At 35.0% G+C, this 128,971-nt stretch overlaps 7 protein-coding genes and 2 long non-coding RNA genes across 18 annotated transcripts; 4 read left to right on the plus strand and 5 right to left on the minus strand.

Moving 5' to 3' along the window:
* Positions 1–49,871: 49,871 nt before the first annotated feature.
* On the plus strand, positions 49,872–51,948 carry LOC122537225 (dual specificity protein phosphatase CDC14A-like). The gene is made up of 8 exons (XM_043670248.1): positions 49,872–49,947; positions 50,018–50,219; positions 50,456–50,703; positions 50,785–51,046; positions 51,236–51,365; positions 51,444–51,622; positions 51,748–51,860; positions 51,941–51,948. Exons 1-8 carry the CDS (start codon positions 49,872–49,874, stop codon positions 51,946–51,948), a joined length of 1,218 nt encoding a protein of 405 aa, XP_043526183.1.
* A 1,901-nt stretch (positions 51,949–53,849) lies between these two features.
* On the minus strand, positions 53,850–58,696 carry LOC122537228 (PHAF1 protein CG7083). 5 transcript variants are annotated; one of them, XM_043670251.1, is made up of 8 exons: positions 58,406–58,695; positions 57,835–57,917; positions 57,519–57,746; positions 57,239–57,448; positions 57,007–57,156; positions 56,687–56,851; positions 56,434–56,610; positions 53,850–56,327 (listed from the first exon to the last, which is right to left on the minus strand). In XM_043670251.1, the coding sequence occupies exons 1-8, from the start codon at positions 58,467–58,469 to the stop codon at positions 56,130–56,132; spliced, it is 1,275 nt and encodes a 424-aa protein (XP_043526186.1). In that variant the 5' UTR covers positions 58,470–58,695; the 3' UTR covers positions 53,850–56,129. The 5 variants fall into 5 exon arrangements, with proteins under 5 accessions (XP_043526186.1, XP_043526187.1, XP_043526189.1 ...); XM_043670252.1 differs by lacking the exon at positions 58,406–58,695 and adding an exon at positions 58,248–58,275; XM_043670254.1 differs by lacking the exon at positions 58,406–58,695 and adding an exon at positions 58,140–58,161.
* Positions 58,697–63,810: 5,114 nt separating this feature from the next.
* Positions 63,811–69,978, plus strand: LOC122537227 (phosphoenolpyruvate carboxykinase [GTP]-like). The gene is made up of 8 exons (XM_043670250.1): positions 63,811–64,168; positions 64,633–65,069; positions 66,230–66,487; positions 66,768–66,952; positions 67,172–67,566; positions 67,958–68,305; positions 68,408–68,674; positions 69,058–69,978. Exons 2-8 carry the CDS (start codon positions 64,825–64,827, stop codon positions 69,514–69,516), a joined length of 2,157 nt encoding a protein of 718 aa, XP_043526185.1. The 5' UTR covers positions 63,811–64,168; positions 64,633–64,824; the 3' UTR covers positions 69,517–69,978.
* On the minus strand, positions 64,091–64,647 carry LOC122537230. Its single transcript, XR_006308582.1, has 3 exons — positions 64,558–64,647; positions 64,376–64,489; positions 64,091–64,185 (listed from the first exon to the last, which is right to left on the minus strand). It is a non-coding gene; the product is annotated as an uncharacterized LOC122537230 (long non-coding RNA).
* A 1,866-nt stretch (positions 69,979–71,844) lies between the features above and the next one.
* Positions 71,845–80,687, minus strand: LOC122537226. The gene is made up of 20 exons (XM_043670249.1): positions 80,409–80,687; positions 79,470–79,929; positions 78,939–79,384; positions 78,675–78,853; positions 78,202–78,602; positions 77,951–78,128; positions 77,659–77,870; positions 77,391–77,572; positions 77,194–77,321; positions 76,960–77,091; positions 76,750–76,881; positions 76,553–76,679; positions 75,874–76,436; positions 75,404–75,775; positions 74,912–75,281; positions 74,388–74,716; positions 73,444–74,276; positions 73,235–73,368; positions 72,985–73,163; positions 71,845–72,890 (listed from the first exon to the last, which is right to left on the minus strand). Exons 2-20 carry the CDS (start codon positions 79,892–79,894, stop codon positions 72,627–72,629), a joined length of 5,586 nt encoding a protein of 1,861 aa, XP_043526184.1. The 5' UTR covers positions 79,895–79,929; positions 80,409–80,687; the 3' UTR covers positions 71,845–72,626.
* A 464-nt stretch (positions 80,688–81,151) lies between these two features.
* Positions 81,152–85,544, plus strand: LOC122537212 (U4/U6.U5 tri-snRNP-associated protein 1). 2 transcript variants are annotated; one of them, XM_043670233.1, is made up of 11 exons: positions 81,154–81,477; positions 81,849–82,297; positions 82,381–82,509; positions 82,572–82,991; positions 83,057–83,198; positions 83,281–83,555; positions 83,635–83,722; positions 83,796–83,994; positions 84,831–85,017; positions 85,095–85,249; positions 85,337–85,544. In XM_043670233.1, the coding sequence occupies exons 1-11, from the start codon at positions 81,315–81,317 to the stop codon at positions 85,362–85,364; spliced, it is 2,235 nt and encodes a 744-aa protein (XP_043526168.1). In that variant the 5' UTR covers positions 81,154–81,314; the 3' UTR covers positions 85,365–85,544. The 2 variants fall into 2 exon arrangements, 1 of the variants encoding a protein (XP_043526168.1); XR_006308568.1 differs by lacking the exons at positions 85,095–85,249; positions 85,337–85,544 and adding an exon at positions 84,139–84,265 and having other exon boundaries at positions 81,152–81,477; positions 84,831–84,966.
* A 2,159-nt stretch (positions 85,545–87,703) lies between these two features.
* On the minus strand, positions 87,704–118,559 carry LOC122537209 (TBC1 domain family member 1). Of its 4 annotated transcripts, XM_043670231.1 has the most exons (16): positions 115,935–116,029; positions 100,248–100,253; positions 94,794–94,916; positions 94,375–94,557; positions 93,962–94,267; positions 93,680–93,884; positions 93,326–93,442; positions 93,011–93,227; positions 92,578–92,898; positions 92,225–92,511; positions 91,996–92,157; positions 91,586–91,902; positions 91,227–91,479; positions 91,012–91,130; positions 90,706–90,930; positions 87,704–90,626 (listed from the first exon to the last, which is right to left on the minus strand). In XM_043670231.1, the coding sequence occupies exons 3-16, from the start codon at positions 94,893–94,895 to the stop codon at positions 89,703–89,705; spliced, it is 3,738 nt and encodes a 1,245-aa protein (XP_043526166.1). In that variant the 5' UTR covers positions 94,896–94,916; positions 100,248–100,253; positions 115,935–116,029; the 3' UTR covers positions 87,704–89,702. The 4 variants fall into 4 exon arrangements, with proteins under 4 accessions (XP_043526166.1, XP_043526165.1, XP_043526164.1 ...); XM_043670230.1 differs by lacking the exons at positions 100,248–100,253; positions 115,935–116,029 and adding an exon at positions 118,284–118,559; XM_043670229.1 differs by lacking the exon at positions 100,248–100,253 and having other exon boundaries at positions 115,926–116,059.
* On the plus strand, positions 115,098–116,444 carry LOC122537210. Of its 2 annotated transcripts, XR_006308567.1 has the most exons (3): positions 115,098–115,131; positions 115,285–115,873; positions 115,964–116,444. It is a non-coding gene; the product is annotated as an uncharacterized LOC122537210 (long non-coding RNA). The 2 variants fall into 2 exon arrangements; XR_006308566.1 differs by lacking the exon at positions 115,098–115,131 and having other exon boundaries at positions 115,198–115,873.
* A 271-nt stretch (positions 118,560–118,830) lies between the features above and the next one.
* LOC122537223 (elongator complex protein 3) lies at positions 118,831–121,334 on the minus strand. Its single transcript, XM_043670247.1, has 9 exons — positions 121,160–121,334; positions 120,812–121,053; positions 120,518–120,721; positions 120,197–120,450; positions 119,929–120,118; positions 119,635–119,852; positions 119,290–119,550; positions 119,030–119,211; positions 118,831–118,953 (listed from the first exon to the last, which is right to left on the minus strand). The coding sequence occupies exons 1-9, from the start codon at positions 121,176–121,178 to the stop codon at positions 118,868–118,870; spliced, it is 1,656 nt and encodes a 551-aa protein (XP_043526182.1). The 5' UTR covers positions 121,179–121,334; the 3' UTR covers positions 118,831–118,867.
* Between the last annotated feature and the right edge of the window lie 7,637 nt (positions 121,335–128,971).

A 128,971-nucleotide genomic window follows, 5' to 3' on the forward strand; every position in this document is an offset into this window, starting at 1 on the left:
TGGTTGAAGGAAGGCGGCCGCGCTGGCTTTTTAGTCGTGCCGCGGCGATACACAACGAGATGCGTATCGACGTCCGACGACAGGGTGCCCCGAGTCCTCGGCCCAGCCTCGAATTTCCCGGTGAACCGTTCATCATCCCCGTACGTAATCACACGTTCGCCGATCGTGATAATGCCCCCGATGCACGTATGTACCCGTCGACCTAATTAAGACAATCATCTGTGACAATCGTCTGAACGAACCGCGGCTCGATCTCTCCTCGCTCGCACTTTCCTTTTAATCAAGCATGCATTGCACGTTGGTTCCTTTGGCCGCGAGTTTTTGGGTAACAAGTTTTCGGATTTTTGAGAGAAAATTGGAGTTGTTAGCATCAATTTCAATTCATTCAAGCAACAAGCAATCATTCGTCATGATGTTGCGTGCGTACGTTTCAGTTTCCTTCGGCATCGTGAAATGGGAAACAGGTTTTAGAGTTGGGATCATCGAGTTTGGCGACAAATTGCGAATAAAATGAAATTTGTCATTTGTATCTAATTTGTACTCGTCATTGTTACTTATTTATTTGTTTCGTTAATATTTCTTTAATATTAATACTTGAGGAAGTATCAAATGCACACGAATGTTTCAAGCTTGGAACTTTCGGTTCGCAAAAATTTATGACACGAGAACCAAGCGAGGGAATTAACTGGGAGAGAGACACGTTGAGAAAGGCAACCTTCAATTATTTCCAATTTTTCGATCGTGTTAATTTCTCATTATTTTCAAACGTAATAATTCTCAATTTATTTCCGAAGGATTAATTTTTACGTCTCACCTCTTGCTTTCGTTAGCAAAAAAAAAAAAAAAAAAAAAAAAACAAGGAATGTAATAAATCTTTGCGTTAATTACTGATTGAGAGAGCATACACACAATGTAATCTATAATCCCAGTATGATTTCTTACTTAATACGAGACGATATATAATAATTAAAGTATAAGTATTGCGAAAGTGATTGGAAACTGACTAAATAAATAAGAGGAGCGTTCAAAATATAAAAGTGTATCAAAAGAATATTCTAAATATATATAATACATATTAATAATATATAATTAATTATTAATTAATAATATTATATATATAATTAATAATATATAATTAATTATTAATTAATAATATTGTATGTTCTATTTATAATTATAATAATATATTATAATAATATAATATATTATTATAATTATAGATAGATATAAATATATTCTACATTATAAAATATACATACAAATAAAGGTTATTTAGATCGTGTTGCGCGCGCGAGAGAGAGAGAGAGTATCTACATACATACATAACATACGTACATAACATACGTGTTAGCATCCTTAGCGGATGGGACTGACAATAACCTACTGATCGAAGGCAGCTGGACCTTCCTCGAGTCATCTGCTTGTGTAGCTCGCGATGCGATAACTATTCCCCCTTCTCGCCACAACTGCATTAATGGATATTTATTATCGTCATCGAAGGTGGGTAACCAGAAGACAGCTGACTCGGAGAGGAGCACCGTACAACGCTGGATGATGATGCGAGCCAACTTGTTTCCGGCCCTATTAGAAACTTCGTAATCCCAATTTCAACGAACAGACTGCGTAACAATATCCACGCTGCGATATTGTGAATTACTTTGAAAACAGTCGACAATTATTTTTAGCAAGTTTCTTTTAAATTGGGATATTTGAAATTTGAAATTTGAAATTTGTTAGAAGTTTATACTTTCTTGCTCCTCTTTTAATTTATTGCGTAGCTTTCTAACAGCAGTAACGATAGTTTTAAATATGGTGTATTTTCTTAAATAAACTCTTTTTGTCCCTGTCAAGACTCCTTTAACAAAATCGCAATACCTAGCAAAACTGAGCTTGAACAGACCTAGAAGTTACTACTGAAATTTTAGTTGGAATACTAAAAAAAATTTATTAATTTATTATAATCATTGACTCTATATTATTTAAAAAAAAAAAAAGATTAAAACCGAGCAATTTCGTTTTCAAATTACTGCAACTTCTTTGGCACGAGCAGTATGCCAAAGACATTATATCTATCTGCAACGAGTTTGTACAAACGAAACGCTGCTGCATCTTCATCGCGAAAACGATTACCCCCGGCGAGCAATTAATACACTTCTCTGCTGACCAGATAGAACGCAAATATTTGACGCAACGAAAGTGTGCAATTCCATCCCGGGGGCCCGTGTTTCGTGTCACCGTGGTGGTTTCGACACGCGCGTGCCACTGAAACCGAGTGTGGGAAGAACACACGGTCAAACAGTGCTCGTGTATATGCTTACACTGATAAACACACGTGCAAATAGAAAAAAGAAGGGGGAGTATAAGAGATGATGGTATTATGTGATCCGGAAAGGCGAGGAATATTCTCTCTCTCTCTCTCTCTTTCTCTCTCTGGTAATATCAGTCTCTGGTGATCAGATAGGAAATTGTATAGGGATGTTTAACGAGGAGGGTAGAGGCGAAAATGCCACGCTCTTAAAATGTCAGAGCAGCATCCCTCTAATAGTTTGGTACCACTCTGGCGCCGACCTATTGTCGATGTATAGTTCATCAAGTTACTTTGTCACGGTTTCGAGTCATCTTTTCGCCCGTGAGCCTCGAGGGGAGAACCGTGAGATACGTAAAAAGGCTTCCCCCTTTTTTTTTTTTTTCATCGCATTCTTCGACACGAAGGATAGATGTAATATTTTTTTAGAGCGATTCTCTTTGGACTATGTATATATATATATATTTTTTTTTTAATATGTCTGACTGTAGATGTATAAATATGTAGTTACATAGAAGAGAGATTAACTGGAACGAGGGAAGATTGATTGAGAGGTGAAAATCATTTTTGAATTTCGCGTAGCTTTCCTCACCTTTGTAAACCAGATGCCGCCGACAGGAGACAGAGAGAGGGAGAGAGATTTCGCGTCCGTTTAGACGGACGAAACTTAGAAATCTTTGTTTTCGAGCGCGTTGAACGCTGCGTTCAGTCACGGTTCGAAGATGCCTTTAAATTTCAAGACGCGAGAGAAAATGGAAGAGGGAGGTCTCGCGAGAACTCGCCTTTGTTCTTTCTGCTACGCTGACGTGCCGTGAAACGTGCAACTTTCCTCGATGACGAAAGACACCGAGCCGATTGTACAATATATACATAAACAAAAAAAAAAAAAAAATAAACGAGATAAAACACGCTCTTCAATCACCCTGTCTATTAACCACTTGCGACTGGCAACTGATTGCGGACCATAACGAGCGACCACAATAAAGTGTACACAATAATTCGTCGCTTTCTTTCTTGAACTCGTCGGTATGATAATACTGGACAGAAATTATTAAAGGGCAATAAACTTATCATTCGTTTCGCCTGGGTTACATTTAAATATACTGAAAACTGAGAAAATGTTGCAGTTTGGGACAAAAAATCCTCGACCTGTGTGACACGTCATTCCAGGTTAACCGCTTGCGGTGGCAACTGATTGCGGACCATAACGAGCGACCAAATCGTACACAATAATTCGTCGCTTTCTTTCTTGAACTCGTCGGTACGATAACACTGGATATAAACTATTGACAAGTAATAAATTTATTATTTGTTTCACTTAAATATATACTTAAAACCGAGAAAATATTACACAATTTTGGAACAAAAAACATTCTCGACGTGCGTAAACAAAATAAATTTATTATTTGTTTCACTTAAATATATACTTAAAACTGAAAAAATATTACACGATTTTGGAACAAAAATTGTGCATTCCGGCGCAAGGGGTTAATCTATTGCAATCCGATTGAGTTGTCACCGAACCATATAATTATATAATTACGCAACGATGTTTCAACTGTACGTTACAAACGAACGAGACGAGATTAGGATCGAGGTAGCGAGCGTATTATACAAATTAAAAAGAAATTCACCACGTACGATGGCTGGTCTCGGACTTTTACTTCAGTGATTAGCCTACTCTGTTAAACAGCGCGTCTCACAGTTTCATTCCTGATCGCGATCGCGCGATCGTATCGCGTAACAATGTTCTTATTGTGATTTTCATACGGGAGATAATACTGCGGAGGATTGTGAAGTTGGGGGGGAGGCATACATTTTAAACATGCGGAATATTCATACAGGTTAATTTACACGTATTTGAAAGAAAATGAATCATGTGTGGCTACGGGTGTAACTCTTTAGACATTCATAAATACAGGAATTAATTAATGGCTGTTAAAGCGGGCGATATTTATATATACATGTGTTTTTTTTTTGTTTTTTTTTTCGATTAAAGTTTCAACAGGTCTAACGTAAGTGACCTAGTATGGGTCATTCGTTCTTGACCAAAGTTAACTGAATATGGAAAAATTTTACAGGATTTTAATCAATCTTTGAACAAGCAATTAAAATTCTATGAAAGGACGATAAATACTGCTAAATTTAGCGAACAAATCGGAATTGGCGTGATACTAAATCTTTTTTTGCAAGTAGGTATAGAGTGATTCTAGTATTTTGTGAAATTCGAATCCTATTTATCTCATTCCTTCTCATTTAATATGAAGCGTCTCAATTGCTTCAACTCTTGAACAGCAGTGACAGAGTCGCTTAACCATAACTGTTCAATTACAAAATTTTTCAACTGTATATTATAAAAACTTTAAAATATAAATAATTCAAATATATAATATTATAAATTATGTAAATTATGTAAATTATGTAACTATGTAAATTATAAATACTGTAAATATATTATAAATTATGTAATTATGTAAATTATAAATACTGTAAATATATTATAAATTATGTATGTTATAAATTATGTAATTATGTAAATTATAAATACTGTAAATATATTATAAATTATGTATGTTATAAATTATGTAATTATGTAAATTATAAATACTGTAAATATATATAATATTGTAAATTAAAAATATCGTAAATATAATATTGTAAATTGAAAAATTGTTCAAATTACAAAATTTTTTTTATGTTTCGCGGAGTGAAATTGAAAAACCCAAAATATTCAATACTCAGCTTAATCAACTAGCTTGAGAGAATCTCTCCTAACGCAAATTAATCAGTCGACACTATTTCCTCTTAAATTCGAATCAAATCATCTACACAGTCACTACAAGGATTGAGCCGAAACGTGCGAGTGAATGTGCCTCGATTCTCCGATAGTTTGAGCGTGTTCCAGAGCGAGGAGACGGCCAGTCGAGCGGGGCGCACACGGTCGAGTGTCACATTTTTTTTTTTCTCTCGTCTCTGTGGACGTGGCCACCCACACACGATCGTCGCCGTATCGAAAAGAGGAGCGTGTGCACCTATCGGCGTGCAAATGTGTCCACCGGTGGTCGATAACGGGCAGAGAGACGCCACAGAACTGTAGGATGTTCATCGGACACCGTATATCCTGTTATTCGGCCTACTACGGAACGATCGCGCGTCGCGAACACGGAGCGAGAATACATTTTCTCCTTCTCTCTTTTCTTTTTTTTTTTTTTTTTGTTTTTCAGTGGGAGCACAGAGGAACGAAGATTTTCGCCGTGTTGTCTCGTGCGTTGCATCTCTCCGCGCGACGATCCGCTCGGAAATAAGAAACGATCTTATCTGTGGCAAAACGACTCCGGCGTCGAGATCGGCGTTACATTTCGCGCGGTATAAATAAACGTTGCGCGCGTGTCCAGTCGATTAAACGCGATTAAAGGAGGCTTGCCAGTGAAATGGCTACGACAGACAGCTAGTAATATTCGCGCTCGCGGATATTTCTTATGCATTATGCGGAAAAATTTCGTAGACAAGAGCGTGCCTGCTTACTTTTGTAAAATTGTATCTGCTTTAACAATGTTTCACTATCGTCCAAGTTTCATTTTAATGCTAAAACTGTCGACGTGCGAAGCATAAAATTTTCCATCAGAGATTCCATTGAAAAGCTTTGTGATGCAATAATAAATTTACCCCATGTTTATTTGTACATATTTTACGAAGATTAAGAAATAATTTAGATGTTTCGATTTAAAAATACACCGTTTTATATCAATGAAATTTCCAACAGAAATTATAAATTGGTCGTTCTGACCACTTTGGTAGTTCTAGCGTTAATTTCATGGAATTAAATTACGATGAGAATCTCTTTTTATAATATTAAAAATACAAATTGGTAATATAATTTGGAAATGAAACAGAACATTGATCAGAGAAATTTTAAATTGGTCGATATCCTAGAGATTCTGAATTTTGTTTGCTAAACATATATGTGGAATAAATATTCTGTCTCTACATTTTCAGACTGACTTTTGAATCTTTTCATCGAATATATGCTCGCGACAAATATTTTTCAAACTGACTTCGAAGAAGAAACAGCGTCGATAAAATTTTATTTTATTAATAAAATAAATATTTTTCAAATTGACATCAAAGTCATCGTTAAATTTCAAAGTGTGAGTGTCTACCGACATAATATTTCATACTTATTGTAAATGTATTTTGGCGAGAAAGTGTAAGTGTCATAATCGATCAATTGGACTCGTATAGGTATATAAAATTGGTAGATCGATGGAGATCGTGTGTGAGAAGCGCGTGCCTTGGCGAAACTTGGAAAAACCGCGATTGTTTCTCGCGTTTCGACCAGCACGACTCATTAGCGACATTCCACGCTGTTGTTCTGACTCATCGGCAATACTTCAGACCGGTAAAACTCTGCACAGCTGAAGACAGAAGCTCATATATCCTGATTTCGATCTCATTAGCTCAATAGACGATCGTCATTTGGGCTTTTAATGTTCTTTGAACGACAGATAATTGTTACTTTCCAGTTATCTTTCGACGAGTTTCCAACCACTTTCCTTCTTCTTTCTCGTTGCGTGGTCTCGTGAATTTTTCGAGGTTTCGATCAGAAGTTGAACGTTTAAATTCTATTTAAATTTAGATATAAATTTCATAATTTTTGAGAATTTTGAAAAGGAGGCACGAACGTCTTTGAAAAAAAAAAAAAAGAAACTACCTCGGAGGTTTCTTTTCCGACCTTGTCAATGCTGGATTGTATTTTTTTTATATTATTTAAAGAAACTGCAAGTCAGTTTAACGACAATTCATTTAATCAGAACAGTTATATATTAATTTAATTCACGAGAGTAAGAATTATATCTTTAACGAGTCTAGAAATAAAGAAATAACACGATCGAATCATTAAAATTGTTTTATCAATTAAAAATTATAAAGAACTAATTTCGAACTCTTTCAATAAATGCATAAAAATCCGCGCTCCGTTTGTAAATAGGGCACATCATCTTCACGAAATAATTTCATCCGGCGAGCACCATAGCTTCAACGTACGAACCATAAAAAAAAATTAAATTTTTCTTATTAACGTGAGTGTGGAAAAAAAATTATTTTCCTCGCGTCGCGCGTATTTATTACACTCTTGAAAATTAACTCCGCCATCGCGGAGCAAAAATATTCCCAGCTTAAAAACGAGAAATCACGTTTTTATCGTATCTCCGTGATGGTCGCAGAATTCCTCGAAGACAATATGTAATTAAAGATATCCGCATGCAGCCGCAGGACGAGGATGACACAGTGCTCCCGAATGAATTGCACGAAACAATAATGGCGACCTATTCTCGAGGCTCGTCCGCCAGTGAATTAGGGTAGAAGAGAAGGAGAGCGTCATTTTTCGAAGGCTTATTACGCGTCTCGAATCTCGGATAGAGCGTCATGCAATAAGATGCCTTGTAATCACACTCGTTCACATACACGTGAAGGTACGTACAGGATGTTAAAAAATATGCGGACATGTTGTTCGAAACGTCGACAGCAATATCAAAGAGGAGATGTCGCGTGTAGAGAAATGTTTTCAGAATTAATTTCCCAGTTTTTCTTTACATTTGTCTACGCGTGTCATGTTGCTTGAGCGATATCTAGAACTAGCGTTTAACTGGCAAATTTAGCTATAAATTACTTAATTTTAGAACGTTTCTTTTTCAATGTGATATTCAACTACGTGTGATATTCATCATTTGAGATTTAGATATATACGTATGTAGTAAGTAGAATTCTATAGAAAATTGTTTCACGCGTTACCTAAAATTGTACATTACACAGTATATATTTTCACATGCATGCATTTTCAACGCTAAACCTACCAAAATTGATCAAAATGGCCAATTTATAATTTTCTATATTCATTACAGTATATTTTTAGATCGAGTGAGTTTTACAAAATATATCACGCTCGTGTTCTTCATTATTTATCATTCACTTTTCCTCGTACGTCGCGCTTTAATCACTTGCGCCACAAATATCTCGTCGATAGTTCCACTGTTAAATTTTCTACAAGCGTGTCTCACTTATACCAATTCATCATTCATTAACCTCGATCGATATAAACTTTCCTCGTTCTATCGACACCTGAAATCATACTATAGCCGCGAGCATCGTTCACTTATTTTTCAACAGCCTGTACAGACGCACACGTACACAGAGTGTACGTGGTACCTTGAATTCGCGTGTTCCGCGGATCGTGGGAACTGGTGTAGTATCTTTCAAGAGCGTGGGTTGCCAGTGTTGGTGTTTATTCAACAGGCAGAACAATGCACAGGACTGTCGGTGCTCCGTTCCGCATTGCTGCCCGCAAGATCATCAGCAGCCGCGTTGCTACTGTTCTAAGTGTAGCTTTGTCACTACACGATGACTAACGTATAAGTACCCTCGTGGACCCTCGTCCCTCCTCCATCCCTGCTAATAGTCCACGTTGATCGTTATTTAATGAAATCACATGTGTTCGGATTACGTGATCTCTGGGAGACTAAGAGACATCGCATTCCTCGACGATTGTCTCTTGGTGGAGAATAACAAGAAGAATATAATACGCCTTCACGGTTTCACCGAGTGACGTTGTCGAGATTCTCAACAATTAGTACCAATCCTAACTGATCCTCAGTGCCAATTCCATAAATCCCAACGCTAAAAAATGGTTATCCTAGCTCCTTCGCGAGAGGACCCTACCATCGGAACTTAGTTATCTCGCAGTAATTGTGCAAAGTACAAATCCTTCTTTCTATAAAATTCTTCATTCCTGCTTGATCTTCCTCCGATTCACAAGTTCTGTCATTTCAACGTTCAATTCGCAAAGCACCAATTTTATAAGAGGAATTCGCTGGAACCACAATTGAAGTCTAACCTTCTGCTAATTCCTAAATCGACATTCTCTCATTCCAATGCCCAGTATTACGTCACCGAACCTGAAACCTTCCGTCAATTCTGTCATTTTCAAATATCTCAGTAACTCCCCCTGTCTCCTAGAGCAGTTCTCCGCTCAAGTAGAAAAACCAAGCCAAGCTAGTCCCAGCGAAACAAAGTCAACCACCCACGCAGCACCTGTTCGAGACCTCTCCGTTGCAAAGAAAAATTTCCTCCTTAACCTCTTGCGCTTGCATGACGTGCTATCTTTGTCCCAAAATATATTGCAATATTTCCTCAGTTTCAAGTATACATTTAAACAAAGCAAAATAGAGTAAATTTATTACTTTTCAATCATTTCTATCCGGTGATATCATACCGACGAGAGCTTTCAAAGAAGAAAGCGACGGATTATTGTATATACGGTCCGGTCGTTCGTTACGGTCCGCAAATCAGTTGCCAGCGCAATTGGTTAAAAGAGGTGATTCTGGCGGCGCCAGTTACGCAAATGCCAATTGATCCCCCTACTCTCTGGGCGGGTAACCTCAATTCGCAGTTCCCGCATCATCTCCCGGGTTCGCCGGGTGGAACAATGGCGGCATTACGCGGTGTCTGACTGGCGTCTAGATTTCTCAGCCAGCAGCTACCAAGCTACCGACGCTCAGCGCAATTTCCACGAAAGGTGTGTACCCGAAGCACGGAAGACAGCTCGTGGAGCTGGCGAGGTCCCCGGTTATTGATCGGTTGGCTGGCTGGCTGGCTGGCTGGCTGGCTGGCTGACTGGCTGATTCTACTCCCGGCCTGAGGAGGACCATACTGGATGTGGTATGGATAACGGTCGGCTATACCTGTGCCAGCTATACACACACCTGTACGTGGAAGCTACACGTAAGCCAGCTACCATCACCGCATGACGCAGATATCGGCTCGATTATCAGGTCCAAAGATGCACGTTTGTGACGTTAGAGGGCCTTTGGAGCAAAAAAAAAGAAAAAAAAAAAAAAATGGATTCGCGAGTCGGTGAGTTTGTTGGTTCGAGCGACAAGGCGACGACAGTATGGAAATTTTTTATTATAGATGACAATTAATTGTATCGTGCATTTGTCGTAGAGTAATTTTTATTTTGGCCAAATGAATTTATCAGTCGATCGCAGCAGTCCACCGTCGCGATTCTTTCGATCGTTTCGAGCGTTGCCTCTCAGCTGTTATTTGTTTGCAGCTTCTTTAAATTTGGCCGTTGTCGGATAGAGTTCTGCGGTGGCTTAGGCGCTGTTATTCTCTTAGCGAAGATTAGGTGTCGTCCCGGAAGGTTTCGGCTGGTTCGGAAGCTGATATGCCGGCTTCGTTTGGGAAACGAGAACGATCATCGATCGCGAGAGAAATTTTTTTCTTTTTTCAATGCCGGGCAAGAGTATCTTTGTGACGTTAACGAGGATTTCACAGGTGATGTACACAAGGTTGGTTTATTCATAGGGTGGTTTCACGTAATCGATTACTACAGCGAGTCTAGAGACAGCAGGAATGAACGATTCTACGACGAAAACTTACTTGATAAATTTCTTTCACGTGAGATTTCAGGCCGAGGAAACTGATGGTAATAATTTCAACTTCAAGAAGCAAGCAGGATTATTAAGAAGTTTATTAATGCTCTGAGTCTGATTTGGAATGAAAGAAAAATTCGTTCTATAAAACGAATATGATATTCACATAAATCTTAAGTTATTCTGAGGAAAACGAAGTACGGGAAAAAAGAAAAAAAAAAAAAACAGAATTAGAATATTCTTTTAAATTTCGTTCAAAAAATTTTAAAAAGTAAATCTGTTAAAAAAAAAGAAATGATAATTAAAAGAGAACTTCTACACTACTTCTACTTTCAAAGAAAGCAATGACATCGTCTTGTCAAAAATTCCACTTAACGTGAGATCGAGATTTAACCTATAATAAGAAACCTATTTATCAGTGATTTTGGATTGGCGTTGGGAGAAACGACGCAGACAACAAGGGCTAGTGAGCTCAGCAGTGTAGCGAGGATCCAACGTAGGTGGTTTTCGTAGCCTGGCAACCTGGGCTAGTTCCAGCCGTAACCACACCCTCGATTGACCAATTTATTACTCATCTAACAACCCGTCGGCTACTGTGCGCCGCAGTGTGTGATTCTGATGAGCCGCGCGGTCGATCCAGCTACCCTGGATCGTCGCAGGCAGCGTTTGCGCTTGGATAACCTACATTTCGATGCTCTCTTTCTCTCCCATTCAATTACCTTCTGATAATCCGCCGGCTGGCTGGATCGATACTCGACTCCAGTCGAATATTTTTCGTTCATCTGGCTCTTCGTTCAACTTTCCAAAAGGTTTCGCAATCGCAAAATACTCCTGCCGAAGAACTGGATTCCTCTCTTCTCTTGTGATCTTCAATCACTTGACTGATCAATCTCGACAACACTTCGAAATCTTCGTCGATCTTCAATTCATTCATGTAAGAATTCATCGAACGAACGAGCTTTGAACGATGATCGTTCCTACGACATCTCGAAAATTTCATTTTGGCAATCAATCTAGGAGAAACCTTCTCCTCCTTGGCGAGACCAATGCAAGAAAATTTCACAAAGACCATCCACGTTGTCATCTTCGAAACTTCATTGCGGCTCAACCGTCTATTTCCCCACGTCTCCTGGCCAATTTCGGAAACTTCGTTCTCTCGAACGAGTGAGGATCTCAGCCAGCCCTGGGGGCATCTTGCGGACGGCTGGCCGGACTGGGCGAAATGGGCGGAGGTACGAGCGCGAGAACTCGCGAGGAAGCCTTAATGATCGAACGCTTCTTCCACGAAGCCGGGGGGATCTGATTCAGAGAGGAGAGGGAGAGGCGCGGGTGGACGGGCGGCCGGCGCGCGCTAAAGTCAGATCTCCAAGGTTTCATAGGTGTGTTGGCTACAAACGGTTGCTAGGCTACCTGCCAGGGAGGCAACCGGTCAATACCTCGCCTCTGCTGCTGGCTTTACCTCCGCATGAGCTAAAACGTCACTAGTGGAGAGAGCTGCTCTCTCTCCACCTGTCCCAACCCCTCTGCCCAACGGCGACCCACCCCGAACCCTGCCGCCACCAGCAGCCAGCACCAGGACGCGTAAACGTCCCCCTACGTCGGTGTCACGCCACCACATCCCGGCCGCGTTTCTCCTGCTCCTACGAGCCACGGCCGCTAACCCCTCATCCGTGTCTATCTCCACTCTACGTTCCCCTATCTCTCCTCCAGCCCTTCTGCATATTTGTTCTTTCTCGTTTCGTTCGTTCTCTTCTTTCTTTTTTTTTTTTTTTTTGTTTGNTTGTTTGTGTTTTTCTTTTTTTTTTTTTTGTTTTTTGTATTCTTGCGACACGCAGAACCAGGAATTTCTGCTTTCAGTGATCTCTTTTTCTCTTTGTCTGCTCTTTTGTTTCTTATTTCGTTGGTTTTTCAGGATTTTTCTTACTGAAAGTTAGTCGTTCGCTAAGTAACTCTCTTGCGCTAGTAACTGATTCACGGACCATAACGAGTGGCCAAGCCGTATGCAATGACTCGTCTCCTCTTCGAATTCATTGGATAGAAATTACTGAGAATTAATAAATTTATTATTTGTTTCGCCTGGGTTATATTTCAATGTAACTTAAAACTGAGAAACTATATTCTCGACGTGCAGAGGTTAACTACCCTATATTTATCTTTCTCTTTGCCGCTCCTTTTAATTCTCTTCTTATTCTGTCGAAAGTACCTTTGGAAAAATTAACAGAACGATATTAAAATTTGTATAAATTCGCACGATTTTTATATCAGGATTTACGTTGGACGTCGAGTTTGGTCATTTTGATTTTCGTTTGACAGTCGTTTTATGACTGCACGTTTTCCTCCGCCACCTTTTTCAAAGGGGTGGCACTGTGGTCGAGTGTACTACGCGTGTCTCCACAAGAAACGAGGCCGTGACTAAATGGAATTAATCCCATGATGAAACGCGTGGAAGTTGATGCGAAGGTGGCTCAGGTGATGTGATCAACGTGTGTTAACGAGGTAGGGTGAGTTTCTGTCGGGGGTCAGTTAAGGTTTGCAAATGAAAATAAAGTCATTCTGCCTTTCGAGGTAATGAACTGAAGCTTTTAATCGTATCTGTCTCAAATGTATTAATCTCTCTAATAATATTTTAACGACAATATTCACAGTTATATCCTCTTCTTATCAGAATTATTTGTTCAAATCATTTGTTCAATCATTTTCCCGACATTTCGATTGATTTTTATTTTTAATTTCTCTGACAATTTTCTGATAACTTAAAATTGGAATAATTTTGTAATTTTTCAGATTTGTAAAAAGTAGGCTGTCCTTGGAATCCGTAAAAAAAAAAAAAGCTGGAGCATTGTATGAAATCATTCGAACCTGGGCACAATACGAAAGAAACTGAATCGATCGTGAGCGTAATTGCAAAAGGGAAAGGATGTCCCTGAAACAACCGCCCTTTTTAAAATTGTATAACGAGAATTGACCAGGATCTAAATATCAGGTTAAAGGCTAACCCTTCAATCGAACGAAACCGAAAGGAAAGTGCAACGGATGATTTTGAAGCTTCGTTAATGATACGGTGACGCAGAAAGCTTATTAAAATTGAGAAGCTCGGGCAGATATGGTTCCGAGAAATGGGGAAGAAAAGTATAACGTAAACAGAGGTACGGATACGAATATACCTGTGTTGGGAGTGTTCGTGCGTTTAAAACTGCGGAGAGATATGCCGTTCGATACACGTGTGTACGTAATAATTAGTATAAAATTGCATAATGCTCGGAACGATTTTTATCGGGGACATTGATCTTGAACGCTCTATTCTGTTTCGTACGTTATGTCTCACCATTTGATCCATTGTCTGTAAAAAAAACTTTGAATTCCGTGCTACGAAATTCTATTTAAATTTTTCCTTTCACCAGACTTTCATTTCGATTCGAGGGGAACTTTCTTTTGTCAATGCAATTTTGTATGACGTAGAATTTACATGTTTTGCAATTAACTAGATTCGAATATATCAAGTTATAAATGTAGTTTCATACGGCTGCAGGAATTTGGTACTATAAATCATGAAATTTGATAGATGTATATTTGTTGTAGACTTGCTAGTATTCACCCGTGTACAATATCTAAAAAAAATCTCTCTCGATCGCCATGATCTCAAAAATAGCAACTTGAAGATCTAAAACACTAATAACCTCCAACTATCGTCAGAAATCGAAGATCGAGCAAAGATCAAAAATCTACAGAAAATCTAAAAGAAAAAAAGAAAAAAAAGAATTCACCTGGAAAGAACAGCGTCGGAGGTCGGTTAATTAATCGTCCATTAGTTTGATCATAAATTAAATCAATTAAATAAAATAATCCATGATCAATTATTATAAAATATCTTCCATACAATCTTAATTTTGTTATTAATATTATTCTTATTAATATAATTCCTATGTGATTAGTCCAATTAATTTCACATCTAACTGACACAAACTTACGTAATTCTTAAAGCTAATGTTCCAAATAAATTATCCGTTATTAAGTGTAAATAAAATTTTTAAAAAAATTCGACGGTCGGCCACCTATAGAAAGGAAACGAAACCGGAAGCACGGCAGTAGCCGGGTCGATTGCTCGGCTCCCCTAGCGCGGCTGCTCCGCAATAAAATTATCTACGGAACGGGCGATATCTCCCTTCGCGCGTACTCGTGTTCACGCGTGTTCCTTTCGTGGCGACCGAGCCAGCCACCTATTTCCGGGAACCGTAGCCAACAGCTCGCCCCTCGCCCCTGTGAAGCCCCAGGGACGAATGAAAGGGGTGCCCTCTCTCCCTCTTTCTCTCTCTCTCTTTCCTTCTCTGTCTCTTGTTCTCCTTACTCTCGCTCTGCACCACCCGCAAACTCGACAACGCACGCTCTCTCGATCGTCAGTGCATCCCCATATGCACACGTCCTCGTGCCAGAGGGATGGATGTTTCTCTCTCTTTCTCTCTCTCTCTCTCTCTCTCTCTCTTTCTCTCTCTCGCACCACGAACACCGCCATTTTTCGACTCGATGACAACGTTACATTCGGACCAAGGCTTCCTTTCCTGCGTTGGCGAAAGGTCGACTCCAATGGACAGGGACACTCCCTCGTCGCACGTTAGGTACAGTGTTTCCTTATGGTTACTTGCGGTTTGCTTCCACGTAGACATTGATGTAGTAGTTGATACTCTGACTCGACGTTGACGATGTTTTTCTTCTTTTTTTTTTTTTTTTTTTTTTTATGGAAACAGAGTGACCTGACCGAGTCTGGCAGCGCGTTCGAATGTGCAGCACCAGAGCGAATGAATTCAGGACTCGAAGGTTCTGTAGGTTTTTCTTTCTATTTTTTTTCTTGGTTGCACAGTGTGTTTTCGAAACTTTTACTAAATTTTGGATTCGAAGCATGAAATTGGATCATACAACGTGGATAATCCGAATTCCAAAGAATTTAGGATTCTTTAGTTTTCAGTGTCGTGAGATGTAGGCTATCGTAGAGTCTCGTTAAACTGAGAGAATTTGACTCAGAGCTGAGACATCTCCTGTTTGTCGAATCTGATCTTGCTCAATAGTTTGTGACTTGTTATCTTAAGAAATTTCCGAAACGATGCTTTCCAAATGTACCAACGTAAGTCAGAAAAACGCAGCTAAGATAGCTAGGATCGAGATAATTCTTCAAACGTCATTTCAAAGTCTCCAAAGCTCTGAACGATCTTCCGATCTTCCGATAAGATCAGCTCGTTAAAATGAGTTTTAGCCGAAATATGAAGAGGCCGCGAGCTAAAGACCTTCTAATGATCCGGCTGAAAGCAATAATGTTTAGCCTAATCTACCACCATTAACAGACTATTACCGACACTTCTTCTAATCAATATAGCTACGCGAAATCTTCTGTTTTCTTCTCGAATTGCTTTCTCTGAGATAGATTCGTACGCTCTTTTATTTTTTGATAGGACAGAATAATACCGATATTACCTACTAAATCGAAACTAAATCGGTCTAACGAAATTAACAAATTTGACTCAATTTTATCGTCAATTCATTTTCATTCGTTTCATTCACTTGCATGGAATGTAAAATGACATCTCAAATTTTAATAATTTAACCTAAATTATTGCAGTTAATTATGATCAATATGACAAGCGTTATAAGAATTTCAGAATTCTCTGAATTTTTATGCAAGATGTAAAGATATACTTAAAAAATGTTCAAAAATATCCGAGATATATGTATATGAAATATTCAAATTAGTACCATATACATATATCATAGTTATACTACAGTATACATGTGAAAACGTTAAAAATTTTCTTCACAACTATATCCATCATCGTCTTGAAGAATGAAATTCTCTCTTCACGACAAATCCTCGGATTGGAACTCGCTCTGTACGATTTTATCGAACATGGAACGTTGGAATTAGATGATGAAAAAAAATGAAGATTTCTCGAACTTTTGTCGTTTAGTCCCAATGTTCGATGAAACGGTGAAAAGAAATCGCACGATAAGCTTTAAAAATCGTACTTGCGCTGGCAGCTGATTGCGGACCATAACGAACGACCGAACCGTATACAATAATTCGTCGCCTTCTTTTCGAACTCGTCGGTATGATAGAATCTATCCACTGGATAGAAATTATTGACAAGTAATAAATTTATCATTTTGCCTGGGCTATACTTAAAATACTTAAATATACTATAATTAAAATACTTAAATATACTTAAATATGCTTAAAACTGAGAAAATTTCGCAATTTTTGTCTCTACGATGTAAAGTCATCTTTGGAAAAAAAAAAAAACAGAAAAAAATCAGCTCGCGACTGTCAAAATTAGAAGCTTCACGCTTGAAACTGAGGATCCAATCGGATCTTCTTTTCGACAAAATCGTTTCGAATTATTATCGTCGACGAACTATTATCGTCGTCGTTGGTACAGTCACGTTCCTCCGCTGCGGGGGAATTGAATTCCCATCCGAGTTTTTCCACGAATCGATCGAAATGCATATTCATAAGGCGAGGTTATACGATACCCTCATCGAGGAGAGAAAGAGAGAGAGAGAGAGAGAGAGAGAGAGCAGACGAACGTTACCCGCAGGCGGAGTCGATTCCCTCGGTTTCAGCCGCGTGTGCACATCCTCGCCGCAGTATCGTCCGCTCATCCGCGTTCACCTGTCTTCCGTTTCAGCTCCGTCTTTCCTCACGCCCTTACGCGGACGAGCGTGAACGCGATCCGCGCCGTGGCGACCATTTAAACGCTCGTACCCGCGTTTCCCAACCGCGTTTCCAACGCGGCTCCCACACGAGCCGACGATTAGACAGACGCGCGCGCGGCTTGCAACTCGATTGCGACACCGCGCGGGCGAACGCGGCGGCCTCTTCCTCGTCCAGCGTATATGGAGATTCTTTTTTTTTTTTCCATCGTTTTAACGTCGAACAATCACTCGTTGTGCTCGTTCTCGCTTTTCTATTATTAAGTAGGCAGCCGCGAGAGTAAACAGCTCGGTATTGTGATTTACAAATGGGAGAGGAGTTTCTTTGGAAACTCGCGGTCGTCGGGGTTACGCGGGAGTGTAACCGGGATTTCGTGGTCAACCGACTGAGGTGATTCCACGTGTACGTGTTAAAAAATATGTATATCGAGAGGAAAGAGCAAAATTTCACGAGGAAATTTCCCTAATTCCTGGAATTAGAATTGACAATAAGTGAAAAAACGTGGAATAAAATTTTTTTTTTTTCGTTCGAGGCGTCGTTTTTTTGAACTCCAGCTTCTCTCGAGAATGGAGAATGGGGAAATTTTGTTCCACGTTTTTTAAATTTTTATTTTCGCATTTATTAGAATTAGCTTCAAATTCAAGCGTGCACGACAAATTTTCAGGCTTCATCTTCTCGAGAACGGAGGCTTTAATCAACAAAGCTTTATTCTTTCCTTTCGACACATTTTTACGTGTAGAATCATTTCCCAATCGGTTAATCGCAGGACACCCTGTATATATATGTAAGTCATTCGAGCGTTTAACGCGCGATTATGATATCAAATTTGATTTAATATTAGCAGTGCGTTTCTTTTTCTATGTAGACGGAAGCATATATTTCTGTCAGCAAATATTGATCCATGTTAATTTGATAATTCATATCGGCTCACTATTAGTTTGTATAGTCTACATTTTGATACTGCCTCCGAATGCTTTCAGTTTTTTAAATTATCCCAGCACACACCTATGTAACAAGTTTGCATATTCGCAAAAAGTCTTGCCTCGTTTACTTTTTCGTTAACAAGACGAAACTATCGACATTCTTACAAATCTAACCTAAACCCTTATAGATCTTTTTGCCATCAACTTTCTTCGTTCAGAGAAGATTTGTATAAACGGTGGAGTTTCCGGGGAGTTATAACTTCCAGTAACACATAGCAGATCAATATACCAACCAGCTGCTCCTCGACATCATCAAACCTAAATCACTCAAAATCACACTTCTCTGTGTTTGCACTCTTTGAACTCTCAGCGCTAAGGTAAAAGTTGTGGTGGAAGAGAAAAGAGAAAAGGAAAAGGAAAAACGCCAGAGGTACACGTCCAATTAAGGAATGATTGTTCTGTGGAAGAAGCGTTCTACCTCACGGTAGAAACGGAGTCCAGCAGAGAGAACGAACGAACGAACGAACGAACGAACGAACAAACGAACGAACGAACGAACAGGTAACGCGCGCTACGTTGCATTGAATGTTAATTAATGAGAATCGCGATCGACGTGCGCGTTTCGGAAGAAATCGAGAATATAGAAAGTAAATTCCCGGCTGGGGAATCGACGCCGCGCCGCTGGGAACTATAGCGAACTTAGATCGTCCGCGAAGCCAGAAGCCCGGAGGAAAACTTTGTCTTTTGTCAGTGGCGTTTCGAGTTCAACGTTCTCCTTGGATGCTATCACGCGATCCGGCCGTCATCGTTTCTCCCTCGACTTTGAAGCGAAAAACCAAACCCGATAGCCACTTCATAATTTATGCCCCGGTATAGCTCTCCCGTTTCCATTTTCACGCTCTGCACGACGCTCTGCCGAGCTGCGGAGTAGTACCAGTTTCTCCGTTTGGTACGTGCGACTGTACGTGACCACCGATTGTGTGAATCGAACGTAGCGTACACTTTTCTTTTTCTTTCAGATGCTCCTAGTTTTTTTTTTATTTTTTTTTTTCTTTCTTTCTTTTCTGAGGTTTGACGCTGAAACTGCTGAAAGTTTCTGGCGCACCACAATTGGATAGTAGCGTTCTTTGAAATTACTAGCAAGATTTTTCACTTAGCGGTGTCTTTAGAAATGTACGTTAGAATGGTTAATGTTTTCAGAAATTACGAATTTTATAATAAATTTAGTTGCAGATGAGAGAAGAAGATTCTCTTTCCTTCGATGAATTTTCTTATTATTGAAAGGAATTTCTCGAAATCCATTGAAAGTTAAGATAGTATTTTTAAAACATATATTAAAGGAATATACATTTGTCTGTTTAATTATTTGTAATAGAAATACATTTTTCTAGTCTCGTTATAAATGAAATATATACGCCAGTTTGCAAAGTAAGCCAGAATATTAAATAAATTAACTGACAGTCCTTCAACCACTTGCGCTGGCAACTGATTGCGGACCATAACGAGTGACCAAACCATTGTACAATAATTCGTCGCTTTCCTCTTCTTTTGAACTCGCCGGCACGATATCACTGGATAGAAATTAGTGAAAAGTAACAAATTTATTATTTATACTTAAATATACTTTATTATTTACACTTAAATATACTAATTTTGAAACAAAAAATGCTCAACACGCGCAACACGTCGTTCCAGCGCAAAAATGCAACACAGAAGATATAAAAAAAAAGAGTTGAAGCTACAAACATTCGATACAAAATAACTTTTCACTTCCTTCATACTCCTTCACTTTCCAAACGACCAGAATATTAAAACCAAGAGAAGAGAATAGAAGAGAAGAGAAGAGGAGAGGAGGAGGAGGGAGAAAAAAAGAGACGCAAATTGCTGAAGTTATTCTTACGTCATCGCTTATGCAGAGCTAACGAGCCTATAACTCAATCCAACGTCAGAATAAAGTACACACGGGTCGCTGTCAAGTCGATGTAGAGGGCGAGAGAGCAAGCGGCGCGAGGGGTAGGGAAGGGCGCGATTTCCATAGCAATCTCGAATCGCTTCTCAGCGAACGCACGAATGCATTAAGCCGAGTCCCGAGGAGAGTGGTTATCTCGCCGGCGAGAATTGATCAAGATTAGAATTCCCCACATCCGGAAGCGTTTCTTATAAAGTTTCCCTTTTCCTTCATCTTCCGCGGCCGCCTCTGGCTCGCTCTGGCGGCCTCTCCGCTCCTCTTCGCGCTCGCCACCGCAACGTCTTTTCTTTCAATCTTTTCGCCGGTGCCGCGTTGTTCTAACCGTCGTTGAAACATGCACCTGCGGATATACGCGGGTTCACTGCGGTGTGCACGAAACGCGATTAAACCGGCGCGATGCTTCCAGAGCGGAGCAACGGCGGTGTGTCCGCGCGGCAGGGAATCGCAATTAATGCGAGTGCAATTCGAGCGGTGAATCTTGCTCTTAGAATCTAGCACTGCCACGCACGTCGAGAATTTTTTCGTCCCAAACATTCTCTCAGCTTCGAGTATATTTAAATGTGATCCAGGCGAAACAAATGTTCGAGTTCGTTAGTTCTTAATCATTCCTAATCCGGTGGTATCACACCGACGAGTTCGAAAGAAAGAGAAAGCGACGAATTACGACGTATACGTATTACGGTCACTCGTTATGGTCCGCGAACCAGTTGCCAGCGCCAAGGGGTTAATTTTGGCAGATTGTTCGCGCGAATTGAATTTGAAGGAAATTTTCGACTTTGCAAAAACAAAAAGAAAAAACAAAAACCGTACGAATGACGCCTCGAACTGTGTTCGTTGCACAACTTTCGCCGGCTTCCTTAATTGTTCTTGCCGTCGAAAGTAAAGGCAAATGAATATTTGAACAGTGGCGCAGTCCGATAAAGAGGCAGCGTTCCATTTTGTTTTACCATCGAACGTTTACGAAGAACGAATAAAGGAACATCCATCCAGAAAAGAAGCTCTCAGCCTTCGACAGACGCTTTACAGTGACTCACTTGTAACAGACTTTCCCGTTACTCATTCGCGTCCAGCGAATTCATCATCCGGTATCACCTTCATTACACGACTCTCTCTTATCGCGTCTCTCTATCCATCTTCGCGCCGATTCTTTTGTTCCGACCGGCGAATTGGAAATTAAGAAAAGAGGAACGAGAGACGAAACGCAAGACAAGCGAGGTAACATTATCCAACTGTGAAGAAACGAGCGATGATCGAAGCGCAGAATTTGTTCCACCGAGGGAATGAAAATGTGAGAAATGGGAAGAATTTCGAATCTCTAGAAACACTTTTTTGCCTACATGTCAAAATTCTTTAAGTGAAAAATGCTAGAAATTTGTCGATTTCTGGTGGTTGATTCGTGGCGGATCGACATAAATTTTACACCCTCGTCGAGGTATTTGAAATATTTTGTAACATCGTTACTTTGCTTTTTCTTGGTTGAGTTTCAAGGGCTTGTTTCACTAAGTGTATTACATATTGAGCACATTTCACTGGAATTTTGCAGTAAACCGTAACGTAAAATATTCACGAGCTAAATAAGATACGAAGAAGCTTGTTTAGAGAATAGATGCACCGACGAAAGGTTCGAAGAATTGGATAAATTTCTTTTCTACATATTCTATATAACAAAATATAACCTATAGCAAAATATATAATAAAATGATAGAATTTTATTATTCTATAATAAAAAAAATAGTTTGTAATAATAAAATAAAAAATATAATAAAAAAATATAATAGAATAATAAAATTATATTTCAGAATTATCTTATAAAATGTAATTTTATTATTCTATAATGAAAAAATATAATTTTATTATTCTACCGATAAATATCAATCATTTACGCTTAAATAATAACGATGTAAAAGAGATATTTTATAATTAGGCCAAATTACACGAATGACACTCGTAATCCATCGTACAATTTAAATCCCGAAAGAAATGAATTAACCAGAAAATATTAAGAAATCATCACAATACCACACTTCTTTTATCGGATAGATAGTTTCATTTTCAAACGTGATCGATTATCGTGAACAAATCGATCGTTTTCTTTCTTTTTTTTTTTTTTTCTTTTTCAAACGTGAACAGATATCCGAGGATTTGCACGCGACAACGCTGTCGCAGCACGGTGAATATCTTCCGTGCAGGAGTTATGCTTCTCGTTTATCAACTTGCCTTTTGTGATACGCGATCTGCTATATTTGCGCCGGTGTCATCGAAGCAAATTGTCGCTGGTATAATACGAGAACCATTCTGAGAAAACGGATGCGGCGCTAGTATTTCCGAGCCACGTGTAACACGCAACGCGACCGTTCGAAAAAATCGCCTAACCTCGCAGAAATTCCTCTAGACTTTACCGCAGATTCACCATCTTTCCATCTGTCACATTCGTTCCACGATCCACGTTCGTTAATCGTTTTCATCCTCGTGGTTTTCGAGATATTCCTTCTTTAATTATTAGAAATTTAAGCTTTTTTATTTTTTTTTTTTTTTTTATTTAGAGAATACGAGTTCTCGTTGGTAAAAGTAATTGATAATTTTAATCCCTGAGATATGTTAAAGATTATTTTCTGAATGATCGGTAAATTAAATTTCAATTATTTCAATTTTTAGTAAATAGTATATAATTTAGAAAAAAAAGGAAAGAGTGCAGCCTTCCTTTGGAAGTGAATAAAGGGAAGAAAAATTGTCACACTGACGAAAGGAAACATTCTATTATAAAATTAAACAACTTTAATTAATTTGTCCTCTGAAAGGAAAAATCTTTCGAACAATTATATCCGTGAGTTGAATTATTCAATAGGGAAACTTACTTTTTCACTGAACTCTCAACAATATAAAACGTTCAAGACGAAATCTTTCAATAAATACTTTTAAACCTAAATCAAAATTTCGTTTAAATATTCAGCCGATTGAAACGAATTTTATTGAAACTCGAATTGCGCGCGGAAATTTATGGGAATTAAATTTCCAGATTCGGAGAAACGAAATTCGTCTGACACGAAATTATTAAAACGTGGGGCACAGGCAATTTGTACCAAGAGTTAAAACACACGCTCGTTTAAATGAAAATAAAACAAGGCATTCGGCGTTGGTAATTGAAGCTTGACTTGATAATCATCGATTAAAAACTGGTTCCTGTCAAGGTGACAGCCAAAAAACGTGACTTTGTGTGGCAACGCCGATGAAAAATTACACGGCCACGAGCAGACGACGAACAGATGCGAGACGCGTGCAACATCTCGCGTTTGTATCGGCGACGTACGCTTTCGCCAATAATTCAATGCTATTTACAACAATTTGCAATGTTTCATGTCCGGTTATCATTGCATATTAAATTGATCACATTGTAACCATCCGCCGGCGAATATAATTGGACGATACGAAGTGGTAATTACACGGGCGTCGTTTATTATCTCGCAACATTTATTACTGCCGGTTAATTTCTGTAAAGGTGCGACCAAGCAAATGAGAATTATTTTAATTGAACCGTCTGCCCCGGCGTCATTCGTTTCTGCGACTCGTCGCGATTTCTCATTCAAGATATTTCGTTTGAAACTCGATGGTGCTTACAATTATCGAGTAAAACAGTTGTTTAACATAATTGAACTTTTTCTTCATCTTTAAACTTAATAAACTCTATTTATTAAAATGTGATTCTCTGCTTAAGATTCAGGAGCTATATTGGCGCAAAAACATGATACTGCAAAATATGATACAATTATCACATAATAGATAGGTATTTAAATCAAGTGAACTTCTATTGATTGAATCCACTTATTCTCCTGGAAACTTCTAAAAGATATTTGCACACATCTTGATTTAATTTCCAATAGAGTGTTCTTGTTAAACTTTATCTTCACAGTGGCAAATGAGAATTATGTTAATTGAACCGTCTACCCCGGCGTCATTCGTTTGTGCGACTCGTCGCGATTTCTCATTCAAGATATTTCGTTTGAAACTCGATGGGGCTTACAATTATCGAATAAAACAGTTGTTTAACATAATTGAAATTTTTCTTCATCTTTAAACTTAATAAACTCTACTTATTAAAATGTGATTCTCTGCTTAAGATTTAAGAGTTAGATTAGTGGTGCAAAAACATGATACTGCAAAATATGATACAATTATCACATAATAGATAGGTATTTAAATCAAGTGAACTTCTACTGATTGAATCCACTTATTCTCCTGAAAAACTTCTAAAAGATATTTGCACACATCTTGATTTAATTTCCAATAGAGTGTTCTTGTTAAACTTTATCTTCACAGTGGCAAATTTTTAATTATCAACGAATGACATGGGAATCTAATACACTTGGATTTAATTAACACAATGACGTGCAAATAATTTACGTAGCTACGAAATAATTATTAAACTGTTATCTTTTTAACAACGTTCCGAATGAATGAAGTTTTATTGCATTTTCCAAAGAGAACTGTCGCCGTGTCATTCATCCAGCGAGATACAAGATAAAAATTCCCTATCATCACGATCTCAATATCGCAACACACGCGTGCTTATCCAGCAGATTCGCACACAGACCAAAGTGTGAAGCATGAAAAATGCAAAGCATCGAAATAAAGGTATCCTGTTCTTCTTAATGCACTATAATTCTCCGTGCGGATAATTAAAGGGATCGGAGGAAGGGGGCCGGGGGGGGGGGGCAGAGGAGAAAGAAAACCCTCCGCAAACACCTTCGAAGGCGTCGAGGACAGAAAGGATGATGCGACGATCACGTGCAAAACTATATATAATATTTACGATGCACGCCGATCCCTTTTCTCTTGCAATTTTAAACTCTACCCAATTTTAATTTACCGTCAATCGATAGATACGTATATTCACATTTGTATTTTAAACTAAAGATACATTTCTCTTACTGGATATGCTAGCAATAATCCCCAAATCAATCTCTTTCAATGACTTTTTATTAACAATAGCAATTCATCGACGACGTTTCTCTCAATAAATTTGCTTCCTTCCATTCCTCATCTTTTAGAAGTCACCTTTCAAGTGCCTCTATAAAATCATTACAACTTTTCAACGAAATTTCAATTCTCTCCCTCTCTCTGTGAAAATATCCATCCTGTTTATTTTTCCCTCGAGCGAGTGTATTTATTAATAAAGTTAATGAAACTCGATTTACAGGAACATGAAGCAAGGCACGCGGAACGCAAACTCCGCGTAAAGCGAGAGCAAAGAGAGCTCTGTTTCTCTCTCTCTCTCTCTCTCTCGGTTTTTTTCGCTACTCATCAAGCACGAACCGAGCCAATGGCGCACGGGAATTAAAATGCATATGTATTCGATCGTTCTAGGCCGGCTGATACGGTCCCGAGATCGAATAAATAAGCACGCCGCATTATGCGCTGGATGACCCTTGATTACTGACCTCCTCACCTCGTGTACCCGGCCACGCGTGAATTATTCATCGTCTTCGGTCGCGCATCCTAAAAACTCATCACCTGGCCCGAAAACTTGTCCTCTCGCGGCGGCTTAATAAATATACCGAGGAATGACGATGCCGTTTCCTTTACGATCATCGGAAACGGCGAATCTGCATGCGTCGTATTGTTCATCGCGACGCGCTCGAGACTATCAGTTTATTTTCGTTTCCTCTCCAACTTCTATCGGACGCTTTTTCTACCTTGGAGAACGGATGAACGTCGCTATTGGACAATTTCGGAATTTGACGGTGGTTCGGGAGTTTAAGTATTAAGTTAAGGGCGATAAGATATTCGAATTTTAAGAGTTTGTTTGTATTTTTTTTTTTTGTTAGTATGATAGATTTCATCAATAGATTTTTAGATGATCGTTCGAGGATGAAACAATCTGATGTAATTTTGGAATTTTCTAAAGACAAAAGTTTCAGACGTGAAACTTTGAATTTATCGTTTGCTGTATAACAAATTCCGAGTCTCCACGTTTGAAGTCGATGGTTATTTCCGTTTTGAGGATAACAGTGACATCGATTCTGTCTGAGTAATTAACAACGAGGTTACTATTAAATTTTGTGACGTGCACTGTATTTTGAATATATTTGCGCACGCTGCTCCGAATTTTTTAATTACGCACGCATGAAAGCCAACAATCTGATTAACAGTAATCAGTCAAAAATTGTTAAATTCTAATTCTTTGAACAACTATGTATGATTTAGAACTTTTAATTTCAAATTTTCGTGTATTTATGATTGGAAAAATTAAATTGAAATTTAAATAAATTCACAAAGACATGCAAATATCAATTCAGCAGAACTATGCTTCGAGAAACTACAAAAACTGTTTCTTTGTGCGATGATTACTTCTTCAATGGTAAATTTACTTGCTACTAGTACAATAAGTTGATATTGCTGGATTGATGATAATTTTAATTCTACAAAGATCAAGATTTTAGACAATACGACTATGAATCTTAATGTTACGATGAAATTGGTATAACATTTCGTTTTATTTTCTTTTATTTCTGTTAAATGATAAACATTTGTAAAAAATGTAAAATGTCGCTTTTATGTTTGTTATCACCATGTCTAATATTACATCGGGAAACTTTACTGTAGTTGAAGACAATTTGAATGCTTAAGAAGCCTCAAAGCCTTACATCGCTACATTGTTGCAAATATTACTCTGTACCTGTAAGACTTCGCTTTAAGCATCTCTTTACAAACTCTAAACGATTCATTCTACATTTGCTCAATTATTTCATTCACTCGTTTCTTTCCAAATTTCTATCAACAACGAGTAACATTCATACTTTGTCAATTACGTACTCTGACTGTCTATAACTGTTTACTTCTCTCGTCGACTATTTTACTTCTTTACCTAATGTTTAATTTAAATATTTAAAAAAATTTGATATGTGTATACTTAAACGCGAAATTTATACACAATATTTTCTGAAAATTGTCTCTTGCATTACGTTACGTTCGTGCCACTTTTGTGCTACGCATGTCGAAAATGTTTTGCAACATTTGCTCAGTTTTAAGTATATTGAAATGTAACCCAGTGACAAGTTTGTTACTTCTCAATAATTTCTATCACACCGACGAGTTTAAAAGAAGAAGACAGCGACGAATTATCGTACAGTCACTCGTTATGGTCCGCGAGCGCAGTTGCCAGCGCGAGGGGTTAAAATATATCTCCCTTCCAGAAACGAACAAAAAAAAAAATTGCAAACTTAAAAAATTCTTACAAACGAAATCTAACGTGACTCAAATTGCAAGTTAATTGTAACCTCTTCGCCGTGGAACCTATTCGGATATTCAAAGTATCCGGGGAATTTTCACGCGGCGAACGAAAGCCCGCAGATGCATTTCCCGTGCAGATGTACCAACACGTCCGTGGAGATACGCGCGCATTTACCTTTACACACAGACATGAAACGGCGTGTGTAGGTCCACCTGAGCGAAGCAGACGAGCGAGTGAGCACGGAGGAGAAGGTGTCTCACATGGGTGCCTCTGTTCCCTGCAACACGAGTCCCACAGATGGGGGAGACATCCGGGCAGCTGACGTTCAAATGAAACTGACTGACTGACTTCGGCTTAACCGACTCCACATCCTCCTTCGATTAAGGAGAACTACGTCCGGGAGAGGAACGTTGGAGAACGGAGGATGGAACGCGTTTATATATCCCGTCGAATTGTTTTCCCTGCCGACACGTCGTGGCGAGCGCCTTTTTAGCCAGCCAGTCCCTCTTCTTCTTCATCGGCGCAGACGTCGATCCTCTTTGTTTCCGTTTTCTTCCGTCGAGGGAACTTCCAAGAGCGGGACAAAGATAAAACTGCGCCATTTTTCTCACAGAACAACAATGTTCCCTCTGGAAACTTCTTCACCACTTTCTTTCTCTCGCCCACCCGTTTCCATTCGAATTTATTCGTTCGTTGCTTTACCGACGCGCTTCACCGAACCGAATGTTACACTTTCGACAACTTCTGTACGACTGAGGGGCATAAATATTCGAGGAACTTGTTCGATCCTGTCTGCCTCGAGGCTGAGCGATATTTACATTTTCCTTCTTGCGTTTCTGTGAAATTTTCTGCTTCTCGGTAAATGATATTCAACAATGCTACACGTGTTATCCATGCCCAAGGATACCGATGTAATAATCCACGCGTTCTCTCTAGTTTAACAACAACGCACAACGTGGAGGAAATATAGAGTGTGCTATTTCTTTTCCACCTACTACGACTATTTTATATTCACTAGGAGAGCGAAAAATTTGTCTCGTTTCCAAATTACCTCGGCGGTCAATTTTTAAGAAGAATATCCAAAGAGACTGGATCTGGTGTTTTTTCTTTTTTTTTTTTTTTCTTCTTTCAATTAAGCAGAGAATAGAGAGGAATTTAAACGTGTCAGGGCGTGAGAAGAGCATTGAAAGTGAATCGTGAGAAGTAAGCGTGACGGAATTATGGAAATATTACGGTTCTTCGGTTACTTCTGTCCGCGTGATGTGCGTTATACAATATTCATACGATACTGCGTTATACGCTGCTTCTTTCCTTCGAACGTCCGTGCGACACGAGACCGAGAGTTTAAACTGTCATCGCCCTCGGCTGATTTATCGGCGAAAAGAGTTTTCATCGATCCCCTAATAAATTTTTTAAAATACAGCAGCCCACGAGAAAGTATTCGAACGCTTGCAAAATGAAACTGGACAACGTAAAAATAAGACGTTCAAAATCTGATACCTTGTGAGAATATGGATAATACTATGAAACAGAAAAAATTGTTTCATCTGTGAAATATTTTTCCTACAAAGGCGTGAAGATTTGCAGTTTGAGGCCTAATTGCATTGGTAAAATTTCAAATCAATTTAAAAAATAAAAACGCAACCATTTACACAGTTATACATTACATTAGTATGTACAACGAAGCATTACATGTTTAATGCTTGTTTTACACGTACGTGCATAATGTACGATACAGAATACATAACTGTAATAAAAGTCTTCTTCCATGGGATTCGAATATTTTTCGTGAGCCATTGTACGCTGATATCAACGTGATTCGATAAGGTATCGCGTGATATACGCAGATGCCACGCAATAACTTGGCTCGCATTAATTCAGTTGTTACAAGTCCTCCTGTCATAGGACGATTAGCGAAAGATGATCGAGAGTACGTGCTTCTATAGATCGACCATCGATGATTATTTTACCATTGTCAACAGTATTTTTATCTTGTCATCTACTCTCTTCGGTTTCAGTCGATATCCTGTGCCATGAGTGATATAAAAGATCGTTAAGAATTAATTAGACGAATAAAGGAATTTCTTATCAGACAGAGTCTGATGGGATCAACGAAATGGTGAAATATTGAACAGAAATTACGTTGTTTCTGTCGTTTCTTTGGGAAGATGTTAGTTTTAGGTGTTAACTAGTCTGCTATATTTCTGGATTTTGTTCGCAATTATACTAAACCAATTGTACTAAATACCAAATCCTCTTAAAGAAATTTTTCTAACATCTTCATGGGTGTTACTTGAAATTTCTTAATCGTCATAATCACGCTAGTCAAAATTATTCCAAGTAAATGGATTAATCGCTTCAGAACCTCCTTGAAATTATGCCAATATTTCCATATTAATATATTACTATTACTATTAATATTAATATTCCACATTTATATATTACTATTACTATTAATATTAATATTCCATGTTTATATATTTATTTATATAAACATTAATCCATATTTATAGAATATTAATATTCCATATATCAACATTAAACCAACTCTAACCGTCTTGTTAATCTCAACAGAGTTCTTCGAAACACTTTATTTCTCCAATTTAAATTTGTAGTGCGACGAAGGAATAAAATACCTCATTGCCAACGTCAAATTCAACTTCAAAACGATCAAACTCAAATACAAATATACATACACGTACATATATATACGTAAATTCTACCGAGCGTGTGCATTTCTCTATTCAACCGTCTGGTTCGTCGTATTCAGCCGACTGTTCGTCAATATCGCAAACTAGACGAAGCCGAAACTAGAGTCGAGACCGATCCTCGGGCACCGTTGTTCACGGTGACCAATTCCAACGTACTTACACCGGGTTTTCGCAGGATGCAGAGTAGAACGAGATGGAACGCGGCATTTGCTCGATGCGTACGAGTAGCAAGACGAGAGAGAGAGAGAGAGAGAGAGAGAGAGCAAAGAGAACGAAAAAAAAAGAAGAAAAGAAAGAAGAGGTTGGAAAAAAGGAGGAGATAGCGTATATAACCCCAGGGACGGACGGGGAGTAGCCCGTGAAACGACGAGGAGGGCCGGACAGAAGGCCTTCGATAAAGGGTACTGCACGAGGGACAGAGAGAACGAGAACAGAAGAGACAACTGGAGAACGAGGGAGGGAACGGATAAGAGGAAGCGTGGGCACTCAGGTGTGACTCTCCCGCGGGTTCTCCTGCCTCTCCTTGCCAGCAGCAACAGATACGCGGACCTTGGTCTCCCCGTGTACCTCCGGAAGTGCTCTTTATCTCTGTCGGTCTGTCCCCTCGCCCGTACCAACGTGCGTGCGTGTACGTGAGTGCGTGGCACCAGTCTCGCTCCTCTCTTTATCCCTCTCTCTCTCTCTCTCTTTCTCTCTTCCTCTGCTACAGACTACGACGTGGCCTGCAACGGCTGCGTTTCCCTGCCTGATTAACCGAAATTTCGATTGCACGAATCGTATCGACCAAACGGTGAATTCCTAACGGCGACGGTGGTGAATATTCTCTTTTTTTTTTCTCTCTCTCTCTCTTCCCCCCTCGGTGAGATCGGGGGGGCTGAATTTTGGGGAGGTTTGCGGAGGTTTGACGAAGAGGAGGGTTAGGGTCGAACGTTAGGGTTAGGCGAGTTTGGCGATTGAAACCGGATCGAGTAGTTTTGTGGGAAGTTTTGCGGGATTCTTGGTTCTTTAGATGTAGGGCACAGACCTATTGCTTGTAATAACAAATTCGATGCGAGACTGAAGAATTGAAGGTCAAATAGAAATTCTTTCCATCCACTAGAAATTATTCTTGAGTATTCTGTGCATTCTGTGAACTTTTAATTTCCCAAACATGCATTCCAGAAAGTGATTAATGTTATTTATATTTATCTGTCTTCTAGTCATTTGCACCATTTGATTTCTGCAACAGCAATAAATTTGAAATTCCTAGAGCCTCTAATAAAATTACGTTCTAATCTAAAAATTTCGAGCAAACTGTGATCGAAGTTGGATTACAAAACAAATGTGTAATTAAGAAAAATAATGTTAAATAAAGCGTTGGTACTCTGAGAGATGTTTGGAGATTACGTAATATTCAAAGAACATAGAGTCGTCGGTTGCTATACTAACGTATAGACAGACAATGAACGTGTGTACCACCTGCTATACACGCTGGCCTCTAACTGTTCGATTCTCAACTCTGCACGAAGCAATTTCCTTTCGCAGTGCTGAAAAATGGGAATGTTAATTTTTCATTGAACGCTCGACCCAATACCTTCTAACATTTCTATCCTCGCCACCAGCGATCCGAATCTAGTCAAAAGAGTAACAAAATCCGGTCAAATTGTCTTCAGACATGGACATCTCTGATGTGTAAAATATTATAATAGAACATTCGTTTCAGAATTACTTTTGAATTTTGCACAATTGAACAAATTGCAGAATTATTAATATCTACGTATATAAACATATAATGTCGATCAAATAATTTCAATTACGACGCGAAATTATAAAATTACAGAGAAGAGATATTGTTAGCTAATAAATTCTTAAATCCTCTCGCATGGAGGATATTACTTCCATATATATAATTTCATATCGTAGCATTCTAAAGTTATCACAGTTTCAAAAATTTTAACGCACCTCCGAGGTTAAATTTTATAATTTAATTCGAGTGACATGACCTTATCCCATCCGAGCCTATCATGAATCTAGAACACGTCTCGTGACAAAGTTGATGCATGAAAAATTAGAGCACACAGCTAAGGTCAGCTCTTTTGCCAAAACTGATCAAAACGTAGAATCACTTCTAGCGAAACTGACACGTTAAAAACGGAAAGCAGAATTAACAGAGAAATCCTCGTGCTATGACCGACCGACGTTGAAACGATTTTGTGGAAAGGGGGCGTCGTTGCGAAATGAAAGAAAATCTTGCTTTCGAGCAGCTTGGCTTAGCCTTGCGTGTAAACAAATGCTGGAAATGCGTCTAATCGTGTAACAGCCGATCATTCCGTTGTTCGTACGCCGCTCGTTACCTTTCGAAGACGCATCGGATTCATCGCTATGTAATACGTAATGCGAATTTCACCGAGTTTCGTGTCCCCCTTGCGCCCCGGTTTTCTTCTTGCTCGAGACTGCGACGCGACGCGTCGTGCATCGGAAGCAGTATCAATCGACCAGCCATTCATTTCCTTCGGAGATTTTCATTCGACAGAGTGTTCGACGTCTTGCGGTATTTTTTCTTTTTTCTGTGAACGCTTGTTTCGCTTATTTAGACAGATTTCTTTCGGAAACACTTCTTAAATGTCGTTCGCCAAAAAAAATCCTAACACTATCTTCAAAGTACGATATTTGATATCTTGCTTCAGCAAATTGCTCGTCTGTATTTAAATTAAACAAGTGCACACTGCTTGTCTACATTCGGATTAAATAATATTTCATTTCAACTCTTTTACGATCGAAAATTCCTGCGCAACTGTTCGAGTTCATATTTCAACTCTACCAAGGTAAGAATAAATAAAGTAGAGAATGCAAACAACACTAGAGCTACCAAAGTGGTCAAAAAATGACTGGTTTAGAATTTTTATTAGAAATTGGATAAACGGTGTATTTTAGAGCTTCGAATAATTTCATCGTGAAACATATAAATAAAAGCTTGTGCGATTTATCGTATCACGAAGCTTTTCTATCTTGTTTTATTTTAATATTTCCCGATAGAAGCTTGACGCTTTAGTCATCGGTAGTTTTCTAGCGATGATAAAGAATGTGAAAGAGGAATTTATCTAAAAATTTAACGATTACGATCGAAGTTAAACAAGTTATGACGGAACTAATAAATTATTTACGTTTCACAGGGAGTAGAGAAAAGTGAAAACAGCACCAGAGAAACGAAAGAGTCACGGAGATGGAATGGAACGAGGGAATGGGCTGGTGGGGCTTAATCGGATGAAGAGACCGACAAACTGGACGTCCTCTTCAGCTTTAGAAGCATCGACGTATGTGGCAACTAATTTCGTTACTTAAGTTATACCGTGTCCAATACTAGAAACGATCAGCCTCGTGCCAGACGGATATCATCGTTGAGGTAACAGCTAGCTTTTCCAAACGTATACATGTTTTCGAGTAATCCAAATTACTGTGGACCTAGATGAACCTAAGATAAAAGGAAGTACAATAATAATAATGTACAATACACGAAGACCGAGCTAGCTCGTACGAACAATCTTATAAATAAACTGAAATCACGCCAATCCGAAATTACTCAACTATTGAAATACATTGTACTTCTTGAAAAAAGAACTCGCAGAACAAAGGCGACTTGAAAGTAACTCAATTAATTCAAGTTTCCAAAAGAAAAAAGAAAAAGAAAAAGAGAAAGAAAAATAACCAGAATGTCGAATGAACTGAGACGAAAAAAAAAAAAGAAGATTGTAAATTGTAAATTACACGAAAATCCAATTGCTTCCCAGACAAAACATCTGTTGAGTACCGTGCGCAGAAACGATCGTGATCTCGATTTGGCATCTCGACGGTTTCCAAGGCTTTCGAGCAGCAATCGAGTTGGCGATGAATTAAGAAGCGGCGAGGAAAGGACGTGCGGCATAATCGCGGGAAGCGGGGCGTGTTTTTTTCTTTTCTTTTTTCTTTCTTCTCTCTGTCGACGGCGAGAAGGGGGATACACTCTCGAGTAACTCTCTTTTTCCATTGCGGAGAGGAGAGAGGAAGCACGGAGGACGGGGCAAGAGAACAGAGACGAGAAGAGATGCCCGGAGAGGCAATGCTAATTCCTAGCTTGGGAGTTGGGAGGCTCGGAGAGGTTTCCCACCTTCTACGGTTTCCCTCTTCTAGACAGCACGACGGCCACTCGTCTGTCAACCGTTGGGGATGATAATGATTTCGTTTGCAACACTCGTCCCTCGTGACGTGAGTCCGACGATCAGCTGATCTTTGAATTAACGGCTCTAAACTCGGTTTTTTTTTTTTTTTTTTTTTTTTTTTTTTTGAGGAAGAGCCGAAATTTTTACAAGGGGGGAAAAGAAGGACGTGTCAACAACGATGAAACTCGAATGTTTTATGTTTTACTGTCGTTCGACGTATTTTTAATAATTTTCTCTTGGAGCACTCTCTATTTTTTCCAGCGAAATTCTTCGAACGAAATTTTTCTGGGAAATGAGAATGTCAGAATTGTAACTTTGATTTTTTAAATAAATAAAATGTACGTTGATAAAATTTTCTGTTACTATAAAAGATAACATTATACTTTAATATATATTTTAAATTATAATATATACTTTATACTTTATGTTATGCTTTAATATATATTTTATCTCACTTTCTGTTACTATAAAAGATAACATTGTACATTATAATATATATTTTAAATTATAATATATACTTTATGTTATACTTTAATATATATTTTATCTCACTTCAATTGAGATCTCGCATCCAAGTCGATATATATTCGTTGTATATTGCACAGATACGTGTTAAATAAAATATTATTCAAGTAAAGTAAAAAATTCAAGTAACTATTATTTGAAATAGATACTTGAATGTATTTTAAAATTTATCGTGAAGAAAGTGAATCGAAACAACTTTACTCTCAGACAAATTAATCTTCTACCACCATGTAAAATTTGTGAACAAGGAATTATTATAAAATACACGTTGCATAATATCAGAAAAAAATATCTCTTTACCTGTCTTTCAAGTTAAATAAAATAAAATTGAAGAACGATTAAAATTTCAAGTTTAAAGTTTCAGGTTAAAAATTAAAGAACGACTGAAATGACAAAAGTAAAGTAAAATTTTAAGAATAAAATCTTTATTCTGCGATAGAGAGAGATTGAAATATATTTGTTCCTACTGTTCGTACTTTATTTGATTTTACGCAAATCATCGATAACGCGAGTAACGCGAGGCATACCGCCTGTTATCGGTCTTGTAACGCTAGGACGTAATATCAAACGAAATCGATGACGAGATAATGGACGCAGACAATATGACGTCGAATATTGAATATAAATTGCCCGTGGCGTTATTCGGAATGTTTGTAAACGTGTGCACTTTGTTCACAATTCCAATGATTTTTCGAATAAACCACAGGGAGTGAACTTTCATTGAAACTACGCGACATCTGTTGGAGAAGCAGCAAGATAGCGGATGACTTGCCTGATAAATTGGTCACCGTACCAATTTTTCGACGATTTTCATCGAATAGAAAAATGAAAATTAAACGAATCAACGCCACGGCAATTTGGTATTTTACGAATGAATAAATTTGAAAAATGAGAAAGTTTAAATAAAACTTTATTAATGTTTTGTTATAGATTGTTTGCTTATTCGTTGCAAAAAAAAAAAAAAAAAAAATGGTAAGAGAACTCAATGAATTATAAAAATTTTGACAGATGATAGTTGAAATAAAATTTATTGTAAATTTTTATGTTTCATCAGAGACGAAGATGATCATGGTTATTTCTTTTTAACGTATATTATACAGACAGAAGATTTTCTTTAATTTCTAGAGCTGACAGTTACGAAATCGAGATATGCTCTGTTACTGGCGACGCAAATCATAATTTTCTCCGTGTGCCTGTTTCTCGATCGAGAAATATATCATTTTATATAGTCTGATTAACGTCGCACCCATTATTGGGAACTCGCGATTTGCCATCTCGACTTTGTCTCCGGATAACGCACAGTGGTTCTCCAATTTTTCATGCATCGCGTTAAGAAAACATTATGACGAGAACTTTCAGTCTCACTTGGCACAGTATTTCTCAAAATTCTTCAAAAATAATTCTAATAACTCTGAAAGATTTTTCAGTGTTATCCAATGGAATATACTTACTTAAAACTCTCTATTTTCTTTGCTTCATCAATGCAAAATCTTTCGACTCTATCTAGTCTCTTTCACTTCAACTATATAATATAATTAATATAAAAACATCTCTCGTATCGATAAAAAATTTTTTCCAAAACTCTCGAAGAAATTCTAATTTTTTTTCCCCCCCACTCTATCAATCTTTAGGTAGGAAATCTTTCAATGACATTCAATCGAGTATTTTCTCAATCGTCAACTACACCGTAATTGATACAAAACTTTTCAACATCGTTTCAAATGGTGTCCAATTCTTCAAAGTTCCAGTTTCTCTCTCGGGTTTGTCTGTCAAACGATCAACGTGAAAGGAGTCGGCTCGTCTTCGATCGGATCGATCGCGAAAAGGGGAACGGTCTGGCACCGGAGCCGCTAGAAAGTCGAAAAGTTCGCCCCGGCCACGATGCTCGAGAACCACTATCCCGTCGTTTAGCAATTGTCATTTCGCGGATGGTAGTCGCGAGTTACGACGGCAATACGGGAAATGCTGCACTCATCCACCCTGGCCAGGCAGAACGACCGTTACATCGCTCGAGCTGTTACCTCGCTGTTCTCTCTTCTGCGTCAATGGTCAATCGTGGAAGAGAAGGAAGAGAAAAGAAGGAAAATCTACCCGCCGAACACCGGTAATTTCCATGAAACCGGCCATCGTCGATACGCATCGCGATAAACAGCATCTTGACGTCTGATTTCTCCCTTCGTAAGAGAGACTGCGTAATTTAAACACAGAGTTTTACGAAATAGCGAGAACCGAACCGGTGATATTTCGCCGTGTGATTTTAGTTTTTTTTCAGAAGGGACTCACCGTACTCGAGTCGCTAATTTAAATTAAATTTAAACTCGATGAAAGATAGGACAGAATTAATAATTTCTGTTTATTTTTAATAAAGTAAAAATAAAGTAGTTTTTTTATAACAAAATCTTGAAATATACTTTAGAATCAGTAAATATTGTTTGATCGTTAGATAAAATAATTATTGCTAATTGTCACAGAACAGATTTGCGTCTCATCGTTTAGATTTGGCAATGCTTAATTGTTAGCGGAGAACAGCGAAGTTAAAATGAGAATTGAAAGTTGAAAGTGAACATCGAAATGTCTTTGTTGAATCTTGCCAAACTTCGTGGCCAAGAGTCTAAACACAAACATGGAGTGGTTCATTGGCGAAGTTTTAGTTTTTCCAACGTGAAATCTCGCGTTGGAAAGCGCTTTTAGCGTGGTAGCGACGACTGGAAAAGTTAAAGCGTTGTTCCTTTCGAATTTCACAGAACGTCGATGAATCTGTGACAAGGCACCAATGATCCATGAAACCCAGTTTAGAGAGCGGTGATCTGAATAAAAGTACAACGGAACATGCGTATTTTCCTCCTGGGTGAAGGAAACGATCCCGAGAGAGATTTTGCGAGGTTATTAGGCCATTAGAAGATTCAAATTTAAATTGGATGGAGACAGACGAAATAGATCTTTTAACAAATTAGTTTACATTTACGTAGTAAATTACGCGACACGTTGTTAAAACATACAGTACAATGATTGTTGGTAACAATATTAGGAAGCGAGATGAGATCTAAATGAAATTTTTCACTCTTCAAATGAAACTCTTGTTGAATTCCATTAAACTTCGAGCATTCGTCAGAAATATCGACCTCTCGATCAATAAATTAAACTCGATCCATAACTGTTTACAATTTCGCACTTCTAGTTACTAGCTTTTTACTTTTCAGTAATTCCAGTTACTTTTACTTCTTCAATAACTGAAGAATTGAAAAAAAAACAGACACACGTAGAATTGATCGTATCGAGAGAAAATATAAAATGTATCATCCTATCTATCATTTCGATATCAAATCTACTAGTTACATTAAAACACTCGAATCTATTCTTTCTCACCGTTAGCTAGAATACATAACTACAACCAACACCTTAATAATCGCTAGCGATGGAAAACCTACTAAAAAAAAAAAAAAAAAATATTTGGTAAATTCACGTGATAATAACAAGTATTTATTTGTGATAATGAGTGATAAACAAGTGTAAATACTTTACCAGAAAATACTCGGCGAACGTTTCAACGTTTCAATTCTACCTTTTCTCGCCCACTCTCACGGTGAAATACTTATCATCCACGAGCGTGTTTCGAGTTTCCCATCCTCCGTTATCACTCGCACGTCGCGCGAGGGGACTTGGGGGAGGGAAAAAACGAAAGGAAGAAGCAGAGGCACCGTGCGTTATCTAAATGCACGTTGGCGCGGATATGTATTCGGGTTCGGGAGATCAGCGGACGATTTAGAAGCTTCACGCAGCGCCTGATGACCGGAAGTTGTCGATACCGTAATGTTCGGGCGAGCCGGAAGCCGGTTCCACGTGTGCCAGAGAGACGCGCAAGAAACGAGGAGAACGAAACGAGGAGGAGGTGGAAGGGACATAAGGAGACTGGCAGTCACGGTACAGTTGAGACTTTCCTAACGAACGACTCAATAAATCAATCACGTAAAAGAAACGTATGCGCAATGGTTTTATGCGTATGTATACGATGAGCTATCATTAAAGGACACCCCCTGGCCAAACGTCGATTAATTTTTGCTTTCGCAAGCGGGTTACGCCTCACCGTTGCGTTTTCACGTGCGTTAGTATAATTCGTGAGGCAGAGGTGAGATTGAAGTATAAAAATTTCCATCAGAGACATTAGATTCGAAGAAAAAAAAACTTTATAGCACTTTATAGGGAATATACTAAGCTTCCGTTTATATATTTCACGAGAAATTATTTAAATCTTTCAAAATACACTGCTGCGTCTATAAAATTATAAATTGGGCATTTCGATCATTTTGGTAGTTCTAGCGTTGAATGCACGTTACTCGACAAGCGATTCGATGTTTGCTTATCTTTGCAGGTGTTCCAGGCGTCGACTATTTATTACGTTTTCTGTTATGTTCTGCACGTAATTGTTTATTGATTTTATACGAGATACATATTTGTACCTCGGTTTCTTGATGATTTCTGCATTTCATCGTACCGATTTATTGGCAGCATTTTCAACCAGTTAAAATACGTACTTTATTTCTATAATTTTACGCGTATAAAAGATGGCGTGACAATTGTGAGTTTTCGGCGACCAAGTTTGCACAATCAAACATCCAACTATATTTGTTTTCCTGGTATCAAGAACTGGCATGATCAAACACGATTTCGAATCGTAATTGATATTCTCATCTTCCAAAGCCATCCTGCCAATTTCAAAAACTGTCACGGTGTAAAAATCCTAAACTACCGAAATCTCGAAACACCGTAACATTAGAATATCAAATCTCAATGTTCTAGAATATATTGAAGTACGAAAATCCCAAAATGTCAGATCTCAGGAGCTTTTTTGCCTTTTTTTGCAAGAAGACGAGCAAAAGGCAAATTAGATCCACAAGACGTAGACACTAAGGATTAGCTATAGAAGTAGAAAATAAGAAAGATGTAGACCCATTGTAAACCGGAAGCCATCCTAAGCCGCCTAGGCATTATATATAAATAAATAAATAAATAATAAACGAATCTCAAGAGCTTCTTTGCGTGAACTGAACCCAATCGAGCCTCTTCCTCTTGCATCTGCAACGATTACGTTCGCGGCACTAAGCGAGGAAGATGCGTAGAATGCCGAATGATCGTCGTCTTGGCGAAATGAATTTTCCCAAGGTCACGATCGGGACCATCTCCCATCTCGTCGGGGGACATTTTCCCCGACGAGAAAGCTCGATAAAGCGTGGCGTGGCCGCTTACAGTGGCGGCGGCGATCACGATCTCACCGCATCTAAAATCACCCGGCGGGTCCTCGGTGATTGTATTAATTCACTTGACAGAATACAGAATACGGGACGCAGGGTGTATACAGATGCGGCAGCGCGCCGGTGTTGGATGTGGATGTATTGTCTTCTCGGCTCCTTTCTCGCATTAGCATAAGAATTCAGCGTGTGCATGATCCGCGTATCAATCGGCGTCCCGGTGAATCAAGACTTAAATCTTGCACCATGATCACCCGTCGACGCACGAATGTTGAAATATCGTCATCGAATCGATTGGAAACGAAAAGGAGGGGGGAGGGCTGTGTTACACCCACCCATGATCTGTCTTTCATACGCGTGAACATTCCACCTCTTTCTCTCGAGTCCTTGGTAGTGTTTAACAGCGCAAGTTGATCGTATCCTTTTTTTTTTTTACTTATGAGGTTTGATTACTGTTGGTGTTTTTTTTTTTTTTTTTTTTTTTACTAACTTTAGAGAGTTCTCTTTAGAGAACGACACTGATAAAAATTTCGTTCAGGCGAGAATTCTGAGATCGAGCGATTTAACGAACAAGTAAGTTATTGTGATGATCAAACACTCTGCAGTATCACTTGAGGACTGATAATCTATATAATAATAAATAACAATAAATTTATTTATAATATTTATTATTTATTATTATTTATTATTATTTATTATTATTATAAATGAAAGTATATTGATTGTGGATTTATCAGTCAGATTTGACTCAATTTTCTACGTATCCAGATGCAAAGTTTTGTAATAGTTTCCTTCTATATCTCCGTTTCTACGATTGTATATTAATTACACATTTTCACTTTGATTTTTCGCCGTCAGAAATATGACGTAGAAATTTCAGTGATGAAGACGAAAGTCACTAACTATGGACGGAGAAATTGGAGCTTTCTGGGAAGGATAGGCCTTCAATTGCGAAACATATCGGAGAAATTTGTGATTTGACATTTATTTGTCGTTTCTCGTGTACTTTAAGAGAAGATTCGTTTGTAAGAATTTTTAACACCTCTGAGAGTGTTCATCAATGCTACCATGCTTTGCATGTTAAACTAGAATACTAATTATCTACAGAAGCTCGACTTTAGAATGAAATTATGTCAATCCAGAATAAAATTTTCATCTTCGAAGACCATTTTTATCCTGAATATTCTTTTGTCACATATTATTCTGTGTCCAGCAGCTTTGTAAGAACGCAAAATTGCAAGGATGTCTTACACCAATTTCATTTTGAAATCTTGTTGCGACCCTCATCTTTCAAGACCAAGGAGGTCCAATTTCCGAAATTTATATCGAGTTTGCCTCAGAATATCAAGTCGAATACCTTTTCTGTGCGCACAGTTATGAAGATAAATTTGTAACGTCGTCCAAACACGATGAAGCTGCACGTTCAACATCCCAACGGGGAACCACGTAGAATCACGATAAATGATCATCGTCGTGCAGCCTCGATTTCCTATTCCCAATGGATCTTTGCATTTCACATATTTTAGTAAAAACAAAAAAAAAAAAGAACAACCCTTATCTCTCAAATCAAACTATCTTTTTCAATTCAATGGGAAGATCGAATCTCTCCATTAGCATCACGAAGTTTTCTGCTACTGTGACGTGACATTCAGCTGCTGATTTTAGAGATTCAGCGAGTACTTTGAATTTTATGAACATTGTCATAACTTCGACATTGTATAAGAGATGATGCCACAGAGGTTCACGAAATTTTGAACATTTCTATACGTATCGTACGAAACATTTTGGAAATTTCTTCCCTTCGTGTATAATAAGTATTCATTGCTTCGTATTTATAATAATTATTAATTTCCAATATTACAAATAATAACAATAAAAGATTCTGATTCGCGAGAAAGATTTAAAAACAAGAGTTTCAACGTCGACTTCTTAATATTAGGAAAATTAGAGAAAAATCGATCGCGAAAGCGTTAGCGGATGCTCCTTTTCGCCGTGGTGGATCAGTTGCTCGGAGATCGTTCAAAATGGAAGGTTCGATCGATAGAAATGGCGGCAGGACGAACAGGAAAGGAGGCAAGCTTGGCCGTTTTCTCTTGCAACGAGGAAGATTGAAAAGGCGGGACAGCGGCGCGGATGTGCAACACGGTCAACTGAAAGGATCGACGATCCATCCAGTGGCTCCAGTCCCAAGAACAGAAATTGTTACGTGCCCGCTCCGTCGTCGTGATTCGAATGCTTATGCGTATCGACCGCGGTCATCCAACGACGAGAGGAGAGACAAGAGAGTTCCGTGGCGTGGCTCGAGCGGAGAGCTTTCTTCGACGCGTGTGCACACGCGTCCCTGTCTTCCAGGTGAAACACACACGTACAGGGTGTCCCACAATCAGTCACGCAGCCAGAAACGAAATCTTCTTCACGTGCAAGAACAACTATTGTCGTTCGTTTGTTTTTTTTTTTTTTTTTGTTTAGTATCTTTGAACTCCATGCGATCATCCATCATTGAAGACATTTTAAATTCGATTTTATACAATTTTAAACACCGACTGGACGAAATAATAACAAAACGTTAAACGAATTCTATCGAATGTCAAATGCAAATAGTAAGGTTGAGCATAATTTTCGAAACACGTGCTACTGCATGGCTCTAACAGGCGATCTTTTTATATAACTAATCGATAAAAAAATAATTGATCGAAGAAGTGATCAATACTTTTAACCTCTTGCCACGCACGTCGAGAATTCTTTTTACCCCAGATTGAAACATTTTCATCAATTTATTCATAAGTATATTTAAATGTAACCCAGGCAAAACACACAAATGACAAGTTTATTACCTCTGAATAATTTCTATCCATGAATGCAGAGGAAAAAGAAAGCGACGAATGCATTGTATACGTATTCGGTCACTCGTTATGGTCCGCGAACCAGTTGCCAGCCAGCGCAACGGGTTAAAATCTCAACACGCCCCGAAACTTTGAGCAATAAATATCGCTGATCTGTGAAATCTCCACCTTAATAATTGTAAATGTCGAATACTCCAGAGAGTATCCGCATGAGAACTGGAAATTCCACTCTGCATTTTTTTTTTTTTTTTTTTTTTCGTTTTAAAGTCCGGATAATCTCGATTACGGGACACCCTGTATCGGTGTAATACACGGATACAGACGATTGTTATGCGGTGTGGTAGTCTGGCGGGACGATGAAATCCGTGCTTGTAGAGAGCGCGTGCAGACGAACGAGCTCGTCAAAAGCGATTGTCCGTCCACGCGGAAGCAGAGCCACCGCTTCACGAGCATCTATCCCCTCGATCGGCCTCTCACTCGCAGAACACGTACACCTCGTGTCCCCGTACACGTTCCTTAGCCTCTTCTCGTATGCCGGTATTTTGGCGGCGGTGCGTGGATGTGCCAGTTACCTCCGCCTCACGCCGCTCTGCAACGTCCAAATTATATCGAATAGGAGAGCCAGTTGCCGCGCCATGCTTTCGCCACCAGCGAACATTCCAGCAGAGCTCGTCTCGATTCCGCTCGGTGAAATGCAGTCTCTGTGTCGTTTCATATCTTTCATTTCGTGGTCGATTCCTCATTGGAAGCTGATTAGTAGCCTAGATGACCTTTCTGATGCTTTTTGTCGATTCTTTGGTAAAAGAATTATTAGAATAGTTTGGTCGATTATACGTGTATGGTACGCTTTCTTTCGGTTATCACGAAAGCAGTAGTCCTTTGATAAAGGATTTTTGATCATCTTCAGTAGAAAGAACCTTCACAAAACAAATTTTTCTGATACTTTTGTCAATTGGTAAAAGATTTATTATAATAGTTTTCTGTTATCACTTTGATGAAATACTTTGGTAAAATATTTTTGGTAATCTTCGTGATGTTCATCAGTAGACGAATAAAATTCAGTTGGTAATTCTTCCGACAATTCTCCAGTGAAATGATAGATGGATAGTAGTCTTTATCTTTTGGTGAGAATTTTAGATAGCAAAATCTGTTTGATAATTAGTTGCTAATCCTTTGATTAAGGATTTTTTAAATTCAAAATTTACTTGACTTTGTCTTCCTAGTCTTCTCGATTCCGTAGATGACAAATTGAATTAACATAATAGATAGTTAACGAACGATCGCAGATTGAATTAGTATCTTTCTTTTCAGACGTCGAGGAACAAGTCGTCGATTCACAAGTGTCTCAAGCTGACATATCCCTTTTCTCTGCAAATCCTTTTCATAGAAACGAGAAATCGAAACAATTCAAAGCAAGGTCGATCAAGAAGAAGAAAAAGAATCATCCCCCTCTACGATTAAACGATTTCTAAGCCGGCTAATTACGCTTCCAACCGGTATCGTTCGGGTTCTATTTTAAGCGCAACGTATCTCGGGTAACGTTACGCGAGCTGGATAAGGCTATTGAATACCGATAATTGAATTCCAATTTTCCGTACGCGAGCCTATACGTGTACACGTAAACACACACACACACACACACACACAGCTCCGTTCGCAGGTATTAAAACACCAAACCTAAATAATTAGGTTAGAGTTTAAGAATCTTTGTACTCTGGAAAATCAGATACACAAAGATTCTGTGAATTTAAATAATTTTCCATTGTACTTGAAATTAATAGTTAAACATTTGGACTGATGATTTGTTTCAGTGTATGTGCCAAAAAAAAAAAAAAAAGAAAAATTACGCCACTCAAAAAGTATTTCTCTAGAACATTCTTTTCTTCAGAAACAATTCTTCTGCTCTTCAAGGATTCAGAGAAACTTTTAGTCAAATAACTGTGAAGAAGAATCGAAATTAATTACTGACAAGTCAAACTAATGAAAGATTTGTGCCTCTCAACGAAGAATTCGATAAGAAAAGGGCTAAGCAACGTCGTCGAAGGACAAACGCGATGACTCGTCCGATGGGACAAGGCCGATCGTTAAAAATTTCCAGAAGGTGTCCACGAGCCAGAGTACTCGCGACCAACATCCTCTTCTGCGGTCATACGTCGTCGTGGTCGTCGTGTGCGGCACGAAGATCCGCTCATTGTTTCTCTAATGCATATTGACTATTAACAGCGAATCCGCTTTTCCTTATACGCGAGGATATGACTACGTCACGTCCTTATTCGCCGGGCATCGTCTCGATCGGCCACGCTCATCTTCCATCTCGGCAGCCATATTCGGCGTTCCCACCCACCGTACAATGCTAGTCGCATTCATAAACCATAATTAACCATTCCTTAACTGCCAGCCGATCAATCGAATTCGAAACAATCTCTGTATGCGTCGTTTTATCGTACGGTATACGTCCACGAAGTTTTACAGCTCGTTTCTCTGTCGAGAGTAATTATTAACTTGCAAATTATGTTTGTCCCGTTTTCTACGCTTCAACGGTCGATATTTTCAGATACAAATTGTTTTCTGAAGAGAAGATTTTTCATTTTTCATTTTCTTTTTTTCTATTTTATCTCGACGGATATAAATGAAACCTACAGAGAAAATCTGCAGAGTTCGAGGATGCACCGCTTGTAAATATTTTGCCATTCGAAAGAATCGAATTTACAAATAACCGTACTCGGCTCGAGGAATGGTACTCGATACAAAACGACTGTTTTCAGCTGAATCATTCGAGTGGATGACACATTGTCGTTATGTGATTCATCTTGGGTACATCCGCAGTCTAACTAATTCACTGCTCGATGCTCCAAGTGGTGTCTCTTCCAATTAAACGTCGCAAATTCCCCACCGAAACAAACAATGACTTCACTCGAAATCGGGGATCAAATCAACCGCAAGAAGAAATACATCTACGCGTAGAGAAGACTAAGAGGAACTGGCTGTCGAAATTTCACGCGACTGGAGTACTAATTTGACCCTCCATAACTGGATTCCCTTCTGCTTACGGAGAACAAAAACTGTGCTTCATTACGATATCTTACGCTATCCTTTAGTTTTGATACAATAAAGATTAACCTTCGATACTTAATTAGACTATCAACTATTGATATTTATTTAGACTATCAACTAGTGGAAGATATTTATTTAAAACTCTTTAATGTTTCAACTCCGTTGCACAACTAATTCGTTTCTGGCTTCATTGACTAATAATAGAATTGTTATATGTTAAATGTAACGCTAATGATTATTTAAAGTAATATTAATAATATAATATTTATTTTTTAATCGTTTCAATTTTAATGATTTTTAGTTTTAGTTTTTAATATTCTGATATTAAGCGGCAGTTTCCTCAAATCAAAGATTTCTTTTCGAAATTTGAAGATCGAAATAGTCAGATAACTCATACACATAAAAAATATAAAATAAACATATAAATAATGCATAAAAGTATTCTCAGCTACAGATCTTTTCTCATAATCAGATCTACTGTGAATTCAAATCGAACGATAAGCGAATAAAACTAAGGTTTACAAAACACGTATTAAATAACCAACTAACAAACAACTCTGATGAATCCGACGCGATCTTATCATTGTTTAGTCACTTTTACACGTGTCAACTTATCGTCTCTCTGATAAAGGCAACATACTATAAATAAAGGACACTAGCTTACAAGACAACCTTAAATGATCTTTTCTCAAGGAACGATGATTGTGTGAGAAGTTTCTATAAGTAAACAATAGCAACTCGTTGAAGATGACCGAGCAAGTTTGGTTTCTACTTGAATCGAGAAAACATATTGAATAGTAACTTAAATAATTATTTACTAAAACGTGAAGTGTGCAATCTAGAATCATAAATTATTTCTACTCCAAAATTGCAAATATTTTATTTGCTTCAAAACTTCCAAACTACTTTCTACTCCAAAAATTTCTACTCCAAAACTTCCAAACATTTTACTTCAAAAATTTTCACCCTAAAATTTACGATTTTATTTTCACTCCGAGACTTTTAGCTATTTTGCCCCGAAGATTTTCACTCCGAGCTTCTCAATTCTTACTTCGAACTCGAACGCCATCGCTTGAAGTAGGAAGCTGAGCAGAAAACAGAGAAAAGAAAAGGGACAAGAGTGCAGGAAGAGGAGAGGCGCAGACGTGAAGAATAAAAGATGCAACGGAGAGAGTCGTGGTAGACAGAAAAAAAGGAGAGACAAGGAGATAATTGTCGAAGGGTGGAGGCGTTGGGAATGGAATTATCAAGAGGGCGAAGAGAGAGAGAGAGAGAAAGAGAAAGGAAAGAGAAAGGCGAGGAGGGGGGGAGGGGCAGATTTATCGGCAGAAAGGGGAGAAAATGGAGAACGGGAGGAGACAGTACGGAGAAATCGAAGAGATGAAGGGACTGGGAGACGTTCTTGGTAACGGAGCCGCGGAGAAACGAAATTTGAAACGATAAATCTCGGTACGAGGGAGATAAAGACAAACGAAAGGGGAAACCGTGAGAATGTTGGAGCAAAAGACACAAAGAAGTTGTACATAGTATTTGTACACAGTAAAAGAAGGAAATGTATGGAATATTGATAAATTACAAAACGGAGGAAATCATCGAAATTTTGCTATATAAAATGTACGTAACGGTGTGAACTGAAACGATGTTTCAAAGGAATACAACTAAATTTCATCAATTCGAAATTAATTCTCTACAGATGTCTATGGAGGATCTCTAGACGCGTTTTATAGATTTTATCGTAGTAAATGATCATCGGTTAAGCTCTCGGAATGATGGAGAAAATTCTCAAAACAACAGCTATAATTGCATTAGATATTAATCCGTCCTTTAACGCAAGAGTAAATGGAATTCTGTTGAGACGAACTCGAAGTAGAATCAGGCCTTCACGGACAGACAAGCGGTAGACAGCTGAAATTTAGTTTATCTGTCATATATAAAGGATTATTAACACACGACTATGATACAGAGATATACGTTACAAGAATAGCGGAATCAGGGAGGACTCCTCCGTAACAATGTGTAAAAGTAACAGTAGAAAGCAATGGTTCGATCGATGAAGAGGCAAAGGAACGGAAGATGACGAAAAGAGGAAAAGAGAACGGGCGACGACAGGGCGGATTTCGAATGCGTCGCACGGATCGCTACGAAATCTCGGATTCTATTAACGGAGAAATTATAACGGATTGACGGACGCAAGGAATGGATGCATGGAACATGGATGGACAGAGCCGCCTTGTTGTCCCGCGAAAGATTTCTCTTGAATCGTAAATACCGATCAGACGCTTTAGGCCTTACGTTGCATGTTAAACTACTTCCCGGTGCATTCACAAATTGTATCGTGGCGGTAGAACAAAGACAGTGCTTTTTCCGCAAGATGGATAAAGAAGAATGTGTTTGTCGAGCGATATGAAAGATTTAGGAGAGATTACCATCTGCAACTAGTTTAAACTCTAAATACACACTCTGACATTGTATGCTACAGACTGTAGATGCGTGTATAATAAATGTATCAAATGTACAGCCCAGCTAAAAAATTTTCGGGCACTGTGTTTGTATAATAAAAATAGTACAATAAATATGAATTATAAATATATAATAAATAGGCACGATACAATATAAACTGCACAACATAAAAGTATAAATTATATACGTAATATGCCGTATATAATATAAATTGTATAAATAATTTTGTATAATAAAGACTGTTAATATATTGATATGTTATATTAGTGTATTGTAACAGCTTTTGATGCTCTATGATCTATGGATTCTATATTCTTTATTGCAATTTTTAATTTTACTTTGTTATTATTGGAATATCTTGTTATTATTGGAATTTATATCGTTTATATTATTGTCTTGATTTGCACATATGTATATATCACATATATCGCGTGCATCTTTTCAAAGATACATTTCAGTTAATCACCGTTGAGTTTTACGAAACTTTTTAAAAGCTTTTTTTGAAAAGAAATGACAAAGGCATGCAAGGACGTGCATTTTAATTAAGCGTAAAGCAACGATTATGGATGTCTGCAAGCAGAGCGAAAGAAAAACTTCGACTCACCCTTCGTAGCGTTGTTTGATGTTTTTGCCACTTCCTCTCGCCTCTCGTCCTGAGAAAACATTATTAAAAATTAATTATCAAAACATTAGCACAATTGTTCTAAAATATCATTACATCGTATATATTACATGATCTAAAAGAACTGACCAATCCAATCAGCTTTCACGATGAAAGAGAAAAAGTTGAAAAACGTAGAGACGTTTCACAAACATGAAATCAGTAATTTGGCGTGCCGAACAACGATAAATTTAAGAGCAGATTTTATTTTGTTAGGAAATGAAAATTGTTCAAGGTGCGTGTATTACACAATTGTTGTTAACTACGATTTTCCACGAACTAAAAAAATATGAAGGAAACTATTTCTCTTTCGTATCGTTTTCTTCTCTAGGCTCAGAGAATCATGTGTTTGGTTAATTACAATTTTGTAATCGGAAACTATCTTTGATAATAAAACGAACAAGTCTTTGATATTATCCCGTAATTTAACGAAAAGAGCCATATCGATCTCCGTACAAGATATGATTGGGATACTTTTAAAAATCAAGGATCAATCGCGAAGGAATCTAGACAATAATAAACTCCTTTGGATTTACAAACGATCAATTGAGGTTAAAATATACTAAATGGTCGTTTTACAAAGTGTGACGCTCATAGAAAATAATTGCGCGCATAGGAAATAGCGCGTTTCGATATCCATTCGCAATGTACGAACAAAAAAATTTTGGATTCTCGAGAAAGAACTATCATAGCTACGATAATAGAAACATCAATCCAGATGGTACTTATGAAATGGATGCTAATAGAAATCTTCTTGTTTATATTAATTTTTATATTCGTTTCCCCATTAGAAATCACTACAGTTTATAAACATCCCGATGTTACTTACATATGCGAATATATAAAAGACAAATTCTATTTTGCAACGTTACGCAACGGCCGGAAAGATGTAAAAAGCACGTCCAATATTCATTTTTTTACGATCGACGACGAGCTAATTTACAATAACTTTTACAACGACTTTGGCCCCTTAAACATCGCTTGTTTGTACAAGTAAGAATTTTAAATACATTTCTACTTCTAAATAATAATACCTGTTTAGCTTTTCCTCGAGTATTATCCTTTGTCTACAATATTTTCAATTACATAAGTAAAGCAAACTTTAATATACATTTAATATTATACACATTGTATAATTAAATAAATATAATTCAATCAAAATTTGCCAAATTAACTAAAACATTGTGATCACTATTAAATCATAAGATGATTAATAATTCCTTTTACAGATATTGTTGTAAGATAAATAAGAAACTTGAGAGCCCAGGTAACGAGCATAGACAAATCGTTCACTATACTTCGCAACGGGACCACAAAAGAGCGAATGCTGCGTATTTGATTGCCTCTTACGCGATATTGTACTTGAACAAAAATCCAAAAGAAGCTTACAACATTCTTTTCATGGGAGGTGAAATTCCTATAAAATCGTTCCGAGATGCCTCCATGGGATCAGCCATTTACAGTCTTCATTTGTTAGGTAATGACATTTGTGGAAATTAGAAGCTGAAAAATGAATTCTATTGAAATTGTTCTTGTATAATTAATTTGATGAGAACAGATTGCTTGCACGCGCTTAAAAAAGCAGCTTCTTTTGGTTTCTTTAATTTTGATGATTTTGACGTGTTCGAATATGAAAAGTACGAAGACATGAGAAACGGTGGTTTGAACTGGATGGTACCACAAAAGTTCCTGGCTTTTGTTGGTCCAAGCACAGAACCAGACACCCCTTATCATCCGCCCGAGTGTTACATTGATTATTTTTTAAAAAATCAAGTCACAGCCGTGGTTAGATTGAATAAGAAAGTATACGATGCATCAAGGTAAAAGTCCACTTTACAATCTTATTATTAATAATCTCTATGAGACTATTTAATTATAGAAAAGATATATCATTTGCAAGTATTGATTAATTGATAATAAAAGAATAACATTTTCTGGAAGTTATACTGTTGACACAATTTTCATAATTTTAAATTTAGAATGAAATTAAAATAATGCTTTAAAAATAGATTCACTGAGGTAGGAATCGCGCATTACGATATGTTCATGCCAGACGGCACGGTACCACCGAGGAGAATACTGAATGAATTTTTGCAACTAAGCGAAAATACCAGTGGGCCAATAGCAATTCATTGCAAAGTTATTCGAAGCTCTTTAAACAACATTCTAATCTACCTCCACTTTACATTTTCATTTTCTACATAAACAACATTTCAGGCTGGACTAGGAAGAACAGGTTCATTGATCGCTGCTTATTTAATAAAGCATTATAAAATGACGGCTAGAGAAGCTATTGCTTGGGTAAGGATTTGCAGGCCTGGTTCAGTTATTGGACATCAACAAGCCTGGTTGGAAAATGGAGAAAAAAATTTATTGAATGCTGGTCAACAATATAAGTAATTCATATTTCCTATCATACATATAAATAATATTAAAATATTCCTTTTTTTATTGTTAATTTCTAATAAAAATATAAGGGAGAAATATTTACCTGTTTCGTGATGATGTGTCTATTTCGCAGACTGAAGTATTATGGAGATAGTGATGTGATATTGCATCACAAATGCGGAATATATTCAATTGTGGACAAGCAGGAAAGGAACTTACACTACACAACCGACGAAGGGTGCACAGGTAAATCTCTATAATTAAAACCCACCAATAAAGATATGAGAAAAGGCTATATAGAATTTATTTGATGCTATTTATTATAGGCCAATAAGAACTTTACCTATGGAAAATATGATTTCCAATCCATTCTTCATATCAAAAAGCTTTGATTTCTGCTTTGATGAGAAAGTATTGATCTGAAAAAAGAAAATAATTATAGAAAAAAACGTTGATTTCAAATTAGAGTTACAATTATTTAATGTAACATTTTATTGTTTCAGAGCCTAACAAGTGTAATAATATGCCGATCGAGAAAAAAGGCAAAACGAAATTTACAAGAATTTTAGGTATTTACCGAAAAATTAATAATTTTTTAGTTGTTTATTTCTTAATTTTAAATAAATATTTAAAAAATTTTTTTTAATATATGTACATATATATAGAATATAACATAGTATATTGCATTATATGCTATGTATACTATATTACTTTATTATATATATATATATATATATATATAGTACTATATATGTGTAGTACACACACGCGCGCGCGCGCGCCCACACACGCACACACACACACACATATGCATATATATTATACTTATCAACAATAGAATGTCCTTTTTTTTAATCGAAAATTATATTTTTAAGTTAATTTTTTTACAATAATATCAAAATTAAAGTAAATCTTTAATACTGAACATGGCCACAATGACCTTGAAATGCTAACATATGATATTTTGCTTTTTTACATTATAAAAGTTATTAAATTATATTATTATACATAAATACATACCATTATGGAGGTAATAGTTTGAATCTTCATGTTGGAAGAGAATGTTAATAGTATTTTAAACCTAAAATTATGAAAAATTTCAAGAGTACACCGAAACGTGTATAAAGCAACGGTCGCGCGCCAAAACTGTGTTAGAAGTATGCGCACGCATCTCAATATCGATTGCTAATAGATTCAGATTCATTAACATCTAGAAATATATATTCAATTTACCCAATTAGAACAAAATATTCATTCAAATTAAAACAACAAACTACTAGAAAATTTATTCTTATAAGATCTTAATGTAAGAAAAGATATATAAATAATATTGACTTCTTATTAATTAATCGATATTTCACCTGTGTCGATAGCTGCGCGCGCAGCTAATACAGATGGAACATTGATAATAAATCAAAATTAACATAAAATATAATTATTTATGACAATCAATGACTCAAAAATGCAACAAAATATGATTAGAATATGTTCCAAGAAATATTTTATATTCAAATTTAAATTATTAATAAAACAAATCAAGTTTATCTATTTTCCCGCCATATGTATAACAGATATCCCGCCATATAATGCGCGTCTGCGCGCACATCTAATTTCAGTTAGTTCAATTTAGAATTTCTAACAGATGATAGTGTTCACCTTGTGCAACTTTCTTATTATATATCATTACTGTGATAAAACTAAAGTGTAAGTCATCGTAAAGATATTTTAGTCACATTTATAAAAAATAAACTATAAACTTCAAGAATAAAAAAGAATTTAGACTATATAACTACATCATGGAATAAATAGTGTACAACGCAATTTTTTATCTTTGCTTATTTATAGGAAAATTAAGAAATTTCCGTGGATCAAACGATTCAGAACGAGTTCCACAGAAATACAGAGTTACGGATTCGTATATTATGACACAAGGAGACAAGCTAAATGAAATCAAGATGAACAGATTCAAATCATCTCGAAATTCAGGGTCGCGGCAAAAGAATTGCATCTCTTATGGACTGGACGCTTTGAAAAACGCACGTCGAAGAAAATAAGTAAGTAAATATTTGAAAAAATAAAGAAAAAAAGAAATTGTTTGACTTGTCGCGAAATTTACTTCATTCTAATTCAATTTGAACATTATAATTAAGAATATTTCAAACGACACAATATACGTGTACATATGAATTTGTTACAAAGAAAATACATGAGAATCAGTAAAGATTGAAAAAAACATTGAAGGAAAAATAATTTATACAAAATCGTTTTACATAATTTTATAATCCATTCAATATAAAATGATTCGTTTCTGTATAAACTAAATAGAGAGATTTCTCGAGAAGAATTATTAAAAATAACTATATAGAGAATACAATTTCTAGAAGATTCACTGATTTCGTTTTTCTTCTCTTTTTTACTTCTACCTGCCTTGAAAATTTGTTATTGCGTCGACGGATGAAGATCAGTGAAGCTTATTTAGAGAATTTTATGCTCTATATATTTACTTGAAAATAATTTCCACGCAAAACAGTATTGACATAGTCAAAGTCGACAAAAACAGGAGGTATTCCATCGAAATAGGATTTTGAGAAACAAAAACACCCGCAGATAAACACGCAGTTTCACGTTTCTCAAAGCTTTTTTGTACAATTATGCGTTAATTAACACTTTTTCTTGATAACGTTATTTATTCCATCGCTTTTACTTTCGAATCTTGATATATATGTATGTATATGTTCTGAGATCACTTAACTTTTCAACTTTGAACTTCAAATGAAAAATATCATCTGTGTCCAATGAAGGGTACAGAAGCGTACAATTTACAGAGAATTATATTATAAACCATGGACCACAAAATTTTCACTAATTCGGTATATAGGAAGGAAAATCGTCACGAATCTGTGCAGTCAAAAGTGTTAATCAAAGTAATTCATCATTCATACTTTGCGTGCCAATCTTGAACGCACTCTTTGTTATTTATATTTTACGATTATTATTCATTACAGATCTTATAACCGCTGTAGATTATCAACTATCAAAGTTTATACCATACATAAAACATATTTACCTTTATACCCTACGATTAGCGGGAAACAAGTTGATATAGGGTATACATGATTGTGCAATTTAACATCAACGTGAAGTCTCAAATTCATAGAATAGAAAAAAAATGAAAAGAACTTTTCTTCTGGCATTATAAGCTTCGTGACAAATTCATAGTGTTGTAGTATTCCAGTACATGACTAAAATTAAAGACTAATTCAGTTCTGAGAGTACACTTATAATCACAAGAATTATGTAACGTCACAAAAAATGTATAAGAAAGTAATTAGTTAAATATCCTTTCTTTCTTTTTTTCTTCTTTTTCTATTTTGTTCGTGTTAATGCAAAGAAGTAACAATTAAAATTGTATCGCGAATTTTCGTCACGTATCACAATGATCAGAGTTTGATAGGTAAAAGCGTAAAAAACAGGCCATGAATTTAAATTCCTCCTGCACTGATAGATATCGCTTTTGTTATTTAATGTACACTTCTATCGTTTCTTGTTAGACTTTTGCGGTTTTACATTCAATTCTGCACAGATTGAATGGATAATGCCATTCTAATATGTATTACGTCTATTAATTTGTATACCCAAAACATCGCTTTTGTATCATCATTCATTTTTTTTTTTTTTTAGTTTCTATTTGTCTGTTATCTTAAACACACGTTATAAAATTTTGGTTTACGAAAGTTAGATATTTTGTTTTTTTTTTCTTTTACTTGCACTAAGCACGTTATTATATTTTATCGTTACTGTCATCATAAGTTTATCATTAACTATCAAAATTTCTGTTATTTTCTGAAACTACTTTCTTTTTTTTATATTTCTTTTTCTTTTTATTATCGAGCTCAAATATTATAATATTCGTCGCTCACGCAAGATCATTTTTTTTTATTTATTCTTTAACTATATTTAAAACTTATAACCAAAAGATAAAAACGGTATATTAAATATGATATTATTGAATATTGCAGACACTTGTACCCCTTAGTTGATCGTCTTTTTTATTTTTTTTATTTTTTTTTTATGATATTATTTCATTTTTTTTTTCATTTTGTTTTGTTTCATTTCTCTGGCTTTAGATATCCCAGAGAAAAAAATATAAATCATTACAAGCAACAATACATGATATTCAAAATGATATCGCTTGTTTTTCTGAGCTTTACACCACCATTGCTTTCTCAGCAATTTTCTTCTTTTTTCCTTTTAATTCTGTTTATTTAAAATTCTCACATGTTATTACATTAGTTAAAAAAAAAAACGAAACTGCATGAGGATTTTGCATGCACTCTCATTATTTCCCTTTGCATCGTACAGTCTTTTTCAAAGATGATGTTATCATGCAATTTCCAACAAAGTTAAAACATGCTTATTTTTTGTATGTTTTCATCTTTTTCAAAACACCATTCCATCAATTGCTCCTCAAAGAGCGCTTTATAATGCACCATTATACTGTATAAGTTATCAAGGTCACACCGCTCTGTATAAAGTTACACTTGCGATGTGTTGATTCGCCATGACTTCAACAATTGCATCGCGTATACCGTAACAAAATGTACACCCAAATGGATTTGTTGTGTTCGTTGAGGAAGCACGGTTCAATACTACTGGCCGTGCACTAGCCTTCAATTGCTCGCTTATTCTATCCCATTTCGTATAGGCAGTGATCTAAAAAACAAACAATTATTGAAACTGTCATAATCTTAGACATTAAACACTCATCAATACTTTCACTGTTTATCTTAACTCTCATTTCGAAATATATATGTCGTACCGTAACTGGAGAAGGAGAAACATCTATGAGTTTCCCCGATTCAGTGGAATTATTTTCTGGCGGAAGAGTTAAAGAAAACTCGCAACGATGATACATGTTAAAATTATAATGGCCCGGATAATTTGTGTGTAACACAAACTTCTTAACGCATTGAGTTTTGGCATCAAATAAAACATCCTATGAGCAACATGTATATGTTTAGATACGTGTTTTGATTCGCTTTAAACGTGGAACGTCAAAATAAAAAAATTACCAATCCTAAAGTAAAATAGTTGTAAAAGAAATCTGATCGTCTTATTTTATCACGTTTGTGTGCGTGAGGGCTGTGAATGCGCATCTTATCCTCGGCTTTAAAAAACACTCGAGAAGGTGCTCCCAAGGCGCTCAGCACATCTTCACAAGTGTCACCGAATAACACCTACAATTGTCACATAAAATATAAATAAAACATAAAATCTTTATCACAAGATTTAACTATAGGAGCAACTTATTCATTTTATAGTGTAATAATAACGATATAAAGAGATTTAGACTAGGAATACAAATTCAACAAACTAAATTATAAATTATAACCTCTTTGGTTAAGCAGCGTTTTTTTGGCTCTAATAATACCCTTGTTACAGAGCTGCCTTCTGTAAAGAGGTGCAATCTAAGACCTCGTGTACGAATTTTGTCCCGCATAACATCTGCCTTTTCTAAATACAAATTGTTATGATAGCAAACCTGGCAAAACATGGTTATATGATATCAATCTTGCTTTGATATTCATACATTTCATTCTATAATACCAATAAAAAATAATTACAAGCGGTAGAGGTGGTGGCGGTGCCTTTAAATTATGTTCATCGCTTCCACTTCCAGCACCCATGTTACCAACATAAATGGCTGTTTTTGCCACAAGGGGAGATGTTCCGTTTGGAAATTGTAATGATCCTAATCCATGTGCATACCCAGGTTGAAATTTTGAGTCAATGGGGAAGTAAAACGATAGTCCTCGGAAATTTAACACAAATACCTAAAAAAAACAACACTCTATCTCCACAGATCCTTACTAATCCTTTATACAGACGAAAATGTAAATATACTTGTTTGTCACTATCGTAAACACCAGGATGAGTTGCTCCAAACGAATGCTCAATCTGTTCAATAGATGGCAAAACCTCTGGTGAATTGAATGGCAAACCACAGTACTTGAGTTTAACTAATTTCATATTATAAATCTCAATTATTTTGAGCCTTTGCACCACTGGGTCAAATATAAGCCGAACGCCATCATGAGGTAAATTTATTACTAAATCTACATCTAAAGGATTCTGTGAATACAGAACACAATTTAATTTCAACAATAAACAAGTATAAGAAAAGTATAACAATTACATATTTTTATAAATATATACTCACACTATCACTATAAAGTACTTGTACTCCTCTTATAATGCCCACTTGGGATTGTATTATTGACACAGACTGGGAAAAATGCATGCCTGTAACAATAATTTTCTTAGAAAAATATATTCCTCACACGTCATTTTTAAATTTATATTACATTTACACAAAGTAATTATTCAAAATGATACTACGAATCTTATATTTATTTATAACGTGATATTTCATTGAAGCATTAATTTCTAATTAATCACCAGTCAATTAATTGACAATTTGGCAATGAGAGCCCAAATAATAAGACGATACGAGTAAACAATTACATAATAAGCAACAAAATATTCAGCATGAGCACCATTTTCTTTGTTTACCCGCGATTGTCAAACGAGGTGTTTACAAATAGAACAAAATAACAAAGTGCAAGTGCTGACATGACAGCAGCATCAATAAAGATCAATCAGAATGTCAGGAAGAAGCGTAACAGGGATCCTGTGTCCAATTCCCAGATTATCATGAATTAATTCGATCATCGTAGAATTACGCGTAATACGACGTAGACACGATACATCGCGTGTGTTTCGTCACTTGCCTAAAATAAATTCCCACTGCTCGCAACCGAGGGATCTTTCGGGTACTACCTCGAGTTCCAACATCTCTAGCCGATTTCTTTATTGTTCCCTTTACTTTTAAATTAAACTAAGAACAGAGTGCACAACGCGTCTCCAAGTATCATAAGAACTGCGTTGTTCCTTTGTCTACGTATCGCACTGTTACAAATCACCAGATAGCCATATTGCTTCCCTAAACAATAAACCTCGACACTCTACTCTTACGGCTGGCAAACTGTCACCGAACAGCTGATACGTACCGCAGACTACACGAAATAGAATCAGACTATCGACTGTGTACAAGAACGCACTATTTCGAGGAAGAACTTCGTCTACGTCGCTTTAGATGTCGTGATGTACGCGACTCTGTCGACTAAAGTTAGCATTGATCGAAATGTGTTTTACTTTGGAAATCTTCGGAGATTGATCAGATTTTGAATTAATTTTTATTTGGTTATTTTCCTAATTTTTTCGAGGCTATTTATCTAGTACATCATGCTATACTTAAGCAAAGTGACCGGTGAAAGCACTGTGCACGCATCATACGACAAACCAAAACAAATTTTATAATGTTCTTCTTGATAGACTTTTAGTTAGATGCTGGACTCAGAAGGGTTAATTTAATTAGATATATTCATTTAATGCATTTCAGATATACTATATGCATAATGTATGCATATAGCCGACTCTTATCGGCTAGAATTGCTGGCGCGAATATTTGAATTTTATTTCAGAAATTTTCCCTTAGAATATTCCCTTAGAAGTTTACTATTTGTCGAATTGAATGCTTAAGTTTTAACGTAAAAAATATTGCATGGAAGATTTATATCAATATAGAAAAATTGCAAATGTGAATCGAGAGGTTTTGAGCGATTATAGAAGTTGTAAATAAAGCATATGCGATACATCTTTTTTTTTTTATTATAAGATGTCGAGGTTAAAGACCATAGATAATAGAACATTGTATTCTTTGTTAACCGTTTTATAATCATAAATACATAAAATAATTTTCAATTGAACAATTAGAAATCTTTCCACGAAACCAATTTAAACACTTTCTTATGACAGAGAAGATTTCAATTATTTATAAAAAGAAAGTAGTACTACAATATAAATAAACACTAGAGGATTTTGTTCATTGTAAAATTCATTTCACGGAAAATATTATGTTGATTCTTGTTCAATATAAAATATTTCATTTCTTGATAAAAAGAAAGAAATAATGTAAACAAGCAGCTAAAAAAACTTCCTTGATTATAAAATTCGTTTCGTAGAAAGTATCAAAGTTTTTGATAATTGTAAATTTTTGAAAATTTAGAGATGTAACGCAATCAACTGAGTTAAAACACAAAATAATCTTTCTTAAAGTATACATATACGACGTATATTTAACGAAAATCAGATAACAAATTCTAGTCTTAAAATAGCAGTCTGCGAGAGAGTCCATTTAGAAATTGATAAATTAAAGAATGTAAAAAATATATGTATGCTTGGTGTGTGAAAAATCCTAGAAGTTATAAATCTATTTAAGACAATTATCATGATTAGTAAAAAAAATTTATCAATTTCTAAAGAAAGAAATTCTAAAACTAATCTGAAGAAAGAATCTTAAAACAAGCTAAAATATTTGATGATTTTGAAAAATGCTTGATAAAGTTAACTCATGATTACGACAAAAATACTCGTTATTTGACTATAAATTATAAATTCATTCAAATTATTATTATTGATAAAAATTTCAAATAATTTTATTGGTATCTTATCTTAAAGTATATATTATAGTTAATATATATAAAGTATATATTATAGTTAATATATATAAAGTATATATTATAGTTAATATATATAAAGTATATATTATAGTTAAGTTAATATATTATCTTAAAGAATTCTAAGTCAAATTAAAACATTTGACAAATGTGAAATGCTTCGTAAAGCTTTGACAAACACTCCATTGTTACAATCGGAATATTCTTGCCTTGTGAAATCTTTGTTGATGCATACATCGTATGGTCGTGCCCACTGTGTTATGCAATCAATTATGATAACTATATCATAAGTCATACAGTCGAGCCTCCAGACATGTCAGATCACGCATGAATCTTCCCGCGAATATGTACGTGTGTCACATTGTATGTATTGTACATGTTTATGTAAACATGTTTATGTTTATTGACATCATGTCAGAGTTATCAAAATCGAGAGAAATACAAGAGAAAGATAAAAAGAAGATGAGGTGGCAAAACACGACCGATTTTGAGGAAATGGCCCTAACCAAAACACGATGACTTTTATTTTAATTCTGTCTTCGATTATATTCATAAGAAAATAAAAGGTTGAATATTCTTTTCACTTTTTTATTTAAAACTGTTAGCGATGGACGAGCCTAAAATAATGAATTTTATTGCAAAACTGTTGTTCATAAATGTGATGAAATTGAATCTTTCAGTAATTATTTATGCACAATTATCATTTGCGCAATTGCGTGTAGATTAATTGACAAATCACTAGAAAGGATAAAGTTCACGACGCGGTGTCGAAACTTTAAAAAATCAGATAAACATGTAGATTTGTGTCATGTGTCTTAAATTTGTCATTTCTTTTTACTACGAAGCTATATCCTCATCGATAACTTTTTAATACAGGATCTTGTTCGATTCATAACACGCAGAGAATGTGAGTGGCTCTGAAATACAAAAGCTATTATGTCTGTTCAACTGAAAAAGCGTTCGGTCATGATCCTTTTATCACTGCCGGTAGTTCTGCGAGATTCTTCGAGTTAATAGTCTGTCGCGTCGTCTGGATCGCGCAGACAAGCACAAACCAGTGTATTAATCATTAATTACTTAGGGGTGAAGAAAAATGCTGGATGCTGATAAACTCGCGATTATCTTACCTTGAAATGAGGCATTAGCTAAATAAGTTGTCAGTAATGCTTATTGTAAATGTAATGATGTCCAATTTGACTTTATTTGATATAACTCAATTCAATCTAATTTCAACTGATTCGATGTAACTCAAATTAATTTCAACTATGAACTTTAATTCAGTCCAACTTAATCCTAATCTAATTTGACTTTAGACTTAATTTGATTCTGTTAAAATTCCACTTAATTTAATTAACCTTCCTTAACTCTGATTTAATACTTTACTTTAGCCCAATCTGACCCACTTTGTTTGATACAACACACAGTGTTCAACTTCACTTTATTGTACGATATTTATAATTTAAAAAAAATAAATAATCGATTCATCAGAAATTGTCTCGTACCGGAGGAAACAGGTTATAAATATAATTAAGTGCAGCCTTACCACGGGAAAGTCCGATATCCTGAAATTAACCGTAATTAACGATTTTTCCAGGAAATTAATCGTTCACGGCACCGATTAAAGTAAACCCAAACAAAGTGCGATATTGACGAAGTTTCTGTAAACAATAATGTTGTATGAATTGCATGCAACGAATAGCTTAGATCAAAGTGCAACGTGTGAACATAATTCCCTTTCTCTCGACTATCTCGCTTCCATGTCGTTCTTTTTCCACGCAAATTTACCTCGCGAATGTTCGACGAGACGGCTTCATCGATTTCCTGATCAATATTAATTCTACTACTACGTTGCATCAATTTCGTAAAAAATATAAAATTTATAGTACATATAAATTGAAATAATTCTTTCATTCAACAATTAGTTATAGAACCCTAGAAATATTTTTCTATTGTTTCTAGCTTTTTTTCTTAGAGATATCATAAATATTTGATTAAATATTTATTCATCAGAAAGTGAATTTGTATCGTATTTAAAAAAGGAGTTCTGGTAATCAATCGATTGCAATCTTTGTTGATGAATTTATCAAGCTCATTTTTCGATCTCATTGTAAGTCGAATGCATTTCATTGCCTGTCGTCTGGTCCGTAGTTCACTGTCTGACCGCGATAATTCGCGAATCCCATCATTTGTGTGATAAAGCATCGTGAGATAAAGCTTTGTGTGAGATCGTCTCGCAAAATTGATTTGCGAAAAAATTTATTACGTTCTATTTAACCCGCTGTTTCATCTATATTTTTATTGTTCCATACTAAGGATCTAATTAATTAGTTACATATCATATATTTATTACGAGGCAGACTCTATCAATCTTCGATTGATCATTGTTCCCTATCCTGTTCAATTATCTTGCGGATAACAAGCGAAGGACGTTGATACACAAAGAACGACGTTAAGATTCCTAAACGGAATCATTTTATGCAAATGTTCGACATTTTCTGTTATGTTATTTTAGAATTTTATATTATTACTAACATCACTAATAGAATACAATTTTTTGATAAATACTATTTAATTGGAATGAATTGGATATTTCAAAAAAGATTCTAGAGAAACTTTTTTACTTCTCATTATCTTCGAATTAATTCATTCAGGACAGCAATTCTGACAATTTTTCGCTGCTTATACTTTGAACTACATACTGTCTTATCGATTGGATACGAGCCTTACGATCCGCATCGATCCAATGTTCATTTATAAGCAATTTAATTGTTCTCCGAGACGAGTTATTCTAATCGATTATCGGATTGAATAATTGTTACAGTTTATTGATCTTTACGAAATAGAAAATACATCGATCTATCTACATAAATCTCTTGGCACGTTGTTTCTTATTGAAATTTATATTAATTATGAAATTACATGAAAATTCGCAGTCTTATAATAATCAGAATGAGTTTTTAATCGTTCAACTTGTCAAATATTATTACTCTGTAAAATCTCAATTTGTTTAATCGAGCATGATTCAAATAATTCCAGACTTGTCCAAAATATCAAATAATCTTTATCTTCAATTCTTTTTCTAAATATTTGTGTAATAACATACATTTAATGAACAAATCAAAAGTGGAAAATCACTCATATACAATCTATTAGTCAACAAGTGAGATGTTGATCGATCTTTCTCAAGATCATCGATAACGATCTCACGAGACTAATCTTAACTTATCGTTAGGTACTTAAGAACTCGTTAATGCTCGTTAAAATTAGCCATTAAATTTTATACATTAGTAATATAGCTTATACGAACTCTAAGAAACTTCTAAGAATCGTTTTAAGAACTACTCTTCAATTAAACATACAGATAAAGCTAACATAGAGATACTATCGATAATACTAATAATTATAGTTTTGACCTGTAAATATAACTAATTGTAGAAATCGTTATTTCTTCTGAAATCTAACATGTTCCAAACTTTTGAAAGTGTATACAACACAGTGTATACAACACAAAAGTGTATATAAACAACATCGACCCCGAAAAGATTGATAAGAATTCTAATTACATCATTTCATGAATAACTTTTCCAGTGAGCGTAAGCACATGAAATATTCCAACAAAACGCCCAGTCGGAGCGTAACTGCATCAATACCTCTGTCGCCACTTTAATACTTCAAATTTACAACGCTGACATTAGGTATAAACAAAATTCGATGCCCGTGCGCCACGATGGAACGTGGTATTTAATCTCGGCAAGAGATAATTAAACGCGAGAGAGCATGTTGGTTGCCGGTCTGTCAGTGCGCGTCGCGTACACCACTAGATAGCGGAAAGCGAAAGTAATGGCGCAAAAATAGAAGAGCAAGTGGCGGGTAACAGTTTCAATATAAAACGGCTCGGCTGTTGCAAACCGATTTCGTTTTAATACGACGCGTGGGTCGCGATTGCTTTTACTTCGACCGACATTTTGTGCCCAGGTACAGTCCATCTGAAACTGTGAGATCGTGCGTTATATTCTTAATTCTTCTTAAATTAGTTTCAAGCGTGGTCGATCATTATCACTGGTTCCAAACTATCCGCCGTGATAGATTCACAGCTCGCATTTGCTAGGTATTAGGTACATGGCAATCGACTTTAAATCATTCTCTTCTTGAAATAATAATTTTCTTTTCACTAATATTCACCTTCAGAACTGCGGTTCTTCTAGAATCTCTTCGGCGTGTATCTTCCAAAGAAGCCAAGTGTCGAAGATCATAAGCGAATTGGACGTTGCGCAGTGGTAAAAATTTCAGTTTCACCTAAACAGAATGTACAAGATTATTTTACAGTTAAAATTAATTGAGAAATTATATCAACGCACGTATACCTCGCTGCTTTCATTTCTTATCCATTGGTAATTAACGAAATGTTTTGAGACTGAAACGTAGTTCTATTACAACAGAACATTGGCAAAGCCAAGAACCGTGTCGACCGCCAACTGAAACCCGAAAGTCCAGCGCCGATTCCACGGACGTTTTGCATCGAGCTCCCACTTTGTTCACCGGAAGTGCTCGTGTGGCCAATCCGCGTGACAAATCGCTAGGGCCCGCGCGAAATCCCTTATCGATCGTTATAAAAGCGAGCGACCCAGGATATGTCGCCGAGAATCGATCCGATACGCTGGTCGAACCTCGCCAGTATCAGTTTCCGGATCACGAGAAACTTCTCCGTAGCTGCAGCCTCCATCAGAGGATCATCGATCGATCACTCGACGAATCTTCGATATTTCGCGCCGGTCGATGTATTCGGTGGCAAACAGAGCATAGCAAGATTCGCGATTTTGAGCCGTCGAACGATTCCAAACGAGATGCCACACGCAATCGATGCCTACTACCCGCGGTAAGTAGCTCGTTATTCACTATGTTACGACGATGCGAGGAGATACGAGGTGCATTCTTTCATAATAATGCACAAAATTTCACTCTGTATTATGTAAGATTTGTAGAAGATTTTTTTTATTTTTCAAAGCGGAATCAATTTAGACATTTCGGATAAAATAATTTTTGCATAAAATAATTCAAACAATAAAGAAATAGATATGAAACTTTAGCAGAGAAACTATTCAGTTGATTTCATTTGACTGTTGTTGCATAATGTTATCGTAATATCTAATGCAACAGAATCTTCGTTGCGCAGTTTGTTTGTTTACAATTAATTTCGATATTCAAACATTTCTTTTTATCGTCTGCAAAATAAATTTTCTAAATATAATTTAGTATCGCTATAATGTTAACGAAATAGCTTAGCTAACAATACCAGCGAAGACAACACAAAATAGATTAATTGCTGATTTATGACTCCGAAGATCAATGTAGTTCTTATACATTACAACTTATTCATTTTTTATTATTTTGATATATTTTAATTTTTAATTCTATTAATTAAATTTCTGCACCGTTTTTTCCTCTAGACAAATGAAAGTAATACTTCTCAAACTTTTACTTTTCTTTTAACGAAAAAGTACACCACAATGTCTATCTATTTTAAACTATGTTCGTCCAAGCATGAAAAGTTTTTAAATGTAATAGCAGCATGTACTTATAAAAGCAACAGGTTTGCCGGTAAAAGGAAAATGTATATTTTAATGGATAGTGTAAGGTATGCAGAAAGTCGCAAAATGATTTTCAACATCATCAGTATAAAATAAATGGGCAACTATCAGGCAGTTACTTTACGAAATAGCAATGTGAAAATTTATTTTTCTTTACTGATGTAGCAACAGTTAATTTGTCGACATGCTTTTAGTAGACACTTTATAGAACCACCTGTTATTCTAATTAAAAGCTAATGCTTCATGCGTTAAATATAAAATAATTAAAAGAGAGTAAAATATTTTAATATAAAGTACATAAGAGATTTTAAAAGCATAAAAATATTAGAATACCTCACAAAATAATTGGCGAAAAAAGGAATTCAAATTTAAATATAAAATGCATTAAAATATAAAATGTTGAATAAATACTTTAAAAATATTTAAATAAATTTCATTTTATTTTCAGAGTGTCCACATTGGTCTCCAACGTGGCGAAAAATCTATCTACCAACAACAATTACGAATATATAAGAAAGATACCTTTGTTGAATAGTTCGACAGAATCTCTTCCTTCAAAAGTTTGTTCATATATCGAAGAATGCGCATCCCTTTGCTGTCCAAAGGATATTTATATTTGCGATGGAAGCGATACAGAATACGAGCATCTATTGAATTTTCTGGAAAAGAATGGGACCATATCGCCTTTACCAAAATATGAAAATTGGTGAACATTTACTTCATTCACATAATTGATTTCAGAAAGTTCCTTGAATAAATAACCTTCTAGATATTTTGAGTATTCGTTCTTTGGTCTTTTGCCAACATTGTCTTAATAATGTGTGTTTTGTAAGATTTTGAACATACAGATATAAACATCTTTTGTAAATTCAATAAAAACTTCAAAGCAGTTTAAAATACAAATAGTACAAATAGAAGAACATTGGAATAATACAAATGTTTCAAACGATAGTTATGATTTTAACATGTAAAAATTTTACTTTTAGTTGGCTTGCTAGAACAAACCCGGCAGACGTAGCACGTGTCGAGAAACGCACGTTTATCAGCACCGAATGCAAACGCGATACTATTCCTATACCGCGCGAAGGTGTTATTGGAGAACTGGGTAACTGGATTTCTCCGGGAGACATGGACAAAGCCATTCTTGAACGTTTCCCAGGATGTATGAAAGGTAACTTCCTTAAAAAAAAAAACATTTAATTGTTCAACATATCCGAGACTATTTCTATTTTAAAATTCATTTTTCTACACATTCATTTTTCTTTTTTTTTAATTGCAATCCAAGAATTGATCAATGATCAATTGATAATCGAGTCATAAAATAATACTGATCTCCAATATGTCAATTTAACAAATAAAACAAACTGATTATTCCATTTTTATAATTCAGATCGAACAATGTACGTCATTCCCTTTAGCATGGGTCCAGTGGGTTCACCTTTCTCAAAAATTGGAATAGAGATCACAGACTCCGCATATGTTGTTTGTTGTATGAGAATAATGACAAGGATAGGAAAAAATATCTTAGAAACGCTTGGCAATGACGATTTTGTCAAATGTCTGCATTCTGTCGGTGTTCCAAAAAGCGACTCAAAGGTTGAGATTAATTCTTCCTGGCCCTGTGATCCTGAAAGGACCATCATCCTTCATAGACCAGACAAAAATGAGATAGTTTCTTACGGCAGTGGTTACGGCGGAAATTCTTTGCTTGGAAAAAAGTGTTTCGCCCTAAGAATAGGCTCAACTATTGCTAAGAATGAAGGATGGCTTGCGGAGCATATGCTTGTATGTATAACATTACATAATTTTATGTAAATTAAGAAAAAAAGAAATTTGATTTTAAAGATGATCGTGTTAAATATCAAAATTTACTTTTATAGATATTTCAGAATATCAAGTTTTACTATTAATATACATAAATTGAAAGTAACTGTCTTAAATAATAAAATTTAAAATTCTAAAATTTACTTTGCTATACTACATATAGATTAAAGGCAACTATTTTAAGTTATTAAGTTATTTAAGTTTTATTATTTATCATTTTATGTTAGTGGAAGATATCAAAGCAATGAAAATTTCACTATTATTTTCTCTTTCAATTCTATTTTCAATCATTACTTGGCATTTGGAAACGCATCAGTCGCTTAAAAGATTCTGTATCAGTTACCTTTTGTAGATACTGGCTATCACAGATCCAAAAGGTAGAAAGCGTTACATTACTGCAGCATTCCCCAGTGCATGCGGCAAGACAAACCTAGCCATGCTGAAACCAACGTTACCAGGGTACAAGATCGAGTGTGTAGGAGATGATATCGCTTGGATGAGATTCGATCAAGAGGGCAGACTTCGTGCCATAAACCCAGAAAATGGTTTCTTCGGCGTAGCTCCCGGAACCAATTGTATCACCAATCCCAATGCCATGAAGACTATCTTTAAGAATACTATTTTCACCAACGTGGCTGCTACCAGCGATGGTGGAGTCTTCTGGGAGGGAATGGAGGAAGAAATCAGTGATGATGTTGAAGTAGGACTTCATTATCGCTATTATTATTAACTGCGGATGTTCCTGTATTTATAGGGATTGCATTAATTGCAATAATTGCATTTTCTAATCATATTTTTATAGATCACCGATTGGCGAGGCAAGAAGTGGACCAGAGGATCCAAGACACCAGCAGCACATCCGAATTCCAGATTCTGTACTCCAATTAAAGAATGTCCTGTTATCGATCCTGGTTGGGAAGATCCAGCTGGTGTTCCCATTGACGTTATTATTTTTGGAGGACGAAGACCAGAAGGCATCCCTCTTGTATATCAAGCTAGAAATTGGCAACACGGTGTCTTTATTGGAGCTTCTATGAGATCTGAAGCTACCGCTGCAGCAGAACACACGGTATGTAATAATTCAAAGAACAATCATTTAACAGACTAATCAAAGAAGCATTAATTATTTTCTAATTATTTTATTAATTTATTGGAGACTAGTGACCCAGATGTTGAGTCATGCAGTCCTTAGTGGCTGAAAATTCAGTGCCTGAGTCATCTACAGTGATTTATATATACTATGAATTTTATTTATAAGAAATTTAAAGATATCGAAACGCACAAAATGCATACAATATGCAGAAATAAAAAATATCTAAACTACAGTACTGATAAATGAAATCTCTGCTTAGGTTTCATCATTCAATTGTGTTCATAAAAAATTCTCTTCATCATGCTTCAGTACTTCAATTCTATTTTTGGAAATTAATTTGTTTAACAATTAACAATTAGGACAAGGTAATCATGCACGATCCGTTCGCTATGAGACCTTTCTTTGGCTACAATTTCGGACACTATCTCAATCATTGGTTGAGTATGACCAAAGTGAAGAATGCTAAGCTTCCAGCTATATTTCATGTGAACTGGTTCAGGAAGAATGCGGATGGCCAATATCTATGGCCAGGATTCGGCGACAATTCTCGCGTTTTGGATTGGATTCTTCGAAAAATTGACGGTGAGAATATCGCAGTAGATTCTACAGTAGGTCTGTTACCAAAGTCAGAGTCATTCAATTTGGAGAACTTGAGCAAGGACGTAAATATGGAGGAATTGTTCAGTTTACCGAAATCTTTCTGGGAGAAAGAAGTTAGGCATCTTAGGGAATATTTCGATATGCAAGTAGGCGATGATTTACCTACAGATATTCGTGAAGAGCTTGAACTTCTTGCTTGTAACGTGGATAAGCTTTAATTGAATCATTTGGTTCCTAATATCGTAGTAAAGTTGAATTATATTTTTTTATTGAAAGGATTTATAAAGATTGTAGGGAGTCTAGGATTAAAAATTTAGTCTCAATTTGAACAGAAATCGTGTTCAATTTAAACTTTCAGTTATTGAAATTAAAACATTAAAAAGCTGTTAAAATGTTTTATTATATTAAAATCTGAACATAGTATTACGACGATTTTTACTTGAACGTCGGTCGCAATTGTTATACTCATTGAAACATTCAATGTGATGTTTTATTTCAAACAAATACTCTTCCTTTTTAATATCGTGTTTTTATTGTAAAGAAATATTTTTATGACTGCTTAGTATAGATTTTTTGTGAGAGATCGTATGTGAGAATAATAGTATGCAATTCAGCATTTATGACAGAAGAAAAATATGTATTTTCAATATTTTTTTTGAATAAAAGATTTAAGAAATGATCAATTTTCACATATTCTTTTTAAGTTATTCGTTATCTGAAAGATAATCAAACAGTGATATTAGAGTTTTCTAAAATATTTAAATAAATTTTATTTTAAATAAAAGAAAAAAAGTCATACTATCAATTCTTTATTAATTCAATATTTTAATTGTCTAAATACTATTGGTGAAAGACTTTATAAGACATTCAAAATTGTACATTCCGATAAATGTTACAAGATTATTGCAGTCATATACATATACAATTAAAAATTTAAGAATGATTTTATATAAAGAATTTAAAATATCTTAATCGAAATTTTGAAATGAAATTTAAACAAATTATTTATCAGTCTGATTACTATAATGAAGAATAATTTGAGTTACATGAAAAAAATCATAATCTTTGTATAGATTAGACTAACATAGATTATCTTTAAAAAATTTGCTTAAATTTCTTGATCATTACTTTAATAACATTATACCCGTATGTTAAGCAAGAAATAAGTTGAAGACTTTTCTTATACGTCAAGAACATAATATACACTATATATTATATATATTGAAATATGTTATTAAATATGCAATTTAAAATAAATGATTAATAGAGAAGAATATCAGACGTGTCAAATGCGTGGATTTTACAACAGAAGGATTTAGATGTTATTCAATGTTATTTTTAGTTAAAATATTACATTTTCTTAAATGATTCCGTATTGACAATTTTATATGTTCTATAAAAAAATATAAAAGTAACAATTTCAACAATATCACACGAATGAAAATAATAGAATGTGTGATTTAAAAAAAAATATTTTTATAAGCTAAACGATGGTATTATAAAAAGAATTCTAACAATAATTATTCCATGATTTATATTGATTAATTTCTAAAACCTTCATGTGCATTAGTTATTAAAATCATAATACAGAAGTTCTCTGACAATCACAAATACATCATCCCTGTATTATTTTTCACTCTCATGCAATTTTACATTAAAAATACAACAAAATATGTTTATGAACTTACTCCACTTGTAACCAAAAGTTTCTTTGTGAACAATGTTCTATGTACAAGTTCAACTCTACATATCCACCATATTGATACATTGATCATCTAATTAACATCAGTTACAAGTTCACAAAGAATCACATAATATATATCTTTTTTATTAATAAGATATTTTTTTCAATCTCTAGGATTAACTAATATATTCTGATATATACTTTGGAGACTAGATCAATACATTTTTTTATCAGTCCTTAGCACTTTGCATCAATTTCATAAGATTGCACAGATAATAGTTATGTCCACTTCTTAATCTTGTTCCTTTTTTTTCTTTATACTATATTATATAATGTCACTATAACTACTGTACAATTGTATATTGTAACTTCACAGTAACAAATATTTGATTAATAAATATATTAACACTTTCGTGCATATTAATATTATAAACACTAATTCATTTCTCATTCAATGCTGTTATATGTCTATCTCTTTTCTTTCCCATTAAAATTTAAACAAGGGTGTCCTTTGAATTGTAGTAAAATCATAAAACTAAAAAGATGTGTAGTATTATGTCACTGATCACGAAAGTGTTAATAAATTTCATATACTAATAACATATTTTTTTTATAGCCGTTTATATATTTTTCTTTACATTATATGTTTTTTTTTTACAATCCAATAACTTAATTTTTTTGTTAAATTAAAAATTAAAATTAAAATAAAATACAAAAAATCATGATAAGCAATTAAAATAAATTTCTCAAATAAAATTTTTAAAATTATATATACAAATATATATATATATAAACAAAATATAACATCTGATAGAAGGAATATATCAACCGATATAAATAAAAATTCATTAATAATATAATTATTTCATAAACAATAATGTTTGCAAAGTATTAATTCTAAAATTTCTATAATTTAATATAAAATCACTCCGAAACGAAGACAAAAAACCATTCATAGTTTGTCATTTCGTGTTATATCGTTGTATCGTATGAATCTTCAACGTTTTTTAAAAATATAATGCTGACATATTGAATATTAACTCAAAATGAATATTTCATTATATCTATTTTAATTTCACAAAATTTATAAATTTAAATATGCATACTTAAAATATCAATGTTATTTCTGTACTATAATATTACTTCTTGTTAATTCACAATACATTTTGGTAATGTACTTGAAATATCACTTGAATTCATGAACACAGAATAGTTAATTTTAGTGAATATGTGCGTAGTGAAATAATTCTCCTGATATTGGACAAGACAAGATGTTCTTAAGTAATGAAAGATATAGTGCATTATAACAATATTATCTATGTAGAATACCTATAAGTATAGATAATCTAAAAAATATGGTTTCAAAGATATAGAGAGCTTTAATCTTTTATAGTTCTTTATAATGCTTATTGAATACAACAAGTGTTGTATGTAACGTAGATTTAAATCTATTTCGTTATTTTAATTTATACTAATTATCTTTCAGTGTTGCTTTAGTATTGTAATTCATTAAAATTAATTAAAAAATTCATTTTATGTGTATAATTTTAGAGGTTTTTTAAGATCTTAAGAAAAAATTGTATATAACTTTTTTTCTATCTTTTTGTTCTTTTTTGTTAAAATAAAATCTCAGGTACATACTTCTCACCCATCGTGCTTCTTCACCAACGTTTCCAGAGCTCTTGGTATACACAAAGGGCACAATATTTCCGGCTTAGTAGTCTCAGATAACATTTTTCCTAAGTATTGAGCTGTACATGGAAGAACTAATGATTCAGATGTTAGTAACTCGGTTTCCATCATTGGGATTACTTCAGTTTTATATGAGGCTAATGGAAAATGATGTCCACATGTGAATATCATTGTGTCTTCTTCAGTTTCGAGAAATCGGTATACTGCATCCGGATCCTAATTCCGGAATAATAAATGTTTATAATAACAACTATTGATTTAAAAAATATTTCAGTTGATGAAATGAATCTATTATAAATACATAATTTACCTTAATATGTACAAACGCTTTGGAGTCATGAATATTAGAAGACACAGTGCTTATAACTCCTTCCATCATTTCTTTTGAAGTATTATTTCCACTTGAACCTGGATATCCAGTCAACGGTGGTCCAAATTGATCAGCTGTTAAAGAAGATAACAGCTTAATGAATTCAAGAGTAGGTTGGCCTAAAAAGAATATTTAATAATTTAATATAATTTTTATTTTATATGAGAATTTAAAACTTCAGATTATTTACCTTGATCAATATGATGTAATAACATCGAACACACTTGAAGACAAAACTTAATAGAAAAATAGTTAATTGCAATGAAGTTTCTGGTTTCGGTATTATTTTTATTTATGTCTAAATATTTATCCATGATTTCTTGACTACAAAAATATTTATAGTTATGATTATATAAAAAGATATAAATAAATATATTAGACAAATAAATATAAATTTACCAGAATAATAATAATCCAAGGGGATAAAAAATCGATTGGATGTGCTCCAAAAATATATTTTCTATACTTTGCATTGGTAAATCGTGTTCAATCCAGAATTCAAGCGCATCTTGTAATATTTTAGACTTGATAGTATCCACTTCGTTTTCCATTTCATTCAAGAAAAACTTGATTACTTTTATAGCTTCATTAGTTATATTATTCCGAGATCGCGTAATTTTCTTTTCAGGAAATGCTCCGTTGCCTTTAAATAACTGATCTACAACATTCTTCATGGGAGTAGAAGCTCCTGAACTATCTTTAGTGGATATTTCTACTTTCTCTTGCTTTCGTAATTGGTTTTCTTTGAAAATAAGATTTTCCATCCATTCTTCTGAATCAGAACTACTGTCAGAATCAAAACTGGCCTCAAATATTCCCATTGGTGCGTTTTCTGATTTAACATCTTTACACATTTCTTCTAAGCCACCTTGACAATCGAACGTGTACAATTCTTGTTGAAGTGTATGTAAACTATTCAGCGATTTGCTCGCAGGAATTTTCATTTTGTTTTTGACGGCGCAATCGTTGACAGAATCGATCAGATTCTCCTCTACCTGTTTATTAAAAAGTTCAGTGTTTTTTCTGACATGACGTGTTGATGAAGACTTCTTTAAATGAGATTCATCCATAGACTTCCCATCTGTCTTTTCGCAATTTTCAGACTTCACTTTTGAGCAAGATTGAAGACTCAGTACATGTAAAATCTTTAACTGATACAAAAACGCATCAGAAATATTATGTTGCAACATAGCTATTTTTGAGCAAGCTTGATAGTTTCCCAACTCAATACACTAAAAACATGGATATAAAGTTATTAATTATACGAAATATTGATATTACTATAAAAATATACATTTAACTAATTCTAAATTAATCCTTTTGAGAATAATAAAAGAACCAACCTTTTCAATAATTCTCGATGAATCATATAAACCACAGAAATATTCTAATGCATGATTTAACGTCAATTCTCCTGGTGATTTTTCGATAAGGCTTAAAGGACGAACAACACCCGCTAAAGAGAGTACATCGTAACTTTGATAAGAAATAATAGGAGCGGGAATATTAGGAACTTGACTAGGCATGTCCAAAGCTACATGCGATGCGTGAGGGAGCCGTACAATTCGCTTTTTAATCAACACAAGCTTATCGTCGGTGTCACGTGTATCTTTTGTAGGAAGCCGGCCTAATTGTGCTCTACTATTATTACCCCAAGCTAAAATTGTACCACCTGAAAAAATACAGCAAAAAATGAAAACTCTGTCACTGGCAGACTATTCAACAATCATTTTGTCTTGGAACTAATACAAAAATCTTAGAAGCATAATAGGATAATGAAGTTAAAGTTTGTATTATAAACATAAAACTTGTCTTCTTGAAGCTTTTGTTAACATTTGATAACACAATATATTATATAATTAAATACCTGGTTGAATCGCAATCGTATAATCATATCCGCAGCAAACTCCAACAGTTTTTATTATAGGATTTATTTTTTCCTTCAATTCGCTTTCTGACTGGATTAATCTACTTTCATCATGAACATTTCCATTTCTCTCGCTCACCGAAGAATTCTTTACATCACCACTTAATTCTTGTTCCTCTTCGACTCGTTTGTAAGCATTATGCCTTGGAGGTACTTGTGCAAAGATTGAAGCAGGATTATAACACAATGGCGTAGGAATCAGCACTTCTCGTCTGCTACCATTGCCTATCTGACCATCCAAGTTCCTACCCCACGTATAAAGCGATCCATCCTTCGTTATGAGTGCATTATGGTGGCAACCAGTTGATATCTATCATAAGTGGCAAATATATTATAAAATTTAAGGGCAGAAAAAATGTTAAAATAAAAAATACCAAAATCAATGAACCGTGATAAAATGGGAATCTTGTTTAAAAGAATGCTTTAACTGACCTGTATGATATCCCCTTTGACTAAACTCGTATCTATGATGGTTGGTTTCAAATGCGTTTGAGCTTCTTCCAATGACCCAACATTTACATTTTTTAAACACATATTATCCAATTTTTTTCGCGATTCTGTACTGATACCGCACGCTCTTGCTTGTGCATTCTTATTTTGTGCATTACTTTCTAAGACTTCTTCGTTAATGTCATTATTTATGTTTGTGGAATCCGTGACTTTTTCAAACTCATCAATATTATCAAACTGTTTCAAGTCTCGTTGTTCCAATATTCGAGTTCGCTTTTGACTTTGTGCTTGCAATCGAAGAACTTGAGGACTAGCTCCCCATATGTACAATTTATTTGTATAACTAACGGCAAGCTAACAAAAAATAATGTTATTAGCAAATATATGTAATACTTTCTTATTTACTTAATATAATAAGTATATCCATGATCCAATAAATTTTTTTTACTTACATTATGGAAATATCCAGTGGCAATAAGAGATATTCTTTCTGATAATGAAACTTTCATTGGCACCGAACTCTTAACATTACTGCCCACACCTAATTGCCCAAAAATATTACAACCAAACGCATACACAACACCCTCTGTTGAAAGAGCTAATGTATGTGCATGGCCAGCACTAATGTAACGTATAACTGTACCAAGTAGAGACGTAACTAAGGTAGGAGTCATTTTTTTGTCCGTATTACCATGACCCAATTGACCATGAACACCCCAGCCCCATGTAAAAACTCTGCCGTCCGTAGTCAATGCTACTGAATGATACTGTCCAGCTACTGCATCAATAATGACTTCTTGAGCTAAAGAAGTAATTAATTCAGGAGTTGGACACTGTAGAATTTTCCCTAGACCCAATTGACCGAATTGACTTGATCCCCATGCATAAACGCCATTATTAGTTACCGCCAAAGTATGACAGTGACCACAAGATACGCTGAGAACTTCAACCTCCATGATCAAAAAAAAAGTTATAGCTTGAGGTGAACCATACCTCAACACGGATGGACCAGTTCCTAATAATTAATTTAAATATAAAGATATACATTTTTAATAATAAAAAAATATAAAGATATACATTTTTAATAATAAAAAAATATAAAGATATACATTTTTAATTATATATATTCACCTAAACAGCCTTGCACAGAACTTCCCCATGTATAAACATTTCCATTCCTAATAAGAGCAACATGAGAGAATCCAGCGCATAACGGCCTTCTTTTAAAATCAGCATCAAAATTGGTGTACTTATGATTCTAGTTTAAATTATATAAACACATGATTATCAATTAATACGAAATGATAAGCAATTTGTATAATAGTTACCTTTTTAAGCTCTAATAATTCAATGTTACATGTAATAGATTCTTGATGTAAAATAGATCTTTTATAAATCAAAGTCAGTAAAATTAGTAAAAAAGTTTCTATGATTTCTTCTATCAGTGTATCAGCCTCATCCTACATAAGAAATAAAAATACATGTCAATTATATGAATAAATAAACTAACTATTAATTAGTAAATCAATAATACATACATTTTCCATGAGATCTATAGAATCACATTGACTAGATTGAGAACTATGCGAAGTTGTTCTATTGCGTAACCGGCATCGCACTACTCTAGGTCTTATCACTGGATTCGTTGGATCGTATAATGTTACTAATCTCTAAAAGATATTTAATATAATATAAAATAGTATTAAAATAGTATAATATAAAAATATTAAGTTGCTTCTATTACTATATTATAAATGCAACCTAAATCTTACTTGAAGTACAAAAATTTGGGAGTCTTGAAGATTATCAAGAATAAATGACATATGACTTCTAGCTAACTCAGGATACACTAACATTGCTTGCATTAGACTTGGTTCACTGATACATATCAACAAACCATCTGAAATAAAATAAGCGTTTTATAAATATTTCAGCTTCAAACCATGTTATAATTATTGTTATGCATTACATGGTGTTGGTTGAAAATTGCTTAAGCTGAAAGTATGTATTGTCCTCATAAGAATATCTAGCATTTGTCCATAAAGACCCTTCTGTGTTGCTAAATGGTGCAACACTTCCCAAAGACACGTCTGTCCAGCGATATTAACTGCTAACAATTCATCGTAAAAAGAATTTGTAGATAAGAAATACCTAAAATTCAAATAACTTTTATCAAATATTTTCTCCACAAAAATTTTTTATAAATCATATCTGAACAAGTTTATCTAGATTCTTACAAAAATTCTTTATATATAGCCTTGGATTTTTGAGATGAAATTCTAAGTGTCCGTTCGATAAAAGCGAGAACACATAAGTTAGAAAGATGTATCCTTGGTGCTACAGGCAGTTCACTAATAGCAGGAGATGCTAAACAATGTGTGAGACAACGTAATAAATCAGCTGTATAACCAACAGACGCAAATTTTAACATACTCTTCATTATTCTACACTGAAAAAAGAGTAATCATAAAAATTATACATAAATTTAAATAAGAAAACAATGTTAACATCTTCTTTACCTCTACTTACTTTTGACAATTTATAGCAAGTCACAGCACGTGGAAATTCTTTGTTAGTCAAAAGTATATCACCAGCTTGCTCTAATAATTGTTGTGCATTAATGCCGAATACTATAGCCAATTTTGTCGCTTTCTCAAGATCATTATTTTTTAAAACTAATTCCATAAAAATTGATAATATTGATTTTCTGCAAACGAAACGATACATTTATTGCAAATTTTCATAAAATTGATAAGATGTGATAAAAATATAACACTGACCTTAAAACAATTTTATATACAGAATGATTTGTTACAATTATACAAGTATCCACATGAGGTAATTCAATTTTAATATCTTTTACTGCCTTTGGTAACGTGTATTTGTTTCTAATTTCTTCAGAATGTGTTGTTGGTGCACTATTCGTACAATCAATGGTTCTGTATACAGCGCGTATAACTTCTTTGCTATTCACTAAAGAAAAGTGACCAACAATGCACTCTGGATTGAATTTACCATTATCATTCTTACGAGTTTCGGATAATCTGTCCGATATTACGTACATCACACGTTGACTGACGTCAGTAATGAAAAAAAATCGTTGCGTTAATAAAACATTTTTACATGATTCAAATACTTTATGTGCTGATAAAGGTACAGTAGTAAAATTAGGTCCATATACCTGTAATTTCAAAATCGTTTATATGTCATATTTGTTATCAGATAATTAAAAATTAATAAAATATTTCTATACCAATATTTGATTTGTAATAGAATGATAACATGTATACAATTGTTGTCCATCCCTATCTAACTGAGACATCAGAAATACCTCTTTTGACATTGCTTCTGGTGTTATTTGATTCTGATTTACTTCTGTAGAAGAATCAGAATTAATACTTGTATTTTGAATATTTCGATTACTTGTAATGTCTGTAAAGTTAATAAAAGGATCTAATTAATGATCTATAAAATTTTACAATTTTTATTATGGAATTATGTATATGCATATACAAACCATGATATTGTAAATTTTCTCCTAATGTCTGACTTTTCGTTTCTATTAATTTTTGTCTAAGAATTGCAAGTTTGTCCACAGACAATTGCTTAAGTCCTTGCAATCTGGATCTAGTAGAAGCAAATATTCTAGTATTATCATACATGTCATTTGTATGCAACGCATTGTATGATTCTCCATTCTCTAAGTGCTGCAAACAACTGTATGTACGCTGTTCCAAAAGTAATCTCCACTGTCTTCTAGATTGATTTGTTATCAGAAGAGACACAATGTCATTACTTTGATCACGACAAATATGCAGACTGGCGATATTGCCCTTGATTTGTGTAACATTCGTTTGGTGGCCAGTTTCAAGATTTATAAATATAATCTCTCCATACTCAGTCCCAATAATACCAATCTCAGCAGGTATTATCGTACTTTGCCACCATACAATTGCAGTAGGCCTAAAAATTTTAAATTATGAAAATATAATGTGTGAAACATTAAATTATGATTATGTTCCATTAAAAGTCTAATTATGATATGCACTTTGAATGAGATGATTGCGAACTAATAGGAGGAAATGAAGTTATATCATCACTAGTCCATCTTCTATCCTTTTCACAATTTTCATCTACAAAGTACAGAGCAGGGATTATATATACAGATCCATCAACACTTGTGCAGAGCAACCATGATCCCATAAAGTTAAAACATAAGGCTGAGATTTGCTTGTGAGACCCTTGGAACCAAGGTATTCTTTTAATCACTGCAGTAGATACTGAGTCTTTCTTATAATATAAAAAAATTTCAGCATTTCCTGTCACAAGCGCTAGGAACAATCTCTTTCCATATTCACACTGTGTACTGTGTTGTATCTCTGTTGCTTTGATCAAACATTGTAATTTAAATAGACTTTTCTCACTAAAACTTGTCATTGGCTGAAAGCCTTCCGTGCCTATTTCTGCAATCATTATATATGTATGACTATTGGTAATTTTAATACTACCTGGAAAATATAAAACATTACATTAAATTCTGCTACAGAAAGATCCTCTTAAAAATTGTTATACAGTATATCACAAGAAAAACATATATAATACACCTACATAATACACATTACAACACCTATATAATACACATTTATAAATTTCGAACTGAATAATTCTTACAAAAACAATACGTCATCGTTAAATTTTAAAGGCATAACAAATTTTATATTTACAAAACTCCATACAATTAAAATATACAACATGGCCTAAAAATTAAAGAAGTAAAAGAGATCATTATAAATTTCTCTGACTTACAAATATTTAAATCAGTTATTGATTTTTTAAAGTACACAATAAATTATTTGTCATGTGCATAATCTCAAAAAGCATGTGGGAAAATTTACATAAAATTCAACGATCGTATTATTCTATTTGTGATTTTGATTGCATAGTATGTCGGGTTAAATATTTACGAGTATATCACAAGATGTTATACCTGTGTTTATGTACTTGTAAAATAATACAATTGACGAGAAGAAAGCTTCGCCTGTTAAGAAATACTTGTGCTAAAAATAAATGATTGCAAAAGTAATCTAGACCAAATGTCACATTGCGCATTCCGTCGGAACGTATTTATTTTTTCTTATGCGAGGAGAACGAAGAGGATCAATTATTTACAGCGCATTACATTTTTATGGTAACACCGCAGTCAAATTTCTAAACGTCAGAATATCAAGGTTAGATTGCGTTACAATCATCGGAGTGACCATCGTGAAGAGATTGAAATTACTAGTTTATCTTGCAAGTCAATATTTGTTCCGTATGCGCCTTGACACGGTTCGAGTGCAGTCGCAAATCCGTTTTAATATTTCTGGCGCGAAATGTGCGAATGATGTGACTCGTTAATCAATTACGTATGTAAATTCTGTAATAAATATCGCAAACGTTTTCTATAATCATTATACTCGCTCATTCCGTTTAATGAAATTAAAACCTAAGCATTTCTATTTCTTAAATTGTTTAAATTAACCTCAATAAATATTTTTGTACATGTATTTTTTTTTTTTTTATCTCTGTCAAAAATCACTCTTTACAGAATTCATGTATTTTCTAACCTATCGATATAAAATACAACATTGGAATTTCACAAAACTTAAAAATTCGAATAATAGAACAAATTCGTAAGGCAGATACGCATTTCTCAGTTGGTAAAACTGGTAACATTTGTACGTCGCTACTTCGCACAGTAGTATCATTTGAAGTGCGCATCAGAAAAAGTGGTGTACGATAGCGAAAATCGACAGATCAGTGGCGAATAAGTTTTACGTTTTTTTTTTTTAGAAAGAAGATACTGAAGAAAACGGTGTATCGTACGGTTGATGCGTAACTGAAAGAATTGACAATGGGTTCGAATAAACGGCACAAAACCGAGAAAAGTCGGGACGCTAAGAAGAAGCGTCATCGTAGCCGTTCACGAAGCTATACGCCTGAACGTGAGAAATCGGAAAAGCACAGACATCACAAAAAGCATAGAAGAAAAGAGCGCAAGGATTATGATAGCGATGGTTATTATCTGATTCATTATTTTTAAACTAGACGAGTACGTTGGCTCGGTTGCTTTTCTCAATGTCGCATGTTTTAGTAGAGGTATTAACTATGCGCGCACCGTCTAAAAAACCTCGTAATTACTTACGAGCGGTTTTAGATAAGCTAAAGTACTTTTCATCAAACTTTGTCGTTTCCCATCGTGTTTCGATAGTAATGTCGTGTTTCGTCTGCGCAGACACGTATTTATCGATTTCAAGTTACAAGATTAAATAATTTGGAAGGGATCAAAGCGAATAATAATGTATACTTTGCATAGGTACATAAGCATTTACTATGATGAGCATACGATAGTTAATATCAGTTAATACTGCTGTTTATTTCATTTCAGTCGAAATAGTTAATGCACCTCCACCCCCAAAAATCTCTAAGTCTTCACATCCGTCAACGCCTCCACCTCCTGAAATTTCAAAGCAGCATAGTCCGTCGCCAAGCAAAGGCGGCGGGACACAAACCTCTCTGTCCATCGAGGAGACTAACAAATTGAGAGCAAAGTTAGGTTTGAAGCCTTTAGAGGTTGACAGTGGCCCAAAAGATGATCCTAATAAGATTAAGGATGACTTGGGAGAATTTTATCACAAGCCTGCTCCTGATGTTAATGAAAAGTTAAAGACACAGAAATTAAAAGAGAAAATTGGTACTCAGAAACAGAAGAGATTGATCGAGGCCAATTTAGCCAAAGTAAAAAGTTTAGGTGAATGTGATTCTGATGATGATACCAAAAATTGGATTGACAAAACCAGACGTTTGGAGGAAGAAAAGAAAAAAGCAGAAGAAAGGGTATTTTTGAAGTGTTTCAAATGTATAGTACACAATTAATATATCCTTAGTTAACATTCTAATCTTTTTTATTTCTATACTAGGCAAAAATGTTAGATCAATTAGATGAAGAATTTGGAATTGGAAATTTGGTTAAAGAAGAAATTCACGCTGCCCGCAATACGGCTTACACTGAAAAAAATTTGAAGGGCCTCAAAGTGGAACACAATATTGTAAGTATTTAGATCAATGTTATTATAATTATTTCAATTATTTACATTACGACGTTCAACAGGACAAATTTGAAGAAGGTAAGACACTGATCTTAACACTGAAAGATCAGGAAGTGTTAGAAGAAGGCGATGATGTGCTCGTTAATGTAAACATAACGGATGAGGAACGTTATCAACGTAATATTTTCAACAAGACGAAAAAGTCTGGTTACGATGCATACGACGACGATAATTTCGATGAATTCGGATTCCCAAAGAAAACGATTTTAGAAAAATATGATGAAGAAATCGAAGGGACGAAAAAAGAGACTTTCACTCTAGGTGTTAATAATATCAAAGATGTCAAACAGAACAAACTTGACTACGTAAAACAACGTTTAGCAAACAAACGATTAGAATCATTGCAATTAATAGAGCCAAAACTGGCTAGTGAATATTATAATGAGGAAGAACTTGCAAAATTTAAAAAGCCAAAGAAAAAGGTAAAATTTTATGCCATTTTTGACCACTGTGCAATTAACATTTTTGTTATTATTTATTACTTCAGGTTCGAAAGATTAGGAAAAAATTAAAAGCGGAAGACTTAATTCCTGAAGATAATGATTATCTTCGAGATCTTGGAAGTAGAAGAACCAAACGAACTGAGGATGTAAAAGAAAATGATGCTTTAGATGTAGATGATTTAGGAGGTATTTCGTGTATTTCTTAGAAATTACAATCATCTCTTGACATTCAAATTATAAATTAAATTGATTTTTCTTCATTTCCAAGCTCCCGCTGAAGATCTCAGTGGAATAAAATTGGAAGAAGATGACAAAGAGCTGGAATTACAATTGGCGTTAAAGAAAGCTCAAAAACTGAAGGAATCACAATCGTCAAGTATTGAAAAGGTTGTTGAAACCATAAAGCAAGAGCCTATGGGCTCTGAAGAAAATCAATCTGGAAATATCGTTCTTAACGCCACTGCAGAATTTTGCAGAACTTTAGGAGACATTCCTACTTATGGTCTTGCCGGGAATAGGGAAGAAAATGGACAAGAACTAATGGTATTGAATGTTCTTTCTCAAGGTTCTTTCTCAAACGGTATTATTTGAATCTCTTTTCTTTTAAAATAAAAAAATATAGGACTTTGAAATGGATGGAGTCAAAGAGGAACCTCCTGCAAACGAAGAGGAAGATGATGGCCGTGGCGCGTGGAATACTGTTCATTTAGGTATCTGCAATATCCAAGAACAATCTTTTACACTGTAGAAATCTTGTGCAATCGTTTTATATTTTACAAACAGATGAAAGTACGTCAGAACCAGTAGCAATGGAAGCTGCGATTTTGGATGCAGAACCTTCGCTCGGGCACGGCGTTGGTGGAGCGTTAAAACTCGCTATGAGTAAAGGTTATTTACAAAAAGAGGATAGTAGTAGACCATCGGCGTCTCGTTTCGCTCATCTACAGGCTCAAAATTACTCGATAGAGGACAAGACTTACGGGTATGTATGGAATATAACTATCATTCAATACAAGAAGCTTTCTCACATATTTGAAAAGAAAAATTAGTGTGAGAAATATTCTTCTATTGAATGCACACCAACGAATCTTGTTAGACGAGTCTCTAGTGAATTTCAAACTGTTAGTTAACAGTCGTAAATAGAGAGCTCAGATTTCGGTGCTCGGAAAATGGATGATCTGCTACCGCAACAAGAGATTAACTACTTTGTCGGAGATGATGAAAGGCCTGAGAAGAGAGTAGGATTGATAGAGGTATGTTTATATTATGCGATTTTACTGTTCCAAGCGAGGTCTGTACGAGCGTTCTAGACAAGTCCAAGTATGGATCGAAGTTGCCATTAACATAATTAGTAAGAAAAAAAAGTTCATCTGCTATCAGCATAATTTTGTATTATTGCATTTCGTACATGCATGTTCAAGTATGGACAATAAAATAACCTTTAGGATAAAGACTTAGACATGCTCTTGGTTTAAACTTAAATTTTTTCAATATTTATCGGTATACGTTTTATTAAATATGTCACAAAAATTAATCTTTTTTTTTAAGAGGAATGATTACTAATAATTTACTATATAATTAGTTAATATATTAGTTAACTTAAATATATTTCTCATAAGTATATACGATTGATTACGATAATTATATCGACTTGTTTAGATTCGTATTAATTTAATCGCATAATGTAATGTATCTTGGAATTTATAAATTTTTTGTTCGCGGTAACATAAATTTCGAAACACCGAATTCCACGAGCTATCGTTAAGGTTTACATTTAAATAAAGCTTATTGTTATTTGTATTTCTTTCTGTTTTCTAGAGATGATGACAAATTTGGTAGAAGGGATCGTTTCAATGGTCCAACGTCAGAGTTCAAAGAGAAAGATGGTTTCAAACCAAACGTCAAGCTGGAATACATCGACGACGATGGTCACGTTTTAAGTGCAAAGGAAGCTTTTCGATATCTCTCGCATAAATTCCATGGGAAAGGCCCAGGAAAAAATAAGGTCGACCTATTTGTTTTCTATATTCTACCTTCTTTAAACTACGAGATGTAGACTGAATGCAACTTCGATTTATATAGGTTGAGAAACGAATGAAGAAAGCAGAACAAGAAGTTTTAATGAAGCGAATGTCATCTACAGACACGCCTCTGGGAACGCTTAATTTACTGCAAGCAAAACAAAAAGAAACTCAGTCGCCATACATAGTACTCAGTGGAAGCAAACAAATGCAAACGTAAAAGAATTTCATATTGCTGTATAATAATAACAGCTGTAAGAAATTAATTTCACGAAACTCATGACTGTCTTTCTCTTTTTTCAGGACTAGCATATCGAAGTCAAAACATTAAGTCTTAGAGTTAATTTCTATAAGATCTGTATATAACGTAGAGGCAGAAAAAATCTTTTATCGGCACACTTTTTCAGACAGAATAGTACATTAATATTGTCGGAAAGCAAATAATTGCACATTTCTCCTTTAATTTGTTAATCACTTACATGATAATAAAACACTTAGACTACAAAGGGAACTAATTTTTTTCACAAATATGTCTGTCCTTGTCTCACGCTATCGCCCTTGTTTACCGCGCGAATATGTCCGTCCTTGTGCAACGCTATCGCCCTCCTTGTCTACCGCATAGATATGTCTATCCTTGTCGCACGCTATTGCTCTTGTCTACCGCACATATATGTCTGTCTTTGTCACACGCTAGTGCTCTCTTTGTCTAATGACGCCAGACAAGGAAAGCAACAGTGTGCGAGAAGGACATCCTTTGATCTATTGAAAAAAAAATTCAACTTTTTACACACGCGTTTTTCTAGGACAAAACACACATAGAAAGAAAGCGCGGAGCCTAATTTTAAGGAAGCATATAAAAAAGTTCGCAAATTATTCCTCTTAATTAGGTCTTTTTCGTAATTAGTGCAAACTGTTACAAAATGGACATAGTGGCGCCATCTAGCGGTAATTCAGTGGTACTATTTATTTATAAGAATATTTATTCTGCATTTTACGGGTCAAATGTGGTGTGAAAAAAAAGCTAAGAGTCTAATTGGGGTAATACAATCGCCAAAAGTAGAAAATTCAGTTTTTAGTACCACCGAGTTCTCAACAGATGGCGCCACCGTTGCTTCCAAACTGACAGGTGACAGTTTCTCCGCAAATTACGAGACGAAATTAATTAAGAGGAATCATTTGTGAACTGTTATGGTTGCGGCTTCGATTTTAGAGACCCTAAGCTTGCGTTTTACGTTATATACAGTTTAAGTATAGTTTACGTATATAAAAAATGTTTCCATTTCGTTCACGTTAGTAGTAGCGCCAGTAATGAGTGCATAATTTCGCGCAAACTATAGTGAATATTAGATTCAGATTTATTTGCGAACGTAACTGATAGCATTATCTTTGAAATATATGTTCGTGGAGTGCAAATTTGTGGCGTGAAAAATTAAAATTAATTATTCCCTTCATATGGTTGTAGAGCGTTTAGTTCTACCGTTCTGCCACAACGCTAGTGTTTCTTACCCCGTAAAACAGAGAAATTTTCATTTGCGGAAAAACCTAATTTAGCGAAATGAATTGTGAACTTTGGCGATTGTATTACCCTAATTAGACTCTTAGCTTTCTTTTCATACCACATTTGACCTGTAAAATGCAGAAATAAGTATTCTTCTAAATAATTAGTACCATTGAATTACCGCTAGATGGCGCGACCATGTCCATTTTATGACAGTTTGCACTAATTACGAAAAAAACCTAATTAAGAGGAATAATTTGCGAACTTTTTTATATGCTTCCTTAAAATTAGGCTCCGCGCTTTCTTTCTATGTGTGTTTTGTTCTAGAAAAACGCGTGTGTAAAAAGTTGAATTTTTTTTTTCAATAGATCGAAGAATGTCCTTCTCGCACACTATTGCTTTCCTTGTCTGGCGTCATTAGACAAAAAGAGCACTAGCGTGTGACAAAGACAGACATATATGTGCGGTAGACAAGGAGAGCAATAGCGTGCGACAAGGATAGACATATCTATGCGGTCGACAAGGAGGGCAATAGCGTTGGACAAGGACGGACATATCTGTGCGGTAGACAATGAGTCTGTCCTCGTCTAATACTGCTGCGCTCCTTGTCTGCTCCATTATATAATTCTGTCCTTGTTTAACAGTGTTGCTCTCCTTGTCTGCCACATTGCATAACTTGACAGCTAGCACTTGTGTCTATGTATTGATCAAATTTGTATTTGTAAAAAGAAATTTGTTAAACTAATTAAAAGGTTAAATTTATGAACTTTTGCAGATGCAGAAGGTTCTTATATTTTGTACATTTTTTTATACATTTATATATTTTTATATATTTTTTGCAATTTTTACAAATCTTAGAATAGATAATGGGTAAAGGATTGAAATGTCTTGCCAAATGAAGTTGAACTTTTATCATACAAAATTGATAAATTTTTACGTACAAGGTAACCTTAGCAATCCTATTATTACTATATGCAATACAATTACAGATTACACTACCATATATTTGAGATAATAAACTTGTTATGAAACTTGCAACTGAAAAAGAAAGTTGTATAACGAATAGTGCTGGTCAACTGTGATTACGATTACAGTGTTTTGTTAACTAAAAAATTTTTAAATTATACTGGTCATAAATTTATGAGATAGATAGTATAAAAATACGTTAAATGTCTGTGGTAATATAGTTATTTATTTTATACTTGAAGTTTTATCATAAGGGAACATTACAGTTGTCTATGATATGATCGAAATGTCGTATTCATATATATTTTACAGAAGATTTGAAAAAGCTTTATTTACATTACAAGTCAGATATGCAAAAAAAATGGATGTATGAAATTTTCGATATAATTTTCTCGGTGTGTATAAAACAGTATAAACTCATATTTTGTCACAGTTCCTTTTTTTCCCAGTAATGATGCTCTCTCTCTCTCTCTCTCTCCCCTCCCCCCTATACCTAAAATATTTCCTCTTCTTTAATCAAATAAATTGACTGCTATCACAATAAAATTAAGTATGGGGAACAAACGACTGTCCACGGTTGCATCTTATTATGTATATCGACATTAGAATAATAGTTTCTATATACTAACAGTAACATGTGCATAAAAGCTATAAATATATTAACGTTACCTCTTAATTGTTCATCACAATTTACGATTAAAATTCCTAGTTTTACCTACCCGTAAAAATCGCTATTCGGAAGATAGAAACTTTAATACTATAAAATACTTTATCCTTCCTAGTGGTTGCTATACAAACTTACAGAAACATTCTTTGTATTTCCTCATTTTACAATATGTTACTTTGAAGTGAAAAATATTTATCGCCTTGTTATAGACGGAAAGATCAATCGAGACACGCGATAAGAGTACGAATTTGCTATTGATATTATTTTGAGTATTTTTTTATGAACTACGGCATCATTATTTCATATTTAAAAAATGATCTCTTTCCCTATAAGAATGTTAAAACGATATTAAATATTACATATATATCCCTGATATCACAAGGCTTTCCTTTGTGCAAAAATAGTAATAATACTTGCTGATTCCTCGAATCTTACACAGTGCACAATAATTATATAAATTATATCTTATAAATATGTTTTGAATATACACAAGATGTTTACAGTTTAAAAACATTTTTTTTTCTTTTTTTTTTAAAAAGTTTGGCACTTCGCTCGACGATTTATACAAAATTAATAGGAATTCTTCGTAATTGAATGAAAAAATTATTGTTTTATCGTCAAAACTATGTTTTTATTAATGCAACGATATATTTTGTATCGTTAGCCAGGAATTGTTGAACAACTTGGAAAGACTATCGAAAATTTAAATTATCTCATCCATTAATAAACTTGCTACGTGGCTAAATAAAGATTTCGGGCAACTATATACTAATAACAAAAGATGTATCATTAATCGAACAAACAACGTTTATTCCTTTAATTTAATATTTATTTCTTAAACGAATTCCTATCAATTTTGTAATAAACTAGTGTACATTTTGATACAGATATGACTCCTACTTGCTGGATTGTAAGAAATTTAGTAACACGTTACTTTATTAAATAATATATCCTCCAATTACGATTATCTACAATTCTGTTATTTCGCAAAAGTCAATAGAAATCGTGTTACTGTCGTTCCAAACAAACCTCTCATCAGCAATGAATATATTATATTAATTTCTGAGAATTACTAAGTCGGCTGTACTCATTCTTCTTAATTCTTCTTCTCTAAATTTCTCATTTATCTATATACATGATACGTACTATGTTTGACGCACACACCCATACATACGCATGCACACAATATTCGCCGTGTTTTTATATATTATAAATTGACTTTGTTATATATAAGTTTTGCTTCTCTTCCGTTCTTTATCACTTGATATTAAAATCATTGGTACAAGTAAAAGGAAAGTGCGAGTCTCAGCATATTTTGATCAACAAACTGCTCCTTACGAACGACGGATATATCTTGTTAAAAAATGAAAATTGATCGTTGCCGTATCAAAAAGTTATTGTAAGATATATAAGAGAGAACGACAAATATAAAGGTAAAACCTGGACAATGTTCCGTTCCGTTAGCTTTTCGGATAGACTTTTCTCAAGTTAGTTATCTTCCAAGGTATCTTCCGTGAACGCAGCATCATCAGCAATTGTTATCTGTTCAACGTCTCCATATTCTGGCTCTGGCCGTTCTTGCTCACACCTTCGTCCTGGCCGCTTGGACTTGGAAATCTCGTTGGCTTTATCGACTTTAATTTCGTTGTTCCGCCATATCTGAAGTTCACGTCGCTACAGGAATCCAGCGGATGTATCGTTCCAGTTAAACTCGTCACGTTGTCGTCATTTGTAACTTCCAACTTGGTAATCGGTACTTTCTTAACGGATCCCAGCTCGTAAGCGGACTTGGACGACTTCAGCTTTATCTTCGCGTTCAATGGCAGCGAAGCCGATTTTTCTAAGTTGATTGGCTGGATCTTCAAATGATTATCATCGTTCTGCGGTATGTCCTGCTCTTCGGTCGAGTTCATCGCGTCGGTGATTTGAATGTCAATGTTGACGGTTTTCGGATCGTTCTCGTCGTTTCTGACAACCTGTTCGCTTGCGTACTCGTTTCTAAGAGCGGCCAATTGTGCTCGTTGCTTCTGAATATGATTGTGCGAGTTCGAGAAAAACGACGAGACTTTCTCGAGTTTTGTGGCCAAGTTTGGTTGGCTCAGCGTGGATTTTAAAGGATAAGGGGGATCCACTACGCTGTTATTTTTCAAGAAATTGTGAGATTCTCTTCCTGTCGAGTTACTTTTAATCATTCCCATTTTGTTGTTGTCCTCGATCACTTTTAGAGGGAACGATCGGCCGGTTGTGCTTCTTCGTTTCTCAGCGAGACTCAGCTGAGCAATTATTCGACGAATTTCACCAGGAAATTCAATGTCTGGACGAGTTTCGGAGAGTTGTTGAATGAACGCACCCAATGTGGCGACAGTAACTTCGAGACTACGGTTGTGAGACTCAAGTTTCAATAGAGTCGATTGCTGTACTGATCGTCCTGTCTCCAAACGGTGCAAGTTACTCATAGTAATCTATAAATATAATTTGATTTATTTTAGAAATAGTAAAAATGTATGACTTTCAAATAAGATTAACTTTGAGGGAATTTACTTCGAGTTGCTCATTGAGTTGAGCGACTTCTTGCGTAAGTTGCTTGTTAAGTATTTTGAACTTCTCCAGACTTTCGATTTGCGGTTTCACCGACATCATTTCTTCCTGCAATACTTGGTATTCCACTCTGTATTCGTTCAATTGCTTCGTAATCTCCTGATCCGGATAGAATACGCGTTTCATAACACGATCCAGAATCTCTTTATCCACAGCTGGCACACGTGTCTATAATTAAATAAAATAATGAAGAAATAATAATAGTCATCTTCGGAAGTTATTTAATCCACAAGTGTCTTTCTTTCTTACTTTAAGGTATTCCATAATTTCTTCAAAACTGTCGCACATTAATAACTGATCTTGGTGTTCTTCTAATAAAGCCATCGATACTCGGAAAAGTACCTCAGTGCTTTCCAAAAACAGTAAATCTACAACGATAAATATAGAAAATGAATATTTTAAAAATAAGAATTTGAAAATAAATATCTCTACAAGTGAATTTGTTTTCACCTTGTTTTACTTACCAAAAACTCTAGTGACAAAACCAAGTGGAAATTGACTGGCAAATAGAGTTAATAACCATGGTGCAGCGTACAGCGTAGGAGAAACTTCATGCTTGTCGAAATGATTATAAATTGTTGATAACCTATCGTGCAATAGCCTAGATAATTGATACAGATACAATTGCAATGCTGCCATGTCGGGAAGATACAATTTCCTTAGGCCTCTTCGGAACATTAAGTGTCGCAGAAGAAAAAAGGCTTGATCTTCTGACATCTATTAAAAACAGTATTAAAAGAAATGCAATACATTATGTTTTAAGAAAAAATATTCATTAAAAACAATTAAAAATAAACTAATTACAAAAAATATTTAAACTCACATGTAACAGAAGGACCCCAGCCACGAAACTAAGACCTTGACAATAACCAACTTCATGATCCAAAAGCGAGTAAGCTTTCAATAAATTGAATAAAGCTAACTGTCCAGGTCCCAGAGGTGAACTGAAATACGGATGGTTTGGAAATGTTCGCCCCAAGTCTATTAAAATTGCATGTTGTTGAGACGTGAGTTGTTTTAAAAGTAAATCGTATGCTGTATTGTAATTAGGAAAATCGTGCGTGTCTATAGGCGGTTGCTTCAAACAAAATTGTTCGGCCAAAAATTGCCATACTTCTCCTCTTTTTCCTTTTGGTACACCTACATCGATATAAATTATATAACACACACATATATATAATTTTTAGGTTCAGAAATAATAAATCTGATACTTAAATTTTTATAGCGACCTACCTTGTTTAATAGCGTGTAAAAGCATTTGATTATCACATTTTGTAGAGATCCTTGACTCCTTACTTACAAGAAGGTCCCACACTTCTACTAATTCACGAGCGCAGCTACTAAGTTCATCATATTCCAATTTTATTCTCTTAACAGTCGCTTCCTCTTGGCGAACTAGACAAGTACATTTTTAGATAATTATATTCTTATTATTCACAAAAAGATATGACATATTACATACCTCTAAGTCTCGCATTCTCCTTCTCCATGCGTATAAGTATCAATTGCTGATTGATTGCTTTCTTCCAAAGTTCCCTCAATTCTTGTTTTGTTCTGCGCGCTGGCATCATTTGAGGGGATTTAATGATACTAATATTTCCTGGTTTATCACTTTCCTTTTCGTGATCTTTATTAGGAGTTACGACTCGATTCAAAATAGCTTGTCTCCACGAGCTATTCGAATGCACCGAATTGTTTCCATCCGCCTCGGTTGGAGACATTTTTGGCGAATTTCCCACCTTCAGGAATCTATTCGAAAATATAATTGTCAAAAATCATGTACAATATATCGTAATTCTGAGAAACTGTACGCACATGTCCATCATAGAACTCTTTGGTCCAGTGTTCACGGTTAACTGCTGTTCAGGCGAAACCCTTAGAGATCTGGGCCTGTTAGAATCCGGCGAAATATCGGTTATGGATGACTGTCGCGACATATCGGGGCTTTGGCTACCGCTTTTTTGTATCACAGTGTTAAGGTGGCTCGTATCTTTTAAATGTGAACCAAGTCCAAGGTCGTCCCGCGAACCCTTCCTCTTCATGAGGTTATCAAAGCTATTTGTAAGCGAGCGCTTTGCTTTCATGAATATTGTGCTTCCGACACCCACGCTTAAGTACTGATTAAGAAATTCACTCCTGCCAATGTATTATGAATTAAATGAAATCACCTCAATATGAATAAAAAATTTGTACGACAAACGTTCGATAAACGCTTGAGATGATATCTTTTTGTTAAAAGAAACCTTACCTATTTTCCGCTGTGTCATGCACGTGTCTGGCCTGTTTCGCTTCGCAATGGACACGCAACAGCCTCATTAAAAATTGATTTTGCTCGCGTAAACTTGTCCCTGTGCCGCCAGCAGCTTCGGCATTTTTGTATTTAGTAACGACAATTTCCTGCTCATCCTCCGGCAGTATTTCCATCCGTGTGAAAATGATATTCTGTGTCCTCCTATCGTTTTGTCCTGCAGGACAAGGAGAACACGCGAACAGCCTCTTACTCGTCCCACAATTTTCTTGTAAATTAAAGGGAGAAAAAAGAAACGAGTACACTCGTAATTACCTTCGATTTCCTGGCACAACTTATTATACCAATACATCGGGCAGTGTTCGCATGAAAATACGGGATATCGTTCCTTTCTTGGAACCTCGCATGTTCCAACAAACGCTTGCGAAATAGCTAAAACAGTCAGTACATTATTTTAAATTATGACGCTTTTCTATATCACATATGTGTATTCCACATTGTGCTACACATGATTCTTTTTGCGAAATCAAATACACTTGATTAGAAAACAATGGAAACAATATACTATATTCGACACACAGATAAGATTAATTGATAAAAACGAGGTACGTACATTATCAAATTTATTTGATCAAACGTAAATCAACATCAACAAAAGCCTTATCTTACCGGCAACAAGATCATCCGCAACCGATTCCGATTGGCACTTGAATACGTAGCCGATAAAAAACTCTACGTTATTCTCTTTGCAAATGAAACCAAAATGTTCTGGATTCTTGACGCCTTGTACGCAACTGGCCACGTCTCTGAGCTGTTTGTGAAGCAGCACTTGCTTCCTATCCGGGCTGATTAGTCTCAAATCATGCCGGCCTACCTAAAATTTAACGTCAGATTTCAGACGTTAGAGTTTCAATACGCGAATTTCACGAAGTTACGATATGAATGATTTACCTGGAACAGCATCGTGCGATTATGTTCGTCACTCCCTCTCGCCAAGGAATCCCTCCTGGTATTCAATACGCTGCCCGTGGAAGACGCCCGTGTTCGCATAACTTCCGGCACTTGCATGGAATTATTGTTCGTAACGTCTCGGTTCTCCTCGCGCTCGTCTTTCTCCGCGAGATTGGCGTTCTGCGTCTTTGGAAACGTTTCCACCGACCCGGTAAGCGTCGACGGTACACCCAGCGAGTTGACCGGCGATATGATACCACTTCCGGATACATTTTCTATACTTCCAGCCTCACTAGCACTGGATTCCTGAAGTACAATTTTTTTTTTTTTTTTTATTTTTTTCTAAATACTCTGTAATTAGCGTACACAGTGTGTAATTTATTTCAAAAGTGGAAAAAGTTGAGATAACTTACCGTGCTGTTTCTCCTGTTATTGGAAGACGTTAAAAGTGATTGACGTTGATACTCGGAAAGAAAGTTAGTCGCCGATGGTCTCGATTTCTCGAGACCGTGAACGCGAAATCTTACTAGCGCATCGTCTATAAAGGTCTCCGACACCTTCGGATGCGACACTCTGATTTTCCCTACGTAGAGCACCTGAAAACAAATGTCGATTGTTGGTCAAGTTAAGTCAAGTGTCTCTAGCTTTTTAAAGATCACACCTACGCTATTCTTTTAAAGTAGTATTTAGAAGCTGTTATTTCGTTATCAATGACAGGTACGACTCTTATCTCTCTGAATGAATTTTTACTTCTAGTACAATCTCATGTTGCGTTCTGCGTCATGGATGAATGTTAAAAAGAACGTTTTAAAAAAAGAAACAGAAACGTCACCTCGAAGAAATGAGAAGAGCTTGGAGATATGTCAGCACCTAGAGACATCAGGCTCGCCGCGCTGCTCTGCGATCTTTGAGGGACATCCCTGTTTTCCTTCATATTTCTGAGGAATTGTTGAACCTAGAAACAAAGGGAAGCATTGAGTTGTAATCTCCCTCGCGACATGTCATTACGGTATTGAAGTTGCAAATTAATTCCTGTCACGCGACACAGAGGACAATCGTGTCGTCCCTAATACTCGAAGAGTTCTCGCGATTCTCGCGTACAAATACAAATTATTTAAATTCATCGTTCTATCTATCGTTCGAGTTTTTAAGATTTTGAAGACATAGATTACAGAGTTAAAGGGTGGCTGCGTTCACTTTAAGATCATGGAGAGGTTTTTGAAGATTAGAGATCCCTCTCGATTGAGCTACAAAGCCGATTTACGTGGCAGCGTATCGATTTACGTACATAATTCACGCTGTCCTACAACAATAACGTGGTGCACGTGCATCACCACCCCATACGTCGTATATATCGACGACGATGTTTTCGAGGAAAAAATTCATCCCAGAAATAGTCCAGGATGTAGCAGCTCAACTGCATCATTAATATACAAAACCGATTTCGCAAGAAAACGTGCCCCAAACGTGGCCGATGGCCGTGGACCAAAATAAATTTATTTCGAGAGCACTCGCCGACCGCATGGTTTTCCCTTCTTTTCCCCTCCCACACCTTCGCATGTCTCTTAAACAATTTCAGATTCATCATTCGCTAGCTTCATTCTTGGCCATCGTCATGTTTTATCAGCCCTTGCTATTTATTAATCCTTTGCACTCGATTTATTTTCAATGTTGTTGATGGGCGTAAACTTGCGTTTATTTTTGGGCAAATGAGTTAAAGTGATTTACAGCGGTGGAATTCAACGTTTTATATTTATTTTATTATTGTTATTAAGATTCGATGTTTAGGATTATTATTATAATATTTAATTTTTTAGAATTATTATTATAATAATTTTTAGGATTATTATTATTTTAATTGTTATTATAAGATTTAATTTTTAGGATTATTATTATTATAATTTTTATTATAAGACTTAATTTTTAGGATTATTATTATAATTATTATTATAAGACTTAATTTTTAGGATTATTATTATTATAATTATTATTATAAGATTTAATTTTTAGGATTATTATTATAAGATTTAATTTTTAGGATTATTATTATAATTATTATTATAAGATTTAATTTTTAAGATTATTATTATTATAATTATTATCATAAGATTTAATTTTAGGACTATTATTATTATAATTATTAATATAAGGTTTAATTTTTAGGATTATTATTATAAGATTTAATTTTCAGGATTATTATTATTATAATTATTATTATAAGATTTAATTTTTAGGATTATTATTGTAATTATTATTATAAGATTTAATTTTTAAGATTATTATTATTATAATTATTATTGCAAGATTTAATTTTAGGATTATTATTATTATAATTATTAATATAAGATTTAATTTTTAGGATTATTATTATAAGATTTAATTTTCAGGATTTTTTAAAGTATAGTATTTTTCTTAGTATGACATACGAGTTTTACAACAAATTTATATTGTCATGCCCAGCATGACACAGAAGTGTAAAGTATTAACATTATTGCACGTAGCGTTTAACGATAAAAAACGAATCTCAATTTAACGTGCTCCAGCTTTTCGCAATTACGTTTACGTTAAAAATCTAGATGAATTCACAGACATTCAGTAATTCAGTAATTAGACGTGGATAATTTATTTATCATTTAAAGATCTAGAAAGATCAATCGTGGCTGATGTGGCTAGCACAACTAGATCACTGAAACTATGCTACGATGCTACGTCATATCCGACTTATAAAACAACTTTCTTGCACGAAAGTTACTTTCGTTTCAGAAATTTCTTCTCCCGGGCACAGAGTGCTGTTGCTGTTGCTGCTACCGCATGTGCAAGATCGAGTTTCAAACGAAGATAACGAATAGTTTGCGTATTGCAAATTCTTCGTGCGTCGGGCTCATCCAAGCGTTACCAGGGTGACTGGCCAAGCGTTAGGTTACACCAATTTTCATGAGCAATCTCGCGTGAGACACGCGAGTTCTCCGCTTCGTTCGCGAGCTACGACGAACGTGTGCAATGACACTACGGACGAACACGCGCGTCCATCTAAAAAAGAAAAGAAAAGAAAAAAAAAAAAAAAAAAACGGAACGTCTGTCGAAGAATTCGGAGAATCGAAGGAAAAAGAGGAACAGGCAATCGTTACGGTCTTCGATCGTGAACGCATCGCTAATGCCACGAACGGTGACAAGCGCCATTTATTATGCAAATCACCGCGGCTGGATTTCGATTGCGCGATGCATCACGAACGATTAACGAACCGAAGACTCTTGGTCGAGATACGACTCGACCGATCAGGAAACAATTTGTATCAATGAAAAAATGATTATCTTGACGAGAGTGGTTATTCGGACGACCGTGAGAGGTATTCTCGGCTGTGATAGCAAGATCTCGCCAGTGTAGTGTCGCTACTTGCTGACACAGATCGGCACAAAGCAGTGGGGCTTCCTTTATCCAATTACCGGACGAGTTTTCTTTTTATTATTCAGCCAGCCCTTTCTCATTCTGTAAAAATATGTACGACTGACACTTGATACACACTTGGCTGCAATCGCGATGAATAGCAACAGGGACATTGAAACTGGGATTCCTCCCCTTTTAATTATTCTCCTTTTCAATCTTAATCTCGATGAATAAGAACCTGGAAGAATGTAAATTCTCTAGGAACGGTGATTAAAATTGTTTTTTTTATTTCGAATCCCTCGCCTCGAACCATTTACGTGTACGACAAGTGACGCACGATTACGTTGTAAATGCAAGGAACACGCGCTGACGAATTTACTTGTCTAACGCATTAGCAGACAATATCTATTGAATGGTGAACTGTGATTCGACGAGTCGTAAGAAATTTAACATCTCGCCGTCTTTGCTTCTGGATTCAATTATTCTTAATAAGAGAACAGTTGTATTGGATATAAATAACTCGTTTCCCGTCGTCACATAACGAGACTGCAACAAAATCGTACATGTAACAAGAAACCTTGCGTCATAGTTTTCTATTTCTCAAGTCTTCTAAGAAAGAATGAAAAAAAAAAAAAAGATACGACTATTAATTTACTAGTTTGCTATTTTTTTTACTAAACTCCTTTCAAACGATCATTCCTTCGTCGAGTCTTCTCCTCTGCATCAAACGCGCAACTGGGGAAGAATCGTGAATTCTCACAAGGTTTTCCAGCGCTTGTTTCTACGCGTCTGGTTTCTCCGTCATTGTTGACAATAGCTCGTCCACTCCTAATTGATCGTTATCAATCTGAGGTACGGAAGGCACGCGTGATCATCGAATGGAGCACGGTTTTGCATCGTGACGCTGCTCGATTGAGTGCGTGCATGGGAAATTAGATCGAGTGTCTCCGAGAACGACCCTGTGAACCGTCTCATCGAGCTGCAGTTAAATAGAAACGGGCATTTCGTAAGCCGTGCTCCCGAGCCAAGGACGCTCGCATGATCGACGATCGTGAGAAAAAGACGCGGCGGAGAAATCGTTTCCCTCCGCTTTTCCGACGCGTTTCACGGCCAGGAATTAATGAGATGATCCACTACGCGCGCGAATCTCACGTCCGTGAATGAAACTTCGTTGTGAAGGAGTGATCGACGATGAATAGTATTCTTTTTTTTTTTTTTTTTTTGTGATAACTGGAATTCCCCGGAATTTTTGCTCAATTTGCCGAATGCAGTGGGAATGATCGCGCAATCTTTTAAAACTGTTTAAAAACTTTGCGATTGTTTGAGAATATTTTCAGAAGAATTGTTCTAGTTTCTTTTAAATGTACGTATGAAACATAATGGTATAATTTTTTTGCTATATAGTGTATAATATATTTTTAATTTAAATTTATAATTATATAATATATTTTTTGCTATAGTATAGTATAGCATGCTGTATAGTATGTAATATATTTTTAATTTAAATTTATAATTATATAATATATTATATAGTATAATATATTTTTTGCTATATGTTATAGTATTATATATATTAGTATATTAGTATATATATATATATATATATATAGTATAGTACATTATATTTATATATTATTATATATAGTATTTTTTGCTATATAATAGTATAGCATAGTATATAGTAATAGTATAATTTTTTTGCTTATATTTATAAAAAACATGAATTTGCATAAAAATCTGCTCAGAACTTTGATGTGCATTTTCATCAAAATGGTATTATATAGTATAATATATTTTTTGCTATAGTTATGTTATAGTATTATATATATTAGTATATTAGTATATTATATATATATAGTATAGTATAGTACATTATATTTATATATTATTATATATAGTATTTTTTGCTATCTAATAGTATAGCATAGTATATAGTATAGTATATAGTAATAGCGTAGTATAGCATAGTATATAGTAATAGTATAATTTTTTTGCTTATATTTATAAAAAACATGAATTTGCATAAAAATCTGCTCAGAACTTTGATGCGCATTTTCATCAAAATGGTCGACTAATATTTCCAATGAAATTAACGAGCATTTTGTGGAACTAACAGATTTAAATCAAACTGCTAAGATACATATCGAAGATTGGTGATGCAACTCTCATTTGGTAAACTTTTGCTTGTGCGTGATTACTTCTTGCGATGTGTACATGGCAATTACTTTTTGAAAGGAAACAAAGGTAAGCTGGTATTTCACGAATGTGAAATTTTAAGAAATATGCATGAAATTCAAAGAGTGATTTCCCTCGCCTTTTTTTTAATTATAGCGTTTCGGTAACAGCTATCGCAGACCTGTTATTACGTAAATTTTCCTCGACAGGGTAGGCAACTAGATATTAATTATTGATGAATAGAAATTTGATGAAAACTGTGTCAATGGCAATTAAAAACCTCCGATGAATGACAATAAATGCAGATCCATTCATTCTTTCATGCAATTTAGAAAGTTGAATTAGAGACGTATGATTGAAGCTATGTTATATAACATGTTCACCATAGCTTATATACATTTGTTTGAAATTTGCAATTAGACGTTTCGTACGTTTTGAAACTTCGAAACTGTGCTTTCAGCCCATGTTCGTTTATGGAACAGCAGTGCGAAAAAGAAAAAGAAGAAAGAAAAAAAAAAAAAAAAAAAAACGGGAGTTACGTTTTCATGCGTGCCATGTGTCGGCCATAATTAAATCCTAATTGCCGGAGGTCGGGCTTAATTTGATTTGACGCTGAAAAAAAAGGAAAACCTGGATCGTGTCGATAGCCATGCGCGTAAGGTCTTTGATCCTCGTTGACACAGTTTCCATTGAAATGTGGAATGCCTCACGTGTGTCTGCCAACACTTATACAGATTAAAATAAGAATCGTTGGCCACCATACACGATGGAAACGTTTCAGATCCATCTAAGAATGTATAGCACTCAACTCAAGGCGTCTAATTATATGCAGACAGCTTGTCGCTCCCAAATCTTGCACGAATATCCATTTCACTTGTGTTATATAAATACCACGGCTACGCAGCACCACGCGAATTTTTTTTTATTATCACCTAAACGATTATATTAATTTCTTGGAGATGAACGAGTTACGACAACCAGACAATTTGAGGTAGACAGTTTTTTTTTTTTTTTTCTACAAATTAATTAAGGATTCTGAGAATTTTTCTGTACATATGTTACAAAATACACGGCAAGCTTGCGTGAGTAAGTAAATGCATCATAGGAAAGAAGATGCAAGTATTTTCCATTTGCTGATTTACGTTTAATATAACACTCATAGGAGTTGATGATAGTGCGCAAATACCAAATCAATTTAGTTCACGAAGGAGGGAATTACAGGGTGTTAGAAAGAAATTGTGCTCGATTCTTCTGAACGATAGTTTTAGCTATAAATATAGCAGGATTGATTTACTACAAATTACATACATATTTTCTACTGTTTCTTTTTTCTAATTATTTTACATATGAAGACATATACGAGAAAATTTACTGTATTTATCAAACATAGTAAAATTTGTCGGACATCTCTCGAATGAGTATCCCAATACTTGTAGCCAACGGTGTAAATGTTCGATCTAAGACACTTCTTGCAAGATAACTACAGAAAGATACGTAAGAGGACGTATAGCGTGCTTCTTGCACGTACGGTAAAACGACAATAAAAGGGGAAAGAAAAAGAATGAAACGTATCTCTTCTGCACGACTAAATTACCATTAAGCCCAAAACAAGCAATCATGTCAATCCGACAGGAACAGGTAAAATGATACCTGTCGCGCAAATGGCGAGTAAATTGTTATACCTTATATTTTTTGTTGCAGAAATTACTATTACACGATTACGCACGTTAATGAGCATGTTTCTTTTTATTTTTTTATTTTTTTTTTTTTTGGAGTCACCGTGAAATCTGTGTGAACGAAAAACTGATTTGCAACTGTGTTGCGTACGTATGTATATATATCCATTGTGACATTCGTTCCTTTTCCGTTCTACCATCGCCATTTTCTGTCGTTGTCATTGAGAGAATTCAAAGAATTGTGAAAGCAGAAACACTGGTACGTGATCGAAATGCCATAACTTTGGCACGAGGCTCCTGGCTACTGACAAAATTCGTGACGGAACTTGGATACACGAGTCGATTGTGAACGTCCTCCTTCGGCTTGTCGCGCATTTACCAAATTCTGGTTATTACTGGAATGATGTGAAGAAATCTGGTCAGATGTTTTCAACTAGCACGTTTCACCAATGCAATATGTTGATTCGAGTACTGCGCTTTGCAAGGAAATTAAATCTTCATGAGTGATCTTTACTTACGCGAGTATTCTATACTCGTTTCTGACAAAAATGGTGAACTTCAGACAAAATATTTGAGAACATTTGTCTCCGTTATTAATTAGGAGGCTACGGATTTTCATCTACTAATGAGAAAATGACGACTCAGGTGTGTTGAAAATTTTGATCCTGATTTTTTTAAATGTTGGCTTTCGTCACAACTTCTCTCGATTACGGAATAAATGAGAATTTCGCGAATCCTTTCTAAGTGTATACAGGATTTCACAGGGAAATCTGGTGTATGCCAATATCTTCGTATGTCATAGTATTTGACATGGAGATGCCCTTACCGACTTTTACGAGGTACAATTTGCAGAATGCGGCCTATAGAATGCGGAGAGTGAAACGCAAGACGTGGAATGTAGAATGTGAAAGATGAAATGGTACGATACGAACTGCAGAAGTATTAAAAATTCATACGATCACGTAAAATACATTTCTTATTGGGTTTCGTAACACTAACTTCGAGTACTTTTTCCTTTTTTTTTTTTAAGAAAAAAAATTACTTGGTTATGTAAATACAAACTAAAATGCTAACACAGCAACCTTCGCGTGATCGAGCAATATAAATAATGCTTATTTTCTTGTTAATGACGCAGTCTCAAGATTTTTTACTGATCGGTTGATCCTTGTTCTTTACACTCGTCAGAGCAAAATTCCCACAGTACGAAAAGCAAGAAAATTGGAGGAAAAGTTGAAAGAAATTTTAAACTTGTCGATTGTGTATTTCACATTCTACTGATTTTTTACTTGATCGGCTTTAAATTCTAACTTTTTCGAACCCTATTGTTCAATTGGATGCAAATTTCACTCAGATCAATAAATAATCCAAGCATTAACTTATGGAATTCACGGTCGTTTAAATGAATCGTGGAATTCCTAACGGTCCTCAACAACTTGTCCTACTTTTATTCTACTTACATAAATTACAAATCACAACGTTCTTAGTTTTTAGTAAATGTTATTTTTGGCAGTTTGTCCGATTAGCACAAGTAGTTACCTGTATATAAATCCATACTGAAAGAACTCGGAGAGTTGTTGATTAATATTAACGGATACATTGCGTATCTAGGAAATATCGAATTAAAACAAAATTTATTTCTCACTCCAAGAAACGTTATACAGAATGACATACGTAAAAGTCGAAACATTGTTGCTACATTCTAGAATGGAAAAATGGTTCAAAATAACTGTCCGTTTCCCAAAATGTCTGCTAGGAGGCGGCAGTAGCAGCGGGCAGTTTCAATCGCGAAATAATTACGTCAAACTTACGACTTTAGACGAGTTTAGTACTTTACGTAAGTTTTCACTATCGCGTACGAAGTAAACGTGAGAATGCAACGATATCCTTAAACACTTGAGAGCCAGCGAATCTCAGTCACGTTTAAGAAATAACACGGAAGAAGTCTGTGCCGAGAAAGCTGATATTTTTCATGGAATAATCGGAACACGATCACACGACAAACATCGCGGCAAAGAGTTGAGATTCCTGCTCGTTCGTCCGCTGTTGTAAATTTAGATCCGCGCCTGGTTCCACGAACGTAGTCTTACTGACGACGACGACGACGACGACGACGACGACGACGAACGGAAATGAAAAGCAAAGGGAAAACAGCTTCCAGGCTGGCGAACATTCTCCGTCGCGTATGCCGTGCGCGATTAGTCGCGCGAAGGATGAACAATCTTCTGATAAGCCGAGCGTGAGACTAGGACGACAATAGAATTAGGTATACTTGTGATTGATGTGATAATGTTTGATCGTGATAAAACTTTCGAACACATTCTCGATTTAATTCCAAACATAAATTAGTCTCACTTTGTGAACCACTACCAAGGTCTAGATAATAAAGTGTCGTGCCAGAAATCTCAAGGCAGTAATTTGACTACGACACACACATCTCATTGCGTTTCAGAGCTAATGGAAAGTATTTGAAAAGAAACAAGAAAATTTGTAACTACTTCTTAGATGAAACTGATTTTAATCGTTTATTGATTAACATGTGAAATTTGGGTGATACGAAAAGTTCAACTGAAAGATGAAGAGCGTAGTGTCATGAGAAGATCGCAAATAATGTACGCTTGTTGAGAAATAGAGCGAATAATGCGAGCAAAATGTCATGCGAGGAATGACAAACACTGTCTTGGAATGAGAGAGAAAAGAGAAGAAAACCAAGAAGAAGGCTAAAGGCTAAAGAAACGGCAAAGAAAAGGGAAAACTTAAACATGCGTTCTGTTGCATTCTTTATACACCGTTTTATATAACTCCTTGAATTTAAAATGAGCCAATTTTATGTCTCTGCTAGAGTTGAACATTCTAATTTTATTAATGTAAACATTTAACGAAACAGAGATTTCCAAAAATTAATAGATAACGAGAAAAGAATAAATTATTACTACCAAAAAAGTCTTTCTAATATAATTAGGGATACAATAACAAATCAACAACATAATAACATAACAAATTATTTTAATCTATTTCTCGCTTATTCTAGAAAAATACTAGAGAATAACTAACATAATTCCCATGATACGTATCTCTTTACAAAATGATTAAATTATCTTCAGCAACAATAAACTGTTTCCTAGAATTCTTCATTATCTCAACACTAAATGCACATTTATTTTCCATTCATTTCAAATGAAAATTAATAAACATTGAATACTTCATTTGTGATAATTCTAATACGCAAATAATGCACGGATTGCATTGGTAAATCTTGACCTGCGATTTTTATGTATTCTTGTACGAGCAAAGGAAAAAGGACTCGGCGCGTCCATCAAGTAGTGCATGTCATTAATTCACGCTACCTATTTTAAATTTACTTCTTACTTTCATATTGAGTTTATCTAACCTGCAATGTATTTAAAAAGTTCGAAAGTACATTGTACTTGCGTATCATATATTTCATTTCATGCTTATTCAAATTTATTGCTGCGATACTGTGTTATTAATAAATAGGTTGCGATATGCGAAAATATAGGAAATATCGAAAAAATAAAGATAACTTAAAGACTGAAGCAAATATTTAAGTTCTATTTAGTTTATATATAGTATAATAAATAAAAGTTGTATATGTAAATATATATGAATAATAAAACTCAATACACGTAATAATAAAATACCTAACAAATATATCGTAGCTAACTTGATGAGCAATCTCAAAATTTATTCAAAGAAATCAAGAAATTAAATCGAAAGAGGGAACAGCGCAAAAAAGCAATTCTTACAACAACTCGGATTAAAAAAAATCAGGCTACGAACGATTTCTTGATCTACTCACTGCAGGCTTTTTGCCAATAGCGCTTGCATCGCTGTAGGACGTAACCTTCATGTAAGGACTGGAAACGGATATCGGCACGGTAATCATTTTTCCACCGTTTATCTCTCCACTTTTCTCCCATTCGATAGTCGACAAAAATCGAACGCGAGTTCAATCACCAGGATCACCGCGACGTGTTTTTCCTTTTCTCTCAAATTGAAAGCTTTGGCACGTTTTCAGGATCGCTTCTGGAGGCGCGATTTTTTTGGGAGGTCGGCGCACGATCTCTCTTCCAGACGACAATGACAAAACGATGCTGGTTAGGAGAGTTTATTATTATTATTACGCTCTTTCACGTTAATTTGCCAACTGTCAGATGCGCGTAAGTGATCACTGACTCTGATTTATCGTCGAAAGTTTTGTTCATTCACTGTGACGGTTCCTCGAATAAATTTTCTATGAACTACGACAGGAGCATGAACTTGCGGCTACCACTTCGTCAGATTTGCGATTTTCGAAGTTCCTCGTGAAGCTTGGTATACGTTGGCGCTTAATAGAAAATGATTTATTTCCGACCAAACTTGTGCGTCTACTTTCAAGGCTGTTCACAATAGTAAAGAGCCGTTTCTCCACCGAGTCGCGTATACGTGTATACTCACTGGATTCGATCTCGAAATTTCTACTTTTAATTTAACTACGAACGTATCTCTAATTTTTTTCTTTCTTTCGATACTTTCACCAGAGAACGCGGGAGATTTAAATCTTTGGCAAAGTTCGATGCACCAATCGAGAACCAATAGTTGGAGTAACTATTTCTGTTTGTCCGATTTCGACTGATCGTTCGATATTGCTTCTTCAATTGTGTATATGACGCAAGTAATTTTCAACTGTTTTCAATGATTTTTAAATGTTCTGTGTGGTTTCGTTCGGCGTCACTAACTTCGACACTTTCAACGAGAACTGACAGCATGAACCGTCTCGTCTCAAGGCAAGCATTGCACTGATCTAATCGTGGATTAGCGTGCGAACTTTTCTAGTTCAGTCGAAACGACGTTGTTTTCAAGCTGATGTAAGTAGTAACACCTTTACCGACGGACGAGCAAACATCGACTGACACGTAGCGCACCTCGTCGCTTGAACAGACGAATGGACCTCCTTGGCGCGCTTCTTTCATGCAACGTTGGTGGATTATTTTCTGGAAAAATATCTCTAAAAGGGTTGTCATAATTTGATCCCGAGCCATTTATTACCAAACATTTTCTGCCGATATTAATTTATTAAGCTACCAAGTAACGTTTGTCGCCTCGCATCGTTTACTCCCCTGTATACGTTGTCTCAATTTCGTATACGTCACTTGTCACCACAGGGTGTTATGACATAGTTTACTTTATTAATTGTAAGACCAAAGATAATCGTCATTAGCTTATCATACTTTTTTTTTTATTTCTTTTTTTATAAAGTCTGCCGTTAATTAAAAACGAGAGGCTAATTGAAGAATAATGTAGTATTACAATTTTACATGCATTTTATTGAGTAGATTCAATTGCAGAATGCACTTATGTAATATTGAATCAATGACGATGATCGAAGGTCACTGATGTATTTCTGCTTTTTTTCAGTGACAAGTAGCCGAGTGTGAAAGGTTTTTAATAATTCATCAATTCTTCCTCGCAGAGAGCGTCGTGAATTTTTGGGATGAAATTACAACGGTTATAATTGTAATGTGAACATTCACGGAAAAAAAGGAGTCAACAATTAATTGCTGACTAAAAACCTGATCACCGCAGTGAATGCGAATTCATTTTCATATAATGCAATTGCATTTCTTCACTTGATTTCACCATGATAAATTCATCTCTTCTTGTTTTCTTTGTATCATAATGCATAATTTAATTTGAAATCAATCGTGCTTGAATTTTCTATTCTCGTAAAATATAAAATATTATTTCTCGATTAAGTCCATTGTCTGACATTATAAAATAATAATGTTAATAAAAATGTTAATATTAAGGCTCGTGAAAATAAATACTTTAAAAATTCCATTATCTAGTATAAGGTGTTCAGTAATGAGCAATTATAATATATCATTGTATACAAAATTATGATAAAGCGCTCCGAAACGTATGCATTTCAGCATGCATTTCTACTTTTAAAACGCGTGTATGTAGTTGAATATTTACAACATTTTATAAGCTTGCTATTCGTAAACAACATGATTTACAAGTCAAACGAGGTTCATTCGATCGACAAAGTTTTCAACGCCTCGTTTAATTGGCCATCTTGGGAAAATTGATTCGCCTTAAAATAAAACTTGCGCGATCATACAGACTTCAAAAAACAACGAAATAAAATTTCGACATGCGCGCTGCTATGCTTTGTTTACATAAACCACGAAATTCGAATGCTGTAAAATTTGTTTGTTGATTTGTCAGCAAATCATCGACGAACGATTTATTTGTTTATCATTCCTCCAAGAAATAATATGAAATAAATCCCCTCCTGTTAGAAGAAGATTAATCACTTCATTCTTAATGCTGGATTAACCTTAACGAGGAAAATCGCAAGCGATCGATTATTGTTTCGATTCTACTGTTCGCATTTAAATTACAGAAGACGACGTCGAAACAAGAAGAGTGCCAAGGTATTGTCGACTATGTAATTTCTCAAGTTTGCTATCTCTCATTATAAAATAACTTTTTTTTCGTATTTGAATGTCAATAGACTATTTTCAAAAGATCGAAACTCTACAATCGAATTCCTCCGTGCACGACGGTTATTAGTTTCCTTATACGCATATTCTCTACCGAGATCATTTGCAATTCAAGCGGGCCCGTCCTCTCATGTTTTACATGCAAAAGCATGTCAGCATTTAACCGATTTCTAAACGTGTGGCCATAGTAAAACCAGTAGCCTTATCTGTCACAAGGGGAAAAAAAATAGATAATAGGACTTTTTATGTCCTGAATCGTATCATTTTTAATTCTATCCGTTATTTTCGTTCTAAATGCTCCATGACTTTCTAATTAACACGTACATTACGTTGTTATAACATTAACTGAAAAATGCAACTTTAAAAGATGCAACTTTAAAACAGATACATGAAAAAACGATATAGAAGATAAAGTCAGAAATGTAAACGTCGAAAATATTGGAGAGAAAGTTAGAAAATAAAGGGCTAAAGCAGGGATGAAAGCGAATTAGTTTATCGCTTTGAGGATCAAAGATAAAAATTGGCAAAAACATCAAACCTCATCGGTAAACAGTTATTTTAGAAGTGTTGATTCGACAGTGTTTGCGCTTCAATCTATTTCCGTAACATACGTTTTATTGATGTAAGAAATGGTAAGTATTAAGCGTCCCTTTGCGTGATTACAATTGAATGCGTGAATAACACGCGACCCCATTCATATAAAGATCATGTCATACTTTATGTTTCTTCGATGTTTATAATATTTGCGTGCAAAAGTTGCTGGATATTCATTTTCATTTTTATATCTTCGCTCGTGAATATAAAGTTGCTTGAAATTGAAAAAATGAAACATCTATTACATTATATAATTAAAAATCTACAAGTAAAAATCACGTATGCTTTAGCAACCTCCAATTTGGAAGTCGTTCGGTATGCCGTATATTGAAATTTAAAAATTCGGCTCGTTACATTCCATTTCGTTGTCCCTGTTTCGCCTCGATCGTGCCCGGTGTTAATGAAAAATAGCAGATTGGTCGTGTCGGAGGAACCGGTTTTGTGTCGTTGCGTCACCGAACCGGCGAGTGTTCATGTCGTTCGATGCAACAACGATTTTCATTCCAGACAATCGCAACGGTTAATTATTGCGCGTACCAATGCACTTGCGCCCGCGGCGATTTCAAGGTCTCTCCTCCTCCTCCTCCTCCTCCTCCTCCTCTCCATCAACGTTTCATCATAGACATTTTTCACGGCCAAATGGAGGACCTTGTTAAACGTCAGCAATTTAACGGATCACGTAAGTCGTTCGAGAGTTACCAATCGGTTCCCAATTAAATCAGCTGCTTTATGATGATTATTCGAAACTCTGAGAAACGAATTAGTGGCCGAGCGCAAGGAGGATTTGAAAAAAAAAAAACGGGACTTTCAATTTATGCGCGTGAAAATACGTCTAAGGAATAGATGATATGTTGATCTTGTCATGGTTAAGTCATATCCTCCTCATTCTTACATGTTAGTAAGAATTTTAATGAATGACATTCTACTTGATTAATTTTCAAATTAGTTTCGCTCGAGAATATATTGATCTAATAGAAACGTGACTTAGTTGCAATTTTTGAATTTTATTTTGTCTCCTGACTAGTAAAGATAAAGATGATTGTCTTATTTATGAGCACCGAAACAAGTATAGAATAAAATAAAAGGATTATTCAAGAGAATTGATTAGGAATAGGTAGAATAGAATTAAAGAGCAAGGTAAATATGATTGTGATAGATACGATAGTTTATGCAAGATTTACCAATATGGTATAGAACAGTTTAGCTGCTGGTAGTCATAGTAACAGTATCCGGAGCTACTCTGCCATTGGAATGCAATAAGAATACCAACGTGTGCCAATGAACCATGAAAGGTCCTTTCATTTCGTTGGCCTATTGTGATTGCATAATCGCGATAATTGCATCCGTCAGGATCTTGTTTCAACAAAGAATGACATAGAATCGTTATTTTTCAACTCTTCTTGTGGAATTTTTTTTTTGCTTTCGCAGACATTTAAAAGATGTGACAAATATTTTACGTGTAATAGAATAATCTAGGAAATAATTATTTCTTTAATGTCAAAATTTCTTGCATTTCTGACATAAAATATATATACTTGTGTCTTTTAATTGCAAGATTTATATTGCAATTAAAATGCATTAAATTGAAAGATTCACAACTCTGAATATATATCGTGGATTCTTAATCTGTTAAATAAAAAACTTAACTGAATATTATCCCAGAAGAAAAAAGAAACATTGTATTAAAAATACAATTAGAATGATAGAATACAATTAAATGTTTTGTTTAATTGCAGAATCGCGAGTGAGTGTAACGTAATGAAAATCGATTGAGCATTCTAGTTTTGTCCCCAGCAATTTGATCACCTTGGGAATTTGTCTGAATTTTGCGAGATCACCGTAATCATGCTACATACTTCGCCATTTTAAACAAAGAGTAAGAACTACCGTGTGTTTTCTTGTTTCGTGTAACCGAGCCAGCCCTTCTACGCTAATTAACCCCCTTCCATCAACTTTGCCATACGTGCATATGTATGCGTTACATTTTTTGCAGCGAGGCGTGGCGAGGAATTTATATACATTATATATATGTACATTTCTTACAGTAGGACTCGGTGTCTTTCCTTCGGTACATCTTAAACTGTATTATAAACTCGTTTCACTTGAAATAGCAAATTTTCCGTCAAATAAACTCGAACATAAATTACTTCTTTTCAAGTGTTTTATATTGAAATACTTTTTTTTTTTTTCACCCATCGAACGACAGGAAAATCGGAAAACCAACAAAAATGGCTTCATCATATTATTCACGTGCGGCTTTTAATTGTTACTATAGCTTAGCTGGAATATGACAATAGTTTGGCAAGGAGAAAGAATCGATATCTTGGTTAATAAATAGCCGATAACGGATCGAATGTACAATAGATTGTGAATTTTTTTTTTTTTCAATTTGTTCCCATTGCTCCCGCTACTATGTACTGATTATCGTGATATTTTCGCGCGACGTACAACTCTGTTTCTACGTTATTAACCCTCTTCTTTTGCCACGTCCTCGTTTGAAGCCGACCAAGTACCGTCGAGTGTCGTCTTCTAATGGTGGTATACTCGACCACCGGCAATCTTAACACGCGGACGAGTTGTAGAGAGGAAAAAAAAAAAAAAAACATGTTGCTGTGCAACGCTACTGTTATCCACCATGTTTATCATGCATCAGGCTTCTTATCAGCCTTTTGTTAATTTTGGTTAATCCGGTTGCTGATAATAAGTGGGTGAGGTTTCTGGCTTCAAGTTCTATCATTTTGAAGAGGATAGCCAAAAACGAACAGAGACGTTGCAATTGGTTGTTACAGTTTTTTATTCGAATTTTTAGAGAGAGAGAGAGAGAGAGAGAGAGATTTTTGGACATTGAAATTTTTAAGTCTTCGAATTCATGAATTATTAAATCTTTCAATTAACGAAATGCAAAGATGATTTTGGACATTGACATTTTTAACTCTTCAAGTTCGAATTTATGAATTATTAAATCTTTCAATTAACGAAATGCAAAGATGATTTTTTAGTAACATATTAAATTTTACAAAGGAAAGATTTATCATGTTTCTCACTTGTGATTTTCAATTTTATAAGATATCTCGAAATATGTACTGCATAGATAATGCCATTGCACAGTAAATCTTGGACAATAGTCGTCAGATATTTAACTGACTGCACATACAATAAAAAAGATCAGAGTGAATTTGTCTTCATCTGCGTCACACGATGCTATTTAAAATTCAATTTAAGAGTTTTAAACGACGGAAGATTTTACTGAAATATTTCAAAGAATTCGAATTCTAAATGTAACAATAAAACGATACGTAATGCGTAATTTTAACTGCCTCCTCTTCTTATTAACAGAGGTACTATACATGCACCGCGCAGAGTGCGGTAAGGGTCATAAGTCAACTATACAATTAATCACGTGGTCGTATGTTTCCAAGAAATGTCCTTCGAGTTATGGAACAAATGTCAGCCATCGTTTCAAATTAAAATAAGGAATCTTACTGAGATACTTTTGTTTACTAAATTCTAGTCACTGTCAGTAATCATTCAACTGTTTATACTTGTCATCCTTCATAAATTGTCGTCATTTTACTAGCATCAATGAAAAATTCGAATTTTGATATTTTTTAAAAATAAAAATAATAATCAGCGTTTCCAATTATCTCCAAGAATAAATTCTAAAACTGAGTTGTTTTTAAATCAATTGGTAGTTTTTTAATTTCTTATTGATAGATATGTCTATGTATAATAAATCTTAAACTTTTGTAACAAAACTTTGTCCAATTACATTCTCATCACTGGACGAGAGTTTAGAAGAACGAAACCGAAATTTCGGACATCGACATTTTCTACTGAAGTTATTTCCTATATACAGGTTGCTTATTTTCTCTATTTAAACGTAACCGGTCTATCTGACGTCAAAGCTAAGAGCGACAAAATATGGAAGGAGCAGCTTCTCTCTCATCTTTCTCATGCTTTTTTTTCGCAAATGCTAAACATATAAATCGATTGGCCGCGTTTCAACCAGGGAATAAATATTGTTCGGTAGTTTATATTGTACGTCGTTTAAGCCTTTCGACTACGAAACGCATCCTCATCGGAAATAGAATCACGTATATGTACAGAGGCGTGAGTGCATCGTGCGCGTTACGTAAGCGATGCACGTGTACAACGAATGTCGATACGGGGGAAACGATCGAAATCTTAGCAGTATGCGCCTATATCTGTTTTGGCAAGTACAATAATTTCTTGGATCACTCCAAAATACGAGCTTGTTAGCGTGAATTCGAGACTCGTTGGACAACAATTTCCGTTTTCAATTTTTTATCAGACTTTCAAGCTCTCTAGCACTCTTTAAACATTATGTTTGTGTATCAACTTCATCGCTGAAATTAGTAAACAATTATTAAAATTTGACAAACTGACTTATCTGAGCAGATTATAAGAAGAAAGAATAGAAAGAAACTGTTGATTGATTTTCATATTCTACATAGCATTCCAGTTCTGTCCATTATTTATGCATGTCATTCGCCATGAATAAATTTACGGAAACAAGTTTCTTGAGAATTGAATATTAATCATGTACGTGTGTAATGAAATTGAGAGATTAATAAAAAGTGGAATCGACCAATTTAGTTTCCGAGGGTCCTTGACAAACGCGATTTGAAATTCGTCTTCTAAAATTTTATTATGAAATTTCGCTTGCTTCTAGAACGAGCGATTTATCCTTTCACGAGAGTACTGTCAGATTTTTTTTTTTTTTCTTACATTCACGTGTTCGGGGAGTGCTCTTTAAAACATATTCGCTGGACGTCACAACCAATTTCGCCATATTTTCACCCGGTTCCCGGGAATTAATAGCGGCGGTTCTTGCACACGGCTTTTATTAAATAATTTTTTACGAGATACAGAGGCTCGTCGAGTGGTGCAATTTATCGTCGTGCTCTGTATATTACTAGCCAACGCGTAACGTATAGCGATTAAAATATGTCACGCGAGATTACATGCTCCTGCGTGCTTCCCTGTTCTCGTACGCGTTACATTAGAAGATATCTTCATCTTGTCATATTTATCTTAGCTCCCTTCTCATTTTAATAAAGGTTGTCAGGAAATATCAAGAAAAAGAACGCCGAGAAGCAGATTTAAAAAATGATCCGTGTATAAATGCACAAATTACGATAACGTCCAATGATGTCGATAATTCGTAGATAGTGACACCTTCTTATCAGTATGTTCGTGATATAACTTTTTTTTTTTTTATATCGGTTGACGTTCAATATCGGCTGGAATATATTATCAGCATTTATAAGTTTATAAACAAACTCGATCGTACAATAACGATCTCGTGACGATCGCAAAAACGTGTAGAAGTAAATACTCTCTGAGAAATTTCAATGTCGTGCACTATGATAATTATAACAGCTCTGTGCGTTAAATGCAATGCACATTATAAAGTCTCGATAACTTTGCACAACGAGTGATCAACATGGCGTTCCAATTTCGTCACGGAATTGAGTTTTAGAACTCGTATCGATACGTATCGATCTGTGTCGGGCAATTGGACAGCGTCCATCGATCTTTCAATTTACTTAGCACACGTCGGTTCTCAACCTGTATCCCCAGGGCGAAAAAAAAAAAAAAAGAACTCGGGAATCAATAACTGATACCAAAATGAAATTATATCTTTAAATCTGCTTCAAATCTCGACATTTTTTCTAGACATACAAAATGTGACGAACGATTTTTTCTTGTTTATACGATATTAACGCTTATTGCGATATTCAATTAGAGAGAATAGGAATATCCTGTATATCGAATTCTTATTTACAATTATTCTCGTAGCATTTGGGCACACTTTAAAACCTAATTTGAGTGGCCTTGCACAACTGAACTAATATTACTGGCGAAAATTGTACAAGTCGCGACGTGTTATCCATACAATAAATTCTTTTACGTAACATCAAGAAATATCAGTAAATTTTGCAACTTAAAAACCAGTTGATCATTTGACATGAAAGTGTCAAATTATACAGAAAAAAGTCTTGCAATTTGCCAATGTTAATCGATATCAAAATGAACGTTTTGATAGTTTTAAACGTTCTATCAGAACATGATGCTGATACAAGTTTCGTTGGTTTTTAAATTTCGAAACGACGTACACACGAATATAATGGAAACTACCTCTAAGATGGCGGGCTCTCGCGCGAGTCAAATTAATCCCCTATTAATTCAATCTAGATTCCATGGAACGCAATACCGACGCTTAAACATAAATCCGCGAAGCTTAACAAGAAATTCATGGTCAACCAGGAGTGTCCCACTTTCCGGCAATGTTCAGTGCACATGTCGACGTCTTATCTGGCAAATGCGTGGGCGTGCAAGCATAGTACCGAACATTCCTCATAAGTGCAACAACGCGTAACACGCCACTTCGCTGGACAAAGATGCAAAATCATTGCGCATAATGCCGTGTGAGCATCCTAAAAGAAAATGCTGATAAAACGAGACGAACGATGCAAATAATATAAGCATACTCAGCTGCTTGCTTGGAGAGAACATTGGTGAGAACATTGCGATGGTAATTTTAAATCAACAGTATTGCGATAACCATTATCAACACTATAATGATGTATTAATTATTCCAGATAAGATAATCGTGCAGGAAATAATTTTTCAAGAATTGACGTGAAGAAGCAATTACTAGATAGACTGTCTTGTTTTTATTCTTTTTCTTTTACAATTTTATGAGGAACACAGAAAACTTTATATAATACGTATATAATAAGTATACACACACGCTACGTACGATTTTTATATGTTGTAGAAAACATAATAGAATTTCGAAATATGTTGGTAAGTATGCTGTAATATATATACTATTATGCATTATACAATTATATAATTGTACATTATAGTAATATGATATAAATAAAACATACTTTTTAATATAGAGTAGAATAGAAAAATTTGAATTACTTTGTAGTCGCCATCTTTCGGTATTTTTAGATATTACGAGAGACTGTGTCCCTGACTGTGTCAATACATTTGGACAACACAACGCTAGTACATTTAGGAACATGAGCAAACACTTTCTATTAATTGCCTTAGAATGTTTCACCTGGAAAATTGTATGGACACATTGATCCCTTATCTCGGAAGTACAGGCGTACGAACTTGATACGAGGAATTCTCAGTATAAATTATGGCATATATAACATATTATTATTTGAATAAATGTAGGTGAATGTTTGCTTCGGTGCGTATTAAGTACTTTTACCGGTCAGTATATACTTTATTATAGTGTTTATCAATGTTGACATAACAAGCAAAGTTGCTCTCTAATTCGTTAGAATAAAAGACAGCGTTCAACATTTCTAAAAATGATTTCCCAAAGTTTCCTTCTTAAAGAAGATTTACTTTCAGCGTGCACTACCAGAAAGAAATTAAGATGACTCAAGATGATTCATCTCTGATGGCCAGCAAGCGTGAAGCAGCCGCGATTCTCGCCAAATTTCTCTAAATAGAACAATTTTCAACACGATCGTAAATTTACAGAGTGTCAATGTTTTAATCTTCTCTATTATCGATTACATTGGTAACCAAATGTTTCCATTTTACTTTACTTAAACTGTTCGTGCTGAACTTACTTATGTGGTGTAGTTAGCGTGATACGATGTTTCCACAGGATCGAATACACGATATTCCTGAGCGAAGTGGATCCTGGAACCACTTAATGGAAACGATGCAAATACACAATCACCAGATCACGGTCCGGTAGCTTCGCGAGGTCCGCGAACGGCTCCGATGCCATTCGTGCAACGGGAGCTAATGGTTGCGAGATGATACCCGTAACGATCGTTAAGGACAAACTTAATAATAGTAGCCGGATATTTACTATAGATCGTGAGTCGTCTAATTGGCCGGTCGGAGACGAATTCATGACTGGCGGCCACTTTGCGAATATATCGCGAGCACCGAGCCAAAATCGTCGCACGAAACACAGATTCGCTACCTATGAAAGGTACTCTATACATTGTAGAGAGCCGTAACATACACAAATACACATATAAGTATCTTTGTATGTACAACTTTGTACAATAGTGTCTTGCTAATTGGCCGTGAATCAAAATCTTATCCGGTCAATTAACGAAAAGCGTATCTACTTCTGAGGAATTCCCAGTATTTTCTTTCCACATTAAGAATGAATTAAATATGGATACTTGATACTTTTGTTCATTTTACATAGTGATTCATGAACAGTATTTTCTGTGAACGTATTATACACTGTAATAATTTTCACATATTTTCTGTGAACATATTATACACTGTAATAATTTTCACATATCTGTATGAATTTCACAGACAGTTTCAAGAAGTGGTGAGGATAGAGATAGTCAGCAAAGCAAAATCCTGACCAGTTAACGTGGCACTATTGTATACGACTGCGTGGGTGCAACCTGTGCATGCACGAAAGAATTACCGCTCGCGTGGAACTGTTCTTGTCGTGCTTCTTAATCGACAATTAAGATTATGCAATCTTCGAGACAATAAATTTATTGTTTTAAATTTATCTAATTGAAGTACCTGACGTGAGTAACACCGTACTGATGAAATTACACGATTAATATTTTATTTGCTTATTTAAATATAGAAGCATAAATGAATGATCTAATTGATCTAAATGATTTAAACCTCAATTTTTAATTTTCAAATTCTATGTGGTAAAGTTTATTTCGAAATACATATAAAATTCTTTTCTTATTTTTGTTAGAAATCATGAATTTCATTTCCTCATTTTAGATAACAGCAAAAAGTTCAATGTATTGACAGTATTCCAAATTAATATATGGAAATAGATACTAAATTAGTCACTAGAACCTGTAGACTATCAATTTAACTATGCCAAAGAATAAATAAATATGTATTGTTTATAACATTTGACACAGTTTATATTTTATAATTCTTACAGGTCTTCGGTGATATTTCGAATAGTGACGTAATTGGCGTGTTATGACACTAGAGGTCGTCGAACTCGGTGCATCACTTTCCACCTGCACGTTGCTCAACCAAACATTAGAAAATCGGGCTTATGCGAATTATTTCTCGATAATCCGTATTACTGCCGTATTTAAAAAATTAACCAGGCGAAACCTTAACAAAGAAGTTTACTATCTCATTTTTATTGATATTAGAATTTCACAAATAACGCACAGAGATGGAAATATTTTCTCTGTTGATAAACAAATTTGAGCAATTTACTTCCTGAAACCAAATGAAACGATTTCGACACAGATAGGCGTAAAAGTATTGAAAGCATCGAAATGAAGATAAAAAAAATATAAACTATATTGTTTTAAATTTCTGCGACTTGTAGATATCGTTTTAGACTCTGTAAGTGACAAAACGCAGCGAAACAAAACAAGTTTTCGAGCAGGTAATTTTGATGACTCTAGGAAATATAATCGAGCCTCGCGAACGTTAAAAAATATCATGTTAAGTAACTCTAATTGCAGACGTAATTTATTGCTCAAGCAAACTCACGGAAGTTATTATTGCGTCCAGAACGATTTTTTTTTTCTTTACGATGTCGAAATGTCTTAACGACATAACCTTTGAAACCTTGCACCTATTACAATTCGCAAATTATTTGGTACTAAACAATTTTCACATACTGTAACAAGAGAATAATTGCATAGAGCAATTCACTATTACACTACAATTATGTTTATTTACATAACAACGTAAATTTCATTTTAGCATCGATATAATTAGGCTGTGCATTTTTATGCAAATCAAGACTTTTGTGAGATAACATTTTTTTGTAATTATATGGAATATATTTTATTTAACAAATATATTGCGTGTACTAAGTTGACAGATACAAGGTCAACAGTCCTTCAATCCAGTAATCATGGATTTCATATCGTAAGGGAATGAATTTTTTGAAAATATTGCAGGACCTAACCTAAATTCCAATGAGTGTTTGTTACTTGACATTTACTTACCCTCCTGTGATTTGGCGCCAGGATAATTCCGCTTTCTCTCTAGATGCCGTTTGTCCTGAATTGACACAAATGTTCTCGCATCTAACGTTCACCGACCCAATCCTTGCACGGCATCTTCGCGTCGGTCGCGCAAACGTTAAAGCGTCGGATAAACACGCGATAATTCGTTCCTGCCGAATTGCGCGTTCGCGATCGACTTTTATTTGAAGAAACACACATTACAACCCGGACAAAACTCGAACAACGACGTTCACTGATCGACACCGGTGTCACGAATGCAACTCGCTTTTGTTTACTCTCTCCGAGCGCCGTCAGCAGGTGGCGCGCGAAAAAGTGGGGGGACCACAGATAATCGGCGTTCGAATCTTGGATATCGAAATATTCAGAATTTAAATTTTTTACAGTATTGAAACTCTAATTTTAAGATTTCCAATAATTTCAATGACTATGAAAATTCAAATTACGTCGGAAACGATTCGATATATAAGTCGATATGTTATATTCATTTTGCTCAAGTGTTGAAAGAAGAAAATGAAAGAAAATTTTTTTTTCTCATTGTTTTATTTATGAAGAGAAAATAGCATCTATTTGCAGGGTATAAGCATTTTTGACATGTACGGACCGTCGAGTTCGTATCCCATTTTTCTGTAATAGTTCCTAGTCCCGACACCTGGATAGAATCATATGTGTAATGATACTTATAATACTTATAATATTGTTAGAATTGTATTATATAAGATTTGTACCTGATATGACAGCAATTTTGTGAGATCTATGTTCTTCCTTTGCTATTCGTTCAGCTTCTTCCATTAGTAACATTCCGAATCCTTGATGTTGAAATTTTGTAGGATCACGAGCGTTTACTGGAACGACACTACCATATACATGAAGTTCTCTTACTATTGAACATCTGTCTTTAAGTTCTGGTCTGTAAAACATATTTGATTAATATGAGTTTCAATGTTTCAAATATATTCTTACAATAATTTCAATGATTTGATTTTACCTAAATGTATCGCTTGAACATTTTCTTAATCTCAACAAACCAACTAAAATATCTTGTGTAGGATCTTCGTAAGACAAAAATGTTTCCCACCCACCATTGGCAACGTAATCACGACGTATAAGTTCTACTTCATAAGGTTTTACTTTATGATGTATTTCCTGAATGCCAACTTCTCGAGTTCTAACATCACGACAATCCATTCCTAAATCTTTCATTCTTGCCAGTGCCAATTCGCGTAAATTTCCATGTTCTACGCCCGAACTGCGCATTTTAAAAATAAATTTAAATTAAATAGAGATAACATTATAAAGTGAGAATGTGATGTAATTATATAAATAAGATTACCTGACTAAAGGCATAGGTATATCTCTTTGTACACGATACACACGAGTCCAAGGCGGTATTAGAGCCAAAATTCGAGCTATAAGATCTATTAAAACGCTCGGTGGATAGCTTTTATATCTTCCAGTTTTCCATAATTCATATAAGCCTGTACCACGAATAACTAACGTTGGATAAATCTTCAGACCATCTGCTCTGAAAGCGGGATTTTCAAAGAATTCCTAAAAATATGTATAATTTCTTTGAAGAATTATAAAAATGAATAAAAAATATATTACGAATAGAGTTACAACTCACAATGAATTGATTAACATCCCTTTCAATATCGACATTTGGTAAATCTGGCATCATATGCGCTATTACTTTAAAACCGGCATCTTTCGATAGTTGAAAACTTTCGCACACTGCACGAACTGTGTGTCCTCTGTTAGTATCTCGTGCTATGTCTTCATATACAGATTGAACTCCAATCTCTAAACGAGTACACCTGTTACATTTGTTCGAAATACGAGTTTAAAGAAGATAAAAAAATATTTATCTTTATAAATTATTATAATATATGTACCCGTAACGTAACATATCGGAAAGATGTTTTTTAAGGCAATAATCAGGACGTGTTTCTATAGTGATACCAATACATTTTGTGCGACTCCGTTCAGAAAATTTGACTGCTTCATCAACATTACTGCTTACATGACCAGAGAGAGCATCATGTAAGTTTCGAATAAAGTAATCTCTGTAATCCTCTGGCAGAGACATGAAAGTACCTCCCATAACAATAAATTCAATTTTATCTACACTGTGCCCTAATTGTTTCAACTGTAACATTTTGTGATTATCATTTAATGTTTTTTATGTGACATAATTAATAAGTTTCTAACGTTACCTGTTCTACACGGTGTCTAGTTTGTAGAAATGGATTATACCTGGCTCTAATAGCTCTCATCGATGTAGGTTCATAACCAGTATAAGACTGCGTAGAGTATTCAAAGTCAGAGTCAGGTCCACCAGGACAATATACACAAATATTTCCTGTCATATTAATATGAGGACATCTATGAGGTTTACACATTACAGCCACAACAGCAATCTACAAAGATCAAATTAAACAGAGTCAAACTATGATTTACAGACAATTTGCAATTATAATTGCACCCTCATAATAAAACAAAATACTAACTCCACTGGCAGTTCTAATTGGTTTGGCTTTTAATTTTGGTACTAATATATTTCTTGCATCAACAGGAACAGCTGCTATAATATCAACCAATCTTGGTGAAGTTTCCAAACCATATTTAGAAGCAATTCGAGTTTTTAGTTTATTTAAATCAACATCTCTGTTTTCATCATGTGCTTTCAATAGTTCTTGTATAATTTCTCCAATAGTTATAACCATACGTTCTTCCTTACTTTGTTCAAATTCTAAAATTGAATACAGCGTACTTAATCAAATAGTGAAACTATCTTTTCTATAAATAATACTGTAAAATAAATTATTATATATAAAATTTTTTTCCCAATAATTTACCTTTTCTTTTTTTTACCATGATGATATTTTTAAATAAAACGTATTACAAATAATAAAATTGCCACTACCTTTTGCAAGGTATAAATATTTATTGTTGAACAAGATTCAATTTTAAGGTTATGTTTGGTAAAACATCCATGTTTCAGTCATTGACTAAGGATAAGTACCAATCTTGAAAAAAATTAGACTTTTTTGCGCCATCTGTTATTTATTACGGTAAAATAAAAATTTTAATTAAAGCAATAAACATAATAGTATTATTTTTATTATCACAAACAAGAACAAACATAGAACAGTGTTTTAGAATAGCATTTATAATAGAAAAACTTTAACATAAAAACTGGAATTAAATTACTTAAGACATGTTTATTTAAGTTAGATTAAAATATAAAACTACACATACTTGGTTATTTAATAAACAAAAACAATTAGGTAAAGGAATTATATTTGTCTCACGTTAATACAAAATACGTTGATAATGATTTTAATTTAAATACAACATCATAAAAATAGTAAAAATATTGCGATATTTAATCGATATAATTGCAATCTCTAATATTACGATATAAGTATACGTAGAAGTATTACGTAGTATATTTTATGCGGAAAGGAGGAAGCACAGGAAGGTGGAAAATTATTCAGAAATCCTCGGATAAAAATTCTAATTAATAACTTTTAGACTTTTTTTGCAATACTAAATATAATTGTGATTTAAAACAGTGAGCATTATATAAAATTATTGTATGTTATTATATATATGTGTGTGTGTGTCTGTGTAATCAATTCAATTATTAAAGGATGTTAGAAATTAATACACATAATATATAAAATATTTTTACAAATATTTAACTAAATTAAATTAACATGCATATATATACATAGATATTTATAAATTATAAATATATAAGTATAGTTGAAACAATTTTCATATGACACTTTGTTTTTCGATAAATCAGCCGAATCTTATTTGTGCAAGCTCCCACCCCACCAAATTAATTTGCGGCGCAAACCTGTTGCGCAGGGGGTTAGTTCATCATTGAAAATCGGAGTGTTAAGATCTGTGACATGTGTAATATTTATTAATTGAGTTATTTCTTTCACCATTATTCTTCCTTCTCTTCATACTCACACTACAGTTAATTTTCTTTAATTAAGGTACGTTTTCATACAACAATTTATCGAATATTATTATAATTTGCAAGTAAAATGTTCTTTTGTGATCGCTTGACCTTGATCACTTCTTTCGTTGTTACATCTACTATTGACTCGTATTATGATCTTTCAAATCGATATTTAGGCTTCACTATTGTTTCATGTTATGTAATTTGACTCATTTTATACGTTTATTAGAAAGTTTTCCTGTTCTTTTGTACAGATCATCATTTAATTATGAAGCAAAAGGAGGACGCCGCAAATTTCAAAAGGACGCCGACAGTTTTTTATGATGGTATGGTAATATTTGATTTATTCTAATAAAAGCAGACGTATTTACATGTTTTGTTTTCTCTTTTTGTTGGATAATTAGTAATTAGTAACTTTTTTAATAATTTATAATTTTGAGAATGCATGCTATCGTGTATAAATTTGAATGCATTCTGCGCATCGCGTCGTTTACGTACTGCGCAGCTTTGTTTGAAATAAAAAGAAGCGCGCCATATTTGATTAATGCTAAGTATATTTAAAACTTTAATGACGAACATTTATAAATAAAATTTTTATATATTTATTGTATTCATAAGAATATTTATAGATATTTGACAATAGAATTCGATATTAAGTAATATTTTAAAAAGTGTAATGTTATTTTAAACATATTAATTAAGAATATATATTTTATATTCTTAATATATCAATATTATTAAAATTTCAAATTTGAACGGAATTTTTCATTGTTTCAAATTGTTTAAATAATTTTTAACAACAAATTTTAATAATCTGTGCTATATTTCAGATTTCTCCCGGTCTTTACCTTTTTCTTGTGATTCAACTATTCCTATTCGATGATGACTTCTTCTGGATCACAGTATTCTTCTTTATTCGTGAGTTGCATACATTTTTGTTCCTCTGGTCACTCAATCATGTCGTAGGATGAAAGGTCCGTAACGATACGAGTGACTAGTTGTATTCTGTAGTAATTTTAACGAGCATAGTGACCACGGATATTTATTATATCCGTGGGTAGTAATATTATCATTTTTGTGTTTTATTTATTAGTTTAGGATAGGTCTTCTTGCATATTGTGATTTTAAATAATAATAACATATTAATAATTAATACGAGTATAATATTAACAAAATACTACAATATAAAGAATCAAACAGAATTCAATAGTACTTAAGAGATAAAATTTGTTTAATTTTTATCCATCAAAACTTTTTATATGCAAGAAGACACTTCGCGACAGACAGATTTCAAAATCAAAGCAACAGTTTTGAATCTTACTTTTGTGCTTTCAGTGTGCTTTGATAAAGAATTTGTCTGAGGATATTTTCATCAATATTTCGTTTACAATCATTATTATTCATTGGATATTATTTGTACTTGAATAAACTTCTTTTACTCAAATATATATATATAGTAATTTATTAAATTATTAAAGTAAATTATAAAGTAGAATAATTGAAAAATAAAATAAAGAAAATACAATACCAAAGAATATTAGCTCGTTAGATACAAAATAGATAAGTTAATAATCTTTTTAGCTCAGGATTTTCAGGTTTACTCTTTTCCATATTCATTGACAGAATTTTATTCACATGCCAAATGCATCCAAAGAAAGAAGCAAATTGCCATAGAAGAGGGCTGCAAATGGCTTATCATCCTCTGGATAGGAAATCTATTCAGAGCATGGAAAGTCATCCTTGGTTGTAGTACTTTGTCACTATGCTCGTTTTTAGTATTTGCATTATGTAGTAAAAGTATTTTTATATATATATATGTTGGTTCACCACCATCTTAGGCAAATCACGGTTTCTTTATTAATGTTTTGAAAAATTAATTATAAGTGATAATAGAATTGCGAGGTAATCAAGATTTTGTGTTGTAAATTAAAGTTACAAATAGATGTTGATTTCGGTTTACAAATGTGTTTATTTTAGTGTTTGTTCTAAAGCATTGTTGATTATAAATTCTTAAAGAACTATTAGATTTTTATACTTTATTTAAAATTGAATTAGAAAATTTTAATTCTAGAAAGGAAATAAGAAAGTGTGTTGGTATTATAACATCATTTTATTAGATTTAAATTGAAATTGGTTATAAATTATGGTGATGAGTTTGAATACTAGGACTAGGACAAATGGTTCTCGCTGCTCTGCTTTGTATACTCAATTTCATATTGCGTACAGTTGGTGAAGGATAAACATGATCGTCTGCAACTCCTTTCCCTTTCTTTTCTTCTTACATACACACATGTACAATCACGCGTGTTACTTCATCCTTATCTCTCTTAATTCCTTTCGTATTTTCTAAATGCACAACCGCCCCTTTCATCTTTTTCACTTTCATTTTCCTGTTTTGTTATTGTTATAATATAATCGTAATAACGCCTGCTCAACTATGACAAATGCACCAAATTCCAGCACCCAGTGTGCATAAGGAATGCAGTGCGAAAGATATCTTTTCCACTCAACACAATTTCTCTTTACTTGTAACCCATACAAAATTCGAGAAACGTAACATGTAACACCCTTATGCGTAGTAGCATATCTTACGTAAGAATCATTATTGTTTTATAATTGTATAATATCATAAAAAATTAAACGAAATGAGACAAGATCGAAAGGTTGTATTCGATCCATTACACTGAACCGGTATTTCCGTTCGCCAACGATTGTGCACGCGTGTTGCACAATACGTGACTAAATTCCCGCGTGTGGAGAACGTCAAGTGAACAACAAAATCTCCGATCACCGCACTTCTTATGCTCTAGAATCGCTCGATCTTGATACATCGTACGAATCGGTGATGCTACAGACAAAAAAACAAATGAACCAGTCCCGTGGACAGTGCTACGCTGGTATCTCCCAATCGCCAATATTATTCGCCAATGAAAAAAAAAAAAAAAAAGGAAAAGAAAGAATCGAAAGGGAATATCGGCGGTTTCATCGTTTTTTCTAATTATAAGTTGCCAGCAACTCTTTAATACCAGCTGTATTGGAGAGCTCCGTCCACGGTACAACGTCCGTAATAGTCCTCCTAAGAAGTAGCTCGTTTCGAACAACTTCGGGAGCTCAACCGGAAGTTTCTTTGCAAATGCTCGAAACCCGTCAGTGAGACTTAAATCTCCAAGAGACGTAAGTCTCTTCTTAACTGACTACAAACATAAGGTTGTTCCGGTGATAGAATGTTCGCGAGACACGTTCAATAAGCAACGCGACTTCGAGGCAATACGCGACGTTTTATTTTATATGTAGTTCGTCTGTCTCGCGATGCGGTCAGTAAAAACGAATACGAATAAAATTTCACATGATTGTTTAATTGCACTTTATTACAGCATGTCAATTGCTTCGTTAGATTAAATTGATTGGGCGACAGCGACTTTATTTAAACAGGTGAGAGAATTTAAGAGAGAATTAAAGAAAGGAAATTATCGCTAGGAAACAAATCGTAGGTGTTTTCGTGCCTTTAATTCGGAATAAAAGTAAATGCATCGCGAAGCAGAGGAATGACAATAAAATACAATGTCGTGAACGCGCGTCGCTTCGTAGATTAAAATCAACCGAAGTACGCATCTCTCTGCTCCGAGTCGCCGTTCTTTATCGACTCGTGCATCGACGCGTGGCAGTGATTACAGCGATAGATCGAAAATCGATTGTTCGCGACTACACGAGCTCAAGCTTAGCGCGCCTCCCGGGGGGAAACTTTTGTTTCGCCGCGAGAGACATTCCAACTAGTAATTGAGACTAATGAACCGTTCTCCTCGACTCGACGTTGACCGATTAAACGTGAGTTCCACCCTCGAATACCCTTCGAGGATCAAACAGCTTTAACAATCGCACGCTCCGCCAGCAACATTGTTTCCGATTGTTCGTTCCAATTCCAGCGTGACTCACGACGCGCTATTTCGACGTGAACACGGGGGCGACAGGGCGTCTCGATCAGTCGACTCGATACACCGAAAACGAAACGCGTGGGTCGTCGTTCGAAATGGAACGTGGTTTCGCCTTTACACGCATGATATCTAGCTAATCCGAAAAGCGACTTTATCGAAAACATTGCACCGATCGGTTCACGTGTCCTTCTACGCATCTATTTTTTTCTCTCGGTATTTTGGGTGGCCAGAAATCACGAATCGAAATGTCAAGGTGTTCCCACGCCCCCTCGCCTCCGCGTGGCTGACAATGCCATGAAAATGAAATGGACACGGCGTGAACAAAGAGCACAAAGGAAAAAAAAAAGAATAAAACGAAGACGATGAATACGTCGTATTTGATCGAATGCATTTCGTAATACAGCAGTACTGAGGATGTGTCGTTGCAAAAGTTGCCATTGCGTTCGTGTTACAATCGTGTTATTTCCGATTGACGTTGACTCTGTTGCACATCCACGAACCAATGTCGGTCGATAAGTTCGATCAATTAGCCGACTGGGACAGCGATACGGTCACGCGTTTTCAATGCTGTTTCGCGTCGATTCTGTGGATCGTTTATTCGTTCTTTGCTCGAATCAATCGAAAAGCGTTATAAATAGCATCCGATATAAAGTGGAACTGCCATCGGATTGCGTTTCTGTCGCGACAGCAACCTTTGCAGTTCCACAATTCTGTTTTTTTTTTCTTTTCTTTTCTTTAGAAGGTAATACTGCGTCCACAAATCTGTGTATTTGTGTATATATATATATATATAAATACACAGTATATATATATATATATGTGTGTGTGTGTGTATAAATACACAGTATATATATATATATATATATATATATATATATATATATATATGTATAAATACACAGTATATATATATATATATATGTATAAATACACAGTATATATATATATATACTGTGTATTTATATATACATACATACATACATACATACATATACATACATACATATATATATATATGTACGTATTATGCGTGTATCACATCGCTATTCAACAATTTGCACAGCACAGCCAGCGACGCCGTCTATTTACATCTCCGTTCATTTTGTTCTTTTCCTTTTTGATCCGGCATCACATTGTCGATATTTAATTTCCTTACTCCCTTTTTTCACAATTCTTAACATCAATTCGAGGAAGAACTACGTTATAATAAATCTTTTTCTTCTTTTCTCTTTACTCTCTCGATCAACAGCTCTCTCGACAATCCTTCGCGTACCTCTCTTTCTTTCTTCTTTTTTTTTTCTACTTTCTCTCCTCTTTTAACGATTACAATAAATTACGAAGCGAACATCTCGAGTATGCAACAGCGCGGTGTTTCTTTTAGTCACTAATAAATGTTATGATGGCCGCGCACAATTTGAGCTTGTTTGAACATTACACAATAACTAACGAATAACTCTGGAAATATAGACACGTTGTTGTTGATAAATTTTTCTTTACAATTTCTGCAGTCCTTTATTTATTATTAATATTAAATGATTCGAAGAGAAGAATTAACAGTGATTGTTCAAAATACACAGTCGAGTAAATCATAAGTAGCTGTGCTATTATTGGCACAGCAATTTATATCGGTTATATTTTAAATTTCGCTGCTAATTAGTTCATTTGTACAAGATCAAACTGTGCTCGGCAGAATGGTAACATTTGCTTTAAGCAAAGGATCGTTCGCGCCCTTGTATTTGAACGAGATTATATAATCGTGATCAATTTGCGTCTATCTTTGTCGTTACTTCAAATTCAAGAACGCGCACGAACGTTTCAAAGTTCGAAGCCGCACAGTCCTCTCGTTCGTGAATCTACTGTGCTCGAAGAACATCGGTAACATTCAAGGTCCAAGTTCGCTACAAATTTCTTCTGAAGCACGTGCGAGCGTTTCGCGACACGTCAACTCGATTGTTCGGTTTCAATTCTTTACAAATTTGCATTGATAAAATTAATTCCAACAGTAACTGAATAGAAAGAAAGTATTTTCTATAATTTTTACGTTTCTTTATATTCTTGGAGTTTTTTAAATCAATAGAAAACTGATCGTGCGTAATAATCATAAAACGCTGAATCTAAAACTTAAAATCTGCTAACCCTCTACAACGTACAGTGTAGCTTGAAAATGATTATAATATAATACATTCCTGCTGTACTTTTATCAACACAACGATTTATTTACAATAATTGTTAATTCTCGAAATTAATAAATAATAATTTTTGTTTCTCTCTTGCAAGCTAAATAAATTGACATAAACTTGGATGAAGCACGCAAAAAAATTATATCAAGTGCAAGTTCGAAGATTTCGAAACATGATTTTCTGCGACAACGTCAAAATATCACCGATTTATCTAAATGTAAGATAGAAAACGTATCAAAAAAGCCGTACGATTCGACTAATGCTCGATTTGAAGATCGCCTACGCTCGCATGTACCTCCACCGAGCACACACGCACACGCACGCCTCAAAGTAACGGGAAAAGGGGGGACAATGAAGGACGATAACATCGATAACAGGATATTCGGTGCTTCTTCTCACGCCTGTCGGGCACCAAAGTCCTCGATCTAAATCGAAGACTCCATTCTATTCTTATACTCTCGCAAAATCCTATAAGCCGCTTCGAACATTACGTTCGAGAGAACAATTTTCTTTCCTAATCGATTCCCTAGATTTTATTCTGTTTTTTTTTTTTTTTTTTTTTTTTTTTTTGATCAGTCT

The sequence above is a fragment of the Frieseomelitta varia genome, unplaced genomic scaffold (genome assembly GCF_011392965.1).
Source record: "Frieseomelitta varia isolate USP_RPSP 00005682 unplaced genomic scaffold, Fvar_1.2 scaffold_894, whole genome shotgun sequence".
Taxonomy (NCBI): Eukaryota; Metazoa; Arthropoda; class Insecta; order Hymenoptera; family Apidae; genus Frieseomelitta; species Frieseomelitta varia.

Bases quoted from the DNA above. Each gene is read 5' to 3' on its own strand.
- LOC122537225 (XM_043670248.1), top strand. From the start codon at position 49,872: ATGTACGAACAAAAAAATTTTGGATTCTCGAGAAAGAACTATCATAGC. The intron at 50,704-50,784 runs GTAATGACATTT...TGATGAGAACAG, and splicing joins TTACAGTCTTCATTTGTTAG to ATTGCTTGCACGCGCTTAAA. The intron at 51,047-51,235 runs GTAAAAGTCCAC...CTTTAAAAATAG, and splicing joins AAAGTATACGATGCATCAAG to ATTCACTGAGGTAGGAATCG.
- LOC122537228 (XM_043670251.1), bottom strand. From the start codon at position 58,469: ATGTTGGAACTCGAGGTAGTACCCGAAAGATCCCTCGGTTGCGAGCAG. The intron at 57,449-57,518 runs GTATATTTACAT...TGTTTTTTTTAG, and splicing joins TTTACGATAGTGACAAACAA to GTATTTGTGTTAAATTTCCG. The intron at 56,328-56,433 runs GTACGACATATA...TTTGTTTTTTAG, and splicing joins TTTCTCCTTCTCCAGTTACG to ATCACTGCCTATACGAAATG.
- LOC122537227 (XM_043670250.1), top strand. From the start codon at position 64,825: ATGTCGCCGAGAATCGATCCGATACGCTGGTCGAACCTCGCCAGTATC. The intron at 65,070-66,229 runs GTAAGTAGCTCG...TTTTATTTTCAG, and splicing joins ATCGATGCCTACTACCCGCG to AGTGTCCACATTGGTCTCCA. The intron at 68,675-69,057 runs GTATGTAATAAT...ATTAACAATTAG, and splicing joins CCGCTGCAGCAGAACACACG to GACAAGGTAATCATGCACGA.
- LOC122537226 (XM_043670249.1), bottom strand. From the start codon at position 79,894: ATGATTGCAGAAATAGGCACGGAAGGCTTTCAGCCAATGACAAGTTTT. The intron at 75,282-75,403 runs GTCAGTTAAAGC...CACTTATGATAG, and splicing joins TCAAAGGGGATATCATACAG to ATATCAACTGGTTGCCACCA. The intron at 73,164-73,234 runs GTAAATAATCTG...TATTCTTTTTAG, and splicing joins ATTACATCATATTGATCAAG to GCCAACCTACTCTTGAATTC.
- LOC122537212 (XM_043670233.1), top strand. From the start codon at position 81,315: ATGGGTTCGAATAAACGGCACAAAACCGAGAAAAGTCGGGACGCTAAG. The intron at 83,199-83,280 runs GTATTTCGTGTA...TTCATTTCCAAG, and splicing joins AGATGTAGATGATTTAGGAG to CTCCCGCTGAAGATCTCAGT. The intron at 85,018-85,094 runs GTCGACCTATTT...CGATTTATATAG, and splicing joins AAGGCCCAGGAAAAAATAAG to GTTGAGAAACGAATGAAGAA.
- LOC122537209 (XM_043670228.1), bottom strand. From the start codon at position 105,101: ATGATTACCGTGCCGATATCCGTTTCCAGTCCTTACATGAAGGTTACG. The intron at 94,268-94,374 runs GTAAGTTATCTC...ATTGTACTTCAG, and splicing joins ATAACAGGAGAAACAGCACG to GAATCCAGTGCTAGTGAGGC. The intron at 93,228-93,325 runs GTAATTACGAGT...CTTGTCCTGCAG, and splicing joins GTTGTGCCAGGAAATCGAAG to GACAAAACGATAGGAGGACA.
- LOC122537223 (XM_043670247.1), bottom strand. The intron at 120,119-120,196 runs GTACATATATTA...CAAATGTAACAG, and splicing joins TCCGATATGTTACGTTACGG to GTGTACTCGTTTAGAGATTG. The intron at 118,954-119,029 runs GTACAAATCTTA...GATTCTATCCAG, and splicing joins CAAAATTGCTGTCATATCAG to GTGTCGGGACTAGGAACTAT.